The sequence below is a fragment of the Loxodonta africana genome, chromosome 18 (genome assembly GCF_030014295.1).
Source record: "Loxodonta africana isolate mLoxAfr1 chromosome 18, mLoxAfr1.hap2, whole genome shotgun sequence".
Taxonomy (NCBI): Eukaryota; Metazoa; Chordata; class Mammalia; order Proboscidea; family Elephantidae; genus Loxodonta; species Loxodonta africana.
In genome coordinates, this window is record NC_087359.1 from 66,872,456 (window position 1) to 66,976,288 (window position 103,833).

Here is a 103,833-nt window from a genome sequence, read left to right on the forward strand (position 1 = left end):
AATGTAAAGGGAGTTTCCCTGGGGTGTGGCCTGCACCACCTTTTATCTCACAAGACTAAGAGGAAAGGGAAGAGAGCACAGTGTTGTGGACCTCATACTACCAAGAAAACACACCGAGCAGAGCGTGTACTTTGGACCCGGGAGTCCCTGTACCTGAGAAGCTCCTCAACCATGGGAAGATTGAGGACAAGGAACCTTCCTGGGGAGGTGGGAGAGAGAGAGAGAGAGAGAGGGAGGGAGAGGGAGGAAGGGAGGGAGGGGGAAGGAGAGAGGGCGGGAGGGGGAGTGAGGGAGGGAGAGGGAGTGAAAGAGAGAGAGAGGGAGAGAGAGAGAGAGGGAGGGAGAGAGAGAGAGGAAGGGAGAGAGGGAGAGAGAGAGAGGGAGGGAGAGAGCCTTCCCGTGGAGCAGACACCCTGAATCTGGCTTTTAGCTTACTTTATTGTGAAAAAATAAATTTCTCTTTGCTAAAGCCATCCACTTGTGGTATTTGTTATAGTAGCACTGACTAGCTACACAGGCTTAGACTTTCGTGCCATGTGTCTGAGCCCCTTTCCTCAGCTATATAACAGGGTTATATCTGTATTTACCTGGTAGGGTTGTCGGGAGAATTAAATGAGCTAATATATACATAAAAAGCACTTAAACATAGTGTCTCGCATACAGTAAGGGCTCAAAAATGATAGTTATTATTTTTACGTATCAGACATTTCCCAGAAAGGTGAATCCTTGTCCGGCGCGCTCAGACTTGCCAGTTATCTGGACACTGGTCTCTGAGAAAGAGAAAGTAACTTTATTGCAAGGCTCAGAGCAAGGAGCTGGAAGGAAGTTCCTAAGATCTGGCTTTCCCAACTATGGGGAAGCACGGCTTTTATGTGATTTGGGCAGCAAGATGGTGGGTGCGCAGGTATTCTGGGGAGGGAAAACTCTAGAAGGCAGCCGGAAAACAGGAGGTAACATGGTTCTTGTCAGATCTCTTGCTTCAAAATTAGGGGTCAGGTAACGGTTTTCCATCTAATTGGTTCCTCCTGTTGCTACGTCCTCTGTTGAGGTCAATTGTTGTTAGCAGTTGGCCCTTCTGCGCATGCGGGGCAGGCCAAATCAGATTTGGGCTAGTTTAAGGACTAATGGAAATTTACTGGCATTAGTAAGGTCAGGTTACAGACATAGTACCCAGCCCAGCTAATAAATATTTAAAAAAAAAAAGTTATTGTCTGGAGGATCTGATCATGAACTTTCTAAATAACTCCCTGAAAATACCTTGAATATTATAAAATCATTGGAAAGGTTTGATATAAAGTCATTGCTAATATTTTCCCCAAATTGGATGGGGGAAATTTTAGGATATCTCCAAATAACTTCACACATACAGAACAAATACTGAAGATCACTTCAGATAGTGTCTTGAAACAAAAAGTTACTGGACAAAAGTAATCAATTTTGGGGAGTAACTATATCTGCTAATCTTTCTATGTTTACTAGTGAGTTGAGATTCCTACTGCTGATAAATGCCAAATTAAAACAAAAACAGGTGGTCTTTAACATCACTAAGGCAAATTTCTATTATAAATAGTTCCATTATTCATACCAGGGAACTTGGTTTCAGATATGAATTTTTAAATAGATTTGTCATACTTGTATTTCATTGATGTTTCTAGTAAAAATTAAAATTTGTAATATTGTTTTGTTTTTTTTTTAACTTATTTTTATGGTTACTTCCTATCATGCGGAGGAGCCCTGGTGGTGCAGTGGTTAAAGCACTTGGCTGCTAACCAAAAAAAGCTCAGCAGTTTGAACCCACCAGCCACTCCATGGAGAAAAATATGGCAGCTTGCTTCCATAAAGATTTACAGCCTTGGAAACCCGATGGGATCCATATAAGTCAGAATCGGCTCCACAGCACTGGGTTTTCTTTCATGCAAGTGCTACTTGTTTTCCATTTGTGGAATGATGTAGAGTTTCCTTTTAAAATAATTATGCTTCCATGTAAAAAATGAGTGGATTCGAAGAAAAATATCCAAATAATTTTACAGGTGGTGCATGGATATGTCAAAAATCAAGAAGTGGGTACTATGTCTGACGTTTGGGAAACATAGCTTTATTTCAACCAAGAAAAATGTCAAAAATCACTAAAAACTGAAATGCACCTTGAGTATACTACTTTGAATATAAGCTTTGGTCGCATGCTCGTTAATTTAGTAAATTCTAATCCCTGTTTGGGATATTTGCTTGAGATTCCATTATTCCCTATCCACATACTGGGTGCCAGATATGCAAGGAGTAACTATTCATTAGTTATTCTACACTTCCTCTATCAGACTCATTCCTTTTTTGGCCTGCGCGTGTGAGCCACAGAGACAGCGAGAAACAATACTTTTCTTCGGACAATGTTTTCAAACACTTGCAGTTACACTTAAAGACTCCAGAATAAATAAACCCATAACCCGCTACCATCGACTGGATTCCGACTCATAGCGACCCTATAGGACAGCGTAGAACTGCCCCATAGAGTTTCCAAGGAGCGCCTGGTGGATTCGAACTGCCGACCTTTTGTTTAGCAACTGTAGCTCTTAACCAGTACGCCACCAGGGTTTCCCCAGAATAAATAATTTTTTTTTTTTAAAGCATATCAAGAGATAGGTCCAGTGTAGGCAGTTGAGAGGGTAGAGCACCAGCTAAGGACAGATGACTTAAGGATCAGTATCAGTTGCTAGGTGAGGGTCCTACGTTTTTCTACCCACTCCAGCCCGTGGGGGAAGTTAATCTGTATATAATGCAGAATACAACGGCGGTTTAGGATCCTAATTCCTATAGCTCATTTCACTTGCTGGCAAAGGCCAGTGCTATCAGGCTTGCGACAGTTCCGAGACTGCTCCCCTTCCGATAATGGGGGGCGCCCCGGGGCTGGCCCAGGCTCGGCCGACTAATCGAGCGGGCCCCCAGGGCGGCGCGGGCTCAGGAGACCGCGGAGGCTCCTCAAGGTCGGCTGGCTCCTTCCGGACTGCGGCTCCCGTGGGGCCGGGACACCGCCACCGCCCGCCAGCCCCTTCCCGGAAGCGCCGCTCCGTCCGCCCCGCAGCCTCCGCCAGACTTCCGGCTTCCCGGGCCCGCCCGCCTCGCGCCGGCGGGAGCCGAGAACGTGCCTCGTTAGGCGCCCGCCCACCCGCCCCGCGCCGGCTGGGAATGAGGTGCGGAGGCTGGGATCCGGCGCCTATCCCGCCAGGCTCGCCTTCCCGGGGCGGGAAACCAGGCTCCGCTGCACGCCGCGGCGGCGGCTCGGCTGCGGGAGGAGGCCTGGCCGGGGCGCTGGGAGCTCGGCACTGAGGGGGTCAGTGCGCCCGGAACACTAAGGAGGGGCCGGGAGCGAAAACTGCTGGGGGAAAAGGTGCCAAACCCCGCTGCCAACGGCCCCACTGAGGGCGCAGGTTGGGAGGGCTAGGAGACGCCCGCTCCCCCGCATGCGCACAGAGGCGCTCCCAGGCGGCGTGGTTAATATTCGCACTTCCTGCTTCTCCCGCAAGGTCTTACTGGCGCGCTGTACGTAGGGGGCGGGCCTCAAGGGAAAAATACCCTTCTCTGATTGGCTATCGTCGGACGGGGGTTGGCTTCGATTGGCCTGTGTAATGGCGTTGGTGACGTGGGTTGCCACCTGCGTGGGATTTCGAATGCCTGGTGTTGCAGGCCGTGTAGAAGAGGACCCGGGTCAGCATTTCCAACATGCATTTTCCTCCCACGGTCTAATTCATTCACTTATTATTATTTTTACATATTAATGCTTTAGCAACATTACAATTACAACGAACACATTCCAGCACTGCGCTTTTAATTCGGGAAGCCCCAATCCGCTCATCCTAAGATGGAGACGCTGAGGACCCGAGCAGGAAGGACCTGAAGCCCAGTTTCCCGCTCCCAGCTCTGGGCCCAGCACCATCCCCGGCTTGAGGGGCGGGCCCGGGGCACCGGCTTTAGAGTCCTCCCGAGCGTCCCACACCCTCAGCTCCTCTCGCGCCGCGCCGGCCTCGGGTCTTGGGTGCCGGCTCCTCCCTTCTTAACCCCTCCCGGCTGCAACAGCTCCACCTGCAGCGCCGAGTTTGTTGCTAGGTGGTCCTGGTCCGGTCCACGGCTGTGAGGGCGTAGAGGCATCAGCCAACCCAACCCCACTGTACACCTGGGGCGGCCGAGACTCAGGGAGCCGCGTGGCCTGAGGTCACCCAGCCAGCGGCAGACCAGGGGTAGTAGACGCAGGTCTTCTGACTCCCAGCCCGGGTCTGGGTCGCTGTCTCCTGCCTGTTGTCCCGCATCTTCGTGGTAGGTTGAGATGGCCTCTCTGGCCCCATCGCCCCCAGGCCACACCCCTGTTTCTCTAGGCTGGGGCCGCAGAAATCACGGTTGTGTCGTACCTTCCCGCAAGGCTGCTTCTCGGCGGTTCCGCCCCCTTTGCCCTGGTGACGCGTCATTCTTTGCCATGGAGACTGCGCTGTTTACTGAGAGCCCTGTTCTGTGAGAGCCCACAGCTCCTGGAGTGGTAAGGAGGCTCCCACCTGGAGCCTGGGTACTAGTTCTTTGCGGTGCTAAGGTAAGTAAACCTCGGCCCCCACCCACCAACCCTTAGTGGAGAGTTGAGATCGGCCCTAATTTAGCCCCTCGCCTCTCTGGGACCTGCACAGGCTTATCCAAGAGTCTGAGTTAACTTTTGGGCTCCATGCTCAGACACACAAGAGAGAGGCCATAGGAAAGCTTGGACTAGGAAGAAGTGGGGAGACCCCCGTGTCATCTGAGAGGGCTGGGTGGGCTGGGAGTGGGGCTCAGCCTGGTCAAGAGCCTACCCTTGTTCCATCCTTGTGTGTCTGGAGGGCTTCAGAGATCCAGAGGTCCTTAAGGGCAAGTGCTCAGATTTTGGGGTGGGGATGGTCGTGGTGGCTGCAGATTTCAGACCTACCCAAGGAAGACAGTCCTCACAGTCAGTCAGAGCTGTGCGCAGATGAGGTGGGTAAATTGTAGACTTTCTGTGGCTGCCAGCCTCTGCCTGCTGCCATTCTCCTGTGTTCCCCTTCCTGTTCTCTCCTTTTCATTGTCCTGGGAAGTTTTTATGTTCCTTACTCTGCTGAATAGGCTCAATACCTAGTTTTCAGTTTACAGATACCATGTTTGTTCATTTTTTAGAAAACATGTCTGAGTTCTTCTGTTTGGCAGTATCTATTAAAACTACTACCCTGTGACCCGGAAATTCCAGAGTCACGAAAATGCGTACATGTGTTCACCAAAAGACATAAGTGAGAATATTCACAACATCCTCATTACAGCCCCAAACTGGAAACAACCCAAATGTCTATAAGCAGCAGAAAAGACATACCTCTTACAGTGGAGTGCTGCACAGTAATGAGAATGAATGAGTTACAACTATACGAACTATGTGAACTGATGAATCTTACAAACTTAACGTTGAGTAAAGGAAGTCAGATACAGAAGGGTACATAGTGTATGATTCTGTTTGTATTTAGTTTTAAAAACAGCAAAACTAATTTACAGTGTTCAAAGTCAGGATAGTGGTGACCTTGTGGGGGCAGGAGTGAAAAGTAGTGACTGGAAAGGGGCATGAGGGGGTTGCTGGGTGCCTGTAATGCCCTGTTTCTTGATCTGGGTGCTGGTTACACAAATCTGTTCGTTTCGTGTTCAGATGATGACATACGCACATTTGGGTCTGTACGTCTCACACTTTGAATCAAATTGACATTAAAAAAGGACTAATTGCCTTTTAGTTCATCTAAAACAAGTCTGCTTTTGATTAGGACTTTGGAAACCTCAAATGGCCAAACTACTACAACCTCCCCCCAAGTTCCTGCCCTCAGAGTGGCACATTGCTAACAAGAACCAGTACCACAGTGCAGAGGCCCAAAGGTCCCGATCCGAACGCCTGGTGGCAGAGAGCCAGAGGCTTGTGGATGAAATTGAAAAGACCACAAGAAAATCTCAGAGTGATGTGAACAAGAAACTAGGTAAGGTAATATGCTCGATGTATTTGTGAGTATGTTTGGATGAGACTGCTGAGGTTTAGCTATACTGTTATTTACGTTTGATATTCAGGAATGGCAATATATTGTTCTTGAAATGTTAGGAAAAAAATATGTCTTCTACACGTTCTGTGTTTGAGTTCACTGCCCTAGCACAGAGACATAGTAACCCAGTCTGATTTTAAGCCATCCATCATCCATTCACTTATTAATTTGTTACGTATTTATTGAGCATCTGAGAGCATGCATAGACTGAGCATTGGGAAAATCACAGGGAATGATTGTAGTCTCTGCTTTTTAGGGGTTGGAGGAGGAGAAAGATACAAAAATTAATGATCAGAATATAACAGATAGGTGCTGGAGTAAAGTCCACAACAGTAGGTGTGTAACAGGGATGGGAAAGTTTTCCTAGAGAAGAACATTTGAGTGAGTCTTAAAGGAAGACTAATTTCCTCTTGACAGTTCCACACTTACGAATAGTATGTTAAGAGCTTGGCTGCTAACAAAAAGGTCAGCAGTTCAAATCCACCAGCTGCTCCTTGGAAACCCTATGGAGCAGTTCTGCTTTGTCCTGTAGGGTCGCTATGAGTTGGAATCGGTTTTTGTTTGTTTGTTTTCTATTGTTAAATGAACAAAACAAAAACAAACATAAAATGAAACAGACAAACAAAACCTCCCAAACTCCAAAAAAGTGGTAAACCAGAGGTCACAAACTCAGACATCTCTAATGGCTAGGTGTGTAACATGAGGGGTTGAATGTAAGACAACAGGGAGTGGTGGGAACTGTGGGGACCCTGGAGAACACGTGTCCCAGCTAAGAAGGCAGGTGCGACTCAATTTCAATGCATTTCTTCCAAAGAAGAATATGGGCTCAGTGTTGCCTGATCTGATTTTTTTTTCTTTAAGAACATTTGGAAAACTGGAATTTTATGTGCACTCTCCTACTTTTTCAATATTGGCAAGTGATTTGAATGTATTTCTCAGACAAGGCAAGCTGAACAAACCCGTCTAGGGATACAGTCCAGCCTGAGGGCTGCTAGGGTTTGATCTCCGAAACTTCATTCAGGCCAGTAATGTTAGATGTTAGGCTTTTCCTGATGGCTTGATTCTTACCCTGATACCAGCCTATTCTAAATAATTGTGCAGATAGGTGGGTGCTAAAAATGAAGATGCTTTATTCATTTTCACAACCGTTGTGTGGCAATAGGCATGGGAGAAAAGTTTTCAAGGCCTGCACCTTAACTTCACTGAGTCATCGAATCATGAAAAGAATTTAACTGTTTACAATGGCAGTAAAACACATCAAATGCCCGGGAATAAATCTAACAAAAAGCGTGCAAGAATTCTACACCGAACACTACAAATCGTTGTTGAAAGAAGTAAAAAAATGCTAAATAAATGCAGGAATGTATCTGTTAATGGATTGGAAGACTCCATGTTTTTAAAATGTCAGTTCTCCCCAAATGAATATATAGGTATAATGCCAATGAAAATCCCAGCAGGTTTTTTTTTTTTTTTTTTTGGCGAAATTGATAAATTGTTTCTAAAATTCATAGGGGAATGCAAAGGGTCAAAAACAGACACGGCTCAAAAAACGAAAGAAAGCATAGACACAGTTATTGTGAAGAAGAACACAACTTTTCCTGTAGGTTCCAAGACCTGTTGTAAAACTATGGTAATTAAGGTAGTGAGGTATAGGTCAGGATAGACAAAGTGACCAGAAACAAGCCCACACATGTACATTCATCTGATTTATGACAACCAATACTGCAGTGCAGTGGGAAAGGGTGACTTTTCCAATAAAATATGGAAACAGTGGGCATTGAAGAATTAGTGTAGAATGATTTTTTGATAAATTTGATATTGAAAGTAAGCAGAAATGTCTTCCTTCCGTTTTGCTAACAAGCATTTATAAAGATGGAAAAAGCCCCACGTAGCACAGCTCTGGAAAAGAATATATCTTGGGTAGTTTTATAAAAGTCCTCTAGTTTCTAATTCAAGAGTTGGCTACACGGGGAGTAGACTAACCCCGGTGTACCTTCCCTGTGTACTTCAGAACAGAGACTGGAGGAAGTCAAGTTCTGGAAGAAGGAGTTAGATGACAAACTTGAGCAGCTTGTGCATGAGACCGAGGATCTACTGATATTTAAGATCAGGTTGGAAAAAGCCCTGGAGAGCTTAAAAGAACCCTTGCACATCACTCAGAGATGCCTGGCATACAGGTAGGAAAGAAGGTTTCTTGAATGAGTCATCTGCTGCAAGAAATGAAATGCTGGGTGGTAAAAACTGACTGTGCTAGTTGGAGGGTTAGACTAAGGCAATCGGGCATGTGTTCTTTTAGAGCCTGAAATTATCCCAGCATACCTGTCATGCGGGGCGGTAGAAGCAGCACTTACACCCTGGTTTCCTTTTCTCTCGGCGAGAATAATTTTATATAACCTTCTCTCTACAGGCTGTTGGGAGGGTCAAACACCATCACCTGTGTGGACTACAGAAGTTAGGATTAAGTTTGGATGTATCATACAATTCCCAAATAACACTAAATTTAAAGAATACTGAAATGTCTTTCTCTCTCACATTTAAGCACTCTGGAGATAGTTCAGGGTTGGCATGGTGCTCCATGTTTCAAGGGTCCAGGCTTTTTCTGTCTTGTTCTATTGCATATGGCTTTTGTTCCTGAGGTTACCTCATGATTCAAGATGGCACCGGGAGCTCCAGCCATTATGTGTGCATTCCAGCCAGTAGGAAAACGTAGGGCTTGGCATTCACCAATTCTATCTGCACCCCGTTGACCAGAACTTAGTTACTTGAGCACATTAATAGAAGCTAGGATATGATAGTCTTTATTTTGGGCAGCCTGGTGCCCAGATAAAAAATACAGGGTTTTATTGCCCAGGAAAAAGTGAGAACAGATACTACAGCTAATGGGGAGTAAGAAGTCTGCTCCAATACACAAAGCCATATGGAAGCACTTTGGAAACCAGAGAACACGGTACAAACCTACCTCTTTATTATTATTTCCCTCCTACAAGCCCCTGAGTGGGATAATCCTCTCCACTCTGGGAGAATGGCGAGTTCCACACCTGCTCCCTATTGCAGCCTTAGCCCTAGGGAACCTAACAGGTCTTCCTGCTGCCAGCAGAGCCCCTCCCATCCAGTCCCATCTCCCACACTGGCTGTTGAGTGAACTTTTCCAAGTGCAGATTTTCCCGGCTCACTCTCATGCTTAAAATCATCTAATTACAATGCCATGCTCCAGTCACTTCAAGATAAAATTCTAACTTCTTAGCTTAGCATCATGACTGGGCCGCCAGCGACCTCTCCAGGCCTGCGTCTCATCCTCAACTGTGTTCGCTTAGGTGTGCGGAGCTAAGGTGGTTTCCCGAAGGCACCGTGCCTCTGTCCACACTGTTCCCTCTTCCTGAAAAGTGCTTTTCCCTCAGTGAGCTTAGCCAGGACCCTCTGCAACAACCAGGCGGCTGTCTTCCCGGCCAGTTTAGGGAGTTCATGAAGCAGTGGGAAGTAGCAGGTGAGTTAGGGGTCAGTAACCAATTGTCCCAAGCCTCAAACCCCAGGGTAATTTTAACAGCAGTAGTCGTAGAGGTTGCTAAATCTACTGAGTAGGTCCCACATGCCAGGCGCTGTGCTATATGCTTTTATATGCCATTTATTTCTTGCCACAACCCTATGAAGTACTATTAATTGTCCCCATTTCCAGGAGAGGAAACCAAGGCACAGATGAATTATATAACGTGCCCAAGGCCACAAAGCTGGCGAGAGGTGGAGCCTCCTCCTAAGCACTATCATACAGGTAGAGAAGAACAAAATATCAGGCAGCAGGGGCAGTTTTAGGAGCAGTGTAGCCTAGTGGTTAAAAGCATGTATAATGCCCAGCTCTGTGACGTTGGATAAGTTCCTTAACCTCTCTGAACCTTTGGTTCCTCACGGGGCAGTTCTACTCAGTCCTATGGGGTCACTATGAGTCAGAATCGACTCGCTGGCAACAGGTTTTTCTTTTTCCTAATTGAAAGGCTTCAGGGAGAATATGTATATAACGTGCTCAGCGCGATGCCTGTCTCATAGTAAGTGCTCAGTGGTGGCGGTAGTATTAATATTGTTAGTATTTGTAGTAACTGTTATTATTGTTGTTATTATGAAACATCTCGTCTGGGTTTAAATCCTTGTCAAAAAACAGGAGTAGGATCAGGGAAGGAAACATATGTCTTTGAAATTCTAAGGAAAAAGACAATGTTTCCAATCAACAGGTAAGAAGGAACAAGCTTCAGAACTGATGGTCAAGTTTGAGGATGAAAAAAAAAGTCCATTTAGCAGTTTTCAGACCAAATAACTAGTCCCCAAGTGATTTTTCGCCGTTGTGTTTTGGATATTCTGAAGTCACATAGACACCAACCGATAACAAGTCGCCCATCACGTCATCCAGATGAATCAGGTGAAATGCAAATCAGTTGTCCCAGTATTAGTAAGTGTCCAGGTGTTTGCAGGTATCGAGTTGTACCTCTTCTCATGCTGGAGCACTTGCTGCCTCTTCCTCTCTTGGTCAGGGAGAAGCGAGTTGGGATGGACTTGATGCACGATGAGGTGGAACGGGAGCTGATAAAGGAGACTGAGGTCATCCAAGGGGTCATGGCCCTGCTGACCCGTACTGTGGAGGAGACTTCTGAGCAGATCAGGTATGATTGTCCAGGGCCTGCCTTCAAAATAGCCACTTCAAAAGGTAGAACCCATAAAGGCTGGGCTCTGTAACACAGAAGGAATGGGGTTCAATACTCTCACAGCACTTTCAGTGTCCCTAGATTGCCCAGGAGCACTCAGGTGAGAACTGGCCAACCCTTCATACATGACATCTTCTGATCGTAGGTGGTGATGGGTCAGGATTTCACCCCTGGGAAGATTAATCCATCTTCATAGCCTCCATCAGACTGAGCCCAGTACAGCTAGATGGTGCCCAGCTACCACCACTGACTGCTCTGATAGGGATCACAATAGAGGGTCCCGGACAGAGCTGGAGAAAAATGTGGAACAAAATTCTAACTCACAAAAAAAGACCAGACTTACTGGCCTGACAGAGACTGGAGAAACCCCAAGATAATGGCCCCTGGACACCCTTTTAGCTCAGTAATGAAGTCACTCTCAAGGTTCATCCCTTGGCCAAATATTAGCCCCATAAAACAAAATGAGAGTAAAGGGGCACACCATCCCAGGGCCAGGACTAGAAGGCAGGAGGGGACAGGAAAGCTGGTAATAGGGAACCCAAGGTCGAGAAGTGAGATTGTGGACATGTTGTGGGGTTGTTAACCAATGACATAAAATAGTATGTGTACTAACTGTTTAATGAGAAACTAGTTTGTTCTGTAAACCTTTATCTAAAGTACAGTTAAAAAAAAAAATTCACTCTGATTATAAACTGGAGGGCACTGGAGCTGTTTCCCGTCAGGGCTGACCCCTTACATACAGTATGCTACAGTGGTGGTGACATTAGAAGAAGTCACAATTGAAGCGGACTATCACGAAGTCAAGGTTTGGTTACATTAATTTGTAACCAAGCATCTAGGATATGTGTGCATTGAGGTGACGGGAAGGTGGGGAAGTAAATACTACCACCCTACACTAGATCTATCTTTAGCTTTATTTTCCATGGTCTCCCAAGAACTTATAGGTGCTACCTGGGTATTCTAGAGGGAGAAACACACTTTACCTTCTCCCTTCAGGCTGAACCGTTCTGCCAAGTACAATCTTGAAAAGGATGTGAAGGACAAATTTGTGGCCCTGACCATTGATGATATCTGCTTCTCACTCAACAACAACTCGCCTAACATCAGATATTCTGAGAACGTCATAAGGGTTGAACCAAAGTGAGTGAGTCCAAGCCTGTTGGGATGGCCTTGCCATCTTCCTCCCTCCTGGTAATGTCCCAGCGCTTCTTAGACAGGCAGGACCTGGTGCGCGCATCCTCATGACAGGCTGGGCGCTAGGAAGAGGCAGGCTCAGGGGAAAAGGGCAGGCGCTGAAGGGAAGCTACTCAGAGACAAGGCCCAGGGCTTCCTGGATCCCCCAGGTCAGGTCCCACTTTAAGAAGGTTTGATATAAAATCTTTAAAAAGTGAAAGAATCTAAAAAATATACAAAAAGCAAGTTAATAATTTCCCCCTTTCTGTTTTTTCACCTCCCGAGACTACCAGTGTTCATACAAATATATACATACACTCAACGCACAAATTTTGTTTTGTTTATAAAAATGGGGTTAAACTGTATACTTTTTTCTCTAACATCTAGCTTGTTTTTCACTTAACATTATGTCACAGACCTAACTCATTCTGTTTTTTTAACTTTCTTTTTGAAGTAAAACATAACATATAGAAAAGTGCACAAATAAACAGTTCAATAAACTATCGTTGTATTTGTTACGTATTATTGCATGACAAATTACTTATCAGCTTAAAACAACAAACATTTAGTATCTGACGGTTACTGCGGGTCAGAAGTCCAGGCATTGCTTAGCTGGGTGCCTCTGGCCCAAAGCGTCATGAGGTTGTAGTCAAGCTGTCTACTGGGCAGCAGTCTCATCTGAAGGCTTGACTGGAATGGAGGTGGAGGGGAGAGAATCCACTTCCAAGCTCACTCATGTGGCTGAGGCAGGCCTTGGTCCCATGACATGACAGGACTGTCTCATGACATAGCAGCTTGGAAGCATATCTTTTAGCTCCAGAGGACTGCAGCTTCAGGTGGCGGACAGCTTGATAACCACCTCATGAGAGACCGTGAGCCAGAACCACCTAGGTAAGCAGCTTCCTGATTTCTGACTCACAGAGTCTATGAAATAGTAAATGTTTGTTGTTTTAAACTGTTCACTTTGGGGGTAATTTGTTAATACAGCGATGGATAATTAATACACAGCCCAAGACACACTTCTGTAGAAAGATTTGAAAAAACTTTTTTTTTTTAACTGAGAGGCATGATCAGGCTCAAATATAAGCCTACGATTTACAAAATTAATGTATTCTTGTATTGGTTTCTTGACCTCTTTTATATGGTTTGTTGTTGGTGGCCATCAGGTTGTCTCCTGACTCACAGCGACTCCATGCTCAAAAGAATGGAAACTTGCCCGGTCCTGTGCCATCCCATGATTGGTTGGGGTTTGGACCGTTGTGATCCATGGGGTTTTCCGTGATTGATTTTCAACAGTAGGTCGCCAGGCCTTTTTTCCTAGTCCATCTTACTCTGGAAGTTCTGCTGAAACCTGTTCAGCATCATAGCAACGTGCAGGCTGCACTGACAGACAGGCGGTGGCTGCGCATGAGGCCGATAAGCCGGATGTCAAACCTGGGTCTCCTGCCTGAAAGGAGAGAGCTCTACCGTTGAATCACTACTGCCCCCATATTTCTAGGCATAAAAGTATTGTTTCTGAAGCTGAGAATAATGAATGAAATTTATCTTTTTAATTGTAACCTGTGCTTATATTTTTGCTACACAAATACTCAATTCTGGGTCAAACTTGAAATTAACTGGCAAGGATTTCATCTTCAACTGAAAGGCAACAATTTCTGACCTCGCTCTTAATGCTTGTTAGACGAGAAAAAGCTTGCTCACACATGTAAGAAGTTGAAAGGAGCAGAGAAGTGTTCACTGCTTTCCTTGAATTGCAGGAGACCCTTCTTTCACAGCAATCCAAGACCAGTAAATCTCATCGGGAGTGTACAACTAGACCATAGCTCACAAGTTCTTCCTCTTCTCTCAAAGTCAAATTCCCGGCTAAGCAAAAGACTCAGAGAAAGCGTTTTTCATCCATTCATACGTTTGTGTTGAAAGGAAGGGAAAATACTGTTCAATTTTGTTCTGCAAAAATGAGACCCGAGAATTGCTCATATCTTTCTTCATTCTCAAACCCAAGCAGCCGTGGAAACATCCCAAGATTTTTTTTTGTAAGACGGTTTTCCCCAAAGACTGAGTTTCCTTTTTAAATCCAAGAATCTTGTTGCTTGGTGTCAAAACATTTTCTTTAAGGCTTGAGAAGCTTGTTCAACTTGTTCATATACTGAAAAAGGTCGGCTGCGTAGCTGGTTTCTGCAGCCATCCTTCATCTTCAAAGCACTCAGCAAACATCTGACCTAGCCCTTTGTTGAACGTGCTCCTGCAATTCACTTTCCACTTAACACCCCTGTTGAGAGCTCTTTCTCTGCTAAGCCACCTGATTTCTGTTACTGGTCTTTATTTAATAAAGTTCACCGTTTCTAGAGTACCATCAGGAAATTTGTCTCCACCAGTTTTGACACCAAAATCTCTCTATAAAAGCAATATGTTTTGGTACCATCAGGATTTTATTTTTTACAAGTGAGATGAAACCTTTTCTGGAGCCAGCCTTTGGTAGGGCACCATCAGTGTAGATGCCAGCACAGTTGATCCAAGACAGACCTTTATTCCAGATATAAAGACCAGACGTTAAACATATCTTGGCTTTTGCTGTTTCTGAGCAGCTCTTTGCAGCAGACAAAGTTCACTTGAATTTTGCCATGATTTACAAATCTTGGAGCCCTGGTGGCTCAGTAGTTAAGAGCTTGGCTGCTAACCACAAGGTTGGCAGTTTGAATCCACCAACCACTCCTTGGAAACCCTGTGGGGCAGTTCTACTCTGTCCTATGGGGTTGCTTTGAGTCGGAATTGTCTCAGTAGCAATGGGTTTACAAATCTTAAAAAAAGCATGACATTTATTGTTGAAATCTCTTGATGTATCAGGTTGCATTGAGAAGCTGTTGTTTTCGGTTTATTACACAAAACCTCTTGGGTATCATGTGGCAAGTCATTAATAGGTTGAGTTACCATGCTGTTTAAGAATGGAACTTTCCCAGTTTCTCACATTGCATTTTGTCTGAGCATTTCATATAATTTTGTATATAATTTTACATGCTGGGTATTATTAGGTTCTCACCAACTTAGTGACTTTTCTTTCTCTGAGCAATACATTCTGCTGTTAAATAACTTGATTTCGGAGCTTTTTCACTGAATGTGACCCTAACAAAAACTGTACACTGTTTCCTTTGGGATTCCAACTACTGTTTAAAATAATTACCACCTTTACTTGTCAGGTGGCTGTGATTATAGTTAAATGTCTTATCGATATTGCTTTCGTATTGTTTCCCTTTGCCACTAAATAGCTCAGTGTATATTTCTTAAGAATAAGGAAATTCTCTTACATAGCCACAGTAAACCAAAAAGCCAAACCCAATGCCATCAAGTTGATTTCAACTCTTAGTGACCCTGTGGGACAGGGTAGAACTGCCCCATAGGGTTTCTAAGCCTTGCAGAAGCAGACTGTCTCATCTTTCTCCTGTGGAGTGGCTAGAGGGTTTGAACCGCCGACCTTTTGGTTAACAGCTCAGTGCTTAATCACTGGGCCACCAAGGCTCCTTTATAACCACAGTACAATATCAAAAACAGAAAAATTAACATAGATACAATACTAATTACCCAATCCATGTTTGCTGAATTTTATCAAATATCTTTTCAGCACCTATTTCTGTCATGGTTTTCTCCTTAGCAGATCTTTTTCAGTACGTGAACAAGCAATGAATTATGCTGATAGATTTCCAAGTGTTGAGCTCTTTTGAAGGAGCCCTGGTGGTGCAGTGGTTAAGCACTCGGCTGCTAACCAAAACGTTGGCAGTTTGAACCCACCAGCAGCTCCATGGGAGAAAGATGTGGCACTCTGCTTCTATAAAGATGGCAGCCTTGGAAACTCGATGGGGCAGTTCTACTCTGTCCTGTAGGGTCGCTATGAGTCAGAATTGACTCGAAGGCAATGGGTTTTTTTTTTTTTTGGAGCTATTTTAGCATTTCTGAAATAAACCCTATTTGGTCATGATTTGCTAATATGTGGAGTTTTCGTATCAGTATTCATAAGTGGAATTGTTCTGTGGCTTTCTTTTTGTGTGATATCAACTTTCAGTGTTACAATCATGTTGAATCGGTTTATGCATCTCTGGCAGGAATATTCCAGAAGTGAGTCTGTGTTCTCTTTGCATCCAGTCAGGTGGCCTGTGACTTTGATTAGTTTCATTATAATGGTGTTCACTTTGGTCACTTGATTAAGGTGGTGTCTGCTGGGTTTCTGAATTGTAAAACTGCTCTCTTTTTTCCCTTTGTAATTAATAAGTATTTTATATAAATACCTTGTTCCTGATTGAGCTGGCAGTTTATTCATTTATTTATTTGTATCGGCATGGAGTTGTGGTTTTCTATTTTTTTTTTCATTGTGTTAGATAATAAATGCTATTATTATTTATTTTGGTGCTAAAATTGTCCCTAGCTGTGTAATATTAACCAGGCTACTTCACCTTTCTAAGCCTCAGTTTTACTAATCTGTAAAATGAGGGTTATAAAAGCTAGCTCACTAGGCCATTGTGAGGATTAAATGAGATAATGTCTGTAAAGTGCTAGCCCAGTGCCCAGCATGGAGTAGATAAGTGCCCCCAAAGTGATAGCTTTTGGCATTGACAGACAGCTGTTCCCTCTGCTTAGAGATGGGGAAAGGTTCTGGGTACTTCTGATAGTGGAGGTAGGCTTAGATTCTGGTGGATTTCCAGGAGCTCATCCCCCTCCCACACCCCTTCCTAGCCCATATATGCTGTGAATGAAGCATGGACTCTGTTTCAGATCTGTGAGCCTGGAAGACTGGTTAGACTTCTCCAACGCCAACGTGGAGAAGGCTGACAAGCAGCGGAACAACTCCCTGATGCTAAAGGCCCTGGTGGACCGAATCCTGTCCCAGACGGCCCACGACCTGCGCAGGCAATGCGATGTGGTGGACACAGCATTCAAGAATGGGCTGAAGGAGACCAAGGATGCTAAGGACAAGCTGGCTGTTCATCTGGCCAAGGTGAGGTCTCTGGAGGAAACAAGGAAGCAGATATTCAGGAGACCTCACTGTAGAAAACTAGAATGTCTTCTGGGCCAGGCTTTTGGACCTCTGAGCTCGGGATATTGTATTAACTAAGGGTCATTCACCTATCTCCATCTTAGCAGCAGACTTTGGGCTTTTGTGGAAAGTTGGGAACTGCAGTGAGACTTTGCCCTACTCTGGGGGTGCAGCCTTCTGAGAGGAGGCTCCCTGGTACCAAGGCCTGGCCCCTTTGTCGCTCACTGTTGCTGAGATCAGAGATGCAGAGGGCAGTGCTGAGCTGGGAAGCGGGAGGCTCAGGATCTGCCACCACTTTTTACGTGGCCGTGTGACCTTAGGCCGGCCTTCTCCCCACCCTCCTAATGTGCAATATGGGAGGGGATTGATGATCTCAGACAGCCTTTATGACACTGAAGTTCCACCAGTAAAGTTCTTCACATGGGTCTAAAAATCAATTGAACAAGCAAAGAATGGCTTAGTAGCAACCGTATGTATGAAAAAGATTTTAGTTGGAAGAAAATTTAGAACAAACCGTCAATAGGATGGGAGAGATCTAGAACATGGAAGATCTGGCCCCTCTCTTACCTTAAGGCCCCAAGTCAGATGGGGCCATGAGAGATAACCAAAATTTAATCTGAAATGAAGATTATGATCTAAGAGATATAAGTATATGGAAAAAATGCAGATTTTATCAAGTTCAAAAGCTTTGAGTTAGCTGGGAAAGTCATTCACATCTCTCAGGAGCCAAGACATTTCAAAGTTCAATCAAGAGACGTAGCCTTGGATGGGGATGGCACTCCTACGTGAATAGAAGAATTAGCTAATGTGCGATTTAAATGATTGTGAGTGTAGAGGATCACTGATACGATGTCTTAATCACCTAGCGCTGCTGTAACATAAATACCACACATGGATGGCTGTAACACACAGAAATTTATTCTCTCACAATTTAGGGAGGCCAGAAGTCTGAATTCAGGGCACAGGCTCTAGGAGGCTTTCTCTATTGGCCCTGTGGGAAGGTGCTTGTTTCTTTTCAGCTTCTGTTCCTTGGCGATCATGGCCATCATGTGGCATGACATCTGTCTTCCCCCATTTCTGCTTAGTCTGCTCTTTTATATCTCAAAAGAGATTGACTCAAGACACACCCTACACGAATACTGACTCATTGACATCACAAAGAAAATCCATCCCAAGTATGGGGGTTAAGATTTATATAACAGATTTTTGAGGGACACAATTCAATCCATAACACATGACAGCTATGAAAAAAGGACCCACCTGGTTATCATCTGCCAAAAGCCTCACTGGTTGCAAAGAGACTCAATAAGCTGAGAAGAAACCAGTAAAAATCAGTTGCCATCAAGTCGATTCCAACTCATGGTGGCCCAAAGTGTGTCACAGTGGAACGGTGCCCCATAGGATTTTTGGTGCTGGTTACTCAGAACTAGATCACCAGGCCTTTCTTCCGAGGCACCTCTAAGTGGTCTGGAAGACCTGACCTTTCGGTTAGCAGCCAAGTGCATTAACCGTTTGCACTATCCCAAGCTCGGAAGACACCTTCAAATTACATGACTGGGTAACCCCATTTTGTTTGCAGTCGTATGATTGTTATCCTTCCCTAAGTAAAGTGTATTTTAACCCTAGGGAGGTCTGGAATTAAGTATAGTAATGTTTAACATAAGCTAATTCCTCAAGGAGATGGATTAGACACAGTGGCTGCAAAAATGGGCTCAAGCATAACAATTGTGAGGTTGGCGCAGGACCAGGCAGTGTTTCACTCTGTTGTGCATAGGGTGGTATGAGTTGGAACTGACTTGACGGCAGCTAACAACAATAACATGAGGTCAACAAATTTTTTCTATAAATAGGCAGATAGTAAGTACTGTAGGCTTTGTGAGCCAAGAGGCAAAATCAAGGATATTATGAGGTGTTTATGTATGAAGAGAGAAAGTTCAGTAAATCCTTTGACATTACTCATGATTCAAGCAATGTCGGTTGTTGAAATGACTTTACCACGGTATAAATTTTGCGTGTAAGTGCTGTTTTGCCTTGCAGTTTTAGGTTGAATTCATTATGAAACATTACCATGTCTGTAGCAAAAACTAATTCCCAAAGCTACTCAGTGTTAGATAATAGTGGTTGAAGAAGGTTCTTCTCGTTCATTCAGAAGAATTTCAGTGTCGGTCCTGAGCTAAAAAAAAAAAAAAAAAACCCACAAGAAAACTTTATCACTGTATATAATCTAGTGCTGCTATAACAGAAATACCACAAGTGGATAGCTTGAACAAAGAGAAGTTTATTCTCTCACAGTCTAATAGGCTAGAAGTCCGAATTCAGGGTGTCAGCTCCAGGGGAAGCCTTTGTCTCTCTGTCGGCTCTGGAGGAATGTTCCTGTCATCAATCTTCCCTCAGTCGAGGAGCTTCTCAGCAGAGGGACCCTAGGTCCAAAGGATGCGCTATCCTCCTGGCTGTTGTTTCTTGGTGGTATGAGGTCCCCCTGCCTTTCTGCTCACTTCTCTCTTTTATATCTCAAAACAGATGGGCTCAAAACACAATCCAATCTTGTAGATTGAGTCCTGCCTCATTAACATAACTGCCACTAATCCCACCTCATCAACATCATGGAGATAGGATTTACAATACACAGGAAAATCACATCAGATGACAGAGTGGTGGACAGTCACACAATACTGTGAATCATGGCCTAGCCAAATTGATACACATATTTTTGGGGGACACAATTCAATCCATGACACTGTTAAGCCATCGAATTGCTGTGTGGTAGGGAAAGTTAGATACTTCTACTGTCTGTTTCTGATAAAAATTTATTTAACTGATAGTGGTCAAGCCCATGAGAGAGAACGAAGTTCACTCTCTGGTTCCTGTACTGATTCAACAATATATGATAGATCCAAATATGTTCTGCGAAGTAGCTGCTGTTTAAGTACTGCAGTGTGTAGCCGCAGGCTTTCAGGAACTCACATTCCCACAAGCTCTGTGTGTTTGTTCAGCCTTTTTCTGCTCCACCCAGGTTTTTACTGCCACCACTGTGACACCTTCTTAGCAGATTCCACTTCAGGAAGTCAGTACTGGGTTAGTGTTTTTTTCCTCAACTTTTTGCAAATATTTTCCCTGTCGTTGTTCCACGTGGACCATTCATGGAGGCTAATTTAGTCACTTCAAGCTCAGCACTGACTCCTTGAAAAAATAACAACCGAGCAGTATCAGAACAACTGTTAACCATCAACACCAGGAAAACCGCTCAATCATTTGCCTTGTTTCTTTGATTTTTTTTTTTCAATAGACTTTATTTTTTAGGGCTTTTTTAGATTTATGAAGAAAGTGTGCAGAAAGTACAGAGAGTTCCCGTGTAAGCCTCTCCCTCCTGCTCACCGTTTCCCTTATTATTAATGGCTTGCATTTGTGTGGCACTTTTGTTATAACTGGTGAACCAATACTGATACGTTATGACTAACTGAAGTCCATAGTTTACATTAGAGTTCACGCTTTGTGTGATACAGCCCTATGAGTTTCGACAAATGCATAATGTCATGTGCCCACCATTTCAGTATCATACAGAGTAGTTTCACTGCCCTAAAACCACCCCGTGCTCCACCTGTTCATCCTTCCCACCTCTCCCAGAATCCCTGGCAACCACTCATCTTTTTACTGTCTCTATAGTTTTGTCTTTTCCAGAATGTCGTCGTATAGTTGGAACCATACAGTATGTAGCTTTTTCAGACTGGCTTCTTTCACTTAACAATATTCATTTAAGGTTCCTCCATGTCTTTTTGTGGCTTGAGAGTTCATTTCTTAAGGAGCCCTGGTGGCACAGTGGTTAAGTGTTCAGCTGCTAACAGGAAGGGTGGTGCTTCGGACCCACCAGCAGCTCCATGGGACAAAAGACCTGGCAATCTGCTCCCACAGAAATTACAGCCTAGGAAACCCTATGGGGAAGTTCTGCTCCGTCCTGTAGGGTCGCTATGAGTTGGAATGACTTGATGGCACACAACAACAGTTCATTTCTTATTATTGCCGAGTAATAGTCCATTGTATGGCTGTCCCACCCTTTGTTTATCCATTTACCTATTGAAGGATATCTTGGTTGCCTCCAGTTTTTGGCATTTATGAATAAAGCTGCTATAAACATTCATGCGTAGGCTTCTACGTGGACGTAAGTTTTCAGTACATTTGGCTGAATACCTAGGAGCAAGATTGCTGGATTCTATGGTAAGCTTGTATTTTAACCTTGTAAGAAGTTGCCAGACTGTCTTCCAAAAGTGGCTGTACCATTTTGCATCCTTTTGGTATTTGATTGGCTATTGATGTTGTTTCCAGTGTCCTCAAGTCTTCAAGCAACTGTTCTTGAAGAACAGGCTAATAGTCTTCAACAAGCTATATTCTCTGGGCACACTTACTCAGCTGCTGCAGTCCACATGATTTAACCCACTCATCATCAGTAAACGGCTCTCCTTGCTTGGCTAACAAATGAGCCACTTGGAAACCGATTGCTGCTTCATTCTCAGTTTTTTATTTTTGTGAAGGTATTCTGCTCTGATGAGATATTCCATTTTAAATTATCTTCTTTTTTTTTTTTTCTCATCACGGCTTTCTCATGAGCTGGGACTGTTGTGGCGAGTGCTTAGACTGATAATGTAGTGTCATTTTGGAGCCCTGGTGGTGCAGTGGTTAAGAGCTATGGCTGCTAACCAAAAGGTCAGCAGGTCGAATCCACCAGCCACTCCTTGGAAACTCTATGGGGCAGCTCTACTCTGTCCTATAGGGGTCATTATGAGTTGGAATCAACTCGACGGCAGTGGGTTTTGGTTTTGATAGTGTCATTGCATAATAAGCATTTTGGTCTGGCATCTAATTCAATAACTAAATAATCTACACTCCATTGCGCCTCCAAAGAGTGACAAAGTTCTTTTCTTGCTTTGACACGCTGGGTATGTACGGGCCGCAAAAAATAAAATAAATGTCACTGTCTGGCGATACACACGGCACTCAGAAAGCTGTCAAACTACGTTCGTAGCGCCCCCAGCACAGTGTGAAGCAATGAGAACATCGTACACGGTCTGTGTGGCAACTGCTCCACTCTGCAGCTGTGGGACGAAAGTAGCCATTGGACAACGTGTAAACGAATGAGCATGGCTGTGTGCCAATAAAACTCCATCTGTGGACACTAAAATTTGAACTTTAGTTAACTTTTATGTGACGTGAAATCTTTTTCTTTTGATTTTTATTTCAACCACTTAGAAATATAAAAACTGTTCATATCTCATAGTCTGTGTAAAAACAGGCAGTGGGCTAGATTTGGCTGTGGTTTGCTGACTCCTGATCTAACCCATACTGCTAGTAGTTTTGTTTTAAAGAATCTGTGCATTTCGAGTATTTTAAGTATTTGTACAGTATAAGAGAATTTGGCCTTTTTTTTTTTTTAAGTCTAGTTTAAAATACAAAATTGAATAATTGATTTAACCTTATGATTTTAAGTTGAAATTTTGTTAAGTTTGAAGAAAGTTTTAGAACATTAAGGATTCATTATTTTTACTAATTTATTAGATTGCCGAGATCTATTTAAGAACTCCAGAAGGCTTTATTTGGAAGGCAATTCAAGTACTTAAGAAAAAAAGAAACGTTATTATTAAAAATTTATAAATGCTGTCTTAAGGATTTTAACTATGTTTTAAGTGGGACCTACTATTAATTAGGATAATATCTCTAAAGTGAATTTAAGAAAAGCTTAAGAAAACCAAATGCAACGTGTGGACCTTGTTTAGATTCTAATTTGAACAGATCAACTATTTTAAAAAGTTGGGAAAATTTGAATACTAGATATTAGATAATATGAAGGAATCATTCTTTTATTTTTGGTGTGATAAAGGTATTATGGTTTTGTCAAAAGAAAAGAGTCCTTATATCTTAGAGATACAAACTCAAGTGTATAAGACTGAAATGATGTACCGTATGGGAGTTGCTTTAAAACAATTCATTTGATGGGTAGGAGCGGAGAGAAGGGATATAGACATAACAATATTGGCTATATATTGACCATTGCTGAAACCGATGGTGGGCACATGAAGGTTCGTTATACTGTCCACGTTAATGTATGTCTGAAAAAAAGTGAAGGAAAAACTAAAATTTTTAACTGGTTAAATATTAATCTACAAAGCCAGGTGACTTCTAAGTAATCTTTTTTTGTGTGTGTGTGTGTTTGTATGTGTGCACAAAAGTCATCCTCAAAGATACCAACAAAGCTCAGATTGAGCTGCTGTTACTCTTTCTCCAGGCTTCTAGAGGGCAAAATTGGTACTAACCAAACCAAACCAGTTTGCCTGTCGAGTTGATTCCAACTCATGGTGACCCACATGTGTCAGAGTTGAACTGTCCTCTAATTGGGTTCTCAGTGTCTGAATCTTTGGAAGTAGGTTGCCAGGCCTTTCTTCTGAGGTGCCTCTGGGTAAATTTGAACCTCTAACCTTTTTGTTAGCAGCTGAACGCGCTATTAGCACCATCACTACTGGGTGGGGTTTATAAGGAAAGAGGCAGCTCTCTGCTTGTGATACAAAGGTACTTTCTACCAAGGTGGGACAGCCTTCTGAAGCAGTGAGGTCCCCCTCCTGAGGGTATTCTTGAGGCAATTCACATTAGTTGGGTAGCAATGAGGCAATAATGATCAGTCATGTCCATTCCATCTGTGAGGGTCCAAGGTTGGTTGCCCACTAGCAATCGCTGCTTAAGGGAAGAGAGAACAGACTCATTTTGGGATCCTGCTCAGGTAGAATCTGAAGTTGTCTCTTCCTAACCTACATGATCACAACAGACATGCAGACCTCCTAAGATGTTTGCTGTTGAGATGCCTTTGAGAGCACGACCTGGCCTCTCTAATCCTTTTTGTAAGGTCATGGAAGAGATTGCTTCCCAGGAGAAAAACATTACAGCTCTTGAAAAAGCCATCCTTGACCAAGAAGGGCCTGCCAAGGTGGCTCATACACGCCTAGAGACCAGGACGCGCCGGCCTAATGTGGAGCTGTGTCGGGACACTGCACAGTACAGGCTGATCAAGGAGGTTCAGGAGATCAGCCACAATGTTGCGAGGTAGGTACATTAGTCTCCTAGGGCTTCAGGAACAAAGTACCACAAAGTGGGTGCCTTAAAACAACAGAAATGTATTGCCTCACAGTTCTGGAGGCTGGAAGTCCAAAGCAGTGTGTTGGCTGGTCCACGCACCCTCTGAATTCTCTAGACGAAGATCCTTTCTTATCTCTCTCCCAGCTCCCGGTAGCCCCAGGCATCCTTCCTCTGTGTCTCTTCTCTTTTTTTATAAGGACGCCCCTCAGATTGGCTTAGGACACACCCTACTCTAGTATGACCTCATATTAACTAATAAGGTCTGTAAATACCCCATTTCCAGATAAGGTCATGTTCACAGATACTGGGGATTAAGACTTCAACATATCTTTTTTTTTTTAATTTTACTTTAAAGTGAAAGTTTACAATTCAAGTCAGTTTCTCACACAAAAACTTAGACACACATTGTTGTGTGACCCTAACTGCTCTCGCTGTGATGTGACAGCACACTTGTCCTCTCCACCCTGTATTTCCCGTGTCCATTCAACCAGCTCCTGTTCCCTTCTGCCCTCCCATCTCTCTCGGGCTCATAAATTGCCTTGTGTCTTTGGTGTTCTTCAATCTCTTTTGCTCCAGTGGGTTGGGACCAATTGATGCCTCTTAGATGACCACTTGCTAGCTTTTAAGACCCCAGACGCCACTCACCAAAGTGGAATGCAGAACATTTTCTTAATAAACTTTGTTATGCCAGTTGACCTAGATGTCCCCGGAAACCATGGTCCCCAGACCCCCACCCCAGCTACACTGTCCATCATAGTGTTTGCTTGTGTTCAGGAACCTTCTTAGCTTTTGGTTTAGTCCATTTGTGCTGACTTCCTCTGCATTGTGTTGTCCTTCCCTTCACCTAAAATAACTCTTGTCTACTATCTAATTAGCGAATACCCCTTTCCCTCCCTCCCTCCCCACCCTCGTAACCGTCAAAGAATATTTGCTTCTGTTCAGCGAATCTTTTGTGGAGTCACAATTCAATCCATAACAGTAGGCTAGCCACTGGGGTTTGGTTTATACCCGGATTATAAACAGGGGCAGATAGTGACGGTAGTGACGCTGGCTGGGCATGAGTACATTTGCATCTATAATGTTTGAGTGGTTCCTTTTTAAATGGGTCATCCATCTCTACTAACTCCAGCCAGTTGTTGCCACATAGGAATTTGGTCCCGGTGTTTTAATTTTTCTAAAGAAGTCCTAAATCCAGATGTTTAGGGCAAACCTGCAGTTTTTAAATGCTGGCCATTCATGGGGGTTGTCCGTCTCGTGAATCTGGCCTGTGACTGCCATTTTGAAATCTTTGTCTTAAGGAGGAGAGAGGGGAGAGGACATACCACTTTGGGTTCTGCACTGAATAAGTAGATAGACTGAGATGCAGAGGGCTAAGTTGTTCTCTAATGTCCTTCTCCTTCTCCTAGACTAAAGGAGACATTAGCCCAAGCTCAGGTGGTGCTGAAAGGGCTGAATCGCCGCCAGCTCGCCCTGCAGGAGGAGATCCAGGTCAAGGAGAACACCATCTACATCGATGAGGTCCTCTGCATGCAGATGAGAAAGTCCATCCCGCTGAGGGATGGGGAAGAGCAACGGGGCTGGGCTGGGGGCCTCCACCCAGATGCGGTCTGCTAATAGTAGGGAGAGTTCAGATTCTCATTAAACCACATCATAAAGTGGTGCCACAGACTCTCATTCCAGCCTACAGTCAGCCCACCACAACCTCTTTCTTGGCTGTGATTCCAAGCCTGCTCTGGGGCTGAGATTTGGACACAAGGTTCTGTTCTGCTGTCGCTGGTGGTGTGGTGGTTGTTTAACAGCTAAATTCTGTGTATCAGCACAGGCCACTCATATCACAGGACTTGGGGCTTTGGGGGAGGAGTTCAGGACATTTTAGTTCAGACTGGTTTCAGTTCAGTAGTTGGGCTGGACCCCTACCCAGACTGTGAACCATCTCACTCATGAGATGGGATGAAAGCATTGCTTTCGGTTCTCAAACTTCTTTTCCCTCGAGGTCAACGCATTCAAGTTGTACAAAGCACAGATGGAAGAGGAGCAGCCCTGGATCAGGGGTCCCCTCAGACCTTGCCAGACAGCTGTAGTGTCGTTCTGGCCTTACTTTCTCCTGTGTGAAATGGAGAGGGCAGGATAGGCCAACATGCCATCCAGCGCTTAGCCATTCATTATGACGGTAGGGGCTGATGCGAGCCAGATGGCTGTTGTCTGCGGTTGTGAGGTTGCAGAATGGGGACAGCTGTGTTTCTCAGGTTGGAGGAGGGCTCGGAAGGGCATCAGTCAATGGGCTTTAGTGTCAGCTGTGGGGTGGGTAGCTGTGGCAGGAGTTACCAGTGACATTCTAGAAAGGCTGGAGCAGTCAATACTGACATAGCTGGCCTGGACTGGAGGCGCAGTTTATGTGCAGTGTGTATCCGGATCTCGGCAACTGTAGCTTCAGAATTCTAGCTTGGGAAAGGGGAAGGCAGAGGTTCCTGGGCTCCCTAGACAAGCTTTAGCGCCACCACGTGGTAAGGAGATTTGGATTTTGTTTTCTTTCCTGAACGTAAGCCCACTCAGAGTCAGAATTTGGTGTTTCCAGACCAATTAGTAATCATTTGGGAGTATTAAAAATAAAACAAAATTCAAGCAACAGTAAAGGAAAAAAAAAAAAAAAAAAAAACTCCCATTCCTGCCACAGATTCAAATTAGTGGTTAAGAGGGTGGGCTCTGGAGTCAGACATACCTGAGTTCAAGTTCTCCAATGGTACCTACCTCATAGGGTGACGGGGGGGATGGAATGAGATAACCTGTGTAAAAGCCTTCATATAGAGCTTTTGATCTAGTATTTTCTTCAGCTGTTCCTACCACAGGTGATCAGCCTGTGCACTAGAACCCAGCTTTGGCTCTGGTTCATGCTGGCCTCCACATAAGCATATTTTTTTGTTCACTCATGTCCAGCTCTGTTTCTTTCATGATCAGCTCTTCTGTGGCTTATGTAGGTACGCCAGGCCTCAGGTCATCCCAAATAATCAACTAGTGGATAATAACAAGGACCTGTCCCGTGAATTTTCTCATCAAATCCTCAGACACATACACACACACAAAACGAAACTCCATCTGTAAATGAGATACTGGCCTTGAGATCAAACAGACCAAGGTTCAAATCCTGGTTCTGCCACTTACTAGCTGTGTGACCTTGGGCAAGTTACTCAGCCTCTCTGTGCTGCTGTTACCTTATCTCAGTCACCTTGTCCACACACCCTTTGTAACCCACACTGCCCTTTTCTGGTGTAGATTTCTTCCTCTAGGCAAGTGTCCATATATCCCAGGGGCACATCTCTAAGGAACAGATTTCTGCATATCAAGCCTGGAGGTTATTGCCAAATAATCTAAGACTAAATTTTCTGAAGGTTGTTGTCAATTTCCAAATATCTATTCCCTAAAATGCCTGGACCAGAATCTTACCAAGATGCCGCCTCAGCCGCTGTACAATATATGAAGTTCAAATTCCAGCTCTGTTACCGGTAGCTGTGTGCCTTTGGGCACTGAGCCTCTTTGATCTTTTTCCTGGCCTGTCTTCAGATGTGGATGCCTCCGCCTTGAGGTTGTTTGTGAAGATAAAGCGAGATGTTGTAGGTAAAGCACCTAGCACAGTGCCTGATGTAATAGATACCCAGTAGATGGCAGCTAGTTTTTTGTTTTAATGAGGAGTTTCTATTATTCTGAAAAAAAAAATCACCTATGAACTAAGAGAAAATATTTCTAGTTGTTGTCGAGTCACGGTGACCCCGTGTGTGCAGAGTAGAACTATGCTCCATAGGGTGTTCAACGGCTGACCTTTGGGAAGGAGATCACCAGGCCTTTGCTCCGAGGTGCCTCTGGGGGGACTCAAACTTTCAACCTTTCAGTTAGCAGCTGAGCACCTTAACCTTCTGCACCACCCGGGGACTCCCAATGGCTGTTTACATACACCTTTTCAGGAGCACAGTTGCTACATAGGGTCGCTATGAGTCGGAATGGACTTGATGGCAGTGGGTTTGGCTTTTTTTTTTTTTGGTTTCAGGAGCACAGGTTTACAGGAGCCAGGGTCGCCTAGTAAGAAGATGCTCTGAGTGGCTTTGGGTTTTTAGCTCTGTGGCTGAGCGAGGGTGTCAAAAAGCAAAACCAAATGACAGAAAAAAAAAAATCACCTGTGGAGAGTTGGTAAAGACCGCACTTTAAAATCACCTGGGGCCTTGGCAGCACCCGTAGCCCTAGCCTTTGCTGGGCAGTTCATGTTGGCGTGGAACTGGCAAAAAAGGAGAAAGAAAAGCAAAAGGGGTAAAGGAGGGTAGAAATGCCCCAAGTGTAGTCCTAGTCAGATCAGATTTTAAAGTCCAAAGTGCGCTAGCTTTCTTCCTCTGCAGAGTGCTTCTTACATCATTGGGTAAGCGATGACAAAATAGTTCAGCTCTGAATCGATCAGCTTTCGGTACTTCCTGTAAATTTCCCGCAGCGTCCTGTCCTCCTCATTCGTCTCATATCTGTTTGTATAAATTCTCACCTGTGCCAAGAGAGAAGAACACACACACACAGTGATTACATCATTCAGGCATTGAAAACAATCCAAATGATTTACAAGTGCAATTTTTGGTGAAATCAGAAAAGGCCCAGACAAAATAGCAAGGAAGAATTCTCAAAATTTCCTTCCATGCAGTCATTAGTTGTCACTGGATAAAAAATTAGTTTTTGTTGGACATTTCATGAAATGACTGCCTTAAGGTGTCTTTTCCTCTCTGAGTCCCAACATAGAAGCACCATGCCTGGATGCCTGCTGTCCTGAGGGCCCGCGCACAGGGCTCAGATGCCCTTGCTCTATCCCTGTGGAAGCGGCCCTGGGGCTGTCTTACCTTGAGTGTGCGCAGGGAACACTGCCTCTCTTCCTGACTCTTCAGGATCCGCTCCACAAACTTAACATTGAGGAAAGCCCAGATTTTGAAGTAAAATAGCTTCCTGCAGGATAAGATGAGGAGGTGCAGCTCTTCATCGAGTGACTCATGGTTGTTGTTGAACTCAAAAGTTAATTTCTGGAAGACCACCAAAGGGGAAGATGTTTGTGGACAGAGATGGTGGAACTGGCTGGGTCATCCCATACCATTCCCGTGACCCGGCTTTGGGCCTAATAGCCGTGGTGGTTCTGGAGCTTTAGGTAAGGAATATGGGTCATATATTTCTCAGAGAAAGAGATTTGAGAACGAATGTGATCTCCATCAAGTTTGCACAACTTGGAGTTTGGAGACAGTGTACTCGGAGTCCAGAGACCAGGGTGCCAGTCCTAGCCCTGCGTGGAAGGATAATAATGACGTCTGCCCTGCCCGCCTCAGGCTAGGTGAGTATCCAGTGAACTGTTAGTACTTTGTTGTCCATCACTGTTGGTAGTGGTGTTTATGTCTATTAACACCAATTATCACAACTTTCTGTGAGGTCCTTAAAAAGCCAGTTACTGTCGAGCAGCCAGGCCTTTCTTCTGAGGCACCTCTGGGTGGGTTTGAACTGCCAACCTTTTTGTTAGTACCCAAGCACACACTGTTTGTGTGACCCAAGGAGACCTGTATGGTCCTTAAGAGGAACAAAATTATCCTGATTTGATATGATAAGTAGGAAAGTTGCCGGATTAGGAGACAGCCCAGAACCTCTGAGCTCTTTAGTGACCTAAGTCCAATCTGGCTTTTTATTTGGTTTGGTTCTCCCCATTCTACATTTCCTATGACCCAGTGTTATGGATTGAATTGTGTGCCTCCAAAATATGTATTGAAGTCCTGGCCACCCATAACAAGAGAAGAGATTGAAGAGGAAATAAAAAGACTCCCAACCAAAAAAACACCCTGGCCCAGACAGCATCACTGGAGAATTCTACCAAACATTCAGAGAAAAGATCACACCAGTACTACTAAACTATTTCAGAGCATAGAAAAGGAAGGAATACTCCTGAATTCATTCTATGAAGCCAGCATAACCCTGAAAGACTCCACAAAAAAAGAAATTACAGACCAATATCGCTCATGAATATAGATTTAAAAATTCTCAACAAAATTCTAGCCAATGGAATTCAGCACCATATCAAAAAATAACACACCAAGACCAAGTGGGATTCATACTGGACATGCAAGGATGGTTCATCATTAGAAAATCAATCAACATAATTCACATAAATAGAACAAAAGAAAAGAATCACATTATCATCTCAGTTGAAGCAGAAAAGCCATTTGATAAAGTCCAACACCCATTCCTGATAGAAATTCTCCACGAAACAGGAATAGAAGGGAAATTCCTCAACATAATGAGGGGCATCTATACAAAACCAACAGCCAACATCTTCTCAGCAGAGAGGCTGAAAGCATTCCTCCTGACCACGAGAACAAGAATAGGATGCCCTTTATCACCACTGCTTCTTAACATTGTGCTGAAGTCCTAGGTAGGGCAATAAGGCAAGAAAAAGAAATAAACGGCATCCAAATTGGGAAAGAAGTAAAACTATCCCTATTTACAGATGATATGATACTATATGTATAAAACCCCAAAGATTCAACAAGAAAACTACTGGAATGCAAAGACTTGGCAGTGTGGCAGAATGCAAGAAAAACATAAAAAATCAGTTGGATTGCTATCCACCAACAAATAGAATTCCAAAAAGGAAATCAGGAAAACAATGCCATTTATAATAGACCCTAAAAAGATATAATACTTAGGAATAAATCTAACCAGGGACATAAAAGACCTACAGAAAGAAAACTACAAAACATTACTGTAAGAAACCAAAAGACACCTACATAAATGGAAAAACATGCCATGCTCACAGGTAGACTCAACATTGTGAAAATGTCAGTTCTACCCAAAGCAATCTACAGAGAGAATGCAATCCCAATCCAAATACCAACAGCATTCTTTAACCAGATGGAAAAACTGATCACCAACTTTATGTGGAAAGGAAAGAGGCCCTGGATAAGCAAAGCATTATTGAAGAAAAAGAGCAAAGTAGGAGGTCTGACAATACCTCATCCCAGAACCTACTATACAGTCATTACAGTCAAAACAGTACAATGACAGACACATAGACCAATGGAACACAATCGAGAACCCACCTATGGTCAGCTGATCTTTGACAAAGGACCAAAGTCCATTAAATGGGGAAAAGACAGTCTTTTTAACAAATGTTGCTAGCAAAACTAGATGTCTATCTGCAAAAAAATGAAACAGGACCCATACCTCACAGCACACACAAAAACTCACCAGAAATGGATTAAAGACCTAAATATAAGACTAAAATGATAAAGATCACGGAAGGAAAAATAGGGACAATGCTAGGGGCCCTAATACATGGCATAAATACAATATGAACCATAACTAACAATGCACAAACATCAGAAGATAAACTAGGTAATCGGGAGCTCCTAAAAATTAAACACTTATGCTCATCAAAAGACTTCACCAAAACAGTAAAAACAGAACCTACCGACTGGGAAAAAAATTTTGGCTACAACATATCCAACAAGGGTCTAATGTCTAAAATCTATAAAATACTTCAACACCTCAACAACAAAAAGACAAATAATCCAATTAAAAAATGTGCAAAGGATATGAATAGACACTCCACCAGAGAAGACATCCAGGTGGCTAACAGACACATGAGAAAATGTTCACAATCATTAGCCATTAGAGAAATGCAAATCAAAACTACATTGAGATACCATCTCAGCCCGACATTACTAGCACTAATCAATAAAACAGAAAATAACAAGTGCTGGAAAGGTTACGGGGAGATGGGAACTCTTATGCAGTGCTGGTGGGAATGTAAAATGGCACAACCACTGTGGAAAACAATATGGTGCCTCCTTAAAAAGCTAGAAATAGAAATACCATATATATAAAAAAGAAAAAGAAATACCATATGATCCAGCAATACCACCTGTAGAAATATATTCTAGAGAAATAAGAACGGTCACATGAATAGACAGATGCACACCCATGTTCACAGCAGCAAAAAGATGTAAATGACCTAAGTGCCCATCAAAAGATGAATGGATAGACTACACACGATGGAATACTACTTAATGAGAAAGAACAAAGATGAATCTGCGAAATATCTCACAACATGGATGAATCTGGAGGGCGTTATACTGAGTGAAATAAGTCAATCACAAAAGGACAAGTAGCGTAGGAGACCACTGTTATAAAAACTCAAGAAGAGGTTTACACACAGAAAAAAACAGTCTGTTACGAAAGGGGAGGGTTGGGGAGGGGAAGTCACTAACTAGATAGTAGACAAGTGTTAACTTTAGTGAAGAGAAAGACAACACACAATATAGGGGAAGTCAGCACAACTTGACCAAGGCAAAGTCATAGAAGCTTCATAGGCACATCCAGATACCCTGTGGGACTGAGTTTCCGGAGCTGAGTGCTGGGGAGCATGGTCAAGGGGGTCATCTAGGTCAACCGGTGTAACAAAGTTCATAAAGAAAATGTTCTACATTCAACTTTGGCGAGTAGCATCTAGGGTCTTAAAAACTTGTGAGCCGCCATCTGAGATACAAGTACTGGTCCCATTCCCATCTGGAGAAAAGGAGAATGAAGAAAACCAAAGACACAAGGAAAATATTAGTCCAAAGGACTAATGGGCCAAAAGTACCACAGCCTTCACCAGCCTGAGCCCAGAAGAACTATATGATGCCCGGCTACAACCACCATCTTCTCTGACAGGGATCACAATAGACAGTCCCGGACAGGGTGGGAGAAAAATGTAGAACAGAATTCAAATTCACAGAAAAAGAAAAAAAAAGACCAGACTTATTGGTGTGACAGAGTCTAGAAGAACCCCCGAGACTATGGACCCTGGATATCCTTTTAACTCAGAACTGAAGTCACTCTTGAAGTTCACTTTTCAGCCAGTGATTAAACAAGTCTATAAAACAAACAATAACACATGTGAAGAATGTGCTTCTTAGTTTATTCGTGTGTATGAGACCAAAAGTACAACACCTGCCCAAAAGCAATGGCAAGAAGGCAGAAAGGGACAAGAAAAATGGACAGATGAAACAGGGAATTGGAGTGTGGAGGGGGAGAGTGTTGACACATCACGGGATTACAACCAGTTTCACAAAACAATTTGTGTATAAATTGTTGAATGAAAAACTAGTTTGCTCTGTAGAGTTTCATCTAAAGTGCGCGCGCGCACACACACACACACACACAAACTACAATGAGATACCACAATTTCACCCCGACATTACTTTCACTAATAATAAAAAAAAAAAAAACAGAAAATAACAAATGTCAGAGAGGTTGCAGGAAGATTTGAACTCTTATGCATTGCTTGTGGGAATGTAAATTGGTACAACCAACGTGGAAAACTATATGGCCTCCTTCTCCTTAAAAAGGTAGAAATACCATACGATTCATGAGTGGCACCTGAGGTCTTAAAAGCTAGCGAATGGCCATCTAAGATAAATCAATTGGTCCCAACCCACCAGGAGCAAAGGAGAATGAAGAACACCAAAGACACAAGGAAAATATTAGCCCAAGAGACAAAAGGGGCCACATAAACCAGACTCCATCAGCCAGACACCAGAAGAGCTGGATGGTGCCTGGCTACCACCAAAGATCGCTCCTGAAAGGGAACACAACAGAGAGTCCCCAGCTGAGAAGGAGAAAAGTGGGGTGCAGAACTCAAATTCTACTAGAAAGACCAGACTTAATGGTCTGACTGAGACTGGAGGAACGCCAGAAGACATGGCCCGTGGACTCTGTGTTAACCCAGAACTAAAACCATTCCTGAAGCCAACTCTTCAGACAAAGAATAGACTGCACTATAAGACATAAAATGATACTCATGAAGAGTGTGTTTCTTAATTCAAGTAGTTACACTAGACTAAATGGGCAGCTCCTGTCCGGAGGCGAGATGAGAAGGCAGAAAGGGACAGGAGCTAGTTGAATGGACACAGGGCGGAAAGGAGGAATGAGCGGTCACATTATAGGGATAGCAACCAGGGTCACATAACAATGTGTGTATAAATTTTTATATGAGAAACTAACTTGAGCTGTGAACTTTCACCTAAAGCACAATTAAAAAAAAAAAATATATATATATACAGTCCAGCAAGCCCATTCCTAGGAATATATCCTAGAGAAACAAGAGCTGTCACACAAATAGACAAATGCACACCCATGTTCACTGCAGCATTATTCACAATAGTAAAAAATGGAAACAAGCTAAGGGCCCATCAAAAGATGAATGGATAAACAAATTGTGGTATATATGCACAATGGAATACTACTTAACAATAAAAAACAATGGCGAAGTATCTCACCTCCTGGATGAATCTGAAGGGCATTATGCTGATTGAAATAAGTCAATCACAAAAGGACAAATACTGTATGAGACCACTATTATAAAAACTCAAGAAAAGGTTTACATGCAGAAAGAAACAATCTTTGATGGTTATGAGGGAGGGGAGGGCTAGGGAGTGGAAATCGCTAACTAGATTGTAGACAAATGTCAACTTTGGTGAAGGGGAAGACAACAGACAGTATAGTGGAAGTCAGCACAACTTGACCAAGGCAAAGTCATAGAAGGTTCCTAGGCACACACCTTGAGGGACTGAGTTTTGGGGGCTGAGGGCTGAGGACCATAGCCTTGGGGGATATCTAGGTTAATTGGCATAACGTAGTTCATAAAGAAAATGTTCTACACCCTACTTTGGTTTGTAGCATCTCGGGTCTTAAAAGCTTGGGAGCGGTCAGTAAGATACTAGCTCAAAGGCCTAATGGGCCACATGAACCACAGCCTCCACTAGCCTAAGCCCGGAAGAACTAGATGGTACCCGGCTACCACTAATAACCAATCGGACAGAGATTGCAATAATAAAAGCCAAATCAAACCCACTGATGTTGAGTTGATTCCAACTCATAGCGACCCCATAGGACAGAGTAGAACTGCCCCATAGGGTTTCCAAGGAGTGCCTGGTGGATTTGAACTGCCAACCTTTTGGTTACTCTTAACCACTATGCCCCCAGGGTTTCCGAGATCACAATAGAGGGAGCAAAATGTAGGACAAAATTCAAATACACACACACACACACACAAAGTCTAGACTTGCTGGTCTGACAGAGACTGGAGAAGTACTTGAGACTGTGGCCCTTAGACACCCTGATAACTCAGAACTGAAGTCCATCTTTCAGCCAAAGATTAGACGGGCCTATGAAACAAACATATAAGGAACATGCTTCTTAGATTAATCAAGTATGTGAGATCAAATGGACAATGCCTGCCCAAATGCAAAGACAAGAAGGCAGGAAGGGACAGGAAGCCTGGCCAAATGGACGCGGAGAACCCGGGGTGTAAAAGGGTAGAGGGTTGACATTTTGTGGGGATTGCAAGCAATGTGAAAACAATTTGTGGATTAAGTTTTGAATGAGAAACTAATTCGCATTCTAAACTTTCACCTAAAACACAATAAAATAATAATAATAAAAAAAACTCTGCTCATATGCTGTTATTTAATGGGCTTAAGCATCACAAAGATTGTGAGGATGGTGCAGGACCGGGCAGCGTTTCGTTCTGTTGGACACAGGGTTGCTATGAGTCGGAATCAACTCAACAGCACCTAACCACAGCAACAATCATGTGATTGAATCGGTTTGGCCTTGAGTAGAGCAGATTACCTTCCATAATGCAATGTAATATAATGTAATCCACCATTTAGGTCTTGCCAGTGGGTCCTAAACTTAATCACTTCCGAGTTATAAAAAGAGCAGAATAGACTTAGACACACACACGGGAAGACAGATGCCATGTGAGAATTGCCAAGCAACTAAGGAATTCCCTGGGGTTCCAGCAAGGAAAGAATCAACCTGACTGAGGCCCTAACTTGGACATTTAGCCTCCAGAACTGTGATTTCTGTTCATGAAAGCCGCCCACTTGTGGTATTTGCGTTGCAGCAGCACTAGGAAACTAGGACACCAGGTGCAGCTGTACCCAGACAGGCTCCTGCTTAAAGCCGACCACAGGAACTTCATTGTCTCCTGCTTCTTGCTGTGACCCAGAGGAAAGGTGGGAAGAGGGTGCCAACCTATTCCTCACCCACAGGGGCACCTTCTTGCTCAGGTCTCGCAGCTCAGAGTCAGGGAAAAGGGGCTTTTCTTGGTTGACAGCCAACCAGAAAATTCCTTATGTTCTATGTGTAGGAAATGAGCAGCAGCTTTTGTAGTCTGCTATGGTCTTAGGGGAAACCCTGGTGGCACAGTGGTTAAGTGCTACAGCTGCTAACCAAAGGGTCGGCAGTTCAAGTCCACCAGGTGCTCCTTGGAAACTCTATGGGGCAGCTCTACTCTGTCCTATAGGGTTGCTATGAGTCAGAATTGACTTGACGGCAATGGGTTTGGTTTTTTTGGGTTTATGGTCTTAGGAGGTAGGGAAAGGTTTAGTCTGGTAACATTTATCAGAACCTAAATTTGAGTACAGAGTCCTTGGGTGTTACAAATGCTAAAGAGGCTAACCAAAATATTGGAGGTTCAAATCCACCTAGTGATGCCTGGCGATCTACTTCTGAAAAATTAGCCATTGAAAACCCTATGGAGCATAGCTCTACTTTGATACACATAGGGTTGCCATGAGTCAGAATGAACTCAACAGCAACCGGTTCTGAATTTGAGCACAAAAAGGAATGTGTGTTTATATAAGCCCAGCCAAGGGGAGGTAACAGTGGACTTTTTTTTCTGGGGAAGCAAGGAACCTGAGTGGCGGACACTTCTTGCAACCTCCCTTCCCCTCACTTCATACCCACCTGCAGGGTGTGCCGGAATGTGGGCAGGAGATCCATCAGGGTGGGCCTCATGGACCAGTCTGGGTCGCTGAAGTAGCAGCTTCTCAGACTGATGCTCCTGACCGGGATCTCCTGCAAGAGGATCCGGGCCAAGCGCTCGTACTTCATGACTCGCTCAAAGAAGAAGTTTATCTTCAATTTGGTAGCATGCTTGGTCAGCTTGGCCCAGGACATGCCCCAAATGACCTGCCCATGGGGGTCATGGATGTGGCATTTGATGTTTATGGTCCAGAGGGTGCTGGCATTGTTCTCACACAAGTTCTCGAGCAGCTCGTCAGAGATACAATTGTAGTTGAGGGTCAAGATCTCCAGGTTGCGGAATATGGCCATGGTCTTGTTGAACTGGGGGCTGCTGTAGACAGCGAGGTGATGACTAAAGAAGTCCTCGATGTTGAGCTCTGAGGCCAAACTCTCGTTCCTTAAGTAGCTCAGGGAGTTTAGTACATGGCAGCCTTGTTCCACCGTCATCCTGGCCCCTTTCAGGTTGAGATAATCCAGGTGTTTGCCCATCTTCTTTAAGAAGAAGCTCAAGCTCTTGACGAAGAAGCTCCTGACGCTGTTTCTCCAGACTGCGCGGTCCAGTTCCAGGTGCTGGATGGACAGAGATTTCAGGCGGCTGTTACTCTTGCCCAGACAGGAGAGGAGGCCTCGCATGGTGACCTGGAATTTTTTGGTCAAGACAGCATTGTAAGGATTGAGGAATTTGATCTCCAGGTGTTCCAGATAACGGCCAAATTTCTTAACATACCAAAGGGCTGACTCAAATTCGGATGCATGCACCCTAGAAGGTCTCCCGCTGAATGTGATGGTCCTGTATCGCCAGAGGTCTGCTGAATACATCATCTGGTTCCACTTTCTGCAGACCAGGGCCGCCCTGGACCGGTCCCTGTCTCCCAGCCACCAGAAGACACGACGAAGACACACATCGGGCAGAGTGGCCCAGCAGCTCTGGTCTTGGGGCTGGATCAGTTCTCTTTCTTCATCCATCGAGGAACCGGCTGTGCAGTGCAGCTGTGTGGGAGGCAGGGCTTCCAAAAATGAGGAAAGAAAAGCAATCACTTGTTTTCTGTGGGGAGTAAAAAGGAAAAGCCATTACCTGTCAAACAGAAATTAAGTTCAGTTGAACAAATATCCACGATTGTCCTCTGTGTGGGAGGCACTGTGCCAGGTGCAGGTTCAATAACAAATCCACAGTACAATCCACACCTTCAAGGATTTCACAGTCTATCAGGGGAAACAGACCAGCATTCAATTACAAAATGGTAAGAGAAGTGAAAAAGTACCGGCATATTCATGGTTCAGGGGTAGCACAAGCAGAGGGCGATTGATTCTGTCTGGGTAAGGAGAAAGTCCACCCCCTGCCTGTGTTTCTATTACTGTGGTGGCTTGTGTGTTGCTATGATGTGGAAGCCATGCCACCGGTATTTCAAATACCAGCAGGGTGATCCATGGTGGACAGGTTTCTGTGGAGCTTCCAGACTAAGACAGACTAGGAAGAAAGGCCTGGTGACCTACTTCTGAAAATTAGCCAATGAAAACCTTACAGGTCATAACAGAACATTGTGCGACTTGCTTTCTTTGGATGTGTCATCAGGAGGGATCAAGTGCTAGAGGAGGACATCATGTTTGGTGAAGTAGAGGGTCAATGAAGGTGTGGGAGTACCTTCGTGAGATGGATTGGCACAGTAGCCACAACCATGGACTCAAACATGCTAGTGATCATGAGAATGCTAGACTGGCCAATTTGGTCTGTTGTACATAAGGTCGCCATGAGTCAACTCAATGGCATGCATCTATCTGTCTGTCTATCTGTCTGTCTGTCTATCTGTCTATCTATCTAATCTCCCTACCTCCCTACCTATCTACCTACCTACCTACCTATCATCTATCTATCTATCTATCTATCTATCTATCTATCTATCTATCTATCTATCTATCTATCTATCTATCTATCTATCTATCTATCTATCATCTCTCTCTAATCTCTCTATCATCTATCTATCTGTCTGTCTGTCTGTCTGTCTATCTATCCAAGGAGGAAGTAGAGAGAGCTGCTCAGAGGAGTGACATCTGGGCTGGATTTTGATGGGTGAATAGGATTTGCAAGGCAGACCAGGTTGACCTAGTGGTGGTAGTGGAGAAACTGAACATTCCAGGTAGGTCACAGAACTGTGAACTTACATGTTCATATTCAGGGAACTAAAAATTGTTCATCTGGAGCTTAACTTGTAAGTGGAGGGACTGATGGGACTGGAGCTGGAGAAGTGGGCAGGTGCTGGTCAAGAGGGCCCTGAATCATTTGATGACAACATCCTAGAGGCCAGTGATTCCAACAGTCCCCTCACTTGAGAACTTGGAATTTTGACTTGGCCTGTCCCCTTGCCTGGATGAGGATCACTGTATATATTGAGATCCATGGCTGATGGTTGTGTTTATATTTAAAAGATAGCAGAACAAGGGTGAAGAACCACAGCTGAGGTCATGGGGAACCATGGAAGTTCAGAGGGTTGTATGTCTGGAAGCCATCTGGTCAGCCTTGAGGATATTCTGGAGGAGTAGAGGACAAGTGGTCAAGAGCACAGTCCAGGTTCTAACAGCTGGGACTTGGGTGGTGTTGTAGCGGGAATGGAGGGGAGAGGATAGGTTTGTGAGTTCTTTAGAGGACACAGTTTGGTAACTGGCTGAATGTAGAACTGGGAAGGACTGAAAGGGTTCTGACTCAAGCTCGGATTCCAGGGGATACCACCAGTCAGGCTAGGGAGTCCCAGGAGAGAGGTGAGCTAAGGCCTGCCTGATACAGTGAGTCATTGGTCCAACTTTTCATAGGCATCTGTTGAAATTCTCGTGACTTTTTGCTTTCAGTGTTTCCTGAGAACTCTCCTACTTTTCTTTGACTCTCCAAAACCTCCCATTCTTCAAGGTTCAAGCCCTGCCATCCATGAAGTTTTATTGGCTACTTTACCAAGTGGCTAAGATTATTGATCATGGCTCATAAAAATTCAAGACTGGAAGAGACCTGAGAATTCATTTCTTTACAAATGGAAACTGAGGCCCAGACAGATGGGTGGACTTGCCCATGGTCACACAGCAAGTTACTTAGAACCCAGGCTTTCTGACTCTCTCTAGGGTACTTTTTTTTTTTTTTTTTAACCCTCACTTTTTGGGTTTTGGGTGCAGATGGGGGCAAATTATTCATACTTCTTAATTCAAGATGGAACCTCTTTGGTTTTATTTATTCGTTTATTCCCTTTTATCCCTGTGCCCCACTCCATGGCCCCCACCACAGGCAACTATTTAAATGTGTTTGATGTGCATCTTTTTGTTTGTATGTGCTTGCCAAACGTGTTTGTAAGGTTCATTCATGTTGCTCTGGGTACATATCGCCCATTACTTCTATGGGCTGAATAGCACCCATGTGAGTATCCCCCACCTTTTTCCTCTCCACTGTCCCTGGGATGGACACCCAGACCTCCTTCAGCTTCTGCTCCCACCAGGTGACAATGAGCACCCTCAAACGTGCTCTTGTGTGGGGCTTTCTTTGGGATCTTCTCCAGCACCTTTGTCCTCATTACCCCATCACTCTCCTTCATTGCCCTGAACAAGTTGGCCCCTGCTGGCGCTCCCATTTCCAGACCCAGACTTCCATACAGAATTTCATAGCAGCCCATCCCCCCCACGACATGGAGCTGCAAGGGGTTCCCCATCTGCCTGCCCGATCTCCCTCTCCTCCAGCCAGTGTCCACCCCTTCAGATAATGTGTGTCCATGCCGCCTTCTCCCATGGGCCCACAAACTCCCTGAGGCTAAGGAAAGTTCATTCTTCTTTTCAGTAGGTGCTTCAACATTTAATAAGTGAATAAGTATAGTTGTTTCTGGGATCACATGTAAACTCCCTGGGGCTAAGGGTTCTACCCAGTGGTCAGCACAGAACAGGGCACTTACAAGGAGCCAAGGAAATGCTAAACCACTGCAAAAGCTAAAGCAAACCCCTTGCCCTAGCAAAGTCACAGGTCAGATGGATTATCACTCTAAGCCATAGGGTGGGGTTGGAAGAACACCTTTGGTGGGCTGGGGAAGTAGTTGCCAGTAGCCCTAAAGTCGTGTAATTCTTGGGATGCCCCAGACCTTCTCACCAGTAAGAGGCAGTGTAGTTTGGAGGGTTGAGTCCTGGCTCTGTCAACTACTAGTTGTATGACATTAGCCCAGTTATTTAATTACTTTGTACCTCGGTCTCCCCTTTTCTAAAATAGGGGTGATAACAATACCTTTCTCCTAGTGTTAGGAGGATTAAATAAGCTGATATATGGAAAGTACCAGAACAATGCCTGGCACATAGTGAATGCTATATGAGTGCTTGCTGCCAAAGGCCGTCTGCAACGTTCCTGTAAAGAAGGTATTAAAACAAACAAACAAACAGAAAAACCCTAAACCCGTTGCCTTCAAGTCGATTCGACTCATAGCGACCCTATAGGGCAGAACAGAACTACTCCATAGGGTTTCCAAGGAGCAGCTGGTGGATTTGAACTGCCAGCCGTAGCTCTTAACCACTGCGCCATCAGAGCTCCAGGAAGGTATGGACGCACCCGTTTTACAAATGGGGAAACCGAGATGTTGGAAGGTTAAGTTTTCCAATGAGATTTCATAGTAAACGTGGGAAGGGATTCGAACCCACGTTTAGGGAGACTAAGGACTCCCTAACCTAGGCTCGGTCCACCATATCACATAGCGGTCAACAAAGGAAGGAAACCTAGGGACGTCTCATCAACTAGGGGGAAGAGGAGGTGGGTGGCCTTGAAGCCGGCGCAGCCAAAGAGCTTCCAAGAGACTCGCGAGAAGGGCAGCGCCCCCTTCCCGTGCGGGCCTCGGGGTTCCCCGTGGCCGCCCCCGGCCTGCGCCCGCCCTGAGCCGGTGTCCCAGCTGCCCGCGCTCGCTTGTTACCCGCTGGCTGCGCCCCGCTCGGCCTGCGCCGGGCTTGGGCTGCAGGGACGGCGAGCGCCTGCCTGCTCCGTCCGCGCCGCTGCTGCTCGGACGCCAACTCCGCTTGCGCCTGGGGTCTGCGCCCTGCACTACCCAGAACTGCGGAGGCTAAATGCCTGGCACCTGGCCGCCTTTGTGACGCGCTGCCACCTGCGGGGCTCTGCTAACGCCTGCCGGTAGCAGGGGCCCAAGCCCGGAGTTGCCGGATCAGCTGATCGTGTGTGTGGATGGCAAGACTGGCCACGCTCAGCCTGTCCAGGAAGGCGCCCGGGGCCGGGGGCTGGGAGGAGGGCGCTCGGTCCTCTCGTGGGGTGACCCCGGGTGAGGATGGGCACGCCCCTTGCCGTTTTCAGCTCGTGCAAAGAAGAGGTTCTGTCCTGAACCTGGGGCTCAGGCCCGCACGGTCTGCAGCCTTTCCCGCCCTGTTCTTTCTGCCCCTCCTCCCCCCTCTCCCCCAGCCCCGGTACGAGCCTGTGCGCCTCTCCTTCAGCAGCTGCCACCGCTCTGCCCAGGGTTCCACTCTCCTCCGTAGACAAGGCCCCCAAAGGCAAGCCTTAAGAAAACCTGACTTAGCCCAACATGACAAAGCTTGAGAGCTGTCCAGCCTTTCCAGTCTTGGGAGGGTGGGGTACACCTAGCCCAGCCATCCTTCTCAGCCCTTCTCTCTCCTGGCAGTGACTGGTACCTTAACACATCTCCCCAAAGCCCAGGCAGAAAGGCTGGGGGGTACTGCTTGCAAATAGGTAGGGTGCAACTCTAGGCTTCTCGCAGCAGCTCCCCTTGCCAGAGGCCTTCAAGGGCACCACTTCGGGCCTTACCTGCCCTTGTCCACAGCCCCAAACTTATTTCTCTCCCTCAATTTCTTCTTTTCTGCTGCTTCCCAATTCCTGTGCGCTGCCATCCTGGCTGCTGCCAGCACTTGCTCCAGAAATCCAACAAAGGTGAACAAGAGGCATTCAGGGAGGATGGTTTTTATTCTTCAGGGGCAAAGCTGGGTTCCCTGAGGTGTCCCAGCTGTAGGGCCTAGTGCTTAGTCAGGCAGAAGAACTGGAGACTGTTTTCTCCTGGTTTATCTGTAGCGCTTGGACAAATCAATGTCTGCTCAAAAGAAGGAAAATAGTTAAAATCCAGACTTGCTCTTTAAAAAACAAAAACAAATAAACGCATCTATTTTTCACAAATAAAGACTATCATAGGAAATAAGCAAAAAACCAGTATAAAAACAAAATCTTCTAAATGCTTGGTACCTTTTCTTTTCTAGATCTAGCTGGAATTTCTCGTGTATTTTCCTTTCGATGATGCTAACCACCGGCATTTCTCCTAAAGAAATGGATAAAAAAAAAAAAAAATCCTATGTGTTTAAAGCAGAAAGTGTTACCAGTTGCCATTCAGTTGATTCAACCATGGCAACCGCGTGTGTGTCAGACTAGAGCTGTGCTCCACAGGGTTCTCAATGGCTGAGTTTTTGGAAGTAGATAGCCAGGCCTTTCTTCTGAGGTGCCTCTGGGAGGACTGGAACCTAGTTAGCCACTGAGCACATTAATTGTTTGTGCCACTAGTTCCTGGGATTACTCTGGATATCTCTGCACTTTGTTCCCTGAGCTACAGGTGCATGGAGACTAGGTATGAGGTCATGGAGCCCAACAAGCCGGGAGGAGTCTATAAGACACTTGGGATCTTTAAGAGAGGCCTGTTGTCAGCAGGGAGTGGCTTAACAGATTAGAGAACACCCACCCCGTGGACTCTTATGCAGCCATTATAAAAATAAGAATTTGAGCCACACTATTTGACATGGAAGAATTCTTTTGGGTATTGCTGAATCGTAACATTAAGATTTAAAGAAGTGTGTATAATAGGACTCTAAATGTGTATGTTTGTATATGGTTATAAATAGGGTTGCCAGATAAAATACAGGACACCCAGTTACATCTGAATTTTGGATAAACAAGGGATAATTGCATGGGACATAGTTATACTAAAAAAAAATTCTTTGTTTATCTGAAATTAAAATGTAACTGGGTGTCCTGTATTTTTAGTTGCTAAATCTAGCAATCCTATTATACAAAGATGGAGAAAAGTATGGAAGAAAGCACACCAAATTGTGGGAGGCAAAGACAAAGTTGCACTAATAATATCCCCAGCAAGTATGAAATTATCCCATTTTTTGGGCACAATTATATGCATATGTACATATATAGATGATAAAAAAGTTAGAAAAAAGATTTAGAACTACCTTTTGTAAGGACTGTATATCATATATTAAGTGAAAAAGGCAAATGGCAGAATAATGAGTACAGTATGATACTATTTGTGAGGAAAAGTTCACACTCTTGTACATGCAGGTTTAAGTTTGTGTTAGCAAAAATGAAGTTGTGTAAGGACATTCATCGGGCTGTTGAAATTGGTATCTCAGGGTGTGGGATTGGGGAGATGGGGTGGGAGATGATTGTTGTTGTTGTTAGCTGCACTCAAGTTGAGAGGACCCTACACACAACAGAATCAGATTGTGTGATTCATAGGGTTTTCATTGGCTGATTTTCAGAAGTAGATTACGAGGCTTTTCTTCCTACTCTTAGTCTGAAAGCTCTGAAAAAACCTGTCCAGCATCACAGCAGCTCACAAGCTTCCACTGACAGATGTGTGGTGGCAGCACTTGAGGTGCACTGGCTAGGAATCAAACCTGGGTCTCCCACATGAAAGGCAAGAATTCTACCACTGAACCACCAGTGCCCCTATAAGAGATAATTAGCATTGCTCTTATACTTCTTGTATGGTATTATGTCATGGCTACAACAAAATATAGTGTCTTTGTATTTTGAAAAACATTAAATGATAAAAATGTGTTTTGCTTTTTTTAAAAAGTGAGTCATCCAATATATAGCACACTCCACCCAACAGCTGCAACGTACATACTCTTTTCCAATACACATGGAACCTTCTCCAGAACAGACCACATCTTAGGCTGCAAAGCAACTCTCAACAATATCTAAAACATTGAGATAATACAAAGTATCTTCTCTGACCACGTTGCCGTCAAAGTAGAAATTAACAACAGGAAAAGCAAGGAAAAAAAAATCAATTACATGGAAACTGAATAACACCCTGCTTAAAAACCACTGGGTCATAGAAGAAATCAAAGATGGAATCAAAAAATTCCTAAAATCGAACAAGAATGAAAGTACATCATACCAAAACCTTTGACACACAGCAAAGGCAGTGCTCAGAGGTCAATTTATAGCAATAGATGCACACAGCAAGAAAGAAGAAAGGGACAAAATCAAAACATTAGCTACACAACTCAAACAAATAGAGAACAGCAAAAGAAGCCCATAGCCACCAGAAGAAAGGAAATAATAAAGACCAGAGCAGAAATAAATGAAACAGAGAATAGAAAAACGATAGAATCAACAAAACCAAAAGTTGGTTCTTTGAAAGTATCAACAAATCACTGGCCAAACTGACAAAAAAAGAGGAGAGGACACAAATAACCCAAATAAGAAATGAAACGGGGCATTACAACAGACCCAACTGAAATAAAAAGGATCGTAACAGAGTATTATGAAAAACTATACTCCAACAAATTTGAAAACCTAGAATAAATGGACAAATTTTTAGAAACACATTACCTACCCAAACTAACACAAAATGGTGCCGAAAATCTGAACAGACCCATAACAAGAGAAGAGGTCGAAAAGGTAATTAAAAAAAAAACTCCAAGAGAAAAAGCCCTGGCCCAGATGGCTTCACTGGAGAATTCTATCAAACATTCAGAGAAGCGCTTACACCAGTATTACTCAAACTATTTCAGAACACTGAAAAGGAGGGGATACCTCTGAACTCATTCTATGAAGCCAACATAACCCTGATACCAAAACCAGGCAAAGACACCACAAAAAAATTACAGACCAAATGTAAAAATTCTCAACAAAATTCCAATAGAATTCAGCACCATATCACAAAATAATACATCTTCACCAAGTAGGATTCATACCAGGTATGCAAGGACGGTTCAACATTAGAAAACCAATCAACTTAATCCACCACATAAATAAAATAAAAGAATCACATGATCATCTCAATCAATGCAGAAAAGGCATTCAACAAAGTCTAACACCCATTCCTGATAAAAACTCTCAATAAAATAGAAATAGAAGGAAAATTCCTCAATCTAATAAATGGCATCTATACAAAAACAACAGCCAACATCATTTTTAATGGAGAGAGGCTGAAAACATTCCCCTTGAGAACAGGAACAAGATGCCTTTTATCACCACTCTTATTTAACATTGTGCTGGAAGTTCTAGTTAGAGCAATAAGGCAATAAAAAGAAATAAAGGGCATCCAAATTGGTAATGAAGAAGTAAAACTGTCCCTATTTGCAGATGATATGATACTATATGTAGAAGACCCAAAAGATTGAGCAGAGTGGCAGGATACAAGATAAATATACAAAAATCATTTGGATTCCTATACACCAATAAAGAGAATGACAAAAAGGAAATCAGGAAAACAATACCATTTATAATAGCTCCTAAAAAAATAAAATACTTAGGAATAAATCTAACCAGTGATGTAAAAGACCTAGACAAAGAAAACTACAAAAGACTACTGCAAGAAACCAAAAGAGATCTACATAAATGGAAAAACATACCATGCTCAACATTGTGAAAATGACAATTCTACCCAAAGCAATTTACAAATACAGTGCAATCCTGATCCAAATACCAACAACACCCTTTAGAGATAGAAAAACTAATCATTAAATTTATATGGAAAGGGAAGAGGCTTCAGATAAGTAAAGCACTATCGAAGAAGAAGAATAAAGTAGGAGGACTTGTACTGCCTGACCTCAGAACCTACAATACCGCTGTGGTACTCAAAACAGCCTGGTACTGGTACAATGATAGATACATTGACCAATGTAACACAATTGAGAACCCAGATGTAAATCCATCCACCTATGGTCACCTCATCTTCGACAAGAGCCCAAAGTCCATCAAATGGGGAAAAGGCAGTCTTTTTAACAAATGGTGTTGGCAAAACTGGATGTCCATCTGCAAAAAAAAAGAAAGGAACAGGACCCATACCTCACACCATACACAAAACTAATTCGAAATGGATCAAAGACCTAAATATAAAACCCAAAACTATAAAGGTCATAGAAGAAAAAATAGGATCAACAGTAGAGGCCCTAATACAGGGCATTAACAGGATACAAACCGTAACCAACAACATCCAAACTCCAGAAGATAAGCTAGATAACTAGAATCTTCTAAAAATTAAATAGTTATGCTCAACAAAGACTTCACTGCAAGAGTAAAAAGAGCCTACAGACTGGGAAAGTTTTTTGGCTATTACAAATCCGGTAAAGGTCTAATCTCTAAAATCTACAGGAAAATCCAACACCAAAATCGGCAAAGGAAATGAACAGACACTTAACCAAAGAAGATATTCAAGCAGCTACCAGACACATGAGGAAATGCTCTCGATCACTAGCCATTAAAGAAATGCAAATGAAAACCACAAGAAGATACCATTTCACCCAGGCATTACTGGCATGAATCAAAAAAACAGAAAATAACAAATGTTGGAGAGGCTACAGGAGAATGGAACTCTTATGCACTGCTGGTGGGAATGCAAAATGGTACAGCTATTTTTGGAAAATGATATGGCATTTCCTTAGAAAGCTAGAAATACAAATACCACATGATCTAGCAATCCCACTCCCAGGAATATATCCTAGAGAAATAAGAGCCATCACACGAATAGACATATGCACACCCATTTTCATTGCAGCATTTTTCACAATAGCAAAAAGATGGAAACAACCTAGATGCCCATCAACAGATGAATGGAAACAACCTAGATGCCCATCAACAGATGAATGGATAAACAAACTATGGTACATACACACAGTGGAGTACTACACAACGATAAAGAACAACGATGAATCTGTGAAGCATCTCACACCATGGATGAATCTGGAGGCCATTACACTGAGTGAAATAAGTCAATCACAAAACGACAAATATTGTATGAGACCACTACTATAAAAACTCATGAAAAGGTTTACACACAAAAAGAAATAATCTTTGATGGCTACCAGGAAGGGGAGGGCTGGGGATGGAAAAACACTACATAGACAATAGGTAAGTGATAACTTTGGTGAAGGGTAAGATACTACACAATACTGGGGAAGCCAGCACAACTGGTACAAGGCAAGGTCAAGGAAGTTCCATAGACAGATCCAAACTTTCTGAGGGACTGAATTGCTGGGCGGAAGACTATGGGGACCATGGTCTCAGGGAACATCTAGCTCAACCGGCATAACATAGTTTAAAAAGAAAATGTTCTACATTCTACTTTGGTGAGTAGTGCCTGGGGTCTTAAAAGCCTGTGAGCGGCCATCTAAGATACTCCACTGGTCTCATCCCTTCGGGAGCAAGGAAGAATGAAGAAAACTAAACACAAGGGAAAGATTAGTCCAAAGGACCAATGGACCACAATTATCATGGCCTCCACTGGACGGAGTCCAGTACCACTAGATGGTGTTTGGCTACCACCACTGACTGTTCTGACAGGGATCACAATAGAGGCTTCCGGACAGAGTTGAAGAAAAATGTAGAACAAAATTCTAACCCACAAAAAAAGACCAGACTTACTGGCCTGACAGAGACTGGACAAACCCTGAGAGTATGGCCCCCAGACACTCTTTTAGCTTAGTAATAAAGTCACTCCTGAGGTTCACCCTTCATCCAAAGACTAGACAGGCCCATAAACAAAAGGAGACTAAAGGGGCACACCAGCCCAAGGGTAAGGACTAGAAGGCAGGAGGGGACAGGAAGGCTGGTAATACGCAACCCAAGGTCGAGAAGGAAGAGTGTTGACATGTCTTGGGGTTATTAACCAATGTCATAAAACAATATGTGTACTAATAATTTAATGAAAACCTAGTTTGTTCTGTAAACCTTCATCTAAAGTACAATTAAGAAAAAAAAAAAAGTGAGTCATCCAGCCTAGAGTTTAGTTAAGAGCGTGAGTTTTGGAACTACATGCAGGCTGGATTCTGCCACTTTCTAACTGTGTGACTCTGGGGGAGATACTCCACCCTTCTATCCATGTTCTTTAACTGTAAAACAGTGATAAAGTATCTTGTTTATAATGAAGATTAACCATTTGTAAAGAGCCTTGCACTGTAACTGCTCATAATGGTTAACTACCTCTATTGCTAATTCTTATGATTACTAGAAAATAATCTAGGATGTAAACCAGGATATAGAGAAAAATGACCACAGACCTTGATCTACTGGAGGCAAGCCACCAAGTGACTTAGAATCTTGACCCAAACACTTCTGCTCTCTGGGCCTCAGTTGCTTTATCTATAACATGAGAGAGAGAGACTGGATGCCCTTTGCTTTGCTCATTTACTCAACAGTTTCAGAGGGCTTGCTGGGTATCAGTTCCTAGGCTAGGGGCTAGAGACACAGAGATGAAAGATCTGGCTCTATCTTCAAAGGTGGCCTAGTCTCTGGGAGATGAAGCAAATAAACCAGTCAGTAAGTGCAATGCTCTCCACCTGTCTGTCAGTTTGTTGTACTGTGGAGGCTTTCGCGTTGCTATGGTGCTGGAAACTATGCCACCAGTATTTCAAATACCAGGAAGCTCGCTCATAGTAGACAAGTTTCAGCAGAGCTTCCAGACTAAGACAGACTAGGAAGAAAGGCCTGGCAATCTATTTCTGAAAATTAGCCAATGAAAACCCTATAGGTCACAACAGAATATTGTCCAATATAGTGCTGGAAGATGAACCCACTATGTTGGAAGGCTTTCAAAATGCATAGCGGCCACCACAATGGACTTGGGTATACCAATGATTGTGAAGATGGTAAAGGACTGGGTAACATTTCATTCTGTTGTACATGAGGCTGCCATGAGTCACAGCTGACTTGATGGCCACTAACAACAACAACAACAACAACCAACAAGTGCTATGAAAGAGTGCCTCTGGGCACCCAGAGAATGGGGAGATGGAAGGGTCTTTCTAGCTGCAACATTTGCTAGCATTTTGCAGGTCTTGGATTCTTGAAGACACTACCCAGATGGTTCACAGACAGGTAAGACAAGAATAGAGGCTGGGTACCTGGTGTTGATTCAGGGTTGGCAAGGGAAGTAGAATATCACACCAAGAACACTTCCTCAGAATGTCATAGGCTGACTCATCTCCTATGGAAGAGGTGGTTCTGAGCTTGAGCTCAGACTTCAAAGGCAGATTTGAGAGTTTCTTTTTGCTTCTTGGTGCTTCCTTTGTTGAATTTTCAAAAAGAGGAGGAAATCCGTTTATATTTTTCATCTTTGGACGGACATCTTTCTGTGCCGTGGAAGTTTGACCTACAGTGGTCTGACTTGGAAGGAATAGTGGAATATTTCTTGGCTTTCCAAATGGAGACAATTCTGCAAACCCTGAGACTGGACAACATTTATCCTGCAATTGTGAATAATACATCAAATTGAAAAGTGACTTCAGCCTTTAATGGTCTGAAAATACAGTAGACAAGATAACCTGAAAACTTCCCACTAGAAACACTTAAAAACGCTGGACAACATATGACAAACGTTCATTTAAATGCACAGCTGACTGTTCAAGAAAGAAAAAAAAAATGTCATGTTCCAGGAAAGAAGGTCTGACCAGTAAGGTACAAAAGCTGACACTTTGGTTACAGGAGGAGATGTGGGGTTAATCTTATACCTAAGTGTTTGGATGAGAAGAAAGTCCCAATCGCACAAGGTGGGGAATTGGAACTAAGACTCCCCTTCCCCTGCATATAAAGGCTAAACTATGGTGGTGCAGAGAAAAGAATTGGCTAATTGGAGAAGGAAGGTTGCAAGGAAACCCTTCTATTTTGGCCTAGAGTTCGAGTATGGGGAAGAAAAACTCAGAATCACAGACTCACATCTTTCTTGTGTTTGTGGTTCAGATTCACATTAGCCTTATGGTTTGGGAATCCCCAAACTGAGGAATTAACATAAAAATTGGAATGGCTGGGAGAAGAATCACAAAATCCTTCTGGAAGGATATAACCTCAACCAAAGTCATACAGGATTCTCACAGGTAGAATCCCATGAAACAGAAACTCACGATCCAAAATTATAAACAGACGAGGAAGCAATTCACCTAGAACGAGAGTCATGGACACAACCAATAGCAGGAGTCGCCTCCAAGATATTCAGATAATAGAACTATAGAGACTATAAAATAAATTAACTTACCGTGATTAAAGACATACATGAATGAATGGAAAACAAGAGAAAAGAATAAGGTCCTAAGAAAAAAGAATAGGCAAATTTGAAGGAGAAATAGAAATGAAAAATACAAGTATTGAATTAAAGTCTGAATGGATGTGGTAAAATAGTAGATTAGATTCAGCTAAGAAAGAATGAATGAACTTGAAGACAGATTTGAGGGAATTTCTAAGAATATATTTTTTATAGGAGAGAGAAATAAAGAGGTAGAAAACATAAAAATTAAGAGACATGAGGCTAGAATGAGAAAGCTTAATACACATTCAATATGTTCCAGAGAGAGAGCTGGGAGAATGTGGGAAAGGCAGGATTCAAAGAGATAAAGCTGAGATCTTTTCAAAACTGATTAAAGACATCAATCTTTGGATTCAGGAAGGAGAAATCCTGAGCAGGAGAAATAAATGAAAAGCCACATTTGAGCTCATTGTTCTGAGCAGGACGAATAAAAGTTCACTCTTAAACACATGACAGTGAAGCCACAGAAGATCAAAGGCAACAAGGATCTTGAAATCAACCAAAAAAAAAAAAAGATTATTTACAAGGGAATGGCTATTAGACTGAAAGCAGACTCATCAACAGCAAAAATAGAGGCAAAAAGACAGTGGAATAATCTTCAATGTGCTGAGAGAAAATAGTTGTTAACCTAGAATTGGATACCCAGCTGAACTACCATTGAGAATGGCGGCGGGGCGGGGAGCAAGATACACACTTTCAGACAATTAGCGGTTTACTACGCACAGGCTCTTGCTAAAAGAAACACTGGGAGGCATATTTTGGGAAGAGAGAAATTTTGCCTAGATGGAAAGCTTGGAATCCCAGAAGGAATGTAAGATAGAAAAGAGTAAACACGTGGGTATACCCAAACAGGCATGAATTGCTTAAAACAACAATAATAACAAAGACAAAAGGGTAGCAGTATGAAAACAAGGCCAGACTAAACCCTGGTAGCCTTTACACATAAGATGGGAATAGAGGATCAGTGTTAGCTAGTGGGTGTTCAAATATGTATATTGTTGTAAGGGGTGCAGAAATAACAATTAATTTTAGACTTTATTAAGTCAAGCGTGCATATTAAAATGTTAAGGATAACTACTAAAATAATAGAAATAGATGGAAAATTGCCAAATCATTAGAGAAGAAGAGGATAAAGAAAACTCGCTCAATCTGCGAGAAGGCTAGAGAGAAAAAAGCAGCAGCGGCAGCAGCAGTGAACAGCATGGTAAATGGAAGACCTGAGAAGATGGTGGAAAAGACTTCTTGCTCATTTCATTGGAAGTGATAAAGACATTGTGATCCAGTAAGAAGATCTCCCTATTATGAAGATGCACATTGAAGAGTAATAAGTGAAATGACAAGATATTTTGGATATGCTTTAAAATAATTCAGAAAAAGAAAGAAAACAACAGATAGGTTAATTTTGATTGTTGTTGTACCTGAGTGGTGAGTATATACGTTTCACTGTATTAACTGCCTGCTTTTGCATTCGTTTGAAAATTTTGGTAATAAAGTTTAAAAAAAAAATTAAAATGGTAGACAGATTTGACAGCCAGCCAAGCTATCATTTTCAGACATGTAAGGTTTAAAAAATTTGCCTCCCATGCTTTCTTTCTCAAGAAACTACTGGAGGATATGCTCTACCCAACAAGAAGTAAACTACGAAAGAGAAAGACCTGACCTGAAATTTGGGGAACAGGACTTCCACACCGGAGAGGGTGGAAGAAATTCACAGAATGACAGCTACTCATCAGGCCTGGGAACAATATGCCCCCAAAATGAAATGGATAGAAAACCTGATGGGTTTGATTGTATGAGGGGAGAATTTGCAGACCTGGTAGGAAGTTTTAGGATGATTTAGTGATAAGTACCTAGAAAGTGAAGCAAATGAAAAAATTGAAGCAAGTATTAATTCCAGGAAAAACTAAAAGTTGTAGAACAAAGCAAACGTAATCCTAGTTTGTGTGGCATAGCCATTTATATTTACGTCATCATCGTAATATAACTTTGACTACTGATTTAACCCGAATGGCTGATATCAATAAATTGGGAGGATGGAGGGACTGAACTTGGAAGTACGTGTGAAATAAGTGATGTAGTAAAGCTAAGTTCATGTCCCTAAGTCTTTAAAGAATCAATAGAAAATATCTAAAACTAAATTAAAAAAAAGCAGTATAGGAAGGTGGTTTATAAACATGGAGGTAAATACCAGAAGAAACAGCTAAAAGAGAAGGTATTTGTGTCTTGGGAGCAGTTAGCACAAGAGGGAAGGAGTGGGGCTTGTATTATAACCAGGATTAAAAAAAACAGCCAAACCCGTTGCCATCAAGTCAATTCCGACTCACAGCAACCCTATAGAACAGAGTGGAACTGCCCCATGGGGTTTCCAAGGAGCACCTGGTGGATGTGAACTGCCGACCTTTTCGTTAGCAGCCATAGCTCTTAACCACTACACCACCAGGGTTTCCTTAACTGGGATGGTGGAAGACAATTAACTCAAGGGTCACAAGAAATAAGATAATATGTTATAAATTGATAAATGCCATGAAAAGAAAATAGTAGAGGAAGGTAAGAGAGATGGTGAATGGGGGAGGGGGGCTGCAGTTCTGAATGGGCTGTCAAGGTACACCTCCTTGAGAAGGTGACATTTGACTTAAGTAAAGACTTTTATATAGAGATGCAGAGGGGCATGATGGAAAGGACACTGCTCTTAGAGTCAGGAGCCCTGGGTTTTCACCCTGGCTCTCCCACTAACTAACTCATGATGAGGGGAAATTTACTTCCCGTTTTGAGCTTCAGTCTCAGCGTCTGGGAAATGAGATTTGATTGGATCAGTGGCTCCCAACCCTGGCTGTACATCAGAACCACCTGTGAGGCTTTTAAAAGAGATGCCCACACGTCTAAAATGTATTCTCAAAGAGTTCAGAAAAATATCTATATATCTCTATCCCTATGTATCTAAAGGGTGGGTGGAGGGGGTAGAAAGAAAGAGACAGAGGAGAAAGGTTCCCTGGAATCTGCCCTTCATATCACACTTTTCAGAATATGGACTAGCTATTGGCAAGATTAGGAAATTACTCATTGCTACTCACCATATGGTGGGGATACTCATTTACCGGAATCATTTGGTTGCAAGAATTACAGTTGATTTTCCTCAGAGGAGCTGATATTCTCTTCCCTGAAGAAGCACAGAAACACCACGACAAATGATGCTCTTGACGACGGTGAGCCCACCTTTCCTACAACTGCTTATATGACTGTATGAACTGCCCCTGGGACTGCTGGGCCTAGAGTTTCCTGCACTCCCAGCATCCTGGACCCCATAGGCAATCCTTGCTTGAGTCACGCATATCATCTCCTTTATGGCTACAGTTGTGCCTTCAGGGCAGCATTTAACCTTGAGGAGGAGACATTTCCTGGAGCAAGATGGGTTCCTCAGGAGACGAAGGGACACTTAACCACAGATGCCAATCCTGTCCAACCTGACTGCTCTTTTATTCCACCAGTTTCCAAGCTTTGTGATCAAACCAGGTGTTGAGTGTACACATCTTTGTTGATTATACACCCTTGAAGTCCAGCTATGCTGGAATAAAAGAAATGTACATGAATCCCATGCTTTCTAGTTTTTCATTTGCCAATTTTGACCTTGGGTAGATTGTTTGCCAGGAGAGATTTATTGTCTGAGGACTTTTAGGCCCTTTCCACATGTTACCAAAACAACTAGTGAAATCAACAGAAAATTGTCACATTCATGGCTTATGGCCTTGGTAAACACAACCTCATAAAGGGGTAATTGGGTTAAGAGAACATGAAACGGTTCCAGGGAGCCAATACATAAACCCAAAGGTCCAGGGCTGCAGCTGGCTCCCTTCTGTCCCTTGCTGCTAATGAAAAATACTCCAGATTTGGTGTTGGGAAAAGGGTGTCCAGTCTTAATTCTGCCTCTACTAGACCCCTGGATCGTTCTATGTGTAAGCTTCTCATCTGAAAAAGGATGTAGGTGGGCAGGAAGGTTTTGCCGGGTTGGAATTTGCTGGAGGGCTTCAAAGGAGGCCTCACATTTTCTAGGCCTCACCTTTGCCTCTGCATTCATCTGTGTGGCTCCTAGGCCCCCACCTCCTGGCCCCTTGATCTCTTGGACTGGTCATTTGAAGACCGTAGCAGACACACAAGAAGGCCACCCTAGTGCATGGTCTACAGCTAAAACAGCCAACAAGTCCACTACCTGAATTTGAGATATACACAACAAATACCCTTGTCATCTGTCCTGCTGAGACCTCATGTTCCTCGCATTCCACCCAGGGGAGGCTTTGGTCTCCGCAGCTTCCCTTTGCCTCACCGGCCCACGCTCCTCACCTCTGCCGGGCTGAGCCTGTTTCCCCTGACAGGCGTCTCTGTGGTGGGCCAACTCTCGCAGCAAGATGTAGTGGCTGCAGTTTGGACAGGGCTCTGTCTTGCTGCCACAGTGGTACTCATGGGTCCCCAGCTTGCTGAAGTTCATGGGCAGCTCACAGAACTTACACTTGACCTGGCGCATTTGGCATTCCTCGGCCTGCAGGATGACAGGCAGGTAGGGCATGATCACTGGCTCCTTTGACTAGAGGCAGGTCAGGAACAAGAGCCTGTTTCTCTAGGGAACTGAAACGAATGAGAGAAAGCAGGCGGGAAGGTCCAGAGCTCCTGACTGTCCTCAGGGAATACAAGCTCTGTTGGGCTGAGGGACTGTGGCAAGCCCTTCTGCCAGCGTCTGGAGTCAGGAGGGTCTGTGTCCCTGTGGTGGGCTAGCTCTCCATTGCTCTCAGAGCCAACTTGGGAAAGAAGAAAGAAGTCGGGGGAAAAATTATATTGGCCTCTCCTCCCCTCTCCCTCTCCTCCCAGGTTGTACCTGCTTGACAGTAAAGAAGAAATCACATGTGAACCTCACCTCATGAGCCTCCAGCAAATGCATCTGCATGTTCTGCTGACACAGAGTACACTTAACCTGAAAAGAGAGAGACCAACTCCTCAGACAGGGATTGGACTGGATAGAAAACGATACTGGTGAGGAGTGAGCTTCTTGGCTCAAGTAGACACATGAGACTATGTGGGCAGCTTCTGTCTGGAGGGGAGATGAGCGGGCAGAGGGGGTTAGAAGCTGGCCGAATGGACACAAAAAGAGAGAGTGGAGGGAAGGATTGTGCTGTCTCATTAGGGGCAGAGCAATTAGGAGTATAGAGCAAGGTGTATATAAATTTTTGTATGAGAGACTGACTCGATTTGTAAACTTTCACTTAAAGGACAATAAAAACAATGGCTTCAAAAAAATCTACATAAATTTTAAAGAAAAAAAAAAAACAGAGACAAACATTGGTTTCACCCAGCACCTATGGCCTTTCCCCACTTCTGCCTTGGCCCGCAGTGTTTTAGGTCTAGGTCTGTAAGCTCTTAGAAGGCCAGGCCCAGGTGTGGCTATTTCAGTCTCCCAAAAGTACCCAGCCTGGGTTCAAGACTGTTGGCAGGACCAGTTGAGTTGACACGGATGCCTGAGCTCGAGAATCTCCAGAAAGACAGATAGGGGTCCTGGGACAAATTGATGAAACAGGAGCCGAGAAAAGTCTGCTGGGCCTGTCTGTCTCCTACGGCCCTCTCTTCCTGCATCCCTTCTTCACAAATCTGAATAGAACATTCAACCTTTCCTGAAACAGCACCCCCTTGCCTTGGCCAAACCCATAAGTCTGTAGAGAAAGGACTGAAAATGAGGAAAAACTGGGGTTATCCTCAAAAAGTTGAACATAGAATTACCATTGATATTGTTAGGTGCCATCGAGTCAATTCTGACTCATAGTGACCCTATGAACAACAGAATTAAACACTGCCCCATCCTGCGCCATCCTCACAATCATTGCTCTGTTTAAGCCCATCATTTTAGCCACTATGTCAATTCATCTCAATGAGGGTCTTCCTCTTTTTTGCTGATCTTCTATGTTACCAAGCATGATGACCTTTTCCAGGGACTGGTCCCTTCTGATAGCATGTCCAAAGTATGTGAGACGAAATCTCAACATCCTCCCTTCCAAGGAGCATTCTGGCTGTACTTCTTTCAAGACAGATTTGTATGTTCTTCTTGCAGTCCATGGTATATTGAATATTCTTCACCGACACCATAATTCAAAGGCATCAACTCTTCTTTGGTCTTCCTTATTCACTGTCCAAGTTTTGCATGCATATGAGCGGATCGAAAATACCATGGCTTGGATCAGGCGCACCTTAGTCCTCAAAGTGACGTCTTTGCTTGTTAACACTTGAAAAAAGTCTTTTGCAGCAGATTTGCCCAATACAATACATTGTTTGATTTCTTGACTGCTGCTTCCATGGGTTGATTGTTGATCCAAGTAAAATGCAGTCCTTGACAACTTCAATCTTTTCTCCATTTATCATGATGTTGCTTATTGGTCCAGTTGTGAGGATTTTTGTTTTCTTTATGTTGAGGTGTAATCCATACTGAAGGCTGTAGTCTTTGATCTTTATCAGTAAGTGCTTCAAATCTATTCAATTTCAGCAAGCAAGGTTGTGTCATCTGCGTGTAGTAGGTTGTTAATGAGTCTTCCTCCAATCTGATGCCGCATTCTTGGGTTATTTGCTCAGCATACAGATTGAATAGGTATGGTGAAAGGATACAACCCAGATGCATACATTTCCTGATTTTAAACCATGCAGTATCCCCTTGCTCTGTTCGAATGACTGCCTCTTGGTCTATGTAGAGGTTTCTCATGAGGATAATGAAGTGTTCTGGAATTCCCATTCTTCATAATGTTATCCATAATTTGTTATGATCCACACAGTCGAATGCCTTAGCATAGACAATAAGACACAGGTAAACATCTTTCTGGTATTCTCTGCTTTCAGCCAGGATCCATCTGACAACAGCAATGATATCCCTGGTTCCACATCCTTTTCTGAATCCAGCTTGAATTTCTGGCAGTTCCCTGTCGATGTACTTGCTGCTGCAAATGCTTTTGAATGATCTTCAACAAAATTTTACTTGTGTATGATATTAATGATATTGTGTGATAATTTCTGCATTCCGTTGGATCACATTTCTTTGGAATGGGCACAAATATGGATTTCTTCCAGTTGATTGGCCAGGAGGCTGTCTTCCAAATTTCTTGACATAGAAGAGTGAGCACCTCCAGCATTACCTCCATTTGTTGAAACATCTCAACTGGTATTCCATCAATTCCTGGAGCCTTGTTTTTCACCAACGCCTGCAGTACAGCTTGTACTTCTTCCTTCAGTACCATTGGTTCTTGATCATATGCCACCTCCTGAAATGGTTGAACTTTGAAATTGCAACTCAAGTCGTAATTTTTTTCTTCAGTTCTTTCATCTTGTGAAATGCTGAGGGTGTTCTTCCTTTTCGGTTTTCTCACTCTAGGTGTTTCCACATTTCAATATAATACTTTGTCTTCTCGAGCTGCCCTCTGAAATCTTCTGTTCAGCAATTTTATGTCATCATTTCTTCTATTCACTTTAGCTACTCTACATTCAAAAGCAAGGTTCAGAGTCTCTTCTGACGTCCATTTTGGTCTTTTCTTTCTTTCTTGTCTTTCCAATAACCTTTTCCTTTCTTCATGTATTATGTCATTGACGTTACCTCACAACTCATCTGGTCTTTGGTCATTAGTGTTCAATGCGTCAAATCTATTCTTGAGGTGGTCTCTAAATTCAGGTGAGTTATACTCAAGATCATACTTTGGCACTCGTGAACTTGTTTTAGTTTTCTTCAGTTTCAACACAAACTTCCACATTAGCAATTGGTCTGTTCCACAGCCAGCTCTTGCTCTGACTGATGATAGTGAGTTTTCTCTTTTGTCTCTTTCCACAGGGGTAGTCAATTTGATTCCTGTGTATTCCACCTGGGGAGGTCCATGTGTATAGTCACTGTCTGTTGTTGTTGTTAGGTGCCATCGAGTCAGTTCCGACTCATAGCGACCCTACGCGCTACAGAACGAAACACTGCCTGGTCCTGAGCCATCCTTACAATCATTGTTATGCTTCAGCTCACTGTTGCAGCCACTGTGTCAATCTACCTCATTGAGGGTCTTCCTCTTCTCCCTCGACCCTGTGCTTTGCCAAGCATGATGTCCTTCTCCAGGGACTGATCCCTCCTGACAACATGTCCGAAGTATGTAAGACGCAGTCTCGCCATCCTTACTTCTAGGAGCATTCTGATTGTACTTCTTCTAAGACAGATTTGTTCGTTCTTTTGGCAGTCCATGGTATATTCAATATTCTTCGCCAACATCACAATTCAGAGGCATCAACTCTTCTTCGGTCTTCCTTATTCATTGTCCAGCTTTCACATGCATATGATGCAACTGAAAATACCATGGCTTGGGTCAGGCACACCTTAGTCTTTAAGGTGACATCTTTGCTCTTCAACACTTTAAAGAGGTCCTTTGCAGCAGATTTACCCAATGCAATGCGTCTTTTGATTTCTTGACTGTTGCTTCCATGGCTGTTGATTGTGGATCCAAGTCAAATGAAATCCTTGACAACTTCAGTCTTTTCTCCGTTTATCATGATGTTGCTCACTGGTCCAGTTGTGAGGATTTTTGTTTTCTTTATGTTGAGGTGTAATCCACACTGAAGGCTGTGGTCTTTGATCTTCATTAGTAAGTGCTTCAAGTCCTCTTCACTTTCAGCAAGCAAGGTTGTGTCATCTGCATAACGCAGGTTGTTAATGAGCCTTCCTCCAATCCTGATGCCGCATCCTTCTTCATATAGTCCAGCTTCTCGTATTATTTGCTCAGCATGCAGATTGAATAGGTATGGTGAAAGAATACAACCCTGACGCACACCTTTCCTGACTTTAAACCAATCAGTATCCCTTTGTTCTGTCCGAACAACTGCCTCTTGACCTATGTAAAGGTTCCTCATGAGCAGAATTAAGTGTTCTGGAATTCCCATTCTTCGCAATGTTATCCATAATTTGTTATGATCCACACGGTCACCATCTATGTTGCTGAAAAAAGGTATTTTCAATGAATAAGTCATATTTTCCAACTACTGATCCCTCTTCTTTTTTCCAGCTTTCCCATTCTAATCATCAGTAATTATCAACACATCTTGATTGCATGTTTGATCAATTTCAGACTGCAAAAGTTGGTAAAAATCTTCAATTTCTTCATCTTTTGTATTAATGGTAGGTAAATTTGAATAATAGTCTTATTAACTGGTTTTCCTTGTAGGCATGTAGGTATCATCCTATCACTGACACCATTGTACTTAAGGATAAATCTTGAAATGTTCTTTTTGACAATGAATATGGGGCCATTCCTCTTCAATGTATCATTCCTGGCATAGTAGATCATATGACTGCCTGAGTCACAATGGCCAATATCAGTCAATTTCAGCTCATATGCCATAAAGATATCAATCTCTAAGCATTCCATTTCATTTTTGACAACTTCCAATTTTCTTAGATTCATACTTTGTACATTCCACACTTCGATTATTAATGGATGCTTACAGCTGTTTCTTCTCATTTTGAGTCATGCCACATCAGCAAATGAAGGTCCCGAAAGCTTGGCTCCATCCACATCTTTAAGGTCTACTCTGCTTTGAGGAGGCAGTTCTTCCCCAGCCATCTTTTGAGTGCCTTCCAACCTAAGCGGTTCATCTTCCGGTAGTATATTAAAAAATGTTCTACTGCTATTCATAAGGTTTTCACTGGCCAATTTTTTAAGTAGATGGTCAGGTTCTTCTTCCTAAGCTGTCTTAGTCTGGAAGCTCTGCTGAAACCCATTCACCATGGGTGACCCTGCTGGTATTTGAAATACTGCAGCACAGCTTCCAGCATCATAGCAACATACAAGCCGCCACAGTACAACAAACTGACAGACCAGTGGTGGGGACTGAAGGTAGGAACGTAAACAGAAACCTGGACACCAATCTTCATGGGTGCACTTTTCACAAGTGTCAAAATGTGGAAACAACGAAAATGTACATCAACAGGTGAATAAACAAAATGTAGTACATACATACAATGGAATATTATGCAGCCATAAAGAGAAATGTAGTCCTAACACATCCCACAACATGGAAGAACCTTGGAAACGTTATGCTGAGCGAAATAAGTCAGTTGCAAAAGGCCAAATAGTATATGAGCTCACTTATATGAAATAAGCAAATATATAGAAACCAAAGATTATTAATGGATACCAGGGGTAAGAGAGAGGCGGAGAGGGGAGTTTCATTGGCAGGGCATCGAGCTTCTGTTGGTGATGGAATATTTTGGGAAAGGATAGTGATCATGGTGGCACGATATGAAAAATGTAATCAACGTCACTGAGTTGTAAACACAGAAGTCGTGTTTGCAAATGTTTTGGTGTGTATTTTTTACCACCATAAAAACAAACAAACAGTAAGGGTAGACTGGGTTTGGTATTAGGAAAGCAGAGTGACTGCTTCCTTTTCTCAGGTCGGGGCTGAGGCTGGGAGGAGCTGCCTGACTTGCCCACTGCAGCCAAGTGAATGGCTACCATCAGGATGGGCTCTTGCCCCTGGCTCCCTGCCCAGTGCTCCTGGCCTTCTGTCCCTCGTCCCAGCCCCTCACCTCCTTGTGGCTGGTCTCGAAGTGCTCCTCCATTTCACTCTTTGGGATGGGCTCCTTGCAGTCTGGGCAGACCACCAGGAACCGTAGGCAATGGGCCTCATGGAGGGTGAAGTGGGCAGAGGCCACACTTCTTTTGCTGCAGGGTCAAGAGGGAAAGAAAAGCAGGCTTATTCACAGTGTGAAGGAGGGAATCGCATTTCACATCCAGGCCCTGATTAAGATTGTTTGGCAGGAAAGAGAGCAACGCCCTCTGAGAAGGGTCCACCCTGGTTCCTGCCACAGGCAGGCGGTTTCAAGAGCAAACAGCCAGACCCCCTCAGAAGTATGGTCCTGGGTCCCCGCTGTGCCCCCTCTCCCACGGTTCCCTCTCAAGGTGGGGCAGGAATGGCCCTGAAGAATCTCGTTGGCACCTTTCTTCCAAAGATTGGTGTGAAGACCATATTATCCTAACCCGAAATTCGGACCTAGTGTCTGACCAGTATGAGTAGCCCAGTGGGCACAATTAGCCTTGCTGTTTGGCTTCAGGACTTTCCCAGAAAATCTAAAATATCTTGGAGGGAATGCAGTAAAGTTCATGAAATGCGGATCCCCCTCACATCTCGCCCCTCCCCTGGGGCCCGTATCTGCCACCTTTGCCCTCGGGGCATTTTTATGCCTGGACTCGTCTCTCCTCTCTTCAGAAACAGCCTTCTCAGGTCCATCCCTCTCACCAGGCTGTCTTGGACGGCCAGAGGGGCAGGGGGCTAGAGAAAGCACCTTCTTACCAGTGTTCGCACCCTTGGACGTCTTCCTCCATGGTCTGGTCTCGGGTGTTTCTGGCTAGTTTCGTTTTGTTTGCTGACAAGGAAACAAAACCGAAAGTGTTCCAGAACCCTGACCACAGCTCAACGGAGGGAAGGGATTGTCTCAGTGCTCAGCTCAGGGCTGCACCCAGGTTTATGCGGATGGATACCGCCCCCGCCCCGCCGCCGGCGATGGGGCAAGGGGCGAGGGAGGGACTCCTTTCCGGCATAAACAGCCCAGAAAGCCCCTGCCGTCTTCCTCTGCCTGTGCCACTGTCACCTTGTGCCTCGGTCACCTGTGGCACTGCCCTCTGTGCCGCTGTCAGCCTGTGCCCCTGTCCCCCGTCTGCTGTCCCCTGTGCCCCTATCCCCCGTCCCCCTGTGCCACTGCCCCCGTGCCACTGTCACCCTGTGCTCCTGTTCCCCCGACCCTGTGTTGCTGCCCCTGTCCCCTGTGCTGCTGTTCCCTGTCCCCTGTGCTGATATCCACCTGTCCCCCGTCCCCTCTGCCTCTGTCCCCCTGTCCCACTGTCCCCCTGTGCCCCTGCTCCCCATGTGCCACTGTCACCCTGCCCCTGTGTTGCTGTCCCCTGTCCCCAGCCCCTGTCCCCCTGTTCCCCTGTGCTCCTGTGCCACTGTCCCCTGTCTCCCTGTGCCACCGTCCCCCTGTCCCCCTGTGTCCCTGTCCCCCTGTACCCTGGCCCCCTGTGCCCCTGTCTCCCTGTCCCCCTGTGCCCCTGTCCCCCTGCGCCTCTGTCTCCCTGTTCCTCTGTGTCCCTGTCCCCTGTCTCTCTGTGCCCCATGTCCCTGTGCCCCTGTCCCCATCCCCCTGTCTGCTGTCCCCTGTGCCCCATCCCCTGTCCCCCTGTGCCACTGTCACCCTGTGCTGCTGTCCCCCTGACCCTGTGTTGCTGCCCCGTCCCCTGTGCTGCTGTTCCCTGTCCCCTGTGCTGATGTCCACCTGTCCTCCATCCCCTGTGCCTCTGTCCCCCTGTCCCTCTGTCCCCCTGTGCCCCTGCTCCCCTGTGCCACTGTCACCCTGCCCCTGTGTTGCTGTCCCCTGTCCCCAGCTCCCTCCTCCTGTTCCCCTGTGCTCCTGTGCCACTGTCCCCTGTCCCCTGTGCCCCTGTCTCCCTGTCCTCCTGTGCCCTGTCCCCCGTCCCCTGGCCCCCTGTGCCTCTGCCCCCCCGTAACCCTGTTCCCTGTCCCCCAGTGCCTCTGTCTCCCTGTTCCCCTGTGTCCCTGTCTCCTGTCTCCCTGTGCCCCTGTCCCCCATCCCCCGTCTGCTGTCCCCTGTGCCCCTGTACCCCGTGCCACTGTCACCCTGTGCTGCTGTCCCCCTGACCCTGGGTTGCTGCCCCCGTCCCCTGTGCTGCTGTTCCCTGTCCCCTGTGCCTCTGTCTCCCTGTCCCTCTGTCCCCCATGCCCCTGCCCCCGTGCCACTATCACCCTGCCCCTGTGTTGCTGTCCCTTGTCCCAGCCCCTGTCCCCCTGTCCTCCTGTTCCCCTGTGCTCCTGTGCCACCATCCCCCTGTACCCCATCCCCTGTCCCCCTGTGCCCCTGTCCCCCTGTGCCCCGTCCCCTGTCCCCTTGTGCCCCGTTCCCCTGCCCTCCTGTGCCCCGTCCCCCTGTACCCCTGTTCCCTGTCCCCCATGCCTCTGTCTCCTTGTGCCACTGTCCCCCATGTGCCACTGTCCCCCTCTCCTCTTCTCCCTCGTCCCCATCTCCTTGTTCCCGTGTGCTCCTGTCCCCTTTGCCCCTGTTCCCCATCCCCTTGTCCCTCTATCCCCTGTCCCCCATGCCACTGTTCCCCTGTGCTCTGTACCCTGCGCCCCTGTCACAAGCTGTTTCCATGACCCAAGGGAGAAAGCAACACTCCCCCCACACAGCAACTCTTCCCCTCATTCCGGGGCTTCACTGCATGAGTATCTCTCCTTCCGTTCCTCAAACCTCCGGCCTCCACCCCTTCCCCTCTCTGCTATGCTGCTCCCTGGTTCTTTCTCTACAAGAAAGAGGGGGCTGGCCGGGTTGAACTTGAGGGCTGCTCCCAGATAGTGCCTCCTGGGCCTCTTCCTGCACCTTGCTCTGGCCCCAGTTAGTGACAATTTTGAATACAGTGTTAATGGAGGAAATGGGGACACAGGATGGGGTGTGCCATGACTACATGCCTTGGAGTCACATCTTAGCTCTGCCACCTAGCAGCTTGGTGACCTAGGGCAACTGCCTGTCTCCCTGAGCTTCTCCTTCATTTGTAAAGTCGTTATAGCAAACACCAGTATAAAGCAAACCAGGCACCAGGTCCACCACCCGTCTGTCATTTCATCATGCTGTGTTGGCTTGCATGTTGCTATGATGCTGGAAGCTATGCTACTGGTATTTCAAATCCCTGCAGGGTCACACATGGTAGACAAGTTTCAACAGAGCTTCCAGAGTAAGAATGACTAGGAAGAAGGGCCCGGTGATCCATCCCCAAAATGAGTCAATGAAAACCTTAGGGATCAGAAGAGAACGTTACCTAACTGGCTTGCTTTGGACATGTCATTGGGAAGGACCAATGTCTGGAGCAGGACATCATCTTTGATGAAGGAGAGGGCCAGTGAGAGTCAGGAAGACCCTCAGTGAGATGGAACACTTCGATAGCCAGCAATTGTGAGGATGTCGCAGGACTCTGCAACATTTTGTCCTGTTATATGGAAAGTTGCCATCGGTCAAGGTCAACTTGACAGCAATTAACAACAACAAGGCGAAAGGCACTGGGAGGAAGGTCCTATTACCATCATCCCCATTTTCAAATGAAGAAACTGAGGCAGGGAGGGGCTATGAAACAAGTCATACAGCCAACAGACAATAGAGTCAGTATTTGTACCCAGACAATGTGGCCCTAGACTCATCTCTCCTAGAACAGCCACAGGGTCAGGGGATCTGAGTTCGAATCCAGGTAGCACAAATAACTGACATCTTGAGTAACCTTAGCCTTTCTAGGCTTCTACGTTTCCTCATTTACTGGACTAAACTAGAAACCTGTGGGACTTTCAGAGTCTAGGTACTTCCAAAAATTGTGTGCAAACTTGCTTCACATGAGTATGTGCCTTTTCCCAGGGAGGATCCAAGGTTTTTATCAGATTTTCAGAAGGCATCCACAACCCCTGGATGGTTATGAATGACAGGGCTAGTTGACCTAAAGTTTTGAGATTCAAAGAAACCAAGTTCTGTCAAAGGCCACATATGTCCAAAATCATATATGCATAATTGCATCAAATGATTATGGAACATATGTAAGTTTGCTGCATGTGTTTGTTCTTTTCACAGGGAGAAACCAAAAAAAAAAAAAAAACAACCAAAAAACCAAAAACAAACCCACTGCTGTTGAGTCAGTTCTGACTCATAGTGACCTTATAGGACAGAGTAGAACTGCCCCATAAGGTTTCCAAGGAGCGCCTGATGGATTCAAACTGCTGACCTTTTGGTTAGCAGCCATGGACCTTAGCCATTACACAACCAGGGTTTCCTTCAACAGGAAGAAAACCAAAAAGCCAAACCCACTGCCGTCGAGTCGATTCCAACTTTATAGGACAGAGTAGAACTGCCCGTGGAGTTTCCAAGGGGCACCTGGCAGATTCAAACTGCCGACCTCTTGATTAACAGCCGTAACACTTAACCACTACACCACCAGGGTTTCCTCAACAGGGAAAAGCAGGGTGCAATGAGAAATAAAAAATGGTAAAACCATGTCTTAGTTTGCTAATGTTCCCATAACAGAAATGCCACAAGTGGATAGCTTTAAAGAACAGAATTTTGTTTTCTTGCAATTCTGGAGAATTGCAAGAGGAGATTACAACTCCTAATCAGGAGGCTAAAACTCCAGCTTCTGGTGTCTGCCAGTGCTCCTTGGCATTCCTTTACTTATAGACAGACCCTCACATGGCCTCTGTCTTCTCTGTGTGTCTATTCTGCTCTTTTTATAAGATGCTACTCAAAAAGGTTAAGACCTCTGCCTAACACAACAAAGGAAAACCTCTTCTTTCCAAATATTGTTGTTGTTGGGTGCCATCGAGTCAATTCTGACTCATAGCAACCCTATAGGACAGAGTAGAACTTCCCCATAGAGTTTCCTAGGCTATAATCTTTATAGGAGAAGATCGTCAGGTCTTTTCTCCTGCAGACCTGCTGGTAGGTTCAAACTGTTGACATTTTGGTTAACAGATGAATGCTTAATCACTGCACCACCAAGGCTCGTCTTTACCGGTACAAAGATTAGGACTTCCACATTTCTTTTGGGGGGACACATTTAATCCATAACAAATGGTATATCTAATAACTCAGTGGGAACTGAATAGATTTGCAAATAATTGTAACTCCACAAGGGACATTCAGATATTAAGTACTTCAGATTGAATTTTTTAAGAATTTAATGTATATTTCTGTTTCCCAAAATTTTATTCATAGAAAGTCTTTAATTAGCTTTAATATTCACCTTTATTGCTTATAAACACGAGTAAGACATTAGGGTATCCCTGGGAATTTCAATTGTGGTTTTACACCTTTGTCTAAGCATTTTAATTTATTTCAACTTCAATAAGCACACTGTATACATGGTATGATGAAATGTGCAAAGACCTGGAGTTAGAAAACCAAAAGGGAAGAACGTGCTCAGTATATTCTCGGGGAAAATATTGAATAACAACAGGAAGCATCAAAAGAAGATGAAAAGGAAAACATACAGAAACTATACCAACAATAATTGGTTGATGTTCAACCATTTAAGGAGGTAGCATATGATCAAGGACCAATGGTATTGAAGGAAGAAGTATTGAAGGAAGAATGGTGAAAAACAAGGCTCCAGGAACTGACGAAATAACAAGTGAGACAGATGTTCAACAAATGGATGCAGTGCTGGAAGCACTTACTCATATGTGTCAAGAAATTCAAAGACAGCTTCCTGGCCAACTGACTGGAAGAGATCCATATTTGTTCCCATTCCAAAGAAAGGTGATCCAACAGAATGCAGAAATTATTGAACAATATCTTTAATATCACACACAAGTAAAATTTTGCCGAAGATAATTCAAAAATGGTTGTAGCAGTACATTGACAGGGAAGTGCCAGAAGTTCAAACCAGATTCAGAAGAGGATGCAGAAAGAGCGATATCATTGCTGATGTCAGATGGATCTTGGCTGAAAGCAGAGAATGCCAGAAAGATGTTTGCTTGTGTTTTATTGACTATGCAAAGGCATTCAACCGTGTGGATCATAACAAATTATGTATAACATTGCGAAGAATGGGAATTTCAGAACACTTAATTGTGCTCATGAGGAACCAGTACATAGACCAAGAGGCAGTTGTACAAACAGAACAGGGAATACCAGCTGGTTTAAGCGAGGAAATATGTGCATCAGCGTTGTATCCTTTCACCATACCTATTCCATCTGTATGCTGGAAAAATAACCCGAGAAGTTGGACTATATGAAGAAGAATGAGGCATCAGGATTGGAGGAAGACTCATTAACAACCTGTGTTATGCAGATGACACAACCTTGCTTGCTCAAAGTGAAGAAGACTTGAAGCACTTACTGATGATGATTGAAGACTATAGCCTTCAGTGTATATTGTGATACCACGTGTGGAGAACGCTGAAGACTTCATAAGAAAGCTACCAGAACTAATGGAAAGATTCAGCAGAGTAGGAGGATATAAGATCAATATACAAAAATCGGTTGGATTTCTATACACCAATAAAGACAACAATGAAAAGGAAATTAGGAAAGTAATACCATTTCTAAGTCAAAAAAAAAAAAAACCCATTGCCTTCCAGTAGGTTTTGACTCACAGTGACCCTAAAGGACAGGGTGGAAGTGCTCCATAGGGTTTCCAGGGAGGGCCTGGTGGATTTGAACTGCCAACCTTTTGGTTAGTAGCCGTAGCTCTTAACCACTACTCCACCAGGGTTTCCTATAATAGCCCCTAAAAAATTAAAACACTTAGGACTAAATCTAACCAGGGACGTAAAAGACCTATAGAAAGAAAACTACAAAGCACTACTTCAAGAAACCAAAAGTGACCTACATAAATTGAAAAACATGCCATGCTCATGGATAGGTAGACTCAACTTTGTAAAAATGTCAATTCCACCCAAAGCAATCTATAAATACAATGCAATCCTTATCCAAATACCAACAACATTCTTTAACGAGATGGAAAAACTAATCATTAACTTTATATGGAGAGGAAAGAGGCCTCGGATAAGCAAAGCATTACTGAAGATCAAAGGAGGCCTCGCACTACCTGACCTCAGAATCTACTATACAGCCACAGTAGTGAAAACAGCCTACTACTGGTACAATGACAGACATGTTGACCAGTGGAACCCAGATGTAAATCCATCCACCTACAGTCACCTGACCTTCTACAAAGGTCCAAAGTACATTAGCAAATGGTGCTAGCAAAACTGGAAGTCCATCTGTAAAAAAATGAAACAGGACCCACATTTCACACCATACGCAAAAAAGAATTAAAAATGGATCAAAGACCTAAATATAAAACCCCAAACTATAAAGATCATGGAAGGAAAAGTAGGGTCAAAGCTAGAGGCCCTAATGAAAAAAAAACTAAACCCGTTGCCATTGAGTCAATTCTGACTCATAATGACCCTGTAGGACAGAGTAGAACTGCCCCATAGGGCTTCAAAGGAGTGACTGGTGGATTCAAACTGCTGACCTTTTGGTTAGCAGCTAAACACTTAACCACTGTGCCACCAGGACCCCTAATATAGGGCACAAATAGGATACAAACCATAACTAAAAATATACAAACACCAGAAGATAAATTAGATAACTGGGATCTTCTAAAAATTAAACACTTATGGTCATCAAAAGGCTACACCAAAAGAGTAAAAAGAGTGCCTACAGACTGGGAAAAAATTTTTTGGCTGTGACATATCTGACACAGGTCTAATCTCTAAAATCTGTAGGAAAATCCAACACCTCTACAACAAAAAAACAAATAATCCAACTAAAAAATGGGCAAAGGTTATGTACAGACACTTCACCAAAGAAGACATTCAAGCAGATAAACAGACACATGAGGAAATGCTTGAGATCACTAGCCATTAATCAAAACCACAATCAGATACGATCTCAGCCCGACATTACTGGCACTAATCAAAACAATAACGACAACAACAGAAATAATAGATGTTGGAGAGGCTTCAGGGAAATTGGAACCCTTATGCACTGCTGGAGGGAATGTAAAATTGTACAACTGTTTTAGAAAAAGATAAGAATCTTCCTTAAAAAGCTAGAAATAGAAATACCACATGATCCAGCAATCCCACTCCTAGGAATATATCTTAGAGAAATAAGAGCCATCACACAAATAGACATATGAACACCGATGTTCATTGCAGTGTTATTCACAATACCAAAAAGATGGAAACAACCTAAGTGCCCACCAACGGATGAATGGATACACCAACTATGGTACATACACACAATGGAACAATATGCAACAATAAAGATCAGTGATGAATCCGGGAAATATCTGACAACATGGATGAATCTGGAGGGCGTTATGATGAGTGAAATGTCAGTCACATAAAGACAAATACTGTATGGGTCCAGTATGATAAAAAACCATGAAAAGGTTTACATACAGAGAGAAGCAATCTGATGATTACGAGGGAGGGGAGGGGTGAGGAGGGGAAAGCACTAACTAGACAATAGATAAGCGATAACTTTGGTGATGGGTAAGACACTGTACAATACTGGGGAAGTCAGCACACCTTCACCAGGGCAAAGTCATAGAAGTTTCATAGACACATTGAAACTCCCTGAGGGACCGAGTTACTGGGCTAAGGGCTGGGGACCATGGTCTTGGGGACATCCAGCTCACTTGACATAACATAGTTTATGAAGAAAATGTTCAACATCCTACTTCGGTGAGCAACGTCTGGGGTCTCAAGAGTATACCTCCCCAGCTCCCTTTTTACTCAGTACTGAAGTCACTCCCAAGGTTCATCCTTCAGCCAAAGATTAGATAGATCTCTAAGGCAAACAATAACATATATGAGGAACGCGCTTCATAGTTCAATCACGTGTACGAGACTAATGGGCACACCAGCCCAAAATCAAAGAGGAGAAGGCAAGAAGGGACAGGAAAACTGGACCAATGGAAACAGGGAACCTGGGGTGGAGAATGCGAGAGTGTCGACACATTGCGAAGTTGGCAACTAATGTCACAAAGCAATTTTTGCATTAATTGTGTAATGAGAAACTAATTTGTTCTGTAAACTTTCACCTACAGCACAAATAAACAAACCAAAAAACTCCCCCCCAAAAACTTGTGAGCGGCCATCTAAGACATGTCTGCTGGCCCCACCGTGTCTGGAGCAAAGGAGAATGAAGAAAACCAAAAACACAAGGGAAAGATTAGCCCAAAGGACCAATGGACCACAGGTACCACAGCCTCCACCGAACTAAGTCCAGGACAACTCGACGGTGCCTGGCTAGCACCACCAACTGCTCTGACAGGAATCACAACAGAGGGTCCGGCACAGAGAGGGAGAAAAATATACAAAATTCAAACTTACACAAAAAGACCAGACTTACTGGTTTGACAGAGGCTGGAGAAACCCTGAGAGTATGGCCCCTGGACACCCTTTTAACGCTGTACTGAAGTTTACCTTCAGCCAAAGATTAGACAGGCCTGTAAAACAAACAATAACACATGTAGCACAACCATATATATGAGACAAGAAGGGGAGAGTGTTGATACATGGCAGGGTTGGCAACCAATGTCACAAAACAGTATGTGTATCAATTGTTTAATGAGAAACTAATTTGCTCTGTAAACTTTCAACTAAAGCACAATAAAAACAAAAATTCTCGCAACTGGACTAATAAGCGACATCATGATAAATGGAGAAAATATTTAAGTTGCCAAGGATTTCATTTTACTTGGATCCACAAACAATGCCCATGGAAGCAGCCATGAAAAAAATCAAGTGATGTATTGAGTTGGGCGAATCTGCTGCAAAAGACCCCTTTAGAGTGTTCATATGCAAGAGAAAGCTAGACAGTGAGTAAGACCGAAGAAGAATTGACGACTTTGAGTTATGGTGTTAGCAAAGAATATTGACTATACCATGGACTGCCAGAAGAATGAACGAATTTGTCTTGGAAGAAGTACAGCCAATTCTGTACTTGAAAGGAAGGATGGTGAGACTTCATCTCATGTACTCTGGCTAGGTTACCAGAAGGGACCAGTCGGTGGAAAAGGACACCATGCTTGGTAACATAGAGGTCTGCAAAAAAAGAGGGAGACCCTCAAAGAAATGGACTGACACAGTGGCTACAAAGATGAGCTCAACCGCAGCAACAATTGTGAAGATGGCACAGAATCGGGCAGTGTCGTACATAGTGTAGTCGGCACCTAACAGCAACAACAACATACATAGCCTTATAATACTTGACAAGTATTTGGCAGCCTAATGCTCTGAAATTAGTAGTCCTGATGCTCTCAAGGAGCCCTGGTGGCGCAGAGGTCAAAGCGTTGGGCGCTAACCAAAAGGTCTTCGATTTGAACCCACCAGCTGCTTCGTGAGAGAAAGATGTGGCAGCCTGCTTCTGTAAAGAACTACAGCCTTGGAAACCCTATGGGGCAGTTCTACTCTGTACTACAGACTTGCTGTGAGTTGGAATTGACTCAGTGGCAATGGCTTGTTTTCGATGCTCTGTAAATTAGTAGTTAAAAGGGAATACCATGGGGGAGGATAGTAATAATTACATAAAGCACCTAGCAAGGGGCCTCGCAATTTAATTCAACTCTTTGTGTGGGCAGTATCTTCCAAACTTGTCTGTACGTTGAAATTGGAATTACTTAGGTAGCTTAAACAAACCAAAAAAACAACAAACTGATGCCTGCCCAACACCTAGAGAGTGTCATTCAGCTGGTCTAGCATGAGGCCTGAGCTTTGGAATTTTTAAAATATCCCCAGATGATTCTAACATGCAGTCAAGTTGGGAGTCATTGTGTAGGGGTCAAGTGCTGGTCTGAAAATCAGGCATCCTGAGTGAGTAACAGGAGCAGCACTGTGGCTCAGGGCCTTGGGGCCCTGGCTTTCCCATCTGAAGAATAAGGGAATGGGAAGAGATGAGCTCTATCTGAGATCCCAAAAGGGGTGATGTGTAGCAAGGGAACAGGCACTTAGTGCTCCCGGAAGAAAGACTGAATCTGTGTTTCTGCATAGGGGAGAGCTGGGATCAGTGGGCGGAAGTCCCAGGAGACATCGAGCTTCCTTCCGGTTGATCTGCCTTGGCCCTGGATGAACCTGTCAGGGATGGAGGGAGCCTGACCCCAGGGGGGAAGCTGGAAGGGTGTAGGATATGGTGAGTACCCAGCTTTCATGTCTCTGGGGAAGAGCAAGCTCCCCTGGGTGAGTTCCAGGAAACACCGTCTAAGCCAAGGTGCAGGCAAGTTCTCCGTCTGAGCCAGGGCCTCCGTCTGAGCCAGCCCTGGCACACAGGAAGAGAAAGGGTGGTGGCCAGCAGGGCTGGGTGCTGCGTGATGTGGGAACAGGATGTGGAGACTGCTTACATTCTCCCCCTGGATTGAGAGACCTGCTCTAGTGTGAATACCCCCTGGGGTCCTTAGAGTTTTCCCACACCCCAGAAACAGCTGTGCTAACAGAAGGAACCCAACACACTGTATTGAGCAGTGATATAGTCAGGCTGAGAGAATTCTTGTGAAGCTGCAAATGGGGTGGGAACAGCCTTTCTGAGGAGGATTATGGGATTAAGGAAAAGGTCCAGACAAGGGCTCCACCTCCAGCCAGTCTCTAAATGTCAGGGAACCAAATGAGAGGTAATAACAATGATCAAAATGATAGGCACTAATAGCAAATCAGTACTTAAACAGTTTCTATGTTCCAGGCATTATCTTCTCTAATATGTCCAACAGCTCTTGTAAAAGAATTATTACCCCTTTTTTTGCAACTGTAGGAACTGAGGCACAGAGAGGTTAAGTAATATACCCAAGGTCCCATAGAAAATCCTTCCTCAGCAGCTATGAGGCTTGGGCAAATCCCTTAATCCCACCCGTCCCCCTGCCTCCCCCCACCCACTTCCCACTCCTGTCATTCTCAAAGCAGCCTTGTGACTATCAGCAACAATAAAATGCTAAGAGCTAGCACAACGAGTTGTCTCCTGCTGAGCTCCCCAGGAGTGGTTGGCGGGGAGGGATGTAAAGGGGCGGGGGGTGCATAGGTACATCCTAGGGGCAGGAATCAGTGATGGCAGTGGGAGTGGGGGAACAATTAGAAGTGACTGAAGGTTTTTCTTTTCATCCTGTAGGATGAGGAATTAACTTTACCCAAAGAATTTGGTCTTTGTCCCTTGCTTCTGGGAGGTAGTCTCTCAACTCTTGGCATTCCCTAGGTGACTGGAGTGTCTTTGCTGCTCGTGAAAGGCTCCAGACCACACTTGAGAGTTAACGCTAATGAGAGGACTCAGAGTGGGGGCTTGCCATGCCAGAAAGACCCACGTGATACCAGCTTGACCTCCAGGGACAAGAGGAGAGATTGAGATTGAGCTCAGTCAAGTGGCCAATGAGTCAATCAATCATGCCTGTGTAATGAAACCTGCATAAAAACTCTGAGCACTGAAGTTCAGGTGAGCTTCCCTGATTGACAATACATCAATGTGCCAGGAGGATCAGAAACTTTGCTTTTGGGACCCTCCCAGACCTCATGTGATGCTTTCTCCTTTTGTAGCCTTTTTGCTATAATAAAACTATAATCATAAGTATAGCACTTTTCTTGAGTTCTGTGAGTCATTCTAGTCAATTATCTAACCGGGGGGGTGGGGTAGTGGGAGTCCCCAGATTTGTAGCCAGTTGATCACAAGTGCGAGTGACCCTGGGAGCCCAAACTCGCAGCTGGTGTCTGAAGTGAGGGCAGTCTTGTGGAGGGCTGTGCCCTTAATCTGTGAAGTTTGCCCTAACTCCAGGTAGTTAGCTTCAGAAGAAGTGCGTGCTGTACTTCCACACCTAACTTTCTCCCCAAATATTCTCTTTCCCTATTGTGTCAGCCCTCCGCCATATTAAGATTCTGCCAGTTCTTCGACACCAACGCATATGATACCACCGATATAAGACCTACCTCTTTGAGCTCTGATTGTGTTTAGTTCTTTGTCTGTCACCCCACCCTGCCTCCACCCCACTACCAAAACTAAAAAACCAAACCCGTTGCCTTCGTCTCAATTCCAACTCATAGTGACCCTATAGGACAGAGTAGAATTGCCCCATAGGATTTCAAAAGAACGGCTGGTGGATTCGAACTTCCAACCTTTTTGGTTAGCAGCTGTAGCTAGCCGTAGGTGTAGGCAATTTGAGAGCAAACTTTCTGATTTATCATCTTCTGCATTCCTAGAAATGAGGAAATGAGGTGGTTCAGTGGTAGAAATCTTGTCTTCCCTGCAGAAGACCTGGGTTTGATTCCCAGCCAATGCTCCTCGGGTACAGCCATCACCCCCCTGCCAGCGGAAGCTTACATGTTGCCGTGAGGCTCAACAGGTTTGAGTGGACCTTTCCGACTAAGATGGACTAGGAAGAAATGTCTGGTGATCTACTTTCAAAAATCGGCCAGTGAAAACCCCGTAGATGACAGCTGTCTGATCCATGATGAATCACGGGGATAGCGCAGGACCAGGCAACGTTTGTTCCGTTGTACAGGGGTTGGCCATGAGTTGGGGGCCAGCTCAATGACAGCTGACAACACATGGAGGGACCATGTGCTTCATGCATAGCAGCGATTTAGGAAATAATATTGGAATTAATATTCCCTGTGTTTGAGCCTAGAGAATGTGACCCAGCTGGAGCTGGGCTCACACAGGCTCACAAGAACTCAAAAGGACACATCAACTGGGCCCTGAGGTATAAAGAAAATAGCTGAGATAATTTTGGAAAATATCTTTTAGGGAACCTTTCACATAAACCAGAACACAAAAGACTTTCCACTCTTCTCTTTTCCTGTTAGCACTTAGTGAATGGGAATTTTGTTGGACCAATGAAGGCCCTTCTGACTGTTATTATTGAAACCTGTACCAATGCTTGTTGACAGGGACAATTCAAAAGGTAGGATCACAGTTTCTAGCCAACCTGTGAAAAGGTGAAGCTTTCGATGGTTTTGCCCATTTTGCAGTGCTAATGTACACTGATGACTCTGTAATGTGCTTTGGACTCAGGCAGACATGGACGCGGCAGCGTGCTTGTTCGTTTTCCCATTCTTGCCTGTTCTGTTATATTCCTTGGACTTGGACAGACATGGCTCTAGCAGCCTGCTTGTCTGTTTTCCCACTTTTGTCTGTTCTGTAATATTTCCTTGGACTTGGGCAGACATGGCTCTGGCAGCATGCTTCTCCATTTCCCACTTTTGTCTTCTTGAATATACGCCGAATAAAACTTTCTTTTTGCTTTACTAAACTTTATGATGCTTTTACCCTACAACAGCAGGCAGTGCAGTTCTGTGTTCTGCTGCAGGGGGGCAGTGAAACGTTGGCTTCACTGAGTGCGTGTGAAGGGATGCATGTTGGGATGATTATAGCAGGAAGTTAGAGATCTCTGCCACCCCACGCTACTGTACCCCAAAACCCCAGGGTGCTCAAAACAGCCAAAGACAGGTGGCTGAATGCTGGAATCATGCAAGCTCATGGTACTGACTCATGCTGTAGTGGGAAATGCATGAATATGCTTCCTTTAAAAATATTAGAATGTTACAGACAAAGCAAAATTTCTTTTGGCCACTGTCTTAGTTATCTAGCGCTACTATAACGGAAACACCACAAGTGGATGGCTTTAACAAACAGAAGTTTATCTTCTCACAGTTTAGGAGGTTAGAAGTTTGAATTCAGAGCATAGACTCTAGGGTAAGGCTTTCTCTCTCTGTCGTCTCTAGGGTCCTTTTCTCTTCAGCTTCTGCTTCCTGGTTCCTTGGAGATCTCCATGTGTCTTGGCATCTATCTTACCCTATCTCTGCTTGGTAATTTGTGTTTAGCCTCTTTTTTATGTCTTAAAAGAGATTGACTCAAGATACACCCTACACTAACGCTATCTCGTTAACAGAACAAAGACAACCCATTCCCAAATGGGATTATAAACCATAGGCATAGGGGTTAGGCATCAAAACATATATTTTTGGGGGGACACAGTTCAACCCATAACAGCCATCTGTCTTAGTTCTCTAGTGCTGTTATAACAGAAATACCACAAGTGGTTGCTTTAACAAAGAGAAATTTATTCTCTCACAGCCTAGTAGATTACAAGTCCAAATTCAGAGTGTCAGCTCCAGGGGATGGCTTTCTCTCTCTGGAGGAAGATTCCTTGTCATCAATCTTTCCCTGGTGAGGAGCTTCTCAGGCAAAGAAACCCAGGTCCAAAGGACATGCTCTGCTCCTGGTGCTGCTTTCTTGGTGATATGGGGTCCCCAACTTTCTGCTTGCTTCCCTTTCCTTTCATCTCTTGAGAGATAAAAGGTGGTGCAGGGCACACCCCAGGGAAACTCCCTTTACACTGGATCAGGAATGTGACCTGATAAGGGTGTTACAATCCCACCCTAACCCTCTCAACATAAAATTACAATCACAAAATGGAGGACAACCACAGAATACTGGGAATCACGGCCTAACCAAGTTAATGCACACATTTTGGGGGGACATAATTCACCATGACAGCTACCATGTCCACTCCCAAGCCATGAATCTTTTGAACTGGAGCATGTATCCAGGCACATTTTGGTTAATATAAAGCCTGTTCCCATTCCCACTATGACATGAGTCAGTATTGTAAGCTTGCATGATTCCAGCATTCAGCCACCCATCTTTGGCTGGTCACCAACCCTTCCCCAGCCCCATTAAAACTAGATGAGAAACTCTGTCTGTGAGCTTAGAATTCCTTTCCAGGACACCGTGTCTACTCGCTCGGCAGCTGTCAGGAATTTCCGGCAGTACCTTTGTGTGAGTGAGGCCTGTGGACTGGGAGAAGGGACTGAGCATTGTCAGAGAGAGCCAGTTCCTCAGGTGGGCTTTGGCTGAGATGTCCAATGCTACCTTTCACTGGCAGGAGACAGAGGACAGGCAGGAACTCTGGGCTGGGCCAGAAAGCAGGGATAATAATAGATATCTCATTGCATTGGTTTGAGGATTAAAAAAAAAAGAAATTTTGTGTGAAAGCTTCACAAGGTCACGAAAGGTAGGAAGGAATATTAAAAGCAGATAGTTTGAAAAGTTGGCTTTGAAAAGGGATATTTAGGCTTTATTCTTTTAAAGGATCTGTACGCTAAGGAAAATGATACGACAACAGGGATATTTCACTTCCTAGACAAAAACTTACATAGGGAAATTGCGTGCACTTCTGTCGGTAATGCCTTTAGAAGATCCTGTGGTCAGAGTGTGGCTGAGTTCTGGGATATGGAATTGTTTAGACTGCAGTCTCCCCAAGTACAATGTGTTGGATGGGAGTTGGTTTTTCAGACCACATGCAATTGTATTAAATCACTAGTCTCTGGATGGAATTCGGGCCTGGGAGTATATGCGATTGTGTTTGGGGTGGACTCCAGACCTGCATGGAAGCAAAATCAGGGGATGCCCAGCCTGCTCCTGCTTAGTTGGCATGGAAAGGGGAAGAACCTTGTCATTAAGCTCATGGGCAAGAAACTGCAACCACACGGCATTCCCTTGATGGAAACTCTTCACTGGCTTCCCATCTTATGTAGTGTAAAAGCTAACCCCCCTACCATGGCCCCTAAGGCCCCAGAAAGCCTCTTCCACCCCCTTCTTACAGTCCTCATACTCTTTCTCTCTTACTATGATCCAGCCACCAGTTAATCAGTTGCTGTTGAAGTCAGTTCCGACTCAAGGCCACCCATGCGTGTCAAAGTAGAACTGCACTCCACAGGGTCTTCATGGTGTGACCTTTTAGAAGCAGATTGCCTGGCCTTTATTTCAAGGCACCTCTGGGTGGTTTTGAACTGCCAATCTTTCAGAGAGTAGTTCAGTGCTTTACTGTTTGCCCCACCCAGGGACTCTGTATATATTCCGTATACCCTTAGCAAAGTATATGGAAGATAGTTGCTCAACATCCATCCCATCTTCCTCCTGACGTGCCTTCCTACTCTGCAGTTGGCTTCTGAACTCCCTTGCAGCTGGGATTTCAGATGTGATTCTCCTTCCGACAATCAGATGCATTGCAAGAGATTCGTAAGGAAGAGGGAGTGTGGAGGCTGGTCTTTCCTGCTTCTTTCTGCTGGCCAGCATAGTCATGCAGGTTTTGGGTTTTTCTGAAGCCAGCATTAGCAGAGGTACCAGTGTCTAGTCATTAGCTTTGTGGTGACACATACACAGAGCTTCTTTTTCCTTCTTTCTTGATCTATGTGGCTCTACCTTCCTTGCTACCCACAAACTCTGGCATCCTCACCCACCTTTATCCACAGATATTTCCTCCTGTGAAGGGCAATTCTATCCAACTCTCCAGTCTTACCTCCATAGCATTCATATTTCTTCTTTATTTTTCACTTTCTATTGCCTCTTCCCTCTTACCTTATCATATAAAAATGTGCATGTCTCTTTAAGTCAATTGGCATAATAAAATCTATTAAGAGAGCATCCTGCATCCCACTTTGGAGAGTGGCATTTGGGGTCTTAAATGCTAGCAAGTGGCCATCTAAGATGAATCAATTGGTCTCAACCCACCTGGAGCAAAGGAGAATGAAGAACACCAAAGACACAGGTAATTATGAGCCCAAGAGACAGAAAGGGCCACATAAACCAGAGACTACATCAGCTTGAGACCAGAACAACTAGATGGTGCCTGGCTACAACTGATGACTGCCCTGACAGGGAACACAACAGAGAACCCCTGAAGGAGTAGGAGAGCAGTGGGATGCAGACCTCAGATTCTCTTAAAAAGAACAGACTTAATGGTCTGATTGAGACTAGAAGGACCCCAGTGGTCATGGTCCCCAGACCTTCTGTTAGCCCAAGATAGGAACCATTCCCAAAGCCAACTCTTCATACAGGGATTGGACTGGACTATGGGATAGAAAATGATACTGGTGAAGAATGAGGTTCTTGGATCAAGTAGACACATGAGACTATGTGGGCAACTCCTGTCTGGAGGGGAGATGAGAAGGCGGAGGGGGTAAGAAGCTGGCTAAATGGACACGAAAATAGGGAGAGGAGAGAAGGAGTGTGCTGTCTCATTAGGGGGAGAACAACTAGGAGTATATAGCAAGGTGTATATAAATTTTTGTATGAGAGACTGACTTGATTTGTAAACTTTCACTTAAAGCACAATAAAAATAAAAAAAAAAGAAACTTAAAAAAATGTGCATGTCTCACTTGTTATTAAAGCAAAATAAACCAATGAAAAGCTCTTTGACCCTCTAGCCCTTTCAAGTATACCTCAGTTGTTTCCCTCAATGAATTCTCTGGAAAGAGCAATCTAATCTTGCTATTGTTTCCATGAAATACCCCCCATTCTCTCTTTGTCCTACTGCAAGCTGGATTCTACCTCCACCACTCCACTGAGCTCCACTCCATCAGCTATGACCTTGTTGCTCAGACCTCATGCACCTGACCCCTTTGTGGCAATCAGCACTGTAGGCCCTTTACGCCTTCCTGAAACCTTAACCCTTCCTTATCCTTGATTTCCATTGGTTTTCTCTGCTCTGGTTCTCCTTCTTCCATAAAAAAAAAAAAATTTTTTTTTTTTTTTTTTTTATGGATGCACCTTTTTCTCTTCCCATCCTGTTAAGGGTTGGTGTTTCCCAGGAACTGCCTGAGCTCCTCCTCTTTTCAGTGTATATCTTCTACACAGAAAAGTCATTAGCAGACGACTTCCAACTCTCCATTTCCAGCCTGGACTACTCTCCTAAACTCTAGATTAAATTGACCATCTGCCTTTCTGGTCAGCAGGAAACTCAAATTCAGTCAGGAGGTGGGGCCAAGACGGTAGAATAGTCAGACACTTCTGTCATCCCTCTTACAACAAAGACCTGAAAAAACAAGTGAATCAAATATATATGACAAATTAGAGAACCAACATTAGACAACAATCCAAGACTAGGACACAGAAGAGGTCAACCAGTTCTCAACCCAGATAGGGAATTCACAAAAATAAAACAAAGCTAAAAGACTGAAAATAGGGAACCAGAGACATCAATATGTAAACAATGAAAACATCAAAACAAAAGAGGGAATGAATGGTGTGGTCATAGAACCTCCCTACGGAGAAGAAGTTTAGGCAATGTTAAGAAATAAAAGACTGGTTTAAAATTCAAAAAATAAAGGTAAATTTCAAGATAACCACAAAGGAAGCTAACCTACCCATTGAAATAAAAAATAAGGAAAACATGAAGAGTCAGCAAACACAAAAACAAAGATAATGAAAGAGCTGAAAAGAAAATACATAAACAAAAAGAACTCAGCACGGAAAATTAGGCAGAACAAAGAAACTGTGAACACCACACACACAAAAAATACATCGAAATGACAGCAGCAAACTCATACCTATCAATAACACAGAATGTAAATGGCCTAAATGCACTGGTAAAGAGAGAGTGACAGAATGAATAAAAAAATACGATCTGTCTATATGCTGCCTACAAGAGACACACCTTAGATACGAAGACATAAGCAAACTAAAACTCAAAGAATGGAAAAAAATATACCACACAAAGAACCAAAAAAAATCAGGAGTGGCAATATTAATCTCCGAAAAAATAGACTTTTAAGCAAAATACATCATAAAGGATGAGGAAGGACACTATATAATGATTTAAGTGTCAATACGCCAGGAGGACGTAACCATGATAAATACATACACACCCAATTACAGGGCTCCAAAATATATAAAACAAACTCTAACAGCACTGACAAGAGAAATAGGCAGCTCCACTTTAGATGAAGGATAGAACATCTAGAAAGAAACTCAATAAAGATACTGTCTTAGTCATCTGGTGCTGCTATAACAGAAATTTCGCAAGTGGATGGCTTTAATAAAGAGAAATTTATTTTCTCACAGGAAAGTAGGCTAAAAGTCCAAATTCAGCGTGTCAGCTCTAGGGGAAGTCTTTCTTTCTCTGTCAGCTCTGGGGGAAGATCTTCCCCCAGACTTGGAGCTTCTCTGCATAGGTACCCTGGGTACAAAGGACACCTGATACTCCCAGCACTGCTTTCATGGTGGTATGAGGTCCCCATCTCTCTGCTTGCTTCCCTTTCCTTTTTGTCTCTTGAGAGATAAAACGTGGTGTAGGCCACACCCCAGGGAAACTGCCTTTACATTGGATCAGGAATATGACCTGAGTAAGGGTGTTTTTTTTTACAATCCCACCCTAAACCTCTTTAACATAAAATTACAATCACAAAATGGAGGACAGCCACACAATACTGGGAATCATGGCCCAGTCAAATTGACACACAAAGTTTTAGGGGGACATAATTCAAGATCTAAATGCCACAATCATTTTTAGGCCACAAAGCAAGCCTTAACAATATCAAAAACATCGATATAATACAAACCACCTCCTCTGATCATAAAGCCATAAAAGTAGAAATCGATAAAAGAAGCACAAGGAAAAAAAGCCAAATGAAGCACAAGGAAAAAAAGCCAAATACATGGAAACTGAAAAACACCCTGCTTAAAAATTGCTGGGTAATAGAAGAAATCAAGGATGGAACAACAAAATTCATAGAATCAAATGAGAATGCAAACACATCTTACCAAAAACCTTTGGGACACAGCAAAAGCAATGCTTAGAGGTCCATTTATAGCAATAAATGCACACATCAAAAAAAAAAAAAAAAAAGGCCAAAATCAAAATATTAACCCTACAACTTGAACAATTAGAAAGAGAGCAGCAAAAGGAATGCTCAGGTACCAAAAGAAAGGAAATAATAAAGATTAGAGCAGAAGTAAATGACAGAGAATAGAAAAACAATTGAAAGAATCAACAAGACCAAAAGTTGGTTCTTTGAAAATATCGACAAAATTGACAAAGTGACAAAAGAAAAATAGGAGAGGAGGCAAAATAATCTGAATAAGAAATGAGTTGGGTAATATCACAACAGACCGAACTGAAATAAAAAGGGTCGTAAGAGAATACTATAAAAAATTGTACTCCAACAAATTCGGAAATCTAGAGGAAATGGACAAATTTCTAGAATCACACTGCCTACCTAAACTAACGCAAACAGAGGTAGAAAAACTAAACAAACCCATAACAAAAGAAGAGATCGAAGAGGTAAAAAAAAATCCCAACAAAAAAAGTCCTGGCCCAAATGGCTCCACTGGAGAATTCTACCAGACTCTCAGAGGAGAGCTAACATCAGTACTACTCAAGCTATTTCAGAGCACAGAAAAAGAAGAAATACTCCAGAACTCGTTCTATGAAGCCAGAATAACCCTGATACTAAAGACACTGTCGTGGATTGAATCGTGTCCTCCAAAAATATGTTTATCAATCTGGCTATGCCGTGATTCCCAGTATTGTGTGACTACCCACCATTTTGTCACTTGAGGTGATTTTCCTGTGTGTTGTAAATCCTATCACTATGATGTTAATGAGATGGATTACCAGCAATTATCTCGATGAGATCTACAAGATTAGATTGTATCTTAAGCCAATCTCTTTTGAGATATGAAAGAGAAAAAGAAGCAAGCAGAGAGACATGTGGACCTCACGCCACCAAGAAGCAAGAGCCAGGAGAATAGCACATCCCTTGGACCTGGGGTCCCTGTGCTGGGAAGCTCCTCAACCAGGGGAATATTGACGACAAGGACCTCCCTGCAGAGCGGACAGAAGAAGTTTTCACCTGGAGCTGATGCCCCAAATTTGGACTTCTATCTTCCTAGACCGTTAGAGAATATACTTCTGTTTGTTAAAGCCATCCGCTTGTGGTATTTCTGCTATAGCAGTACTAGATAACTAAGACAGACAGGCACACACACACAAAAGAAAATTACAGACCAATATTCCTCATGAACAAAGACATAAAAATCCTCAATAAAATTCTAGCCAATAGAGTCCAACAGCATATCAAAAAAAACAATACACCATGACTGTCATGGATTGAATTATATGCCCCCAAAAATGTGTGTATCAACTTGGTTAGGCCATGATTCCCAGTATTCAGTGGTTGTCCTCCATTTTGTGATTGTAATTTTATGTTGAGAGGATTAGGGTGGGATTGTAACACCCTTACCAGGTCACATTCTTGAACCAATGTATAGGGAGTTTCCCTGGGGTGTGGCCTGCACCACGTGTATCTCTTAAGAGATAAAAGGAAAGGGAAGCAAGTAGAGAGTTGGGGACCTCATACCACCAGGAAAGCAGCACCTGGAGCAGAGCACATCTGTTGGACCCAGGGTCCCTGTGCCTGAGAAGCTCCTTGACCTGGGAAAGATTGAGGACAAGGATCTTCCTCCAAAGCTGACAGAAAGAGAAAGCCTTCCCCTGGAGGTGACACCCTGAATTTGGACTTGTAACCTGTGAGGAAATAAATTTTTCTTTGTTAAAGCCATCCACTTGTGATATTTCTGTTATAGTATCACCAGATGACCAAGATAATGACGAAGTGGGATTCATACCAGGTATGCAGGGGTGGTTCAACATTAGAAAATCAATCAGTGTAATCCACCATACAAATAAAATAAAAGAACCACATGATCTTATCAATCGATGCAGAAAAAGCATTTGAATGGTTCCTGTCTTGGGCTAACAGAAGGTCTGGGGGCCATGACCTCTGGGTTCCTTCTAGTCTCAGTCAGATCATTAAGTCTGTTCTTTTTAAGAGAATTTGGGGTCTGCATCCCACTGCTCTCCTGCTCCTTCGGGGGTTCTCTGTTGTGTTCCCTGTCAGGGCAGTCATCAGTTGTAGCCAGGCACCATCTAGTTGTTCTAGTCTCAAGCTGATGTAGTCTCTGGTTTATGTGGCCCTTTCTGTCTCTTGGGCTCGTAATTACCTCATGTCCTTGGTGTTCTTCACTCTCCTTTGCTCCAGGTGGGTTGAGACCAATTGATGCATTTTAGATGGCCACTTGCTAGCGTTTAAGACCCCAGACGCCACTCTCCACAGTGGGATGCAGAATGTTTTCTTAATAGATTTTATTGTGCCAATTGACTTAGATGTCCCCTGAAACCATGGTCCCCAAACACCCGCCCCTGCTACGCTGGCCTTCAAAGCATTCAGTTTATTCGGGAAACTTCTTTGCTTTTGGTTTAGTCCAGTTGCGCTGACCTCTCCTATATTGTGTGTTGTCTTTCCCTTCACCTAAAGTAGTTCTTATCTACTATCTAATTAGTGAATACTCCTCTCCCTTCCCCCTCTCATAACCATCAAAGAATATTTTCTTCTCTGTTTAAACTATTTCTCGAGTTCTTATAATAATGGTCTTATACAATATTTGTCCTTTTGCAACTGACTAATTCAGTTAGTCAGTTAGTCTGGAAGCATAATGCCTTCCAGATTCTTCCATGTTATGAAATGTTTCCGATCCAAATTCCAACAACAGTTTTTAAGGAGATGGAGAAACAAATCACCACCTTAATATGGAAGGGAAAGAGGCCCTGGATAAGCAAAGCATTAATGAAAAAGAAGAACAAAGTGGAAGGCCTCACTCTACCTGATTTTAGAACCTATTATACTGCCACAGTAGTCAAAACAGCCTGGTACTAGTACAACAGATACATAGACCAAGGGAACAGAATTGAGAACCCAGACATAAATCCATCCACATCTGAGCAGTTGATATTTGACAAAGGCCCCAAATCAGTTAAATGGGGAAAAGACAGTCTTTTTTTTTTTTTGAAATGATTTTTATTGTGCTTTAAGTGAATGTTTACAAATCGTCAGTCTCTCACGTATAAACTTATATATACCTTAGTACATACTCCCACTTACTGGTTTTTTTTTTTTTTTTTACTCTCCCCCTAATGAGACAGCCTGCTTCCCCCTTCCAGTCTCTCCTTTCGAGACCATTTTGCCAGCTTCTAACCCCCTCTACCCTCTCATCTCCCCTCCAGACAGGAGATGCCAACATAGTCTCAAGTGTCCACCTGATGCAAATAGCTCACTCCTCGTCAGCATCTCTCTCCAACCCATTGTCCAGTCCAATCCATGTCTGATGAGTCGGCTTTGGGAATGGTTTCTGTCCTGGGCCTACAGAAGGCTTGGGGACCATGACTGCCGGGGTCCTTCTAGTCTCAGTCAGACCATTAAGTCTGGTCTTTTTACAAATGGTGCTGGCATAACTGGATATCCATCTGTAAAAAAATGAAACAAGACCCATACCTCACACCATGCACAAAAACGAACTCAAAATGGATCAAAGACCTAAATATAAAATCTAAAACCATAAAGATCATGGAAGAAAAAATAGGAACAATGTTAGGAGCCCCAATATACGGGATAGACAGTATACAAAACATTACTAACAATGCAGAAGAAAAAGTAGATAACCGGGAGCTCCTAAAAATCAAACACCTATATTCATCCAAAGACCTCACCAAAATAGTAAAAGGATTACCCAGATCAGGGAAAAGTTTTAAGCTATGCATTTCCGATCAGTGCCAGATCTCTAAAATCTACATGATACTGCAAAAACCCAATGACAAAAAGACAAATAACCTAGTTAAAAAATGGGCAAAAGATATGAACAGACACTTCACTAAAGAAGACATTCAGGTAGGTAACAGATACATGAGGAAATGCTCATGGTCATTAGCCATTAGAGAAATGCAAATCAAAACTACAATGAGATTCCATCTCGCTCCAACAAGCCTGGCATTAACCCAAAAAAACACAAAATAATAAATGTTGGAGAGGTTGTGGAGAGACTGGAACACTTCTACACTGCTGGTAAGAATGTAAAATGGTACAACCACTTTTGAAATCAATTTGGTGCTTCCTTAAAAAGCTAGAAATAGAACTAGCATATGATCCAGCATTCTGACTCCTTAGAATATATCCTAGAGAAATTAAAGCCTTTACACGAACAGGTATGTGCACACCCACTTTCATTGCAGCACTGTTTACAATAGCAAAAAGATGGAAGCAGCCAAGGTGTCCATCAATGGATGAATAGATAAATAAATTATGGCATATTCATACAATGGAATACTACACATTGATAAAGAACAGTGATGAATTTGTGAGACATTTCATAACATGATGGAATCTGGAAGGCATTATGCTGAGTGAAATTAGTCAGTTGCAAAAGGGCAAATATTGTATAAGACCATTATTATAAGAACTTGAGAAATAGTTTAAACAGAGAAGAAAATATTCTTTGATGGTTATGAGAGGGGGAAGGGAGAGGAGTATTCACTAATTAGATAGTAGATAAGAACTACTTTAGGTGAAGGGAAAGACAACACACAATATAGGAGAGGTCAGCGCAACTGGACTAAACCAAAAGCAAAGAAGTTTCCCGAATAAACTGAATGCTTTGAAGGCCAGCGTAGCAGGGGCGGGTGTTTGGGGACCATGGTTTCAGGGGACATCTAAGTCAATTGGCACAATAAAATCTATTAAGAAAACATTCTGCATCCCACTGTGGAGAGTGGCGTCTGGGGTCTTAAACGCTAGCAAGTGGCCATCTAAGATGCATCAATTGGTCTCAACCCACCTGGAGCATAGGAGAATGAAGAACACCAAGGACATGAGGTAATTACGAGCCCAAGAGACAGAAAGGGCCACATAAACCAGAGACTACATCAGCCTGAGACCAGAACAACTAGATGGTGCCTGGCTACAACTGATGACTGCCCTGACAGGGAACACAACAGAGAACCCCCGAAGGAGCAGGAGAGCAGTGGGATGCAGACCCCAAATTCTCTTAAAAAGAACAGACTTAATGATCTGACTGAGACTAGAAGGACCGCAGTGGTCATGGCCCCCAGGCCTTTTGTTAGCCCAGGACAGGAACCATTCCCAAAGCCAACTCTTCAGACAGGGATTTGACTGGACAATGGGTTGGAGAGGGATGCTGGTGAGGAGTGAGCTTCTTGGATCAAGTAGACACGTGAGACTATGTTGGCATCTCCTATCTGGAGGGGAGATGAGAGGGCAGAGGAGGTCAGAAGCTGGTGGAATGGGCACAAAAAGAGAGAGTGAAGGGAGTGGGCTGTCTCATGAGGGGAAGAGCAATTAGGAGTATATAGCGAAGTGTGTATTAATTTTTGTGGGAAAGACAGACTTGATTTGTAAACTTTCACTGAAAGCACAGTAAAAAATTGAAAAGAAAAAAAAAAAAAGAGGGTTAGGGTGGGATGCCAAAGTTTCGCTCAGGCCGCATCTCTGATCCAATGTAAAGGGAGTTCCCCCGGAGTGTGGCCTGCACCACCTTTTATCTTGTAAGAGTTAAAAGAAAAGGGAAGCAAGCAGAGAGTTGGGGACTTCATACCACCAAGAGAGCAATGTCTGGAGCAGAGTGCATCCTTTGGACCTGCGGTTTCTGTGTGGAGAAGTTCCTAGTCCAGGGGAAGATTGATGACAAGGAAATTGCTCCAGAGCTGACAGACAGAGAAAGCCTTCCCCTGGAGCTGATGCCCTGAATTTAGATTTCTAGTCTACTAGACTGTAAGAAAACAAATCTCTTTGTTGAAGCTATCCACTTGTGGTATTTCTGTTATAGCAGCACTAGATGACTAAAACAAGGACCCATACCTCACACCATACACAAAACTAACACAAAATGGATCAAAGACCTAAATATAAAATCTAAAGCAATAAAGATCATGGAAGAAAAAATAGGGACAACACTGGGGCCCTAATACATGGCATAAATAGGATACAAACAATAGCTAACAATGTACATACATCAGAAGAGAAAATAGATAACTGGGAACTCCTAAAAATCAAACACTTATGCTTATCAAAAGACTTCACCAAAAGAGTGAAAAAAAGAGCCTACAGACTGGGAAAAATTTTTTGGCTACCACATATCCGATAAGATTCTACTCTCTAAAATCCACAACATACTGCAACACCTAGACAACAATAATACAAATGTAACCCAATTAAAAAATGGGCAAAGGATATGAACAGACACTTCACCAAAGAAGACATCCAGGCAGCTAACAGACACTTGAAGAAATGCTCTTGATCATTAACCATTAGAGTAATGTTAACAAAAACTGCATCAAGATACCATCTCACCCAACAATACTGGCACTAATCCAAAAGACATAAAATAACAAATGTTGGAGAGGTTGTGGGGAGATTGGAACTTTTATGCACTGCTTGTGGGAATGTAAAATGGTACAACCACTTTGGAAAATGATATGGCACTTCCTTCTAGAAATAGAAATACCATACGATCCATCAATCCCACTCCTAGGAATATATCGTAGAGGAATAACAGCTGTTACCTGAAAAAACAAATGCACAACCATATTCATTGAAGCATTATTCACAAAAGCAAAAAAATGAAAACAACCTAAGTGCCCATCAACAGATGAATGGATAAACAAATTATGTTAAATATACACAATGGAATATAAGGATAAAGAACAATGATGAATCTGGAGGGCATTGTGCTAAATGAAATGAGTCAGTCACAAAAGGACAAATATTGTGTGAGACCACCAGTGTAAGAACTCAAGAAGAGGCTTAAACAAAGACAAAAGCATTCTTTGATAGGTTACGAGGGTGAGGGAGGGGGGAGTCACTAACTAGACGATAGACAAGAGTCACCTTGGGTGAAGAGGACAACACACAATATAGGGGAAGTCAGCACAACCAGACCAAAGCAAAGCATGAAAGTTTCCTAGACACATCCAAAAGCTTTGAGGAACCGAGTAACTGGAGTTGGGGCCTGGGGACCATAGTCTTGGGTGACATCTAGGTTAATTGGCATAACATAGTTCATAAAGAAAGTGTTCTACATCCCACTTTGGTGAGTAACGTCTGAGCAGCCAGTTAAGATACATCTCTTGGTCCCATTCCCCCCAGAGCAAGGGAGAATGAAGCAAACCGAAGACACAAGGACACTATTAGCCCAAAGGACTAAAGGGCCACATAAACAAGAGGCTCCACCAGCCTGTGACCAGAAGAACTAGATGGTGCCTGGCTACCACCAACGATTGCTCTGACAGGGATCACAACAGAAAGCTCCTGACAGAGCCGGAGAAAAACGTAGAACAGAATTCAAATTCCAATATAAAGGCCAGCCTTACTGGGCTGACAGAGACTGGAGGAACCCCTGGAACTACAGCCCCTGAATGTTCTGCTGAGGCAGGACTGAAACCATCCCCATAGCCCACCTTTCAAAGATGAGACAGGACAACGAAACAAAAAATGACACATGGGAGGAACGCGTCTCTTAGTTCAATCAAAGATATGAGACCAAATGGGCAACTTCTGTCCAAAAGCAGGACGAGAAGGCAGGAAGGGACAAGAACTGGATGAGTGGACATAGGGAACCCGAGGTGGAAAGGGGGAGCATGCTGTCACATTGTGGGAATTGCAACCAATGTCACAAACAATATATGTATAAAGTTTTTGATGAGAAATTAACTTGAGCTGTAAACTTTCACCTAAAGCACAATGAAAAAAAAAAAATTCAACCACTCCAAAATGAAATTTTATGAGCTTTCCATCCTCACCTCTCCCCTCTTCCTACCACCCTGGCATGCCCTGATCTCAGTAAATGACACAGACAGCCACCAGTCGCCCAAGCCAGAAACCTGGAAGTCACACTGGCTCGTCTTTCTCCCTCCTCCCTCTCTCATTTCTTCAACAATATTTGTCGAACTCCTACCATGCATGGGACATCATTCCAGGTGGGGGTGATACACCATTGAAGAAAACAATCGCTGCTCTAATAGAGCCCATAGTCCAGTAGGAAAGATAAGGATTTAGCAAAAGTAAAATTATACTCTATCAGGTGATGAGAAGAGTTATGGAAATAAATAAAGCACAGAAGAAAATTTGTGAATTATGCATAGGGGTGCTATTTGATATAGGGTAAGCAGGAACCCCCCCACAAAACAAAACAAAACAAAACCTGTTGCTGTTGAGTCAATTCCGACTCATAGCAACCCTATAGGACAGAGTAGAACTGCCCCATACGGTTTCCAAGGAGCAGCTGGTGGATTCAAACTGCTGACCTTTTGATTAGCAACCACAGCTCTTATGCACTATGCCACGAGGGTAGGCAGCAAAGGCCTTCTTATAAGATGGCACTAATCAGTGATCTGAATTAAGTGAGGGAGCAAACCATGTGGATATCTGTGGGGAAAGTGTTCCAGGACGAAGGTGCAGCATTCACAAAGGTCCTGAGGTAGGAGTGGGCATGTTGTGTTCTAGGAGCAAAAGGAGGAGCACCTGGAGCAGAGTGAGCGAGGGCAGAGCAAGGTAGAAGGACAGGACAAAGAGGTATCGGGGGGCCAAATAACACGGCGCCTTGACCATTTTCAGAATGTTGGCTTTATAGTAGGAAACGCTGGTGGTGGAGTGGTTAAGAGTGACAGCTGATAACTAAAAGGTTGGCAGTTCTAATCCACCAGGTGCTCCTTGGAAACCCTATGGGGCAGTTCTACTCTGTCCTGTAGGGTCAGTATGAGTCAAAATTGACTCGATGGCAATTGGTTTGGTTTTTTGGTTGGTTTTGACTTTATGGTGAGTGAGGAGGAAAGTTTCTGGAGGGTTTTGAGCAGAGAAGTGACATGATCTGACTTATGTTTGAAAAGGTTAATTCTGATGGCTGTGCTGAAAATACACGGAAAGAGAAGCAAGTGTAGAAATGGGGGACCAGGTAGAAATCCAAGGATGGGGGCGCTACGATCAGGTTGATTTGGTAGAAACGATGAGGAGTGATTGCGCTGTGGATATATCTAAAAGGTAGAGGCCACAGGATTACTGATGGGTTTAAACGTCTGAGTGTGAAAGAGAGTGAATGAAGAATGACTGTAAGCTTTTTGGCCTGAGCAATTGGGAAAGTGCACTTGTTATTTTCTAAGATGGGAAAGACTCCAGCAGGAGCAGGCTGTGTGGGGAAACTGAAGGGAAATCTGGATTTTTTTTTTTTTGGAAATTTTAAGTGTGAGATCCATTAAAAATTGTAGTAGAGCTATCAAGTAGACAGTTGGATGTGCAAATCCAGAGCTCAGGAGAGAGGCTGGGACAGGCCTGGAGAGATAAATTTGGGGGCTGTTCACCTATAATAAGAGCAACAACCAGTTGCCATCAGGTTGGCTCCAACTCAGGTCAACTCCATGTGCATCAGAGCAGAAGTGTGTTCCACAGGGTTTTCCATGGCTGATTTTTCAGAAGTAGGTCACCAGGCCTTTCTTCCAAAGTATCTCTGGGTGGACTTGAACCTGCAACCTTTGGGTTAGCAGCCAATCATATTAATTATTTGCACTACTGAGGGATTCCCCTGTTAATGCATAGATAGTATTTAAATCCTTGAGACCAGATGAGATCAGTGAGAAACTGAGCCCAGGGAGACATTTCAATGTTTTAGAGTTTGGGGAGAACTAGCAAAGCAGATGAAGAAGTCCCCAGTGAGGTGAGGGGAAATCAGGTGATGCGGTTCCCTGGAAGAAAAAGGGCGAGCTCAGGTGCTACTAAGAGGTGGGGTGAGATAAAGGCTGAGAATGGGCCATTAGAATCAGCAACATAGACTGGTCATTATGACCTGGACTTAGCTTGAGGAATTATAGGGAATAAAGTTTACCTAGAATGGGTTCAAGAGAGAATGGAGGAGAGGAAGTGAAGACAGTGAGTATAGCCAACTCTTTCTAGGAGTTTTGCTACAAAGGCCATGAGAAAAATAGGACTGTAGCTGGGGAGAGACAGGGGTTTAAGGAAGAGAGCTTTGTTGAGATGGGAGATGTTCCTGAACGTTGTCACACTGTTGAGACTTTCCATGAGAGAGGGAAAACTTGTCCTAGAGTTTTTCTCCTAAATACCTCACACCATTGCCATCCTTCCATCCCCACTTGTTGTCCCTAGTTGCCCTCGAGTTGGCTCCAGCTCATGGTGACCCCATGTGTTACAGAGTAGAACTGCCCCGTAGGGTATTCTTGGTTGTAATCTTTACAGAGCAGATTGCCAGGCCTTTCTTCTGCAGAGCCCCTGGGTGGGTTCAAACCACCAACCTTTAGGTTAGTAGTTGAGGGCAAACGTTTGAGCCACCCAGGGACCTTACAGATGTCTTATTTGGGATTCTGAACACCTTTCTTTATATATAAAAAATTATCTAACTTAATTCAGCAGGAGAGGACTTCCACCTTTAACAAATCCACCTTTAACAAAGATATGCAACGTGTCATAGAAAATGCTCATAGTTTTCTAATGGAAAGATAGCCTCCCCCCAAAAATATATTCCATTTTTTTTTGCAGATGGACATATCCAAAGATGAAAAAAAAAAAGGATTTAACAAAAGAATGACGTGTCATTCAGCAAGGAGGGGTTCGAACAATTAGAGCAAAGGGAAACATTTGAAACTTCATTCAGTTCAAAGGAATCTAGTGGTTTCAGATTTGCCAGGCAAGGCTACTATTACTGTTTAGTCATGCAAAACTTTGGACCCAGCATCAATTTGGAAAAGGGATCCAAGTCCACATTTTAATTCTGATGTCATTTGTATACACAGTTGTCAAAAGAAGCTTGTCTAACTTACAAACACACAGCACAGCTTTTTCATATCTGTACTTTTTTCTCTCTCTTTTAACGCCCCTCCCCCCCCAAACAAGATGCCTTTAGAGGAGACTAAACTTCTGTAAGTGGGGCATTACCAACCAAACCCAGTGCCGTTGAGTCGATTCCGACTCATAGCGAACCCATAGGACAGAGTAGAACTGCCCCATAGAGTTTTCAAGGAGGGCCTGGCGGATTTGAACTGCCAACCGTTTGGTTAGCAGCAGTAGTACTTAACCACTATGCCACCAGGGTTTCCACTGGGGCATTAGCTGTTCTTAATTTGTCTGAAATATTTTTTCCTTTATCTCATACTTTGAACCTCATCGTTGCCTTTTCAATGTTAAATGTGTGTGGGTTGCTTTAAAAATTTCTTAAACATTTATTGCACAATATTTTCAACATTTAAAAGTGTAAAGAATAAGATGATAAATATCTTTGTATCCATATTCAGTAAAAAAAAAAAAAAATTACAGGTACAGTTGAAGCCCCTACTTAGTCACATGCTGCCTTCTCACTGAGTGAAAACTACTAAATTTGGTGTTTCTCATCCTGTATGTTCTTTATATGTTTACTACTTCTGTTTGTATCTCTAAGCAAAATATATATTATACAGCATATTTTATGGAGCCCTGGGGCACAGTGGTTAAAGTGATCAACTGCTATCTGAAAGGTCCATGGTTCAAAACCACCAGCAGCTTCTTTGGAGAAAGATGTGGCAGTCTGCTTCCATAGAGATTTACAGCCTTGGAAACCCTATGGGGTTGCTATGAGTCGGAATTGACTAGATGGCAGGGGGTTAAGCATGTTTTAAACTTTATAAGTGTCTTAGGGTGGATTCTCTAGAAAACTGGCGAAGCATATAAATATATGCAGAGAGATTTATATCAAGGAAATGGTTCACGAGGTTGTAGAGGCTGGAAACTCCCAAGGCTGTGGGTCAAACTGGAGGTTTCTCCTGGCTCACAGTCTGTGGAGACTGACGAATCAAGTCACAAGGACCGGAGATCAGACGAACAGGAGGATCCAGAGTGAGCAAAAGGCCATGAGCTTTGCCAGAAATTTCACCTATATTGGATGCAGACCACACCCCCAAGGAAACTCCCTTTCAACTGATTGGCTACTCATAGCAGAGCCCATCATGGAGGTGATCACATTATATCAAATTTCATCCTGGAGGTGATTACATCCTTATACAACTGCCGAACTGCATCATAACTGCCAAACTACTGAGAATCATGGCCCAGCTAAGTTGACACACAACCTTATGAGTACTCTTCTTCACCAAACATTATGTTTACAAGTTTCATCCATACTGATATGCATAACCCTAATTCCTTTATTTTCACTGCTGTATAGAAATTCTGCATGAAAATACCCCAATTTTTTTATTCATTCTCCTGGTTTTTGATGTTTCAAATGTTTTGTTCTTTCGAACACTACTATAATAAACCTTCTCTTCTATGTCTCCTTGTATACATGTACAGGAAAAATTTTTTTTTTCTAGGCAACATTCTTTGGATTTCTTTGCTCATATCCCCTTAAATAATTTTGAAAAAATTGTGTACTCCTTCCCACATTTTTAACTTGGCATCTAGGTTTTTTTTTACGTAAGTGTAAATATTAATTTGAACCATATGAAATTGCCATTTCTACAGGCCAAAAATGGTTGAATATTGACACTTTCATATGGTTCAAACTAATACTTGCAAAGAATGTCATGTCTAATCACTATAAATAAAAACATCTAAAAATAAACTTATTTACTTAAAAAAATGTATCCAGTGCAGCCTAAATACCACAGTAATACTTGCCCTTATGTACTATAAAAATACTCAAATAGGCTCTTTGATTGACTAAAATTTTAGGTCATTCTTTTTTCTCCTCTATCTTGCATTTCTATTCCATTTTCCTTGGAACCTTCGTTAACATTTTTTTCGCTTGAAAGTATTCTGTTGTTCTCCCAATCATATTTCTGTGCAATAAAAATATATGTATAAATTGTATAATTGTATAAATTGAAATGATAATGTTTGAAAGTTTCTTATGACAGTAAGGCTCTAAGTGTTAAAAATTCCATCTTCTTTGAGTTATCATCACGAGTATTATTAGTACACATGTGACCAAAATAACGTAAATGTAGAATTAATTTTTCAAATTATTTATTTATTTATTTATGCTGTTGAGAACGTACACAGCAAAACATACATAATTCAACAGTCTCTACATTCAGTGGCATCGATTACATTCCTTGAGTTGTGCAACCATTCTCACCCTCTTTTTCTGAGTTGTTCATCCCCCATTAACGTGCACTTACTGCCCACTAAGGTTCCTATCTAACCTTTCGAGTTGCTGCTGTTGATTAGATCCTATACAGATAGATCTTAAAAGAACACAACGCTTTAGGCAACCCTTCTTTACTAGTTAAGAAGACTTCAGGGAATATTTTTGGTTTAAGGTTTAAAGATTTTCTCAGGGTGATAGTTTTAGGGGTTCTTCCAGCCTCCATGGTTCCAGAAAACCTGGATTCTATGAGAATTTGAAATTCTGTCCTGTGTTTTTTCCCTTTTGATTAGGATTCTTCTACAGAATCTTTGATCAAAATGTTTAGTAATGGTAGCCAGGCACCATTCAGTTTTTCTGGTCTCATGGCAAAGGAGGCAGTTGTTCATGGAAGCAATTAGCCACACATTCCATATCCTTCTCCTATTCCTGATTCTCCTTCCCCAATTGTTGTGCATTGGATGGCTGCTTGCAAGCTTTTAAGACTTCAGTGAACTAGGAGGTAGAACAGAAGTGCTAAACACATTATTATGCCAATTAACTGGTATGTCCCATGAAACTATGACCTTAAACCTCCAAACCAGGGAACCAAATTCCATGGTGTGTTTGGTTGTACATAAGCAGATACTTTTTTTTGTTGTTGTTGTCATTGTTGTAAATATATCTATCACACAGCTTTTGCCAATTCAAGTTTCTACAAGTGTACAACTTATTGACAGCAATTACAATAATTGGCTGGGTAATCCTACCCTTAGTCAATGTAATTTTTCCATCACTGTAAATGGAAACTCAGTACTCCATAAGCAATAACATCCCCTCCCCCCTCCTCCCTACCCCTGGTAACCACTAATAAACTTCAGTCTCTATACAATTGCCTGTTCTTGCCTTTTTATATGAGTGAGGTCATACAATACTTGCCCTTTTGTGATTGACTTATTTCACTCAGCATAATGTCTTCAGGGTCCATCCATATTGTAGCATGTATCGAGACTTCGTTTCTCTTACTTGCTGAGTGGTATTCCATTGTATGCATGTACCATATTTTGTTTATCCATTCACCTATTGATGAGCATTTAGGTTGTTTCCACCTTTTGGACATTGTGAATAGTGCTGTAATGAACACTGGTGTGCTGTCAAGAATTTTGGGCATATACCTAGGAGTGGAATTGCTAGGTCATATGGTAGTTTTATTTTTAGTTTTTTGAGGAACCGCCACACTGTTTTCCACAATGGCTTTATCATTTTACATTCCCACCAGCAATGGATAAGGGTTTCAATTTTCCCCACATCCTTGCCAACATTTGTTATTTTCTTTTTTTTAATCTTAGCCATCCTTGTGGGAGTAAATGGTATCTCATCGTGGTTTTGATTTACAGCTTTCTGTGGTAGAATTTGATAAATAATTATTATATGTTATAAAAATGGCATAGGGGTGTCTGATCTCCTCTACCTTCATGGAGGGGAGGAGAGAGAATCAAGATCAACAGACCAAGGCAGATTTCTATGAGGCGGAGATCAAGCATACCTCCACCCTCCAAACTTTTTAATGATTCTGACACCAGCCATCCCTCCCATGGCACTCTCTACTTCTCTGCTGGGTTTGATAATTCATTGCAACAGCCACACAGAACTCAGAGACAATACGCACAATTATGGGGTCTAATAGGGACGTAATAGGTTACAATTCAGGATCAGGAATGACCCAGGATATAGCTCTTTAGTCAGGATAGCTTCTTGGCTGTGCCCGCAGATAGGCCTCTCCCTCAGCCTTTTGGGCCTCTTGGGCCAGCCTGGCCTTTGCCCTGGTTGGGCAAGTGTTACAAAGCTCTTTAGCTCCACCACTAAATAAGTGCCCAGGTGTACCCTACTCTGCCAGTAAGCCTCGGCCCAAGAGCACTCAGCTCTCTTGCTTGGTGGGTCACCAAGCCTAGCTCTGTGGACAAGTTCCTGTAGGAACTCAACTTTACCAGGAAGCCTTCTGTCCAAAGGCACTCAGCTGTCTCACTCCATAGGCCAGGAAGCCCACTGCGCCATCTCCTGGCAGTCTCCTGGTTCGACTGCTGCTGGCTTTCTGGCACATTTGCTGCCACTTCTCTCAGTCTCCGGCATTACAGCTCTCTGTCTCCTGGGTCTAGAAGGTTCTTAGCACAGGGACCCCAGCTCCAAGCACAGAGACTCCAGGTCCCACCCCAGCTCTTCGCCTATCTCTTCTTTTTGGTAGTAGTGAGGTCCCCCTTTTTTGCCTCTAGGATGGCTCATTTTAAGCCTAGTGGGATGGCAAAGCTGACCAATCCCCTCATGAGTGTTCCATATACCCTATTTGCATGGTCCATTCCCCCCAACAAGGGTGCCATGCACCTTATTTGCATTATTAGCAAGTTGTTCAGTCCCTTGGTGGGTCACAAGCACCTTATTTGCCTAGTCCCACTCAATCATTTGGTGAGTGTTATAAAACCATGGTAAGAAAAGCCATACAAAAGCAATCCATTACACCACACATACAAAACGTAAAATTTAATAGATGAATGTTACTTGTTACAAGGAGAGAGGATTCAACATCAGTTCTGTTCCTACTTTCTGTTTTTATAGATGTAAGCTTTGAGAAACCTTATTCATTTAAACTAATAGATAGGAATAGAAGTTTTTCTTTTAGAGCAATGTCACCCAATTCTAAGAATACTTCCAAGTTATATGAAAACATTATATGAACCATTATTGAAAATCATTTTTAACATTGTATCAGTTGACAGGTTGATTGAGTTCTCCTCCAATTTTGTTGATAGCAAAGAATTGGAAATCACCTGGCTTGGAAAAGTAGTTGTTTCTCAGTGTTTAGAGTCATTTTCTTGCTCAACTTTTGGGAAATATACCAAAAAAGCTTAATTAAAATTTTCAGATAATATTAGTTAAATATCTCTTTCACTTAGAGGCATTGTTTAAAACCCAGTATGCTCAGAAAGAGTTGGAAACATGAAAATATCATTAATTTCAATATATTTTTCCAATAGGATAGCAAAGGATTTTATGCTACTATGTGCTTTAAATATATTTTTTCTCAAGAACTTGGAGCTACAAATTTAGCTTAATTGTTTTATCAAAAACATCCTCTATATAACCTAGTTGGCAAAGTCAATCCTTATTGTGAAACTAATCACACAAATAAATCAGACTTACTTTCTGTCAAAAAAGAAGTTTGATTTCATATTCCAATTTGAATAAATACGTTAATTTGTATCATGTGATAACCAACTCGCTCCTGAACTCAACCAACTCATATAACTGAATTCATATAAGTTGATCCCATTTCCACACACCTCACCTTAAAAAGGTGCAAATGTCCTGGACTTAATAATATTTATCATTTGTGCTGGATTGCATTATTTGTTCAAATTATTAATTCCCCCCTCCCGCACCTTTGCCATTCTTCCCTGTAGACAGAGTACATGGCTCCACCACATTGACTTTGGACTTGGCCATGGAACTTGCTTTAGCTAATAGAAGGATACAGTTGTAAGGAATGCTGTACCTGAGCAAAGGTTTTAGAGATGGTGCAGGTTCCCACCAGCCCTCTGGCTCCTGCTCTCTGCCAGGAAAACAGCATACTCCAGAGGCTGTCTGCTTCTTTTGCCTGGGTCTCGTAATGAGAGAAGACGTGAAGTAGACCCACAGTCTAAAAGAGAAGACATATGGAGCTGTCCACAGTCTACCCCACAGCCTGTTGCAGAGCTGCAAAGCCACAGACTTCCAGCAGACTTGCAGCACTCGTGTAAATATTTGTTGTTGCAAGCCTAACCTAGAGAAAGTTGACCAATTCTCTCTCTCTCTCTTTCTTTTAAACTCCCCATCCCTCAGCCCCTGGTAATGACTAATCTTTCTGTGTCTCTATGGATTTGCCTCATATAAATATTTCATAAAAGTAGAATTATACAGTATTTGTCTTTTGTCAAATTTGGAAAGTTTTTAGCCATTATTTCTTCAAATACTCTTTCTGCTGCTTTCTCTTTCTCCTCTTCTTCTGGGGCTAACATAATGCATATATCCGTCTGATTGATGGTGTCCTAAAGCTCTCTTATGCTCTGATCAATTTTCTCTCTTTTTCTTTCTGTTCCTTAGACTGGGTCATTTCAATTGCCTATCTTCAAGTTCACTGGTTCTTTCTTCTGCCCACTCATATCTGCTGTGGAACCTTACTAGTGAATTTTAAATTTCACTTATTGTACTTTTCAGCTTCAGAATTTCTGTTTGATTTCTTGTATCTCTTTGTTAATATTTTCATTTTGCTTATGTATCTTTTCCTTGATTCTCTTTCATTCTTTGTCTGTATTTTCCTTTAGCTCTTTGAGGATATTTAGAACAGTTGTTTTAAAATCTGTGTCTAGTAAGTCCAATGTCTGCTATTCCTCAAGAATGGTTTTCGTTGGCTTGTTTTGCTCATTTGAATGGGCCATCCTTCCCAGTTTATCTGTATGTTCTGGGATTTTTTGCTGAAAACGGGACATTTGAATAGTATCATTGGTAGTTCTAGAACTCAAGTTCTCCCCCTTTATTGTGGTTTGCTAGGCTTTTTTCTTTCTTTTTCTTCTTTCTCTTTCCTCTCTTTGTCCATTGTTGAAAGCTGTGGTAGTTTATTAGCTTAATGATTTTTCCAGACTATTTTTGCAGAAACAAATGAAAAAAAAAAAACTTAAAAAAAAAAACCTCTTGCAGTAACAAACAAAAAATAAATACTGTTAAAAAAAAAAAAAAAAACTCTTGCAGTATTTGTAGAATAGTTCTATGCTGGGAGAATCCTTTACCAGGCTTACACTGAGTTGAGGGATCTACCTGAGGAGAAAGTTTAGGATTACCTCCGGCCTTCTGGGCATATGTCTTGTCCTGGGCATGGATGTGGCTATCTGAATTATACACACTTGGGTGCCTTTAAATGCCCCAATTTCCCAAGAGTGTCTCAACAGCTCTCCTTTGCCCCAGGCAGCCACAGTCTCCTCAGTGCACCTCATAGTGCCTCAGTTTATGCCTGCTGGGTCCTCTGCCCTGAATAACCTCCAAGATGCATGAAATAGAGACAAGCACATCGCTTTAGTTCTTTAAGTAATCACTCAACTAATTTGAACAGGCAAACACCATACATGTTAATTAAGTGTGGCGTGCTCACTCTAGAGCCAGGGATCATGATCCCAAGCTAGAAAACATGGCTGGCACTTCAAGCTGGCTGTTGAATGAGATGAGGGTGGTACTCAAGTCAGTACCAAAAAAAATCTGAGTCTACCTACCATTCCAAAAAGCCTTTGCCTGGCTGCCATGATCCCCTGTTTACCAGAGTTATGACAAGGCTAGTTCTATCATTTTCTGCTTATTTCTTTGACTTTTCTGTGACAGATCAGAAGCAAGGAGTTTCTTACTCTGCCATCTTTGTTCTAGTTGTCTCTCAATATTCTCTTTTAATGACAACATTCAATACTCTCAGCAAATCAGGACCTAACTTTTTAGTACCAAAGTCTTATTTACAAATAAAAACAGTGTTCTGAAGTTAAAGTATAGGAACAACTGATAAGACTGCTCTTGTGACCAGTCATTCTGACACCCCTATCTATATAAATACTTATGTACCATGTCCACATAAGGACAAATAAATTCAAATGAAAATGTCCAACATCTAAGAAAATCTATTTGTCATCTGCATTCCAAGGCATGTCTTCACATATCACAATCTCATCAGTAGTACCACTTTCTTTGTTACAATATCAGCCATGAAATATGACCTGGGAAGAATTGAATTCGTCAGTCAGTAAAGTATATTAATTTACTGCAATTTGGTCACACTTGGAATTTTGTGGGGCTGAAAAACTTTTATTATATTTGTATCATGCCTGGAGCCTATTTTTTGAGAAACTGAATCTGTATCCAAGAGAATGATCACTTCACATCCCCAGTTCTATTTATTAGAAATTTACGCCTACGCTGGTAAATTTTCAAAAATTTATATTCAAACACTTATATTATACACAATGCCAATTAATTCTGAGCAGAAAGAAACAGCTGCAAATTGAAAGTGAGGACATCAAACACCTAATTTAAAAAACTTTACACCAAAAAGTAGATTTTTAATACCTCAGTTTTCAGATTAAAATCCTATGAAATTATTCATATGGGATAAAAGTTGCACCACACAAATATATACTGTATACAATACCCCCCGTCTTAGTTATTTAGTGCTTCTATAACAGAAACACCATGAGCGAGTGGCTTTAACAAACAGAAATTAATTTTCTTGCAGCTTAAAAAAAAAAAAATTTTTTTTTTTTTTTTAGGAGGCAAGAAGTCCAAATTCAAGGTGCTGGCTCTAGGGGAAGGCTTTTTCTCTCTGTCAGCTCTGGAGGAATGTCCTTGACTCTTTGAGCTGCTGCTCCTGGGTGATTTTCATGTGGCTTGGCATCTCTCTTCCTCCATCTCTGTTTCTGTCGCTTGCTTGTTTAATCTGTTTTATATCTCAAAAGAGATTGACTTAAGACAAACCCTAGACCAATCCTGTCTCATTATCATAACAAAGACAACCCATTTTCAAATGGGTATAGAAGTTAGGATTTACAACACGTAATTTTGTGGGACACGATTCAATTCAAAACATTCCACCTTCTGGCCCCCCAAATTCCTGTCCTTGCCACATGAAAACACATTCACCCCATCACATCATTCCAGAAGTCTTAAATCTACACCAAGTTCAAAATCTCATCTTCTGAGTCACTTAAAGCTAAATCAAATATGGGTGAGATTTTAAGCATATTCCATACTGAATTCACAATACAAATTTGGGGGGCTCAGTTCAACCCATAACACTCCCAAATAATGTTAATTTTATGTATGTCAATAACAACATATTTTTAGTTGGCGAATAATTTATTTTTATGTTCAAGAAATACATTCTAATGTTTAGATTTATATTTTGAGGACTATTATAAAAAACAACTAGAAATAAAACACGGAACACATCTTGACGCTACATTACTAAAAACAATCATGTCCAGATAAAATGAGATCTAATATAATGAACCCATTTTATAAGTTATCAATACAAAATAACCCATATGCTCTTTTTCATGACTTAATTTGTTATAAGGCAATGTAATATGTAGCTAAAATTATAATTATTTGTCCAGTGGGGAGTATAATAAAAGGCAGAGTGTTCCTTTGGTAAATATGTTTGCATGCAGAAACTGAACATAATCAACTCTGGGGAAAATTCAATAAGCACGAATAAAAAAAGCCAGACTATCTTAATTGGCTAGACATTATAATCAAGTTTTTCCTATGTATTTTATATATTTAAGGAGAGAAAAATATCTATACTGCTAAAAACTAGTTGGTCCAGCAGCTGACACTAGGTATTGAATAGGTCATTCCTTCCCTACCAACCTGCAACGCAGCCTCTCTTACATATATCAAGTTCTCCTATAAGTGTGGGTCTACTTCCAGCCTCTTTATTCTACTGATCTACTATTCTAGCCCCATGCCAACAACTAATGATCACATGAGTTAGTATAACTTTATAAATCTTGAAATCTGTAGACAATCCCTCCCCCCTGCCCCACTTATTCTTCTGGGTGGTGCAAATGGTTAAGTGCTGAGCTACTAGCTGAGAGGTTGGCGGTTCAAACCCACCCAGAGGAGGCTTAGAAGACAGACCTGGCAGTCTGCTTCCAAAAGGTCACAGCCTTGAAAATCCAATGGAGGAGTTCTACCCTGCACACATGGGGTTGCTGTGAGTTGGAATCCCCTCGACGGCAACACAACAACAATAACAACATGCCGGCTCAGGCTGAGGGTGGGCCAAAGTTCAGGGACTTAGGGCAGGAGGGAAATTTAACCAAAGTCTGGTTAACAAGTTCTTTGTTTCTGATTGATGAGTGGGGACAAGCAATTCAATTACTCATTTATAAGGCAAAGAATGGGAATTTGGAGAGTCTGTGTCTGTCCTTTTCATAAAGAAACAAAGGGGCAACTGTGAGTCTTATCTAAGTCATATAGAAATGGTGATTCTTTTCAGTAAGCCATTGTCCTGAACACAGAGGTGGGTAGATTTCTCTAACCATTGCTGTTTTCCAGTATCACAAAGTTCAGGTAAAATTCAACTTTCACTAAAGTCATTGCTATTATTTATCTCCATTAATGAATAAATGAGGAGCCCTGGTGGCACAGTGGCTAAAGCGCTCGGCTGCTAACCGAAAGACTGGTGGTTCAAACCCCACCAGCCGCTCTGTGGGAGAAAGACGTGGCAGTCTGCTTCCATACAGTTACACCTTTGGAAACCGTATGGGGCAG

General features: G+C 43.2%; 3 protein-coding genes and 1 non-coding gene across 14 annotated transcripts; 1 reads left to right on the top strand and 3 right to left on the bottom strand.

Annotated features, from left to right (window-relative positions):
- Positions 1–3,180: 3,180 nt before the first annotated feature.
- On the top strand, positions 3,181–27,754 carry TEKT1 (tektin 1). 4 transcript variants are annotated; one of them, XM_064271620.1, is made up of 9 exons: positions 3,181–4,305; positions 4,409–5,270; positions 5,787–5,993; positions 8,065–8,230; positions 10,571–10,699; positions 11,738–11,881; positions 16,676–16,898; positions 23,824–24,020; positions 25,460–27,754. In XM_064271620.1, the coding sequence occupies exons 2-9, from the start codon at positions 5,249–5,251 to the stop codon at positions 25,665–25,667; spliced, it is 1,296 nt and encodes a 431-aa protein (XP_064127690.1). In that variant the 5' UTR covers positions 3,181–4,305; positions 4,409–5,248; the 3' UTR covers positions 25,668–27,754. The 4 variants fall into 4 exon arrangements, with proteins under 4 accessions (XP_064127690.1, XP_064127689.1, XP_023412093.1 ...); XM_064271619.1 differs by having other exon boundaries at positions 3,181–5,270; XM_023556325.2 differs by having other exon boundaries at positions 3,181–4,983.
- FBXO39 (F-box protein 39) lies at positions 27,495–42,785 on the bottom strand. 5 transcript variants are annotated; one of them, XM_023556319.2, is made up of 4 exons: positions 42,682–42,785; positions 36,849–37,953; positions 28,919–29,095; positions 27,495–28,572 (listed from the first exon to the last, which is right to left on the bottom strand). In XM_023556319.2, exons 1-4 carry the CDS (start codon positions 42,762–42,764, stop codon positions 28,444–28,446), a joined length of 1,494 nt encoding a protein of 497 aa, XP_023412087.1. In that variant the 5' UTR covers positions 42,765–42,785; the 3' UTR covers positions 27,495–28,443. The 5 variants fall into 5 exon arrangements, 4 of the variants coding, with proteins under 4 accessions (XP_023412087.1, XP_023412089.1, XP_023412090.1 ...); XM_023556321.2 differs by lacking the exon at positions 42,682–42,785 and adding an exon at positions 37,984–41,793 and having other exon boundaries at positions 36,849–37,898; XR_002787418.2 differs by having other exon boundaries at positions 28,460–28,572; positions 28,919–29,021.
- A 33-nt stretch (positions 42,786–42,818) lies between these two features.
- XAF1 (XIAP associated factor 1) lies at positions 42,819–62,654 on the bottom strand. Of its 4 annotated transcripts, XM_064271621.1 has the most exons (9): positions 62,519–62,653; positions 61,755–61,890; positions 56,082–56,138; positions 55,514–55,709; positions 54,250–54,335; positions 50,004–50,345; positions 49,161–49,242; positions 43,111–43,183; positions 42,819–42,961 (listed from the first exon to the last, which is right to left on the bottom strand). In XM_064271621.1, the coding sequence occupies exons 1-9, from the start codon at positions 62,548–62,550 to the stop codon at positions 42,955–42,957; spliced, it is 1,011 nt and encodes a 336-aa protein (XP_064127691.1). In that variant the 5' UTR covers positions 62,551–62,653; the 3' UTR covers positions 42,819–42,954. The 4 variants fall into 4 exon arrangements, with proteins under 4 accessions (XP_064127691.1, XP_010594822.1, XP_023412095.1 ...); XM_010596520.3 differs by lacking the exon at positions 49,161–49,242 and having other exon boundaries at positions 62,519–62,650; XM_023556327.2 differs by lacking the exons at positions 49,161–49,242; positions 50,004–50,345 and having other exon boundaries at positions 62,519–62,654.
- TRNAE-UUC (transfer RNA glutamic acid (anticodon UUC)) lies at positions 44,523–44,593 on the bottom strand. Its single transcript has one exon. It is a non-coding gene; the product is annotated as a tRNA-Glu (tRNA).
- Positions 62,655–103,833: the final 41,179 nt, after the last annotated feature.

Excerpts from the sequence above, each read along its gene's own strand:
- TEKT1 (XM_064271619.1), top strand. The coding sequence starts at position 5,249 with ATGTGTTCACCAAAAGACATAA. Across the intron at positions 5,994-8,064 it reads TGATGTGAACAAGAAACTAG|AACAGAGACTGGAGGAAGTC; the intron begins GTAAGGTAATAT and ends TGTGTACTTCAG. Across the intron at positions 11,882-16,675 it reads GTCATAAGGGTTGAACCAAA|ATCTGTGAGCCTGGAAGACT; the intron begins GTGAGTGAGTCC and ends ACTCTGTTTCAG.
- XAF1 (XM_064271621.1), bottom strand. The coding sequence starts at position 62,550 with ATGGAGGAAGACGTCCAAGGGTGCGAACACTG. Across the intron at positions 49,243-50,003 it reads CAACCCTGAATCAACACCAG|ATAAAGCAACTGAGGCCCAG; the intron begins GTACCCAGCCTC and ends CTCATGTTATAG. Across the intron at positions 43,184-49,160 it reads CTTGCCTCCAGTAGATCAAG|GAGAAATGCCGGTGGTTAGC; the intron begins GTCTGTGGTCAT and ends CCATTTCTTTAG.
- FBXO39 (XM_023556319.2), bottom strand. The coding sequence starts at position 42,764 with ATGGCAGCGCACAGGAATTGGGAAGCAGCAGAAAAGAAGAAATTGAGG. Across the intron at positions 29,096-36,848 it reads CATTCCGGCACACCCTGCAG|AAATTAACTTTTGAGTTCAA; the intron begins GTGGGTATGAAG and ends GTGGTCTTCCAG. Across the intron at positions 28,573-28,918 it reads GTTCCCTGCGCACACTCAAG|GTGAGAATTTATACAAACAG; the intron begins GTAAGACAGCCC and ends CTCTTGGCACAG.